The sequence below is a fragment of the Dermacentor andersoni genome, unplaced genomic scaffold, assembly GCF_023375885.2.
Source record: "Dermacentor andersoni unplaced genomic scaffold, qqDerAnde1_hic_scaffold ctg00000040.1, whole genome shotgun sequence".
NCBI classification, from domain to species: Eukaryota; Metazoa; Arthropoda; class Arachnida; order Ixodida; family Ixodidae; genus Dermacentor; species Dermacentor andersoni.
This window is the reverse complement of record NW_027314753.1, coordinates 5,566,822-5,711,000: the sequence shown is the minus strand read 5'-3', so window position 1 is coordinate 5,711,000 and position 144,179 is coordinate 5,566,822.

Genomic DNA, 144,179 nt, shown 5'->3' with positions numbered 1-144,179 from the left:
TTTAAAGCGCAACCGTGGTAGAGAAACGGAAGGCGATATAAGCGTGCGTGGCCATGATACGCACACGACAAACTGCCTTAAAATATTTAGACTTGAGGGAAAGTTTCGTTAGCAAACGATAGCACGCCAATCAGCACTCGAATATAATTATAACCCTAATAATAATTGTAAATATTCATCTCATCTATGGGATCTAATGCGCGCGCTGTTGCTTTGTCTCTGCGTGTAGTAGTTGCGAGAGCCAGTTTAAGGGCGGAGAAGTGGGAAGGAAAGGATAGTCTCTGAAACAAACTTGCCGCGTCGTGGTTTTAAAGCGCAACCGTGGTAGAGAAACGGAAGGCGATATAAGCGTGCGTGGCCATGATACGCACACGACAAACTGCCCTAAAATATTTAGACTTGAGGGAAAGTTTCTTTAACAAACTATAACACGGCAATCAGCACTCGAATACGATGAGAGAAATTACTGAGACGTGGAAAATTCCCATGAAAAAAATCTGGTTTGCGAGACAAATGCTTGTATGTATTTGAACCTCTTAAAAGATGAGGGGGAAATATGCGCTCACCGAGAGGGCATCTTCAGCACGGGACCACCCCAAGGCACCTTAGAGATGTGGAGAGCTTCGCGGCCGGAACGAAGCATCCCTTCTCCGCCGGCCAAGAGGGGGAAACGCGCTTTCCGATCGCTCAAGGTTGCGCGGACAAAGCATAACTCTAGCGTCTAGGAAAAGCTTAACCAGGTGCGATGGCGGCACGCATAGCGTGGGAAGCTAGCCGCCAGAATAATTATACCAAGGACTGCTGCTGATGGGGGCGAAATACCTTCGTGTAATTATAATAACCCTAATAGGACTACTTTCGAAAAAAAAAGAAGGAAACGGCCCAGAGGGCTATACTACGAGAGCTATGACTGATAGTTCTCTATATATATATATATATATATATATATATATATATATATATATATATATATATTCATCTCATCTATGGGATCGCATGCGCGCGCTGTTGCTTTGTCTCTGCGTGTAGTATAGTTAAGAGAGCCAGTTTAAGGGCGGAGAAGAAGAAAGAAAAGAAAAGCAAAAACTGCAGCGTCGTGGTTTTAAAGCGCACCCGTGGTAGAGAAACGGAATGCGATATAAGCGTGCGTAGCCATGATACGCACACGACAAACTGCCTTAAAATATTTAGACTTGACGGAAAGCTTCGGTAACAAACGATAGCACACCAATCAGCACTCGAATATAATTATAACCCTAATAATAATTGTAAATATTCATCTCATCTATGGGATCTAATGCGCGCGCTGTTGCTTTGTCTCTGCGTGTAGTAGTTGAGAGAGCCAGTTTAAGGGCGGAGAAGTGGGAAGGAAAGGATAGTCTCTGAAACAAACTTGCCGCGTCGTGGTTTTAAAGAGCAACCGTGGTAGAGAAACGGAAGGCGATATAAGCGTGCGTGGCCATGATATGCACACGACAAACTGCCTTAAAATATTTAGACTTGAGGGAAAGCTTCGTTAGCAAACGATAGCACGCCAATCAGCACTCGAATATAATTATAACCCTAATAATAATTGTAAATATTCATCTCATCTATGGGATCTAATGCGCGCGCTGTTGCTTTGTCTCTGCGTGTAGTAGTTGAGAGAGCCAGTTTAAGGGCGGAGAAGTGGGAAGGAAAGGATAGTCTCTGAAACAAACTTGCTGCGTCGTGGTTTTAAAGCGCAACCGTGGTAGAGAAACGGAAGGCGATATAAGCGTGCGTGGCCATGATATGCACACGACAAACTGCCTTAAAATATTTAGACTTGAGGGAAAGTTTCGTTAGCAACGATAGCACGGCAATCAGCACTCGAATATAATTATAACCCTAATAATAATTGTAAATATTCATCTCATCTATGGGATCTAATGCGCGCGCTGTTGCTTTGTCTCTGCGTGTAGTAGTTGAGAGAGCCAGTTTAAGGGCGGAGAAGTGGGAAGGAAAGGATAGTCTCTGAAACAAACTTGCTGCGTCGTGGTTTTAAAGCGCAACCGTGGTAGAGAAACGGAAGGCGATATAAGCGTGCGTGGCCATGATATGCACACGACAAACTGCCTTAAAATATTTAGACTTGAGGGAAAACTTCGTTAGCAACTATAGCACGGCAATCAGCACTCGAATGTAATTATAACCCTAATAATAATTGTAAATATTCATCTCATCTATGGGATCTAATGCGCGCGCTGTTGCTTTGTCTCTGCGTGTAGTAGTTGAGAGAGCCAGTTTAAGGGCGGAGAAGTGGGAAGGAAAGGATAGTCTCTGAAACAAACTTGCCGCGTCGTGGTTTTAAAGCGCAACCGTGGTAGAGAAACGGAAGGCGATATAAGCGTGCGTGGCCATGATATGCGCACGACAAACTGCCTTAAAATATTTAGACTTGAGGGAAAGCTTCGTTAGCAACGATAGCACGGCAATCAGCACTCGAATATAATTATAACCCTAATAATAATTGTAAATATTCATCTCATCTATGGGATCTAATGCGCGCGCTGTTGCTTTGTCTCTGCGTGTAGTAGTTGAGAGAGCCAGTTTAAGGGCGGAGAAGTGGGAAGGAAAGGATAGTCTCTGAAACAAACTTGCTGCGTCGTGGTTTTAAAGCGCAACCGTGGTAGAGAAACGGAAGGCGATATAAGCGTGCGTGGCCATGATACGCACACGACAAACTGCCTTAAAATATTTAGACTTGAGGGAAAGTTTCGTTAGCAAACGATAGCACGCCAATCAGCACTCGAATATAATTATAACCCTAATAATAATTGTAAATATTCATCTCATCTATGGGATCTAATGCGCGCGCTGTTGCTTTGTCTCTGCGTGTAGTAGTTGAGAGAGCCAGTTTAAGGGCGGAGAAGTGGGAAGGAAAGGATAGTCTCTGAAACAAACTTGCCGCGTCGTGGTTTTAAAGCGCAACCGTGGTAGAGAAACGGAAGGCGATATAAGCGTGCGTGGCCATGATACGCACACGACAAACTGCCTTAAAATATTTAGACTTGAGGGAAAGTTTCTTTAACAAACTATAACACGGTAATCAGCACTCGAATACGATGAGAGAAATTACTGAGACGTGGAAAATTCCCATGAAAAAAAATCTGGTTTGCGAGACAAACGCTTGTATGTATTTGAACCTCTTAAAAGATGAGGGGGAAATATGCGCTCACCGAGAGGGCATCTTCAGCACGGGACCACCCCAAGGCACCTTACAGAGATGTGGAGAGCTTCACGGCCGGAACGAAGCATCCCTTCTCCGCCGGCCAAGAGGGGGAAACGCGCTTTCCGATCGCTCAAGGTTGCGCGGACAAAGCATAACTCTAGCGTCTAGGAAAAGCTTAACCAGGTGCGATGGCGGCACGCATAGCGTGGGAAGCTAGCCGCCAGAATAATTATACCAAGGACTGCTGCTGATGGGGGCGAAATACCTTCGTGTAATTATAATAACCCTAGTAGGACTACTTTCGAAAAAAAAAAGAAGGAAACGGCCCAGAGGGCTATACTACGAGAGCTATGACTCATAGTTTTCTATATATATATATATATATATATTCATCTCATCTATGGGATCGCATGCGCGCGCTGTTGCTTTGTCTCTGCGTGTAGTATAGTTAAGAGAGCCATTTTAAGGGCGGAGAAGAAGAAAGAAAAGAAAAGCAAAAACTGCAGCGCCGTGGTTTTAAAGCGCACCCGTGGTAGAGAAACGGAATGCGATATAAGCGTGCCTAGCCATGATACGCACACGACAAACTGCCTTAAAGTATTTAGACTTGACGGAAAGCTTCGGTAACAAACGATAGCACACCAATCAGCACTCGAATATAATTATAACCCTAATAATAATTGTAAATATTCATCTCATCTATGGGATCTAATGCGCGCGCTGTTGCTTTGTCTCTGCGTGTAGTAGTTGAGAGAGCCAGTTTAAGGGCGGAGAAGTGGGAAGGAAAGGATAGTCTCTGAAACAAACTTGCCGCGTCGTGGTTTTAAAGCGCAACCGTGGTAGAGAAACGGAAGGCGATATAAGCGTGCGTGGCCATGATATGCACACGACAAACTGCCTTAAAATATTTAGACTTGAGGGAAAGTTTCGTTAGCAACGATAGCACGGCAATCAGCACTCGAATATAATTATAACCCTAATAATAATTGTAAATATTCATCTCATCTATGGGATCTAATGCGCGCGCTGTTGCTTTGTCTCTGCGTGTAGTAGTTGAGAGAGCCAGTTTAAGGGCGGAGAAGTGGGAAGGAAAGGATAGTCTCTGAAACAAACTTGCTGCGTCGTGGTTTTAAAGCGCAACCGTGGTAGAGAAACGGAAGGCGATATAAGCGTGCGTGGCCATGATATGCACACGACAAACTGCCTTAAAATATTTATACTTGAGGGAAAGCTTCGTTAGCAACTATAGCACGGCAATCAGCACTCGAATGTAATTATAACCCTAATAATAATTGTAAATATTCATCTCATCTATGGGATCTAATGCGCGCGCTGTTGCTTTGTCTCTGCGTGTAGTAGTTGAGAGAGCCAGTTTAAGGGCGGAGAAGTGGGAAGGAAAGGATAGTCTCTGAAACAAACTTGCCGCGTCGTGGTTTTAAAGCGCAACCGTGGTAGAGAAACGGAAGGCGATATAAGCGTGCGTGGCCATGATATGCGCACGACAAACTGCCTTAAAGTATTTAGACTTGACGGAAAGCTTCGGTAACAAACGATAGCACACCAATCAGCACTCGAATATAATTATAACCCTAATAATAATTGTAAATATTCATCTCATCTATGGGATCTAATGCGCGCGCTGTTGCTTTGTCTCTGCGTGTAGTAGTTGAGAGAGCCAGTTTAAGGGCGGAGAAGTGGGAAGGAAAGGATAGTCTCTGAAACAAACTTGCCGCGTCGTGGTTTTAAAGCGCAACCGTGGTAGAGAAACGGAAGGCGATATAAGCGTGCGTGGCCATGATATGCACACGACAAACTGCCTTAAAATATTTAGACTTGAGGGAAAGCTTCGTTAGCAACGATAGCACGGCAATCAGCACTCGAATATAATTATAACCCTAATAATAATTGTAAATATTCATCTCATCTATGGGATCTAATGCGCGCGCTGTTGCTTTGTCTCTGCGTGTAGTAGTTGAGAGAGCCAGTTTAAGGGCGGAGAAGTGGGAAGGAAAGGATAGTCTCTGAAACAAACTTGCTGCGTCGTGGTTTTAAAGCGCAACCGTGGTAGAGAAACGGAAGGCGATATAAGCGTGCGTGGCCATGATACGCACACGAGAAACTGCCTTAAAATATTTAGACTTGAGGGAAAGTTTCGTTAGCAAACGATAGCACGCCAATCAGCACTCGAATATAATTATAACCCTAATAATAATTGTAAATATTCATCTCATCTATGGGATTTAATGCGCGCGCGTTTGCTTTGTCTCTGCGTGTAGTAGTTGAGAGAGCCAGTTTAAGGGCGGAGAAGTGGGAAGGAAAGGAAAGGAAAAAAAAATGATGCGATAGGATGCGAAAGGAAAAAAAAAATGATGCGATAGGTAAAATATATCAGATTATAAGAAATGCTACAGTACTACTACCTCCTTAGAGCCCTTGAAGCACAAGGGCCTGGAGGCATGTACTATTCAAAACAATCATCGCAGCGGCATCCTCTGGAGCGAGGATGCTCTACGAATTTAATGGGCTTATAACGCGTAGAACTACATCCGTTAAGAAGTCGAGGACTGCCTTGGTGTTAAAAAGCGGTTCCTTACCAATAAACATAGCCGGGTGTAGAGGGATGTAATTACGGTATGCAAGCGGAAAATGTTTCATTCTTTCAGGTTCGGCTTTCCGACACTCCGAGAGGACATGCGATGAGAGGCTGACCGTCCTCCATCTACCACAGGTTGGAGGTTCACTTCCAGTAAGTAGAAAATGATGGGTCCCAAATGTGTGTCCTATGCTGAGGCGACAGAATAGGACATCTGTTCGCCAACATTTCGTTGGGGAGGGCCAAAAACCTAACTGGGGCTTTATGACGTGCAGTTTGTTATTTGTTTGCGCGTCCCACGTGCACTGCCAGTGATTTCGCAGTTTATTTCGTAAGAAAGGCCTCAGGTCTGTGACAGGCACATCAGCGGTAGGGTTTACAACTTGCGATGTGATAGACGTGGCCATCTCGTCCGCGAGAACGTTACCTTCGATTCCCCTATGGCCAGGGACCCAGCATATTATGATATTCTGGTTAGATGAGCACGCTTTACATAATACCGAATACAGTTCATTGAATACGGGATTTTCATGTTTGTAGAGTGACATTAAGGCCTTCACGACGCTTAGAGAGTCTGTATACATCGCTGCTTTTGAAAGTTTTGATCTTCTTATGTGCTTCACGGCAGAGAGTAATGCGTAGGCCTCGGCCGTAAAGATGCTTGTTTCCGGATGTAGTGCATCGGATTCCGAGAAGGATGGGCTGACGGCTGCATAGGGTACTCCGGAATTTGACTTTGAAGCGTCTGTGTAGAAATCTGCGCAGGAGTGTTTGTACTGAAGTTCTAGGAAATGCATTCTGATTTCGTCCTCAGGAGCGTGCTTTGTAACTTTTATAAAGGATATGTCACATTGTATCACCTGCCACTCCCAAGGAGGTAAGAGCTTGATTGTCTGCATTAAGCGATGCTCGAGGAGTGGGACATGCATTTCATTGCTAAACTCCTTCACACGCAGCGAGAAAGGCTGTCTTATAGAGGGGCGATTGCTGAAAAGTGTAGCGCACGGCATGTCGGTAACGGTATCAAAACATGGATGTTCAGGATTTGAGCGTACTTTAAGGAAAGATGTAAAGCTGTTGTATGATCTCTGTAGGTGGAGAGACCATTCATTTGATTCGGCATATAAATCGGGCTTGTTCTGAAAGCGCCCGTGGCTAAACGGATGCCTAGATGGTGAACCGGGTCTAGCATCTTTAGCGCGCTTGGGGCGGCAGAGTTATATACCACGGCGCCATTATCTAATCGTGACCGGATGAGGCTCTTATACAGATTCATTAGGCACTTCCTGTCACTACCCCACGTAGCCTGGGATTGAAGTTTCATTAGGTTCATTGTTTTCGGACACTTTTCTTTGAGTTGTTTAATGTGTGAGACGAAAGTGAGTCTATTGTCAAGTACAACACCTAGAAATTTGTGCTCTTTGTTTACAGGTATCTGTTCTCCACACATTTGTAAGCAAGGATCCGGAATAAGGCCTCTCTTCCTTGTAAACAGCACACAAGAACTCTTTTGAGGATTGATTTTAAAACCATTTTTCTCTGCCCACCCTGACACCTTGTTCAAACCATGCTGTACCTGTCTCTCGCATACTGTGAGGTTACAGGATTTGAAGCCTATTTGAATGTCGTCCACATAGACGGAATACAAAATGGCTGGTGGTATGGAAGCACGAAGCGTTGTCATTTTAACAATAAAAAGTGTGCAACTGGGCACGCCTCCCTGGGGTACACCAGTTTCTTGTGTAAAAGGACGTGACAGCACATTGCCGACTTTCATCCGGAAGGTACGATTGGACAAGTAGCTTTTTATTATGTTTAGCATATTACCATGAATGCCCATTTCCGATAAGTCTCGCAAGATCCCGTATCGCCACGTTGTGTCATACGCATTTTCCATATCAAGAAATATCGAGAGGAAGAACTGTTTATGTATGAATGCGTCCCGGATATTTCCTTCAATACGTACACGATGGTCGGTTGTGGAGCGCCCTTCTCGGAAGCCACACTGATAGGGATCAAGCATTTTGTTCTGTTCAAGGAAATGGATCAGTCGCCGATTTATAATTTTTTCAAATACCTTACACATGCAACTTGTGAGGGCTATCGGGCGGTAGCTTGCCACTGAGGAAGGATCTTTGTCTTGTTTTAAAAGAGGGACCACAATGGCTTCTTTCCATGTGGTCGGAAGGTACCCTGCGTCCCAGATAGTGTTGAAAAGTGTAAGTAGTGTAACTTGCGTGTCATTGTGTAAGTTTTTCATCATTTCATACATGATTCTGTCAGATCCCGGTGCAGAGCTCTTGCATGCGCTCAAGCCAGCTCTCAACTCTGCAATACTAAAGGGGCGGTTGAACGGCTCATTCTGGCGACACTTTGTTATGAGTGGCTTGCATTCTTCTATTTGTTTATATTTAAGAAAGGGTTTTCAATAATTGTTGGAACTTGACACGCTCTGAAAGTGCTCCCAAGTGAGTCTGCTTCTTCAAGCAGGGTATCGCCTTGAGTGTTTACCAGGTGGAGTGAATAAGTTTGTCGTCGTTTTATCCTGTTAACCCTTTTCCAGAAATTCTCCTCCTCTGTGTAAGTGTTGATACCCGATAAAAACTTCTGCCAACTCTCTCTTCTGGTCTGTCGGCGCGTTCTCCTTCCTTCGGATTTTGCTTTTTTAAAGTTAATAAGATTCTCCGCCGTGGGAGAGGCGCGTAGCAACCCCCACGCTTTGTTTTGTTTCTTGCGGGTGGTCCTACATTCGTCGTTCCATGCGAAACCACTTACATTAGATATGCATGTAGAAGTGGCATCTATAATGAAGGCTGTAAAATACTAAAGGGCAGCATGAATTTCTTAAGAGGACATGTCATTCCATGAGATCCTGGTGAGAGTTCGGAATTTCTCCCAGTCAGCTGTGTCGATTTTCCACCTGGGAGCCATTCATTTTCTTTATATGTTCTTAGTAGTATAGGGAAGTGGTCGCTCCCGTAAGGATTGTCGTTTACTTCCCTTTCAAGTTCAGACAGTAGTGCCGGGGAGACTAGGCTAAGATCTATTGAAGAAAATGTTCTGTTTCAAGAGAATAGTATGTCGCTTCCTTCTTATTCAGAAGACAAGCACCAGAAGAGAGAAGGAACTGTTCAACAAGACGTCCTCGCGCATCTATATGAGGGTCGCCCCACAGGTAGTTCTGTGCATTGAAGTCGCCAAGAACAACATAAGGTTCTGGCAATTGATCTATAAAGGATTGGAATTCATGTTTAGTTAATTTGTAATGGGGGGTATGTAGAGAGAGCTAATAGTGATGAGTTTGTTCAGGAGAACAGCTCGAACCGCCACTGCTTCAAGAGGCGTTTGTAGCTGTAAATGCTGACACGCAATGCTTTTATGGATGACAATGGCAACACCGCCCGATGATGCGACACCATCATCGCGATCTTTTCGAAACGTTATGTACTGTCGGAGAAAGTTTGTGTGTTTTGATTTCAGGTGTGTATCCTGTAAACACAGCACTTTTGGATTGTGTTGGTGGATGAGTTCTTGTACATCATCAAGGTTTCTCAGAAGACCTCTGATGTTTCATTGTATGATTTGTGTATCCATATTTAATGTAAATCGCTGCTGTGTATACGGAAACAGAAATGAATAATTAGATTACAGAGCTCTTGCGAGACCCCGTAAGCGGGGTTTTGCCTTTCTTGGAGCGTTCGAGGGAGCCTCGCCGCTCCTTAGGCGCTTGGTGCGCTGTGGGGATAGGTGTTGTGTCCATTGCCTCTTGTGAGGCGCCGGACACGCGCTCTTGCGAGCGAGAAGTTTTTCGGGAGAGTCTCACCCTGCGCCCACCAGCCCGGAGGTTGATGGAGCTCCCAGGGGGATTTGGATGCGCTGGCCGTTGCCAGCGCTGGAAGGGGCCTCGGAGGTTGGGGCAGCCTCGGCTGCGCCCACCTTCGGGGTCGATGGCCCCGTCTGCTGGGTTGGCGGAGCAGCGCTAGCTGCAACCGCCGTGGGGGCAGATGGCGTAACTGCCGACTCACTGTTTGTGGGTCGGACAGCCGCCGGAGGCCGTTGTGGCGCTGCCCCCTGACGCGCCACTTCGGCAAAGCTTTTCTTTGGCAGGTATGCTACCCGCCTGCGTGCCTCCTTGAATGAGATATTTTCTTTCACTTTGATCGTCACTATTTCTTTTTCTTTTTTCCAGGATGGGCACGACCGCGAGTACGCGGCGTGCTCCCCATCACAGTTCGCCTTCGCCTATTTACTCTCCTGTTTGCATATATTATTCAATTTTGAATTATTCCATTCGTCACTTGCCATCGCCAACTCCCTGTATGCGTCTGCACTGTTTGCTTGTATTTCATAATTGATTGTATTTCCTTGTATTGCATACCTGCACTTTGCTAATTGCTTGTGTTATTTTGCATTACATTTATGTATATTTTAACAAGAGGTCCCAATGCAATGTTCAGACTGAGGCATCTTTTGTCGTATACCTTTCTCCATATGTAATCCCCTCCTCACGCGACGTTCAATAAACTCAACTCAAACCGGGATTCGACGGCGCATACGCAAGGTTCTAGAGATACTTCCTGGATCAGCAGTTGAGATCAAGCTGTCGGCTATGTGATCGATTGTGGTTCGACAACGACCGCTCGGAAATCAACGGCATACGGTCTGAAAAGTGACGGCACAAGGTGGTGATCGTGCAAGTGCGCTGCTTTGCCTGGCAAGAACATTGGCGAGTTTAGAGTCTGCGGCAAGTGCAAGTAGATGCTGATAAAGATAAAGACGCGACTGAGTTCGGTACAAGCGATTACGTGTACTGCTGGTGACTCCACATTTGCCACAGTTTAATTCCTCACAGCAGATCTTAGTCGCGCCACGCCTTGAGTTCATGTGTATATGACGGTTGAAGCATGACAGTGGAATATTTCGCATCAAAGGGCTAGTGGTCCAAGTCAACATTGACGTCAAAACGACTTCGTTTACTGAGTAAATCCGTGACCCCCGCTTCAATTTCACACAAAATTGAAGCACGGAAGCCGCAATTAACATCATCCTATTAGCAATTAGCACTCGCAGTGTTAAGGACCTCTCGACTTGCTTCACATGGTAGTTGTACGAGACCTGCTGTAGTATAGTGTCGCCCCCTGTCAGATCTCTGTGTCATCGTACATGTATGTTTTGTAGTTGTTTAGCTAGATGGCGCACCCCCCTTCTGTCATGTGACAAGCTTGGACCAATCGGGAGGTGTCATCTAGCGTGTAAAGCCTTTATAAGTAATAAACGGCCGCGGGTCGGTCGGGTCTTCGTTCCGGTTTTCATCGGGAGCAGTTAGCTCCGAGTCTCCTTCACTGCGCCGGCGCTAGCCGCGCGTTCGCCCGTCGGGGCCCCCCGTTTGCCTGCCGCTGCCGACACAACACCTGCCTGAGGCATGTTGTAGTAGGGCACTCAATTATGACCAAATGGGTCTTTTTGGCATGCGCCAAAATGCCAGTACACAAGCATTTTCGCATTTCACTTCAAGTGAAATGCGGCCATTATGGCCTAAGCTACCCGAAAATGTACTCCACCCAGCACAACCCGAGGATACATAATCAATGAGTCTACGAAATTATATAACGTTTTCTATTAAACTTCGATCATACAAAGCTTATACAGGGGAAATGGGAACTTTATATTCTTCTTATTGTGTTCCTATTTTCGCTCACGAAATTCTTTTCAAAAAATATGTCCAATGATTCTCGTGAATGATCGCCATATAGTGGTAAAGCATAGCTCACGACACTATGCAGGTTCTCGCGCTTTATGCGTATAGTGTTCTATAGTGTGCTATAGTAGTCTCAGCCCACGGACAGGAAACCTATTGTACTTCTGTTCCAAATTTAAGTTTCATGTGGCACACATGAGGATTCGAACAAATAATCTCATTTCGATATAGTGACTATTCAGGGGGAAATACGAATCGAATAAGGCATTATTCACTTTGTTATTTGAAATCTCACAATACTTGGACACCCCTTGCAAACTGGTGCAATACTACGAAAATAAAAGAAGCATGACCGCACAGTGCATACCTGGCCAAATACTTGAGGTTGTCTGGAGACAGCTAGCTGTTCTGCTTCCTGAGGAGCTTTTCAGGGATAATGAGCCGCGGGTTCGGCCAAGTAGGGCGAAATAAAAACGCTTCGTAGAACGCCTGCAAAGATTTGTGTATAAAATGATCTCGCTTAGCTACTTGCAGCTCACAACACAGATTCCCCTCTGAGAGGGAGCACGCAGTTTGTATTCCACCTTGAATTGAAACAGAGGTATTGCATCGCTAAACCAGAACAGTTGACTTCCAATACCTCAACACCGGTATATTCGATGCTTCGGTAATTTGATGTCGGCCAAAGGTCCTAGGCAGTGCCCATGAAATATTATGGGCCCCAAACTTTTGCTCTTTATATCCTGAAACTTGCCTTGGCCGGACTAGTCAGCGTATACTGCCCTAGCAAACTTTTGGAACGGTAACCATAGGTCACAATGATTGTTTGCCGTACTTACCAGTTATATTATGTGCCTCTTTTTATATATTGGGTTGCAAATTGCCAGCGCAGTGCTAATGACCATCAAACCAAACCTACTATTTTGTATGTTTCACCTCGAAACATGGAAGTATTGCAAGATGTGACCAGTTTTCTAAGATCAGCTCCGTTGCAACACACATTAAAGCCTTGTCCATTTTTCTTGTGAAAGAAATCGGGTGTGTGTTAGATTTGTACATTGTATAGAATCTTCATGGTTATTTCTATGTTACATGCCATTTTACGACACACAGAAACGGCGTGCACGTCTGATTCGAGGGCATGTTAGAATTGGGAAAATATTGCCAAATGAAACGGCACTATTTCTGCACCTTGTTCAATTTGACCTCATGGGTAATTTGACCAATTTTCTTGGTGTCATGAGGGTCGCATTAATAGAAGCCCATTGTATCGCTTTTCATGCACAGATGCATAGAATGTACCGCACCAGCAGCATTTCAGAAACACAAGCTCAATATTGCTACATATCATATTTAAGAGCAGCTGAAATATCAAGTTGGACCATGCTTTACACCAGCACCGTGTAAGTAACTCTGAAGAGAAACAAAAGGTTACGTGGTTTTTTGCAGCTACCCATGCCAACCTTATCCATAATAATGTATGTGATATAGTAAAGATGTTAATCTAGTTCAACGGCAGTTCACTGGCTGTGTTGCTTGAAAAAAGAAAGCACAGGCTTGCTTCCGGTAAAATGCTTTTTGGTATTGCATTGTGTTGCTTGGTGGCGCTTGTTTTCGATCCTATTTACTGCTGCGAGACAATCTGAAGTATAGAAGAAAAACAACTTGACAACAATCGCGGTGTTAGATTCAATAGTAAGCGTACAGAAGAATTTTTCACTACCACTGTTATCACCTAACAAGGTAACCAAAGCAAAAAGGGAGGTTCTTAAGCTCTCCAAGTCAGTCTTGTTATGTGGACTATGACTAGAAATGTGAATATGGCCCGGTGTTTGCTGGAAATCGCCACTCCTATGGTCTTGGCCAGCAGGAATCATCGTTTTGAATCCACCGGGTTTCAAGTACTGAACATAACTGGAGACCATCATTGCTCAAACAGCCTGGGCTGACGTCGCTGATAAGACAATGTACTCACCTTAGTGCAGCAGCGTCCAACTCTTGAGGCCTGTTTGTGACAGCCATCACGAGAATCCACTCTTCACTCCTTGTGTGGAGCTGCACCAGAGAGCATTACACTCAGCCAAACTCAAGTGGATTACGTGTCTTCATGAGCAAGCTACAATGACTGCGTAGATACAATCGGTGTGCTCCAATTCTTGCCAGTACTGTAGGCAGTTTACGTTGACAACTAAGACCACTGTGAGCCGCAGCAATGTAACACGCCTTGAACTGTCTGGAGGGCGTCTCTGTAACACGACATCCCCTCGTGATAAAAAGGAGAAGCTGAGAAATGCACTTATTGTAATGGCTTTAACGCTGAGCGTGCAAACCTACTAAACAATGTTACTTACATAAACCGCGTCAAAAGTGTCAATCTGTTTCCCTGTGAGCTGACAATCTTCTCATTATGTTTCTGAACCTTCTAGTGGGACACCATCTTGGTTACACAGGAATATAGCCTGTGTCGTTTGTGACTTTGAGGCTGTTTTGGCGAAGCTCTTCGCTTAGCTGTCTACTTAGCCATTTACTGTCAGTATTGGAACACAGTTCATAAGACATGTTACAGTGTACAAGAAACGAGTAAAGAGGGGCAGAGGCAAAACACTGACAAGAAACGGCACAGTACTGGAAGACCTTGCGTTCTAAATCGCCACATAAATGCCGATAGGAGTGTTTGCATGTATAACCATTGACGATGACTGGCCAAAACCAGCAGCCCTAACAGCTTATTGGCCAAGGCGACGAGAAGCGCTGAGAAATAGTTCACTGCGTGTTAACCAATGTGGCTGCTTCTTCTGTTACCTGACTGTAGTAAGCTGGTGTTTGCAGCCCCATACTTGTGGGGCTTTAATTCCAGTGCCACCACTATGTTGAAGTAGCACAGTTTCCAATCTACTCGACGCAACACATGTGCTAACTCATTAAAATTACGGCCTTATTACTGCCCGAGCACAGCACAAGGCGCAAACTTTCAAGAGTTACACTGAAGACGTCGTGGACCTTTGTAAACGAGTCAACGCCGCCATACCCGAAGCTAAGCGAATTCACCATATACTGAAAGGCATCGATGACAGCGTATTTCAGATGCTCCTAGCCAAGAATCCACGCAACATCTCCAAATTGGCGAGCTTATGCCAAAGCTATGAGGACTTAAGGAAAGTAACGCGCTTCGACTCGGCCCGCTCCGGGAAGCGACGGCTCGTTGGCGAGCCTTCACAGCATGTACGACCCATCCTTATTCTTTCAGCGGGCCATGGACTTTGTGCGTGACGAAGCTGTCCGCCAACTTTTTTTAGTCACCTTCAATCAGGAGCCCACCTCCCGTCTTCCAAACACGCTCCGCAACCTCATTCCCGAAGAGGTCGCTCAAGTTGTCCCTTCCGCTCACCATCAGCCGCCTGCGCCCGCGAATCTCAACTCTGCGCTGGCAGTACAGCCTGTCGCCACGCCTCTCACCTATGCGCAGCTAGTCCTACGTGTGGCCGCACCTCTTACGAACGGGCAGGCAGTGCACAGGCCTACGCCGGCGTCTTTCTCAACCCAGTCGCAACCGGTGCCACCGGAAGCCCATGCTGCATCTTGGACCGCACCGAGAGCCAATCCTTGGTGGAGTTCTTGGCGACGCCTCTCGGCCCTTCCAGTTCGACAGCCAGCCTTTCGCCAATACGCCGCTCCTTCCCCCCAATCATTTGCTCGTTCTGACCTCCCAGAATTTCCTTCGCGTCGCTCGCCATCCCCTCGAAGACGCTCGCTATGCCCAATGCGTCAGCAACTTGCACCACCTGAGCAGGAAAACTAAACGTCGCCGTTCAAGAGGCCCATTCGATCTGTGTAAGTCCTCGCCCCGGTCCTGCTAACGTGGTCGAAATTTGTGTAGGTGTTCCTGCAATCGCTCTTATGGATACCGGCGCAGCCGTTTCTGTGATAGCCGCCAAACTGCGCCGGTCACTGCGCAAGGAGACCATGTCGCTTTCTGGACAGTCGCTTCGTACGTGAAGTGCGCAGCGCGTCGCTCCGTACGCAGCCTGCACATGCGCTTGTTCACGGCATTGTTTATATCGTTAATTGTATTGTTCTTCCCGCCTGCTTGCATGACGCCATGCTCGGATGGGACTTCTTATTTCGTCATAAAGTCGTGATCGACTGTGCACGCGCCGAAGTTTCTTTACATCGGCCTGCATCTGCAGCAACGTATACTTCTACAAACCGGTCTGTGCGACTTTTACGTTCCTAGTTGGTGAATGCCTTGGCGTCTCGGAATTCCTCGACTCTTCGTGTTTGATGTCCCTGGAGACTTGATGTCGACTCCAGCCAACCATCTTCGATTTCAGTGCTTGAGGAGACGCCCAGGGATACGCTCTCGAATGCCATCGCCGATACTCTCCCACCTGCCGAACGCGCCGACCTTCTTGATCTCGCATACTAAAAAGATCTTGCGCCAAATCAACACACATAAGAAAGACGACGACACCACGCGCGCGCACTAGGCATCATAGAGTAAAAGTATTATCAGAGTAGTATGCAAGATCACCAACTAGCCCCGCAGTTAACTCTTTTAAAGTATGCTTCTTAATCTCCTGCGCCCCTTTAGAATTTCATTCGGCCTTTCGCAAGCTCAACTTGGCCGCACGTCGCAAGTGCAGCACTACATTGTCACCGGTTCACATCAGCCATTACGTCAAGGACCGTACCGCGTCTCTGCCGCAGAACGTCGTGTCATTACCACTCAAGTCGAAGGTATGTTGCGATGTGACGTTACTCAACCTTCGCACACTCCGTGGGCATCTCCTGTCGGTCCAGTTCGAAAGAAGGATGCGTCTATTCGCCATTGCGTCGACTGCCGTCGGTTAAATAAGGTAACGCGCAAAGACGTCTATCCTTTACATCGCATCGACGACGCTCTCGACAGTCTTCAGGGAGCACAATTGTTCTTGTCCATTGACTTGCGTTCATGGTACTGGCAGGTCCCGATGGCTGCGGCTGATTGCCAAAAAACCGCATTCATTACGCTTGACGGCTTATATTAATTTATCGTGATTCCTTTCGGGCGTTTTAACGCCCCTGCCACGTCTGAACGACTCAAGGACAACACGCTGCATGGCCTCAAGTGATCTATATGTCTGTTACCTCGACGATGTTGTTTTTTCGCCTGATTTTCCGACTCATCTGCTCCGCCTCAGACATGTTTTGATCTGTATAATGAACGATGACCTCCAACTCAACCTGAAAAAGTGCCGCTTCTCCGCGCGAGAATCTCACCATATTAGGCTGCGTTATGTCCAAGCACGGGGTTCTACCCAATCCTGCAAAACTTCAAGCAGCCGCCGAGTTTCCAAAGCCTAAGACCATCAAAGAACTTTGAAGCTTTGTCGCCCTATGCTTATATTTCCAGCGCTTCGTTCGGAATTTCACATGGATCATTACGCCATTGATCCAACTTCTACGCGGTGACGCCGCCCTCTCCTCCTGGTCCCCAGCATGACTCCGCTTTCGCTACGCTGCGTCGTCTTCTCACCTCCCCACCAACCTCCCCACCCCAATAATGCCATGTCGACCCGCCAGCTGCAACTGAGGTACATACAGACGCCAGCGGGGTCGGTATGGGCGCCGTCCTCGCCCAACAAAAGCGCGGCTATCCTGAATACGTAGTCGCCTATGCGAGTCGCACGCTGACGAAGCCTGAGGCCAATTATAGCGTTACCGAAGAAGTGTGTGGCTTTAGTATGGGCACATGGCAAGTTATGACTTAACCTGTACGAGCGCCCATTCGACTGTCACAAGTCACCATGCGCTTTGTTTGCTGGCCGACTTGAAAGATCCCACTGGCTGCCAAGCCTGTTGAGAACTACACATCCAGGAGTACAATATTCGCGTCTGATACTGCAGCGGGCGCACACACTCAGGAGCAGGCGCCCTGTCTCGTTCACCTTTACCTCCAGACTCGGCCTGCTGAAAAACTTCCGCACACTCCGTGTTATCTCTCGAGATGACTCCTTCGCGACCGCACAACGTCGTGACCCATGCATCGCTTCTCTTTTCCAATTTCTATCTGGATCACCGATCATCCCTCTATTTCGAAGCCTCCAAAGCCAAGCAGTTCATTTCGCCATTCGTGACCAGCTGCTCCACTGCCGCAATTACGCTCGTGAAGGCAGTCGGTGGCTTCTGGTGATTCCCCGCAGCTTAAGCTTAGAAATCGGTGCCTCTTTCCACAACGATACGCAGTGTGGCCATGCTGGAGTTTTCAAGAGAGCTAATGGTGATGTGTTTGTTTAGGAGTACAGCTCGAACCAACACTGCTTCAAGGGGCGTTTGTAGCTGTAAAAGTTGACATGCAATGCTCTTATGGATAGCAATGGCAACACCGCCCGATGATGCGACGGCACCATCACGATCTTTGCGAAACGTGACATACAGTCGGAGAAAGTTTGTGTGTTGTGGTTTTAAGTGTGTTTCCTGTAGACACAGCACTTTTGGATTGTGGTTTTGGATAAGCTCTTGCACGTCATCAAGGTTCCTGAGAAGTCCTCTGACGTTCCATTGAACTATTGGTGTATCCATATTGGTAGTAAATAGGTGCTGTGTATACGGAAACATAAGTATAAATTACAGAGATTTCAGAGCTTAGGTTCCAGTGCTCTTTCGAGGCCCTGTAACCGGGGTTTTGTTCTTTTTGAAGCGTTCGAGGGAACCTCGCCGCTCCTTAGGCGCTTGGTGCGCCTTGAACATAGGTGTAGTGTCCATTGCCTCTGCTGAGGCGCCGGACACGTGCTCTTGCGAGCGAGAAGGTTCCCGGGAAAGTCTCGCCTTGGAGGGCAAGACCCCTGCGCCCACCAGCCCGGAGGTTGATGGGGCTCCCCGAGGGATTTGGCTGCGCCGGCTGTTGCCAGCGCTGGAAGGGGCCGGGGAGGTTGGGGCAGTCTCGGCTGCGCCCACCTTCGGGGTTGGTAGTCCCTTCTGCTCGGTTGGTGGAGCAGCGCCAGCTGCGACCACCGTGGGGGCAGATGACGTGACTGCCGACTCACTATTTATGGGTAGGACAGACCTCTAAAGAGAAGAGACGCTACGAACGAATGGGACTAATAACATGTAACACAACATCTTTCAGGAAACCTAGGACTGCGTTGGAGTCAAACAGCGGTTCTGCACCAAGTAGCATTCCAGGATGAAGGGGATGTGCTGCCGGTATGCTAAAGGAAAGTGTTTCAGATTCGGTTTCTCGACACTCCAGGAGGACGTGGAGGACGGTCAGCCTCTCCCGGATGGTGGGAGGCTCATTTCCAGTGAGGAAAAAGTTATTGGTACCGAATGTGTGTCCAATTCTTAGACGACAGAATATCACATCTGTTCGGCGTAATTTTGTTGCAGACGGCCAGAAATCTAATTGTGCCTTTATTACGTGCAGCTTATTTGTTTCCACGTACCACAAGCGTTGCCAGTAGTTTCGCACTTTCCTTGGTAACAAGGACTTCAGATCTGTAACAGCGACTGCAGCTTTAGAAATAACAGCGTGCGATGCAATTGATGTGGCCGTCTGGTCCACTAGAACCGATGCATTACATCGCCAGAGCCAATCCGTCTATGACGGAAGAGGAGCGGTTGCGGCACCTCATGCGGGGCTTGCGTCCGGACGTGCTGAAGGAAATACTTATTGCCAACCCCCCGGACAGCTGCTCCACCTTCCTGCAAATTTTACAGCGCATTGATCAGGCAGCTTTTTTGATGGTCCATGCGTCCAGGCCAAAACCGATCGGCACCCTTTTCTCTGCCGACCCGCAGTCGTGTTACCCATATGCCTAGGCACCTCCCGCCGGAGTGACACCCGCTGAAGCAACAATGCAGTCGCCTCCAACATGTATCGCTACCTGCGCTGCGGCAGAGTCATTGCCCGTGGGAGGCCACTCACTGCGATAGGGAATTGAGGGCGATCGAATACCCTATAGCCTAATTATCTGACTGCCTCAAGGCTACTCAAGATGTTCGTCGTCGTCCAGTGGCTAGGCCAGCGAGGAGTACCCGTGACGACGACGGGCGACCACGCTGCCAGCTGTGTGACCACATAGGCCACATGGCGCCCCAGTGCCGGCAACCGTTCCCAAAAGATGGACGACAATGGAGGGAGCAGCACGACGCTCGGGATGAGCGGCTTGGACCCCCGGGCGTAGGAGAACCGTCTGGCCTACCATTTGACAGTTTGCCGAAAACTCAGCCCCTCGCATCGCCTGTCGAAGTGAAGGGGACTGACAGAGCTACGGCAGCGCTCCAACTTTGAGCAGGGAAACTCCGGCAGGTTTTCCTAATGTCCGCATGATTCCGCACTAGCAAGCGAAGAAAATCCCTTACCGTTGCTCGCCCTGAATCACGTGCACATTGGGTAAAAGCAGAGGGAGGATCCCTGGATGAAAGAAGTGATCCAGCACCTACAGCAGCCGAGTGCGTTCGTTGTCAGGAAAACGAAAAGAGCGGCACGGGGCGTTCGGTTCATCGACGGTGTGCTGTACGTAAGAGCAAAAAGCTTTCATGAAGGTCGCACGACACTCGTTCTCCCAGGGTGTTTGAGGTTGGAGGTATTATGGCCCTGTTACGTCGATATTTCGGCTGGCCCCCTCGACGTCTGGCGCACCTGGGGGAACGTTCGCCGCCGTCATTCTGTCCGAAGATGTTCTGTCGTGTCAGCAAATACGTCCACTTCAGCTCTGACGGCCAGAAACAACCGCTCGCCTTTAGCAAGCCAGCCAGTGTCACCCCCTTTATGGCCTCCAAAAATGAGCCGCTACTTCATCTAGTCAAAGGCCAAGGCACGCAAGGCGGCACCCAGAACGCCAAGAAAGTGGCCCACCGAACGGAGCCTCCACAGAATGTAGTCGACCAAACCGGCAAGAAACGCGACGTTTCTAAAGTTGCGCGGTTAAAACCATGCCACGTCAGACAGTGCTCTGATGATGACGATGCAAACGACGAGTCTGCTGATAAACGTCCAAAGAAAAACAAAATGTGTTATGTTCTTCGCGTTGTGCACAAATGTAGTTCGCGTGGTGACCGGAGGCATGTGCCGTGTCATCGTGTGTGTGAGACGTCGACTCGAGTGCCACAAGCCAAGAACTCGGACGGGACTGAACTTTACTCTAACTGGAGGACAATTCATAGCGAGGCCGAACCTGGAACCATCGCTCCGAACGACACGGGCACCGATACAGTACAAGTGAATAAGCTTTAGTGTTGATTATGTGGTGTAGCGTGCACGAATGAACTTTAATGTTACTTTTCTTGTGCATTTTGTTAAAACGGGCTTGTTTCGTTTTTATATGACGTTCCATTTTCCTTACGGGTACTTAAGTTTTCTGATATCAATCCCTAATGCACGGGTTTAATTTCTCGAGCCCCCTTTAATTTGTAAGTAATGCTTTGTCATGAGTGGGTCTGTTCTGCATAGGGGGGAGGTGTCGCGAAGAGTGTTAACCGCGGGCCCCTTTTCTTTCATTCCGGGAATGGCCTGGGCGCCTCGAAGGGAGGGAAGCCTTTGTGCAGAAATAACATGAAACTTTTTTTTAACGCCAAGCAGTACTAAGTTTGACAGTCTCCCACCACAGGGCCGAAACGCACAAGGCAAGATTTCGTTTTGGCTTTTTCAGGAGTGCTCTTTAAATATTATATTTTGTTTTGTTACTTCCTAAAACGTAGCAATGGGTTGCTTATTGGACAACATTGGACTTGGACAACATAACGAGCATGCGCATGTCTTTGCGTTATGTTAAGATATAGATATTGTGCCTTGTAGCATGGGCATACTAAGGAATTCTAGACATTGCACCTTCACCATCCTGTGGAACATCACGGCAATGCAGATACGCAGCTGAATCAGCAATGTTTTAAACAAATCCTTGTAACATGTGCATTTATGGCAATTAGGCGAAACAATACGGGTGCCTTAAAGCAGTGTATTGTTTGGGGATCGGCGGTTATATCACACAAGAGCAAACGGTTTTGCACCCTCTCAGCAGAGGGCACATTGACTTGAGGGAGCGCCAAATTTAAACCGCAAAGCGGTTACAGCTGGAGTTTTTAAGGGTAATTGCAGAGCGAGTGCCATTCAGTTTCAGTGAGTGTCATTCAAAACGCGCATGTCCTTGTGAGGCAGCAGCGAAGGAGAGTGTATACGGGTCTGCAGGCCTTCAACGTGCGTGCGTGTGTACTTGCATTTGCGTGTGCGTGCGTGTTCGTGTCCACCTACTTGATATGGGTGTATCCGTGTGCGAGCATCCATGTGTGCTTGTGTGTGTGCGTGCAGTTCTGTGTGAATGCGTGCATTTTTTGTGTGCGTGCATATGTGAATGCGGGCGAACATGTGTCCTATCTTTAGGTGTATTTGTGTGCGAGCATGAGCGTGCGTGTTTGTATGAGCGAGCGAGCATTTCCATGCTTATAACTATTCTCGGGAACGAATTGGATCTAGAGTTTAATTAAACCCGTATTTCAATCTACGAGACAAACACCAATGAGACTGCATTTATAGCATTATCTCTACGTGAAAGCGAAAGCAGTGCGAAAAGAACACAATTCCCTTCCTCTGTGAAGAAATATGGCCAGCGAAGCTGTGTATGAGGGACCCTAATGGAGAACGGCCCCTCGGCCTTGGGTCGGCCTGTCATTGCACTATCGTCGCAATTTTGTTTTACACGTGGACACGATAGTGGCGAAAGCAGCCCTTAAGAGCTTCGATGTTAAAAAAAAAAAAAAAAAAACGCATCATCTGTCAATATTGCCGGCCCAGATTTCGTCACGATGGCACCGTCACCATCGGCATGGCCCTGTGAGCAGCGACCAAGCTGTTCACTTTCGTTACCTTCTTTCCCACCGCTGCAGCGAATTGTCTTGATGCCAGCGAGGCACTAAATCTACGCCATCATTGCGTCACGCATCTCTTCAGCGACCAAGCGAGCTTCCAGCGGCACACGTTCACTACTATGAAAGAGCGTGAATAAAAAAAAAAACATCCTGAATAAAAATGGAAAGCGGACTGGTCACAAGGAACATGCTTGCGGGGCCATACTATTGATGATATCGCAAAAGGCTAGGTGCGGTCAGGTTGACTCTACCGGTTCGCAAGGATTGACCGACTGGCTTAAAAATTTCGTCGCTCGGCTAAATAATCTCGAGGACGGGTTCCAAATTACTCATTTCCCTTAGCTACCTAAAGTAATTTATTGAAAATCTATCCAACGTAGCTTCTTTAATTACGCAAACAACTTTTCAACTCGAGTGATAAAATGACCAATATTTGTATTGATTTAATAGTTTGGTGCAGTTGAAAGGAGCCGAAATATGGATAGTGCTGTAAGCTTCTTATGAAGCATATCTAAAAAAAATTATATTATGGGGTTTTACGCGCCAAAACCACTTTCTGATTATGTGGCACACCGGAAATGTTGACCGCCTGGGGTTCTTTAATGTGCACATAAATCTAAGTACACGGGTGTTTTCGCATTTCGCCCCCATCGAACTGGGGCCGCCGGGGCCGGGATTCATGAAGCAAATCTGAAAGCTTGGCCAGGTTATCGTGGTGCGAATAAAGTTCATGAGCTCAAATGCGTGTGTCCTACCGTGAATTTCTGCCTTCACAAACCATTCCGCCCGCCTAGTGCTTCTCAACGCCACGTTTTTCTTCGTAAACGTGCTGCGATACATTATGCTCCCGGTACTAGCGAGTCCCTAGCCCTGATACTTCATTCTTTTGATGCGCACGTTGCACACGTGCCAGCGAAGAAGCTGAAAAACGTGCCTGTGAATGTCAAAGACAAGCTTCCGAAATAAATGTACCTAGGTATTGTGTAGAACTTTCTTTGTGTAGCCTGTAGTTACGTCTACATCGGCGAGACGGGCAATTTTCAAAGACGCATCAAGGAACACTCATGATGTGGAAACACAAAAAGTTTCTTGTAACACTCTTTCCGAGTATTCTGTATCAGAAGGACGCGATATTGACTGGGGAAACGCGCATGTGCTATCCAGTGAAAGTAATCTAACCTCGCGTTTGCATCTGCAGTCCTTAAATGATACCACGCTGAATCGCAATGACGGCAGGCTTCCTCCGGTTTATGCCCGCTGTTTGCGCCATCTATTGATACATACAGCCTTGGTAAAAAAACTTGAACCCGCAGGGAACGGCCGGGGAGCAGCTGCGCTCCGCTATCGCGGCGCTGCCCCTGTCGTTCTTAAGGAAGGGAACTGCGCTAAAAAAGACGCGAACTAGTAATGACATGGACGGGCGCAAACAGCGCCGCTGCTCGCTTGCGTCGAGGATAAAGAGGGCGAGAAAAGCACTTCTCTTACTCTCAAGAGTCGGTGGCGAAGCGGAAGCCACCCGGTCGGCTAGCATGCCGTTTCCAGCGTATGTCGGATAAGCGGGTTGGGGTCTCTGGCGACCGCTGTCAAATGCGATACACTGAAATTTCACAATTCCGAGTATCGTAATCATGTTTTCCGGGACCAAATTAAAGGAACAACGCTATGGGTAGTCCTGCGCGTGCTCGAACACGGGCACTTTGCGAGGACCTGACAGCAGCAGCTTAGCTATATAATAAATACCATGCCACAATGGCATCTCGTATTTGTAATCATGAATGTCACAAGTAGCAAATTAATAAAGCAAGCATAAGCTTCAGGGTGGCACTTGCATCTCTCGACGAATTCACAGGGGGGAGCATGCCTTCAAGGTATTGAGTGTGGCTTGGTCTGTGGTTGCCCCGAACCATTACACCTTGCCCATGTGCTGGACTGTAAACTAGCCAAGCTCTCTGGTTAAAAGACGCTGCGTATAACCTATTTTTTTTTTACTGCCTGTGGAGCCATTTCTCGTAGAGACGAAGGATACCTCAGTAATTTATATCTAAAATACTTCTTCCAGTGAACCCGTGACAGCGACAGCACTGCCGGTGTGATGCCTTCACTATGCGAGAATCCTATGATCTCGTGGCCGTGGTTTACCTTACGCGATTCAAATGCGTGGTACCCAATGCAAACGGGATGAACTTATCCTGGCCTCATGTGTACATGAATGTGGGCCCCAACGACAAAGGCAGTGTGCACGAAGATATCAAAAAAGGCGAGGTAGTGGGCGCATTCCAAAATGCCTAGTGAATGGGTCTAACTAAATCGGATACTGAGGCACAGCAAACGTCTTCTAGTCCCGAAAAGTTTTTATATCTCACCATGAGTTTAAAGAACTTCAACGCCAAACGCACTCGTTTGGTCGTTCCTTAATTAAGTGCGGTCAACCTGTTTGAAATATCGTACCGGTGGTTACAGGCCCTTTCCGAAGTGAGCCTTTCTAGTCAAAATTTCTGCTTCTAATCTTTTCTGAACGAACAAGGATTGAATTGACAGTATTTCAATAAAACCTGGCACAACGCTAGACAGCCCTGGCAAATTAGCCTATTTCTCACCTTTTGTTTTCATTGCTCTCAGAAACACATTTCAAACGTTTATCAAAGAGCATATTGCGAAGGCTTATCTATAAAAGCATATCTTGCCTTTGAATGTATAGGATGGAACTAATAGGTAATTTCGATGAGTAGGACAATTGCTATACTATATAGCGGTGCATGCAAGGCGGGCGGTTTCGACCAGGCCACCGCATTTGCTCGCACGAAGCGCCGTACCAAGGCGGCCGCAAGAGCACCTCGCAGCTGGCAGAACGAACGTCCCACTAGTTTTTCATTAACCCTATTGTCAAAGCGTGCTTAGCAGTGAGAGACATGCTTCCCTCGCCCTCTTTATCCTCGGTGTAAGCGAGCAGCGGCAGCGCCACGACAGCGGAGCGCAGCCGCTCCCCGGCCGTTCACAGCGGGTTTTTTTTTTTTTTTTTTTTTTACCAAGACAGTACATAATCTCGCCCATTTCGTTTACTTTCATTATGAACGAGGTCCCCGTACGGGAGCCGAAACGTCTTGGTCTCATTTGGGTTTTGGCCGACGTCCTATGAGTGCACTAGACATATTAGCAACATTGGAGGCAAGCGCCCACATGCTTGCAACGGCCTATTTCTAACCGTAAGGTTGTCGATTTGCGTGCATCGAGTGTATACACAACACCTCGACATTCGCGTGAACAGCTCAAATGCTTCAGTAAACTGTGCGACAACTTGGGACGACTAATGAGAACCGTAGACGAGTGCGGTCACTGCGATTGTCGCTGCGTTTGCGCAAATGCAATCACTCTGCGTTGGTTTACACCATCCATGGAATAACAAAAGCAGTGGTGACAACCAAATCGGTCGTGCCCGTATCCGTATCATTCAAGCATCTCACATGCCACGACGTTTTGCTGAACGCGAATAGTCGCGAACGTGTCGCAGCATCCATGAACCAAGCCGTAAAGCTGCAAAATTAGCGCTGCATTAGGATAGTCAGCAAAGTACTAAAAGAGAAACGCACCGGAGCTTACACTCCGGGGCGGTACTGTTTCGTTCACTGACAAACAATCCCGAATGATGCCTCTAGATCTAATGCGCTAGAATGTGCTTTAGTGCCTACTCACGAGATATACAGTGGGCAGCATTGACTTCGCTGATTGGTGACGCTTGGGCAGGTTGCGGTTCGGGGACACAATGGAGCTCCGCCACGGGTCTCGGCGACTGCCGTGTAGGTTCTGGGAGCGGAGCGTGCCACAAGTACACCCACAATACGGAGCGTCCGGCGCTCACAGCCTGCAGTCACCAAGACCACGAGGCCGGCTGCCAAGCGCCGCAGTACTAACACAACACGTCCGCTCGTTCCCGGCATCCAGCGGCTGTGGAACTATGGTGGAACGTCGGGCGAGCGCTTTGATTCACCTGAGGCAGAGAGAGTGGCTCACAAGGGGAGAGAGAAGCCACTGCCCGCACCGCTTCTTTGTGCAATGCTGATAACGGCCGCATCTGGCCAAGCTCGAAACCGTCAATCACTCTTTCATGCCCCAACCAACTTCTGCGCACACTGCGCAGGCGTACTTCCCTCTCTAAGAATTTCTTAGAGCAGGAGATAACGCTGAGCAAAGAGGGAAAGAATCTTTCTCGCCTTACATCTTGTCGCCGCGCGCGCAGTTCATGCTCTTTGGAGACCCCATTGTACCAATTGAACAAGGGCAGCATGCTGTAAGACACTGGCTCACAAGCAAACACAGACAGTGAGATAGAGAGAAAAAAAAAAGGAACTTTCGTTGGCCCGTTTACGGCATATGCAATCTTTGTGCTTGTCCCGGTATTCTGCGCTATTTGGTTATGCCAGAAAGCTGCGCCGTGCTCATGATGCAACATCATGTTAAACGGCTGCTAAGACGCGATAGAAAACAAAAATAAATATGCTGATCAAAAGTGCATGTTGGAATCAATGTGAACAGTAGCTTTAGTGAAGCGCCTAATTAAATGCCTAAACTAAATACGATCAGTACAATTCTATTTACTTTTACCCTATGCCACGCTAGGGTATTGCGATGTTTATTCACCGCAGAGCGGACCATTGCATACTTGGCAAGTTGTGCAGGAATGCAAACACTAAATCAGGCGGACGCAGTGTGCGAGGCAACTACGCAGTGATGTCACGAGGGCGCACGCAACATATCATGCTTGACGAGGGAAGAGTGCTGATGACAGGTGAAGGAACACAGATGCATGGCACACATCTAGCTAGATTTAGTATTGTTCCCAATGAAGTCCAAAACGAGTGCGAAAAATCTCGATCCAGTTTGTCACGGATCCTAAGCTAAACCGTCATCGCTAAACAAACAGGATGTAGCGGAAATGAGAAGTTGTGCACTGCGGGTTCTTGTGCACTAGTCTATATCGAAATGAAGGATTGCCAACGTGCCCAAATCGCATTACTATTGTAACGTACGTTTTGTTCGTCCTTACGGCCTTTTGTTCGTCCTGCGCCGCATTTAGGTACAAGGAATACTATGATAACAGTTTTGTCTTGGTTAAATTTTTTATTGGATTGCTATATACCCTGTAACTAGGCTATCGAGCCTCAGTTACTCGATGCACCTATATATTACCGTTTACTGCAAGCACACCGAAGCGCGTGCCAAATGCAGTGCACTTTGAAACGGCGAAAAAGAGCTATTGCGGAAGCCTACAAATAATTCATGCAGAAAGGTCGCGAAGCTGGGAACGAAACGCGTGCCAAGATGTATTGCCAGATGTGTCAGAGGTGCACGACTGAAGCGCCACTAAAGGTGAGTGGGCGACAAACAGTGAAGCTACAAGAGCTATGCAAAAATCATCATCATCATCATCAGCTTGTTTTATGTCCGCTGCAGCACAAAGGCCTCTGCCTGCGATCTCCAATTACCCCTGTCGCCCAACCGATTGCAACTAGCGCCCAAATATTTCCTAATTTCATCGCCCCACCTAGTCTTTTGCCGTCCTCGACGGCGCTTCTCTTCTCTTCGCACCCATCCTGTAACCCTAATGGTCCCCTGGCTATTTTACCTGCGCATTTCACGATCTGCCCAGCTCCATTTTTTTTCTCTTAATGACAATTAGAATACCGGCTATACCCGTTTGCTCTATTATCCAAACTGCTATGTTTCTGTCTCCTAACGGTATGCCATGCATGCTTCGTTCGATCGCTCTTTGCGCGGTCCTCAACTTGTCGAGCTTCTTTGTTAGTCTCGAATTTTCTGCGCCATATGTTAACACCGGTAGGATGGATTGATTGGACACCATGTAAAAAGTAATGTTCGAAATTTTTTTTGTAATACTGTCATACGAGAAAATATATATTCGGTTCCAAACATTTTAGTTGTGCTAACAACTGTAAAAAAAAAATGGAAAAAGAACGTGGCTGCCTTTTCGGAAGCCTATGAAAAGCACCGTATCAATCATCACTGGGTTTGCCTCGTCGCGATTTAATGCTCTTGGAATGATAAGTCATTTTCAGCCGGCGAGCGGCTACGCTTTAGCAAAAACAGTCATAACGCCGGCAGGTCAAGCTTTGTGGTGAAGTTCAGCGCGCATGAATAGCTTTTTAGTTATTTCATTTCTGTTTCGCTGCCGTCATAATTACGTCTCCGTGGAAAATTTAAAAAGTTTCTGGTCAACGAGCCACGGGCTGGCACTCCCGCGAACTATGTTTGCAAATTTACAGAAACTTCCGAACGGCATGAACACGCGTATGCGATACGACCCGCGTGCCTTCCAGAGCCCAATCTATCGTAGCTCATAGGCGCTCCTTTCATCGCCGTTCCCTTTGTTGGGTATAAGAATTGTTTCGATTGGAGTTGACCTGGACGATTGTTGTGTGAAGACAGGTGTGCCTCACAACCAGATTGCGGTTTCGCCACCTAAAAACTCCACAATAACATTTTCTTTCGTACCTAAACCAACTGACTGCCCTGGTAAGGCTGCGTGCAATGCGTCGACCTCGGCCGAGTATTTCACCACATATGGAAAAAATAGGCTAGTAGATAATCGAGTCGCGAACTGCATTTTTTGAATGTTCACAAATCGATTTCTATAGTTGAGTACAGTCAACGTCCCACTTGTGGACTCCCTAGGGGCCACGAAAACGTCCATATCCATGCCTTTTACTGCCTCCAGGGGCTCAAATCGCCAAAGGCACTTTCGATACAACCCTGAAAGCCTGTCAGTACACTTATTAGGCATATCGGCGCTCGTAGTGAGACAGGAGACGCCGTGTGCACGATTGTATAATTAAGAACTACATAATGTGTACCGTACCAACCGCCTCTTCCCGCCCTCGATACCCTGTTTCATGACCTACATGGCACGTATATCACGACATTCAGGTCACGACCTATCACTTATGTTCTACATGTACTATTGCAATATACTATGCCGATTTTGGTACATTCCAATTTAACGAAACGACCATGAGAGCACCAAGACTTAAGCGGCTAAAGAGCTAGATACTGTCAAAGGGACAAACTATTCCCATTCCTTTTTCTATTAATACCCGGCATGGCGGCGTAGTGTCTTTCTCATTGCGCTGCTGATCTCCAGAGCGCAGCATCGAATCTCGGCCGCAGGGTCCGCATTTCGATGGGGGCCAAGTGCAACCCACGAGTCGTGCATCCGTAGCGCATCACAGAACCACAGGTGGCCGAGATCAATCCCTAGTGCCGCACCAACGCGTGTCACGAATTTTCGTATGATGAGTTTGGCATTTAAAACCCCCAAATTTATTTAACACGCACGGAAAATACGAGACGCAGAAAACGCAACACCAAAACGAAACTTCCGGTATATCCAAAAACAATAGGGAGCAACCAACAGAAACTAAAGAATTAAAGTTTTTGAGCATTTCATACATGATTCTATCAGATCCTGGTGCGGAGCTGTTGCATACGCTCATGGAAGCCCTCAATTCAGCAATACAAAAAGGACGGTTGTAAGGCTCATTCTCTCGACGTTTTCTTGTTAATGGCTTACGATGATGGGTAGTGTTTTGTGGCGCAAGGGCCAGGTTTGGCCAAAGACCGCCATGACAAGTGGTAAAGTTGACGATGTATTATGGAAGATGTGATTTAGCTCTAAAGTGGCCTAAAATAGTCGCTGTAAAGTGCGTAAAATCTACTTGCTATAAAATTATGGCGATGACTAATGACGTATACTATGAACAATAAAATCCATCGTAAAAGAATCACACAGAATAGAAAATATATGAGATAATAAAAAATACCTGGAGCACGGTTGCCTCACCTGAGCCCTTGAAACACAAGTGCCTAGAGGCACGTGCTATACAAGAGAACTATCACAGCGCCATCCTCCGAAGTGAGGAGACGCTACGAACATGTGGGGCTAACAACATGCAACACAACATCTTTCAGAAAACTTAGGACTGCATTGGTGTCAAATAGCGGTTCTGGGCCGAGGAACATTGCAGGATGAAGGGGGATCTGCTGCCGGTATGCTAGTGGAAAATGTTTCTCTCAGATTCGGCTGCCCGACACTCCAGGAGGACGTGGAGGACGGTCAGCCTCTCCCCGCATCTACCGCAGGTTGGAGGATCATTTTCAGTGAGTAAAAAATTACGTGTGCCAAATGTGTGTCCTATTCTGAGGCGACAGAATAGGAGATCTGTTCGCCGTGATTTTGTTACGGAGGGCCAAGAACCTAACTGTGGCTTTATCACGTGCAGTTTGTTATTTACTTCTGCGTCCCACTTACGTTGCCAGTGATTTCGCAGTTTCCTTCTTAAAAAAGGCTTCAGGTCTGTGACAGGGACCGAAGCAGCAGGATTACCTGTATGCAATGAAATTGATGTGGCCATCTGGTCTGCTAGAACGTTACCCTCGATGCCCCTATGTCCAGGCACCCAGCATATAATGACATGCTGGTTAGACATATACGCTCTACAGAGAATAGAATAGAGCTCAGTAATTACGGGGTTTCTGTGTTTACAGTGTGACTTCAAGGCTTTCACGACGCTTAGGGAGTCTGTAAATAAAATTGTTTTTTGAATATTTGATCTTCTGATTGATATTGATCTTCACAGCCAATAATAGTGCATGGGCCTCAGCCGTAAATATACTTGTTTCAGGGTGTAGTACACCGGATTCCGAGAAGGATGGACCAATGGCTGCGTAGGAGACCCCGGCATGCGACTTAGAAGCGTCTGTGTAAAACTCTGTGCACGAGTACTTGTACTGGAGCTCCAAGAAATGCATTTGGATATGTGTCTCTGGGGCATGTTTAGTGACCTCTACAAAGGATGTGTCACACTCTATCAGCTGCCACTCCCAGGGCGGTACTAGCTTTGCTGGAGGCATTAGGCGTTGTTCGAGTACTGGGACATCCATTTCCGTGCTAAGTTCTCTTGCACGCAGTGAGAATGGAAGTCTCATAGAGGGTCTGTTATGAAAAAGTGTTTCACACGTCAAGTCGTTAGCGGTTGTGAAACACGGATGTTCCTTATTAGAGCGAACCTTGCGAAAATATGTTAAGCTGATGTTTGTTCTCTGAAGATGGAGTGGCCACTCATCTGACTCTACATATAGGCTTTCAACAGGGCTTGTCCTAAATGCGCCAGTGGCCAGACGGATACCCAGATGGTGAACGGGGTCTAACATCTTAAGCGCACTCGGTGCGGTAGAGTGATATACTACGGCACCATAATCTAACCGTGATCGAACTAGGCTCTTGTAAAGATTCAACAGGCACCTCCTGTCGCTACCCCATGTAGTGTGGGATAGAACTTTAAGTAAGTTCATGGTTTTTAGACATTTTTCTTTAAGATGTTTTATGTGAGGAATGAAAGTGAGCCTGGAGTCAAGAATAACACCAAGGAATTTGTGTTCTTTGTTGACAGGAATTTGTTGTCCGCCCAGTTCTACACAAGGATCTGGGACCAGGCCTCTCTTTCTTGTGAAGAGAACACAAGAACTGTTGTGGGGGTTGACCTTAAATCCGTTTCGGTCTACCCATTTGGACACTTTGTTTAAGCCCTGCTGCACCTGTCTTTCGCATACTGTGAGGTTGCAGGATTTGAAGCCTATTTGTATATCGTCTGCGTATACGGAATAAAAAAATGGCAGGTGGTAGTGAAGCACGTAGTGTGTTCATCTTAACGATAAAGAGAGTGCAGCTGAGCACGCCTCCCTGGGGTACACCAGTTTCCTGGGTAAAGGGACGTGACAGTGGATTGCCGACTTTTACACGGAAGGTACGATTGGACAAGTAGCTTTCAATTATTTTCAACATATTTCCACAGATGCCCATTCCCGACAAATCTCGCAAGATCCCGTAGCGCCATGTTGTATCATATGCCCTCTCCATATCGAGGAATATGGAGAGGAAATACTGTGTGTACAAAGGCATCGCGAATATATCCTTCAATGCGCACAAGATGATCTGTTGTTGACCGCCCTTGTCTGAAGCCACACTGATAGGGATCGAGTATATTATTGAATTTAGGGAAATGTATGAGTCTGTGATTAATCATTTTTTTCAAAGAGCTTACACAGACAATTCGTAAGAGCTATCGGACGATAACTTGCTTTTCCCTGCTTCAGGACAGGAACGACAATCGCCTCTTTCCATGTAGAAGGGAGGTATCCCGCAGCTAAAATAGTGTTGTAAAGTGTGAGTAGTGTAACTTGTGTGTCAGCATGTAAGTTTCTGATCATATCATACATGACTCTGTCATGTCCCGGTGCAGTGCTTTTGCATGTGTTCAAGGCAGCTCTCAACTCGGCAATACTGAAAGGCAGGTTATAGGGTTCATTCTGCCTTGAGTTTCTAATTATTGGCTTACATTCTTCTGTTTGTTTATATTTGAGAAAGGACTGAGAATAATGATTTGAACTTGATACGCTCTCAAAGTGCTCCCCAAGTGAGTCTGCCTGATCTTGCAGTGTATCGCCCTGTGTATTTACCAGAGGAAGCGAATATGTTTGTCGCCCTATAATTCTGTTTACCTTGTTCCATACTTTGGCCTCATCTGTATAAGAGTTTATACTCGATAAAAACTTCTCCCAACTTTCTCTTCTAGCCTGTCGGCGGGTTCTCCTGCCTTGGGACTTTACTTTCTTAAAGTTGACAAGATTTTCTGCAGTGGGCGAAGCGCGTAGCAACCCCCACGCTTTGTTCTGATTTCTACGTGCGATTCTGCATTCATCATTCCACCACGGGACATGCCGTTTGCATGCCGAGCCATTTACTTCACGTATGCATTTACATGCGGCATCTATTATGAAGGCTGTGAAGTACTCCACAGCAGCGTCGATTTCTATAGAAGACATGTCATCCCATAATATACTAGTTAGGTTCGGAATTCCTCCCAGTCTGCTGTGTCAATCTTCCACCTAGAATCCTGTGGTGGATATTCATTTTCTTTAAGTGTTCTTAATAGTATGGGGAAGTGGTCGCTTCCGTAGGGATTATTCGTAACTTCCCATTCGAGTTCGGGCAGTATAGACGGGGAAATTATGCTCAGATCTATTGAAGAAAGGTTCTGTTTGCAAGAGAGTAATATGTAGGTTCTTTCTTATTGAGAAGGCACGCTCCAGAAGAAAAATGGAACTGTTCAACAAGACGACCTCGCACGTCTGTACGAGAGTCGCCCCACAGGGAGCTGTGCGCATTGAAATCGCCAAGAACAACATAAGGTTCTGGGAGTTCGTCTATAAATGACTGAAATTCATGTTTGTTTAATTTGTAGTGTGGGGGTACGTAAAGCGAGCAAATGGTGACGAGTTTATTAAGGAGAACAGCTCGAACCGCCACTGCCTCAAGGGCCGTTCGTAGCTCTAAACGTTGACAGGCTATGCTTTTCTGAATTAAAATTGCAACACCGCCCGAGGATGCGACAGCATCATCGCAATCTTATCGAAAAGTAACATACTGCCGAAGAAAGTTTGTGTATTTTGATTTCAAGTGTGTTTGCAGTAAACACAGCACTTTTGGATTGTGTTTATGGATGAGTTCTTGCACATCATCAAGATTCCTAAGTAGACCTCTGACGTTCCATTGAATGATTTGTGTATCCATATTTTAAATTAAATTGGTGCTGTGTTTACGGAAACGGAAGGGATGTCTTACATTACAGAGCCCTTTCGAGGCCCTGTAGTAGGGGTTTTGCTCTTTCTGAAGCGCTCGAGCGAACCTCGGCGCTCCTTAGGCGCTTGGTGCGCCTTGAGGACAGGTGTAGTGTCCATTGCCTCCTGGGAGACGCCGGACAAGCGCTCTTGCGAGCGAGATGTTTTCTGAGAGAGTCCTGCCCGGAAGGCAAGACCCCTGCGCTCCCCAGCCCGGAGGTCGATGGGGCTCCCTGAGGGACTTGGCTGCGCTGGCCGTTGCCAGCGCTGGAAGGGGCCTCGGAGGTTGGGGCAGCCTCGGCTGCGCCCACCTTCGGGGTCGATGGCCCCGTCTGCTGGGTTGGCGGAGCAGCGCTAGCTGCAACCGCCGTGGGGGCAGATGGCGTAACTGCCGACTCACTGTTTGTGGGTCGGACAGCCGCCGGAGGCCGTTGTGGCGCTGCCCCCTGACGTGCCACTTCGGCAAAGCTTTTCTTTGGTAGGTATGCTACCCGCCTGCGTGCCTCCTTGAATGAGATATTTTCTTTCACTTTGATCGTCACTATTTCTTTCTTTTTTCCAGGATGGGCACGACCGCGAGTACGCGGCGTGCTCCCCGTCACAGTTTACACAGTGGAGAGCGTTATCACAAGCATCAGAGGTGTGTTCTTGAGCACTGCATTTTGCACATGTTTGGCGGCCTCGGCAGCTCTGCGAGCTGTGACCGAAGCGCTGGCATTTGAAACATCGGAGTGGATTTGGCACGTACGGCCTAACACGGACCTTTATGTACCCGGCCTCGATTGACTCGGGCAAGATACTTGATCCAAAAGTAATTATTAGGTGCTTCGTCTGCATCTCTTTACCATCCCGCCTCATCTTAATTCTTCTGACATTGATCACATTTTGTTCGCTGAAGCCCTCCAGGAGTTCCGCTTCAGTCAGCTCAAGCAAATCATCATCTGACACAACACCACGGGTGGTGTTCATTGTACGGTGTGGGGTTACTGTTATGGGGGTCTCGCCATATGACACTAGTTGCGGTAGCTTCTCATATTGTTTTACATCGCGGAGCTCCAAGAGGAGGTCGCCGCTTGACATCCTCGACACCTTGTAACCTGGACCAAAAACATCAGTCAGGGCTTTTGAGACAAGGAATGGTGAAATGTTTCGGACTACTTTGTTTGGCTTTTCAGAATGAATAACGTGAAAGCGGGGAAAATTCTGGGTTTGGCGTCCGAAAAACTTTAAGACATCTTCGGTGCGCCCTCGTTTCTGAGGGCGATCAGCAAGGGAGGGGAAAGAAGTTTCCATGGAAGAAATGTATATATTCGGCAACAGCGCCGACCACCCACCACGGAGCCCAACGAGGGGACCCGGCAGAGCTTGCACGCAAGTCTGCACGACGCCAGTCGTACGCCGTCACTATAACCGAATATGGTGTACCCAAGGTTGGATAGCCACACAGGGTTAACCCTTGCCGCCAGGAGAAAAGAAGTAAACAGAATAGAGAAGGACACAGGAAAGGTCAAAAAGTGAGAGATAAAGACGAAGATTCCAGGAGGGAGAGACAGGAAAAGGCGACTGCCGATGTCCTCCAGGTGGTTCAGCCTGGAGGTGCCGTCTATGTGAAGCCGAGGCCGAAGAGGTGTGTTGCCTCCGCCGGGGGGCCTTAAAGGTCCAAACACCCAGCATCGGCTCAACCCCCAGGATCCCCTTTTCCCCAGACACGGCTAAGCCGCGCACGGCTACACGCGGGAGGGTCGAACCCTCGTGTGCTCGGGTGTCGCAACACACCAAACGCCTGCTGACGCAGACGCCCCTGCGGTGAACTTGTTGCGCGTGTTCTGCTCCTGCAGATTCCCCCCCCCCCTCTCAGGCGGCGCTGTTCGGGCGGTACTGTTAATTAATCGGTCGCCTGTACACGATTTCTTAAAAGATGGGGCTTCCTTGCTATCAAATTGGCGACAACGTTCACAGAGTTGTTATGCAGCTGAAGCATGTCTTGCCTCAGCGAATGATCTCATAAGAACGACAATCCTGTAGAAGCCAAACCGGTAAATGGAGAAAATATGCCCTGCGCATGGTGATTCTCACTAACAAAAAAGAACAGTATGATCGAGTGAACAACATATTCGTGGTTTGTTTCACTGAATTCGCCGCTCAAACGCTCCGGCCAACCACCTCTGATAGGACCGTCCCGCAATAGTCTTGGCTCCAAGAGCAAGACTAACCGCATTTTCATTTCAGAGCTTATAAGTGACGCCACGTGACACTTAAGTTTAAGGGATAGCGGATAAAAGAAAGTGTCATGGTGGTGTCACCATGACCCGCAGGCATGTCATCACCTCTTTAACAGCGCAAAGGACGAGAGGAGCACACATACACTGTGTTGTCTTGCGCTGTGTGCGTGCGTGCACTCGTCTCGTCCTTGTCCTTTGCGTTCTTAAAGACTGTCACACAAACTTGCCCAAGCTCCAACAATGTCATCACGACCAAAGAGAACAAAATTGAGGGTACAAGTCCGGCTGTCTCGGCTCATCATGGCAATGAACTCCAGCTTCATGTGAAATCTCCTTAAGCACACCCGCCATCACCATCACTTAAGCGCAGCCACACCTACATCGGCAAAAACTGCATCCTTTGGAAGGAAGACGCATTAAGCTAGAAACATCCGACTCATTCGAACTAGAAATGTCCAGCACAGTAATGCGCGTAAAGCTTGTCCGCAGCTTAAGTATAACATAACATATAACGGCACTGTGTTAAACTTGTGGTATTTCAACTAGCCGCAACGCAAGCCCTAAATACGGCAACGGCCGTGAATTGTAATTGTAGCTGTCAGTCTTCATAAACCGCTGTTATCACAGAAACGGACACACTCAGATTAGTTTCCTAAAATCCTTTCATTCAGAGGCTACACTCAAACTTTCTGTGACGCAAGGCAAGTGTCGCATTAAGAGCTTGCGACAAAGAGCGTATGTTTTTCAATGGCGATGCTATCGTTAGTTTTAGCAAGAGGAAGCGAAAACGTTTTTCAGCTTTTCTAAGCAAAATTATAGTGTGGCATTGCTTTCAACCAACGTGTAGTTACTCTTTGGACGATCACAATAGAGTAACCATGCTCGCAACGCAATCTGCGGCTTATTAGTGAAAAAAAATGTCAGTGCCACTCACCGCACTCGCAGCCACGTCGACCGCAGCCATGCTCCCACAGCGTTCTGTCACACCCATGCCAGTTGCCTTAGCGCAATCGCCACCGTTTCCTAGGCGACCGAGCTGAGTTAGCCCGAGCAGCACAGGTTCTCCACCCTTCGTTTTGTCTTCCATCGCGGCCTCCCTTTTGGCTGTCGTTATCGTCCAGCGTACACGCTGCATCATGCAAGTCATCGACGCGCTGGCACTATCAGGTCTTCGTTTTGAGACGTTCATCTCAGACGCTATTCAAACTTGCAGTCGTAGATTGAATAGCTGCGGCTTCATTCGCTGCACTTTCCTGTCCCTTAGTACTCAGTAACATTTTAATGTGCTACTTGCATCATAAAAACAGAGGCATCTGCACATATGTATGTACATGAGATGATTAAATGTTCGCAGATGCGGTCTATCTGCATGCACATAGAAGAGGCATACTTTGGGAACCATTACGAAAACTCGCCCAAACTGTCTGCAAATTACCTTACAAACAAAAAAGGACACGACGTAAGTTGTAATTTTCTTGCGTTTCTATGAAAAACAGTTTGTTCTCAGGTTATTAAATATTGTATAATAGCAAACTGTACCCGCTCTTATCTGGTACTACATCCGCGATTGCATTACGTCACAACACTCGATATTGTTAGGTCATTTGGAGATCACATTGTGGCAGCTTGATCATATTGCGCACGATCATATTGTCCTTCATCCTTCATTATTTTGTGTCCAAGTTGCATTATGCGTGTTGGAAATTTTAGGTGCTTCCGCTTGCTGTTTACCCTCCATAATACTGAACTGAATTATGGCAATTTACGTGCCAAAACACGGTTTGATATTGAGGCACGCCAGAGTGGGGGACACCGCAATAATTTTGACCACGACGGGACCTTAAACGTGCCTTGATGCACGGTTGTTTTTGCATTTCGCCCCCTTAAAAACACGTCCGCCTCGGCCTGGTTTTGATCCCACTACCTCATTGAGGAAAATAATATTTTTGGGATTTTACTGGTCACAACCACAACCTGATTATGTGACATGCCGCAGTGGAGAAGGACGTAAAATTTTCAAAATCAATTTTTCAAGTCCGCCGTCTTTTTAGTGGGTCTGGGCGCCCGCCGCGGACGGGGTTCCGAGACCTTGCCTCGAAGCGGCTTCCTCGGCTCGCTGTACGGCCCAGAGTGCTGCTGGCAGGTTCGAGCTGAGCAGTGCGGTCTTCCAGTGCGAGCGGTGGCTGGCGGGGGAAGACATGGCGGAGCCGGCACTTTCAGACTTCTTTTTAAGGCCTGGCACTTCTATACCATGTGATTAAGTGCCACTACCTCGCCACAGGATGTTCATCTGTTTGTAGTGTACATGTCTGGATACATGGAGTGCATGAGTCTGGGGTTTCTATAGGAATCCGTTTGTCATTGACTGTAGTGTACCGCTTCCGTCCAGAAATTACGCGTTAATTTCAAGCACCGAAGACGCAGCACACGAGAGTTATTGCATTGCGCCCCTAATGTAATACAGCCGCCGCTGCTGCTGGGATCGAACCGGCGACATCGGTACTCAGCAGCGCAACGTCATAGTTACTGAGCTGTTGCCTCAAACTTTATATTTTGCTATATACTGCGGGAAACACAGTGCAATGCGCAAAGTAGTGTAACAGATATTCTAGAGCGACGTTTCAGTTGTGCAGAGTTGAAACACGCAGTACAAGATTACCCTTTATTACCCCTAACCTTTAAATTATGTAGATTTTTGGTGTCGTTCAAATCCACGTAGTGTTCGTGGCCAAAAATAAAGGCGAAAAATTCTAGTTTTTCTTGATACACAATGCGCTTTGACTTTGGGGATGATGGAAGCTATAGCAAAGCCCGTATTTCACCCACTCGATTTTACCTGCGCGCACACACCAGCCCTAATATTGTAAACGTATAGTGTAAACGTTCCAATAAAGAAACCGGCTAAACAATGATCGTAGATCTCGTAGTTCGTAGAATGTTTGTAGGCTCGTAGACCGCACTTCAAGGAAATGTACGAGTCGACGATTAATCATTTTTTCGAATAGTTTACACAGGTAACTTGTAAGAGCTATTGCACGATAACTTGCCGCCAAGGAAAGGTCTCAGGACGGCTTCCAGACGGGAGTAAAAATAGCTTCCTTCCATGAGGATGGGAGGTATGCGGCAGCCCACATAGAGCTGAAAATTGCCAGAAGTGTCATGTATGTGCAGGTGTTTAAGTATTAATCGTGTCATATGATTTGGTATGACACGAATATGTTAGTTAGTTAGTTAATTCGGGTTTAATGGCGCAAAAGCGACTAAGGCTATGCTGCGCCAGTCACAGGACAGTATAAGATCCGATGTTAAGGTAGTTACAGCTGTGTTACCTTAAAGTCGATGTAGATAATCGGTTTCACCTAAAAACTGGAACAGGTTAGTGAATGGCACTAGTGGGTCATCGCCCAATATTAAGGCAGGGTGCAGAGGTATATGTAAGTGATGCAAGTTTTTGAAATGTTTCTGCCTCTGTGTTTCAGTGTGTGGGCATGATATAATGATGTGGGTTACTGTGAGCGTTTCGTGACATTTCTCGCATGTTGGTGGACTTTCGTTTCGAAGTGAAAAATTGTGTGTTAGATGCGTGTGTCCAATTCGAAGTCGACATAACATTACCTCATAGAACCGTTCTTGGTGAGTGCATGATTTCCACTCGCGAAGCAGGGGTTTAGTTATATGTAACTTGTTATTTACGCATGAGTTTCATTCTTGTTGCCATTTTGTTGCTAGGGCCTTATGAACCGCTCTGATGCTGTCTTTGTATGGAAGTGCTATGTGTGTTATGCTTTTGTGCGCTGCCATGGATGCGCTTCTATCGGCAGCTTCATTCCCTGCTATCCCTATATGGCTTGGGACCCAGCAGAATCGTATGGTTCCTTCGTATTTCTTGTTAAATACTATGTTTAATATATCGCCAAGCAGGGGTTCAGACGCGGAGTTTAAGTTAAGGGCTCTTAGGGCACTTAACGAGTCGGTATAAATAATAGCATTCTTCTGCTTGTCGGAAGTGATTTTCTTAACTGCCATCCAAATCGCATAAACTTCGGCGGTAAAGACTGAAGAAAAATTATTTATGCGAATGCTATTTTCCCAATTTTTTGTGACGATCCCGACACCTACGTATTCTTGCGTTTTAGAGCCGTCAGTGTAAAATTCTGTGTAATTTTTATATTTTTCTTGGATAGCTCGGAACTCTTGTATTATGTGCTCTTGTGGAATGTCTTTTTTCTTTATATGTGTTAGCGTCCAGTCACACAGCTGTGTAAAATTGCACCATGGGGGCAATCTTGGTGGCCTTTCGGCAACCTGCAGGGCTTCAGGAGGGATATCATAAGTCTGACAGTATTGTTCGTGTCTTAAGATGAGTGGCCGAATCATGTTTGGTTTATTTGTGTAGTGTATTCGTGATTGGCACTGTGTTACGATGTTGTAGCATATATGTTGTGGCGATGACCGAATTCTTAGTGCATAGCAAAGTGTAAGTTGTGCTCTGCGGTGCTGTAATGAAGGCTCATTAGCGTCAACGTATAAACTTTGTACAGGCGATGTCCTGTAGGCACCGCTCGCCAGTCGTAGGCCAAGATTGTGAACTGGATCAAGTCGCTTAATGTAGGACTGCCTAGCTGCACCATAAACTACACTACCGTAGTCGAGGATACTACGTACAAGGGATCGGTATATACGTAGCAGACATGTACGGTCAGATCCCCAGTGCTTATGTGATAAAACCTTGAGGATATTTAGTGCTTTATTTGCTTTAATTTTGGTTGCGTTAATGTGGGCCAGGAAGTTCAGTTTAGTGTCAAACGTTACGCCTAGAAATTTATGGTGTTCTTTGACCGGTAGCGTTATACCATGCAATGTGAGACCTGGAGTACAGTGTAACCCTCGCTTCTGGGAAAAGAGAACTGTAACAGTTTTGTGTGTTGAGAACCGGAAACCATTTTTGTTAGCCCATTGTGTAAGATTATTTATCGTTATTTGTAGTTGTCGTTCATAGGTGGGTAGGCTTGAGGCGCGGCAAGCCATTTGCAAATAGTCGACATATATTGAGTGCATAACAGATGATGGGATGATCTTATTCACAGAGTTTATTTTGACTATGAAGAGCGTTGTGCTCAAAATGCAACCTTGTGGAACGCCATTTTCTTGTGTGAATGTGCGCGAGAGTATTGTGCCGAGACGTACTTGAAATGTTCGGTTTGACATGAAATCGCATAGACAATTCAGCATTCTTCCGCGAATTCCCATGTCAGCCAGGTCTCTCAAAATTCCGTATCGCCATGTGGTATCATATGCCTTTTCGAAATCAATGATGATGATATGTGGTGTTTAATGGCGCAAGGGCCAAGTATGACCAAAGAGCGCCATGCCAAAAGGTAATTTTAACAATGTATTGTGAATGCAGTGGATAGTGGATTTATTATGGTAAATGTGACATGGCTGTAAAAAGGCCTAAAAACTGTCGCTGTAAATGGCGTAAAATAAATAGGTACTAAAATGATGACACTGATTAGGGCATGGACGATGGCAATTGGGTTTCGTTAAAAAACATGATGGAACAAGGCAACACATAACAATGATAGTAGAACCTCAAGAGAGCCCTTTTATTAGAAGGGCTGTTAGTCGTCTGCTAAACATTTCCTGTCCAAATGATTTTGAGAGTATCCGTTTCCAATAAAAACTGTAAGACTAATTTCATGTTAAAAAGCGGTTCATCACTAAGAAAAAATGCAGGGTGAAGAGGTGTATTTTCACGATATGCAGAAGGAAAATACTTTTTCCTCTCTGTTTCTATTGCAGGGCATTGAATAAGAACATGGAGTACTGTGAGACTCTTGCCGCACTTATCTCTTGACTGGAGGCGATCCCCCGACTTGTGGTAAGAGTGAGTACCGTATGTGGGGCCTATCCTTAGTCGGCAAAGAATTACTTCCTTGTAACGTGCTGTTTTCCCACTGATCCAGTTCCCCAGTTTTGGTTTTATTATGTGAAGCTTATTCATTACTTGTGTATCCCACTTGCCTTGCCAATGATTCCTTAATTTACGGCGTAGAAAAGGCTTTAGGTCTGTCGCAGGGATGGGAATATTTCCATCTCTGTCGCTAAAAGTTACGGATGTAGCGCTTTCGTCAGCTGCTTCGTTCCCTTTTATACCTTTGTGACCGGGTACCCAGCATATGACAGTCACTTGATTGCACATATATAGGGCGCACAATAAGTTATACAGCTCATTCAAAACGGAATTCTTATGTTTTTGTAAACTAATTAGTGCTCTCACGACACTTAACGAGTCTGTGAAGAGAACAGCCTTAGCGATGTTTGTGAGCCTGATGTGTTTAATAGCCGTGAGTATAGCGTATGCTTCCGCTGTAAAGATGCTTGTGTGCGGGTTTAGTGTCCCAGATATTGAAAATGATGGTCCAAGAGCTGCCTGCGTAAGCAACACCATCAGCAGACTTCGAAGCATCCGTGTAGAATTCAGCACAGGAATACTTCTCTTTTAGTTCAAGAAAATGTGATTTTATGTGAGCCTCAGGCGCTCGTTTCGATATTTCTAGAAAAGATATGTCACATTGGATAGTTTGCCAGTCCCAAGGCGGTGGGAACCGAATAGGAGCCATTAGGATATTTTCTACAAAATGGACGCCTGTTTCTTCTGACAGTGCTTCCACTCGGAGGGACAGAGGAGGCCTGATGGCTGGGCGGTTACGGGATAGCCTGGCAGTGGACAAGTCGCTTATTGCAAAATGACATGGATGCTGAATATCTGATTTAACTTTCAAGGCGTAAGAAAAAGATAAATATGCTCTTTGTAGATGAAGAGACCATTCGTTGGATTTAACGTACAGGCTCTCTACAGGACTAGTCCTGAAGGCACCTGTAGTAAGACGGATACCCAAGTGGTGAATCGAATCTAACATCTTCAAGGCACTAGGCGTAGCAGAACTATACACTATAGCACCATAGTCAAGGCGTGACCTTATCAGACTTTTATACAGGCTCAAAAGGCATCTTCTGTCACTTCCGCAGGATGTACGGGACAAGAGCTTCAGAAGATTCATTGTCTTCATGCACTTCGCCTTAAGATATTTCAAGTGGGGGATAAATGTTAATTTAGTGTCTAATATGAGGCCCAAAAATTTATGTTCATGGCTCACTGGGAGCTGTTGTCGATTAAGATAAATAGCGGGTTCAGGTAATATACCTCTTTTGTTCGAAAAGAGAACACACGTGCTTTTTTGCGGGTTTAATTTAAACCCATTCTCGTCAGCCCACATTGACAATTTGTTTAGCCCAAGCTGCACATGTCGCTCACAGATGGAAAGACTACATGATTTAAAACCTATTTGTACGTCATCTACATACACAGAATAAAACATTGTACGTGGTATGATAGTATAAAGTGAGTTCATTTTTATAACGAATAGAGTGCAGCTAAGCACGCCACCTTGTGGTACGCCTGTTTCCTGTGTAAATAGACGAGATAGCACATTACCAACTCTGACGCGGAACGTGCGGTTATACAGGTAACTTTGGATGACATTCAGCAAATTACCTCGGACTCGCATTTCGGCCAGATCACGGAGAATTCCGAACCGCCACGTGGTGTCGTAAGCCTTCTCCATGTCAATAAATACTGACAAAAAGAACTGCTTGTGTACAAAAGCATCGCGAATGTTCGTCTCGATGCGGACAAGGTGATCAGTTGTGGATCTACCTTCCCTGAAACCACACTGTAGGGGATCTAATAGTTTGTTACTTTCAAGAAAATGAAGGAGACGCCGGTTAACCATTTTTCCAAAGAGTTTACATAGGCAACTTGTCAACGCTATAGGCCTATAGCTGTTGACTGAAGTTGGGTCCTTGCCGTCTTTTAGTATTGGAACAATTATTGCTTCCTTCCAGGCGGATGGAATGTACCCGGCAGAGAACACAGAGTTGAAGAGTGTCAGTAGTGTTTTGTGGGTCTCAGGGTGTAGATAAAAGTTAGTTTTGTGTTTCACAGTATTGCTACTGTGTTCTTTGACGTCACGACCATGTGAAATGTGATGATGATGATGTATGGGGTTTTATGGCGCAAGGGCCAGGTGTGGCCAAAGAGCGCCATGTCTGTGGTAGTGGGTGTGCAGTGTAACTATGATTGCTATGAAATTGGTGTGACGTGGTTGTAAAGGGGCCTTAAAATATACGCTCTAAAGTGCGTAAAATATGTGTAATAAAATTATGGCGATGACGTATGACTTGTACTATGAACATATAATCATCATCATCATCATCAGCCTAGTTACGCCCACTGCAGGGCAAAGGCCTCTCCCATACTTCTCCAACTACCCCGGTCATGTACTAATTGTGGCCATGTTGTCCCTGCAAACGTCTTAATGTCATCTGCCCACCTAACTTTCTGCCGCCCCCTGCTACGCTTCCCTTCCCTTGGAATCCAGTCCGTAGCTCTTAGTGACCATCGGTTATCTTCCCTCCTCATTACATGTCCGGCCCATGCCCATTTCTTTTTCTTGATTTCAACTAAGATGTCGTTTACCCGCGTTTGTTGCCTCACCCAATCTGCTCTTTTCTTATCCCTTAGCGTTACACCCATCATTCTTCTTTCCATAGCTCGTTGCGTCGTCCTCAATTTCAGCAGAACCCTTTTCGTAAGCCTCCAGGTTTCTGCCCCATATGTGAGTACTGGTAGCACACAGCTGTTGTACACTTTCCTTTTGAGGGATAGTGGCAACCTACTGTTCATGATTTGAGAATGCCTGCCAAACGCACCCCAACCCATTCTTATTCTTCTGGTTATTTCAGTCTCATGATCCGGATCCGTGGTCACTACCTGCCCTAAGTAGATGTATTCCCTTACCACTTCCAGTGTTTCGCTACCTATCGTAAACTGCTGTTCTCTTCCGAGACTGTTAAACAGTACTTTAGTTTTCTGCAGATTAATTTTCAGACCCACCCTTCTGCTTTGCCTCTCCAGGTCAGTGAGCATGCATTGCAATTGGTCTCCTGAGTTACTAAGCAAGGCAATATCATCAGCGAATCGCAAGTTGCTAAGGTATTCTCCATCAACTTTTATCCCCAATTCTTCCCACTCCAGGCCTCTGAATACCTCCTGTAAACATGCTGTGAATAGCATTGGAGATATCGTATCTCCCTGTCTGACGCCTTTCTTTATAGGGATTTTGTTGCTTTCTTTGTGGAGGACTACGGTGGCTGTGGAGCCGCTATAGATATCTTCCAGTATTTTTACATATGGCTCATCTACACCCTGATTCCGTAATGCCTCCATGACTGCTGAGGTTTCGACTGAATCAAACGCTTTCTCGTAATCAATGAAAGCTATATATAAGGGTTGGTTATATTCTGCACATTTCTCTATCACTTGATTGATAGTGTGAATATGGTCTATTGTTGAGTAGCCTTTACGGAATCCTGCCTGGTCCTTTGGTTGACAGAAGTCTAAGGTGTTCCTGATTCTATTTGCGATTACCATAGTAAATACTTTGTAGGTAACGGACAGTAAGCTGATCGGTCTATAATTTTTCAAGTCTTTGGCGTCCCCTTTCTTATGGATTAGGATTATGTTTGCGTTCTTCCAAGATTCCGGTACGCTCGAGGTTATGAGGCATTGCGTATACAGGGTGGCCAGTTTCTCTAGAACAATCTGACCACCATCCTTCAACAAATCTGCTGTTACCTGATCCTCCCCAGCTGCCTTCCCCCTTTGCATAGCTTCCAATGCTTTCTTTACTTCTTCTGGCGTTACCTGTGAGATTTCGAATTCCTCTAGGCTATTCTCTCTTCCACTATCGTCGTGGGTGCCACTGGTACTGTATAAATCTCTATAGAACTCCTCAGCCACTTGAACTATCTCATCCATATTAGTAACGATATTGCCGGCTTTGTCTCTTAACGCACACATCTGATTCTTGCCTATTCCTAGTTTCTTCTTCACTGTTTTTAGGCTTCCTCCGTTCCTGAGAGCCTGTTCAATTCTATCCATATTATAGTTCCTGATGTCCGCTGTCTTACGCTTGTTGATTAACTTAGAAAGTTCTGCCAGTTCTATTCTAGCTGTAGGATTAGAGGCTTTCATACATTGGCGTTTCTTGATCAGATCTTTCGTCTCCTGCGATAGCTTACTGGTTTCCTGTCTAACGGCGTTACCACCGACTTCTATTGCGCACTCCTTAATGATGCCCATGAGGTTGTCGTTCATTGCTTCAACACTAAGGTCCTCTTCCTGAGTTAAAGCCGAATACCTGTTCTGTAGTTTGATCCGGAATTCCTCTAGTTTCCCTCTTACCGCTAACTCATTGATTGGCTTCTTGTGTACCAGTTTCTTTCGTTCCCTCCTCAAGTCTAGGCTAATTCGAGTTCTTACCATCCTGTGGTCACTGCAGCGTACCTTGCCGAGCACGTCTACATCTTGAATGATGCCAGGGTTCGCGCAGAGTATGAAGTCGATTTCATTTCTAGTCTCACCATTCGGGCTCCTCCACGTCCACTTTCGGCTAACCCGCTTGCGGAAAAAGGTATTCATTATCCGCATATTTTTCTGTTCTGCAAACTCTACTAATAATTCTCCTCTGCTATTCCTAGAGCCTATGCCATATTCCCCCACTGACTTGTCTCCAGCCTGCTTCTTGCCTACCCTGGCATTGAAGTCGCCCATCAGTATAGTGTATTTTGTTTTGACTTTACTCATCGCCGATTCTACGTCTTCATAAAAGCTTTCGACTTCCTGGTCATCATGACTAGATGTAGGAGCGTAGACCTGTAAAACCTTCATTTTGTACCTCTTATTAAGTTTCACAACAAGACATGCCACCCTCTCGTTAAGGCTATAGAATTCCTGTATGTTACCAGCTATTTCCTTATTAATCAGGAATCCGACTCCTAGTTCTCGTCTCTCCGCTAAGCCCCGGTAACACAGTACATGCCCGCTTTTTAGCACTGTATATGCTTCTTTTGTCCTCCTAACCTCACTGAGCCCTATTATATCCCATTTACTACCCTCTAATTCCTCCAATAACACTGCTAGACTCGCCTCACTAGATAGCGTTCTAACGTTAAACGTTGCCAGGTTCAGATTCCAATGGCGGCCTGTCCGGAGCCAGGTATTCTTAGCACCCTCTGCAGCGTCACAGATCTGACCGCCGCCGTGGTCAGTTGCTTCGCGGCTGCTGGGGACTGAGGGCCGGGGTTCGATTGTTGTATTCATATAGGAGGTTGTGGCCAAGTACTGCACCAGGGTGGCCAATCCTGCTCTGGTGAGAGAGTGCGTTACCGGTTCTGGTCACCGGGATCAGGCCGCACTCCAGGCCTGTTTGTGCAATTTTCTCAACACACGTTTTTTTTTTTGTATTTTCCGGTGGAGAATAGCGCGGCACCGGGATTTGAATCACGGTCCTCTTGCACTGGAGACGGATACTCTACCGTCCCCGTAGGAGTTAAATTAAAAATTAATTTATGGGGTTGTACGTGACAAAACCACTTTCTGATTATGCACGCCGTAGTGGAGGACTCCGAAAATTTCGACCACCTGGGGTTCTTTAACGTGCACCTAATTCTAAGTACACGGGTGTTTTCGCATTTCGCCCCCATCGAAATGCGGCCGCCGTGGTCGGGGTCCGATCCCGCGACCTCGTGCTCAGCAGTCTAACACCATAACCACTGAGCAACCACGGCGGGTCCCGCAGGAGTTGTACGCCTCATTTAACCTACAGTGGTGCCCTATTTGGTCGGTCAAGGTGGACCAATCTGAGCTCGGTTATACCGCATGGATGGCACTCGGCTACAGAACCTGGTATTTATGACCTGCACATGTGAGTGTGAGGCCATACATATTTGAAGATATATATCGTTCTTTTTTTTTTAGGAGGGTTCCCGTACAGTGATAAAATAAAGGACAAGGCATTAAAAGAAAGAAAAAAAAAAGAAATGGGGCGAAAAAAAAAAGGAACATAACAGGTGATTTGAACTCGTGACCCTTCGATGTTGCCCGGAAAGATAGCTCAGTCGGTTGGTTCGTCAGGCCCCAGGCTACTTTCAAGCGCCCCAGCTCCTGCTCCGAGCCTCACACTTACGTGGAGAGAGACTCATGTTGTCCGCGATAGTCGGTTTTTGCTATTCCGAGTAGTTGGAAGGCATACTTTCTAGGAAAAATGGCCGCTCGAGGAGAAGAGCGAACTCGAGCGGCTTTAGAGGCTAGGAAAACTGCCTTAAAATATTTAGACTTGAGGGAAAGCTTCGTTAGCAACGATAGCACGGCAATCAGCACTCGAATATAATTATAACCCTAATAATAATTGTAAATATTCATCTCATCTATGGGATCTAATGCGCGCGCTGTTGCTTTGTCTCTGCGTGTAGTAGTTGAGAGAGCCAGTTTAAGGGCGGAGAAGTGGGAAGGAAAGGATAGTCTCTGAAACAAACTTGCTGCGTCGTGGTTTTAAAGCGCAACCGTGGTAGAGAAACGGAAGGCGATATAAGCGTGCGTGGCCATGATACGCACACGACAAACTGCCTTAAAATATTTAGACTTGAGGGAAAGTTTCGTTAGCAAACGATAGCACGCCAATCAGCACTCGAATATAATTATAACCCTAATAATAATTGTAAATATTCATCTCATCTATGGGATCTAATGCGCGCGCTGTTGCTTTGTCTCTGCGTGTAGTAGTTGAGAGAGCCAGTTTAAGGGCGGAGAAGTGGGAAGGAAAGGATAGTCTCTGAAACAAACTTGCTGCGTCGTGGTTTTAAAGCGCAACCGTGGTAGAGAAACGGAAGGCGATATAAGCGTGCGTGGCCATGATACGCACACGACAAACTGCCTTAAAATATTTAGACTTGAGGGAAAGTTTCGTTAGCAAACGATAGCACGCCAATCAGCACTCGAATATAATTATAACCCTAATAATAATTGTAAATATTCATCTCATCTATGGGATCTAATGCGCGCGCTGTTGCTTTGTCTCTGCGTGTAGTAGTTGAGAGAGCCAGTTTAAGGGCGGAGAAGTGGGAAGGAAAGGATAGTCTCTGAAACAAACTTGCCGCGTCGTGGTTTTAAAGCGCAACCGTGGTAGAGAAACGGAAGGCGATATAAGCGTGCGTGGCCATGATACGCACACGACAAACTGCCCTAAAATATTTAGACTTGAGGGAAAGTTTCTTTAACAAACTATAACACGGCAATCAGCACTCGAATACGATGAGAGAAATTACTGAGACGTGGAAAATTCCCATGAAAAAAATCTGGTTTGCGAGACAAATGCTTGTATGTATTTGAACCTCTTAAAAGATGAGGGGGAAATATGCGCTCACCGAGAGGGCATCTTCAGCACGGGACCACCCCAAGGCACCTTACAGAGATGTGGAGAGCTTCGCGGCCGGAACGAAGCATCCCTTCTCCGCCGGCCAAGAGGGGGAAACGCGCTTTCCGATCGCTCAAGGTTGCGCGGACAAAGCATAACTGTAGCGTCTAGGAAAAGCTTAACCAGGTGCGATGGCGACACGCATAGCGTGGGAAGCTAGCCGCCAGAATAATTATACCAAGGACTGCTGCTGATGGGGGCGAAATACCTTCGTGTAATTATAATAACCCTAATAGGACTACTTTCGAAAAAACAAGAAGGAAACGGCCCAGAGGGCTATACTACGAGAGCTATGACTGATAGTTTTCTATATATATATATATATATATATATATATATATATATATTCATCTCATCTATGGGATCGCATGCGCGCGCTGTTGCTTTGTCTCTGCGTGTAGTATAGTTAAGAGAGCCAGTTTAAGGGCGGAGAAGAAGAAAGAAAAGAAAAGCAAAAACTGCAGCGCCGTGGTTTTAAAGCGCACCCGTGGTAGAGAAACGGAATGCGATATAAGCGTGCGTAGCCATGATACGCACACGACAAACTGCCTTAAAATATTTAGACTTGACGGAAAGCTTCGGTAACAAACGATAGCACACCAATCAGCACTCGAATATAATTATAACCCTAATAATAATTGTAAATATTCATCTCATCTATGGGATCTAATGCGCGCGCTGTTGCTTTGTCTCTGCGTGTAGTAGTTGAGAGAGCCAGTTTAAGGGCGGAGAAGTGGGAAGGAAAGGATAGTCTCTGAAACAAACTTGCCGCGTCTTTGTTTTAAAGCGCAACCGTGGTAGAGAAACGGAAGGCGATATAAGCGTGCGTGGCCATGATATGCACACGACAAACTGCCTTAAAATATTTAGACTTGAGGGAAAGCTTCGTTAGCAACGATAGCACGGCAATCAGCACTCGAATATAATTATAACCCTAATAATAATTGTAAATATTCATCTCATCTATGCGATCTAATGCGCGCGCTGTTGCTTTGTCTCTGCGTGTAGTAGTTGAGAGAGCCAGTTTAAGGGCGGAGAAGTGAAAAGGAAAGGATAGTCTCTGAAACAAACTTGCTGCGTCGTGGTTTTAAAGCGCAACCGTGGTAGAGAAACGGAAGGCGATATAAGCGTGCGTGGCCATGATACGCACACGACAAACTGCCTTAAAATATTTAGACTTGAGGGAAAGTTTCGTTAGCAAACGATAGCACGCCAATCAGCACTCGAATATAATTATAACCCTAATAATAATTGTAAATATTCATCTCATCTATGGGATCTAATGCGCGCGCTGTTGCTTTGTCTCTGCGTGTAGTAGTTGAGAGAGCCAGTTTAAGGGCGGAGAAGTGGGAAGGAAAGGCTAGTCTCTGAAACAAACTTGCCGCGTCGTGGTTTTAAAGCGCAACCGTGGTAGAGAAACGGAAGGCGATATAAGCGTGCGTGGCCATGATACGCACACGACAAACTGCCCTAAAATATTTAGACTTGAGGGAAAGTTTCTTTAACAAACTATAACACGGCAATCAGCACTCGAATACGATGAGAGAAATTACTGAGACGTGGAAAATTCCCATGAAAAAAATCTGGTTTGCGAGACAAATGCTTGTATGTATTTGAACCTCTTAAAAGATGAGGGGGAAATATGCGCTCACCGAGAGGGCATCTTCAGCACGGGACCACCCCAAGGCACCTTACAGAGATGTGGAGAGCTTCGCGGCCGGAACGAAGCATCCCTTCTCCGCCGGCCAAGAGGGGGAAACGCGCTTTCCGATCGCTCAAGGTTGCGCGGACAAAGCATAACTCTAGCGTCTAGGAAAAGCTTAACCAGGTGCGATGGCGGCACGCATAGCGTGGGAAGCTAGCCGCCAGAATAATTATACCAAGGACTGCTGCTGATGGGGGCGAAATACCTTCGTGTAATTATAATAACCCTAATAGGACTACTTTCGAAAAAAAAGAAGGAAACGGCCCAGAGGGCTATACTACGAGAGCTATGACTGATAGTTTTCTATATATATATATATATATATATATATATATATTCATCTCATCTATGGGATCGCATGCGCGCGCTGTTGCTTTGTCTCTGCGTGTAGTATAGTTAAGAGAGCCAGTTTAAGGGCGGAGAAGAAGAAAGAAAAGAAAAGCAAAAACTGCAGCGCCGTGGTTTTAAAGCGCACCCGTGGTAGAGAAACGGAATGCGATATAAGCGTGCGTAGCCATGATACGCACACGACAAACTGCCTTAAAATATTTAGACTTGACGGAAAGCTTCGGTAACAAACGATAGCACACCAATCAGCACTCGAATATAATTATAACCCTAATAATAATTGTAAATATTAAGGATTGAATTGACAGTCTATTTCAATAAAACCTGGCACAACGCTAGACAGCCCTGGCAAATTAGCCTATTTCTCACCTTTTGTTTTCATTGCTCTCAGAAACACATTTCAAACGTTTATCAAAGAGCATATTGCGAAGGCTTATCTATAAAAGCATATCTTGCCTTTGAATGTATAGGATGGAACTAATAGGTAATTTCGATGAGTAGGACAATTTCTATACTATATAGCGGTGCATGCAAGGCGGGCGGTTTCGACCAGGCCACCGCATTTGCTCGCACGAAGCGCCGTACCAAGGCGGCCGCAAGAGCACCTCGTAGCTGGCAGAACGAACGTCCCACTAGTTTTTCATTAACCCTATTGTCAAAGCGTGCTTAGCAGTGAGAGACATGCTTCCCTCGCCCTCTTTATCCTCGGTGTAAGCGAGCAGCGGCAGCGCCACGACAGCGGAGCGCAGCCGCTCCCCGGCCGTTCACAGCGGGTTTTTTTTTTTTTTTTTTTTTACCAAGACTGTACATAATCTCGCCCATTTCGTTTACTTTCATTATGAACGAGGTCCCCGTACGGGAGCCGAAACGTCTTGGTCTCATTTGGGTTTTGGCCGACGTCCTATGAGTGCACTAGACATATTAGCAACATTGGAGGCAAGCGCCCACATGCTTGCAACGGCCTATTTCTAACCGTAAGGTTGTCGATTTGCGTGCATCGAGTGTATACACAACACCTCGACATTCGCGTGAACAGCTCAAATGCTTCAGTAAACTGTGCGACAACTTGGGACGACTAATGAGAACCGTAGACGAGTGCGGTCACTGCGATTGTCGCTGCGTTTGCGTAAATGCAATCACTCTGCGTTGGTTTACACCATCCATGGAATAACAAAAGCAGTGGTGACAACCAAATCGGTCGTGCCCGTATCCGTATCATTCAAGCATCTCACATGCCACGACGTTTTGCTGAACGCGAATAGTCGCGAACGTGTCGCAGCATCCATGAACCAAGCCGTAAAGCTGCAAAATTAGCGCTGCATTAGGATAGTCAGCAAAGTACTAAAAGAGAAACGCACCGGAGCTTACACTCCGGGGCGGTACTGTTTCGTTCACTGACAAACAATCCCGAATGATGCCTCTAGATCTAATGCGCTAGAATGTGCTTTAGTGCCTACTCACGAGATATACAGTGGGCAGCATTGACTTCGCTGATTGGTGACGCTTGGGCAGGTTGCGGTTCGGGGACACAATGGAGCTCCGCCACGGGTCTCGGCGACTGCCGTGTAGGTTCTGGGAGCGGAGCGTGCCACAAGTACACCCACAATACGGAGCGTCCGGCGCTCACAGCCTGCAGTCACCAAGACCACGAGGCCGGCTGCCAAGCGCCGCAGTACTAACACAACACGTCCGCTCGTTCCCGGCATCCAGCGGCTGTGGAACTATGGTGGAACGTCGGGCGAGCGCTTTGATTCACCTGAGGCAGAGAGAGTGGCTCACAAGGGGAGAGAGAAGCCACTGCCCGCACCGCTTCTTTGTGCAATGCTGATAACGGCCGCATCTGGCCAAGCTCGAAACCGTCAATCACTCTTTCATGCCCCAACCAACTTCTGCGCACACTGCGCAGGCGTACTTCCCTCTCTCAGAATTTCTTAGAGCAGGAGATAACGCTGAGCAAAGAGGGAAAGAATCTTTCTCGCCTTACATCTTGTCGCCGCGCGCGCAGTTCATGCTGTTTGGAGACCCCATTGTACCAATTGAACAAGGGCAGCATGCTGTAAGACACTGGCTCACAAGCAAACACAGACAGTGAGATAGAGAGAAAAAAAAAAAGGAACTTTCGTTGGCCCGTTTACGGCATATGCAATCTTTGTGCTTGTCCCGGTATTCTGCGCTATTTGGTTATGCCAGAAAGCTGCGCCGTGCTCATGATGCAACATCATGTTAAACGGCTGCTAAGACGCGATAGAAAACAAAAATAAATATGCTGATCAAAAGTGCATGTTGGAATCAATGTGAACAGTAGCTTTAGTGAAGCGCCTAATTAAATGCCTAAACTAAATACGATCAGTACAATTCTATTTACTTTTACCCTATGCCACGCTAGGGTATTGCGATGTTTATTCACCGCAGAGCGGACCATTGCATACTTGGCAAGTTGTGCAGGAATGCAAACACTAAATCAGGCGGACGCAGTGTGCGAGGCAACTACGCAGTGATGTCACGAGGGCGCACGCAACATATCATGCTTGACGAGGGAAGAGTGCTGATGACAGGTGAAGGAACACAGATGCATGGCACACATCTAGCTAGATTTAGTATTGTTCCCAATGAAGTCCAAAACGAGTGCGAAAAATCTCGATCCAGTTTGTCACGGATCCTAAGCTAAACCGTCATCGCTAAACAAACAGGATGTAGCGGAAATGAGAAGTTGTGCACTGCGGGTTCTTGTGCACTAGTCTATATCGAAATGAAGGATTGCCAACGTGCCCAAATCGCATTACTATTGTAACGTACGTTTTGTTCGTCCTTACGGCCTTTTGTTCGTCCTGCGCCGCATTTAGGTACAAGGAATACTATGATAACAGTTTTGTCTTGGTTAAATTTTTTATTGGATTGCTATATACCCTGTAACTAGGCTATCGAGCCTCAGTTACTCGATGCACCTATATATTACCGTTTACTGCAAGCACACCGAAGCGCGTGCCAAATGCAGTGCACTTTGAAACGGCGAAAAAGAGCTATTGCGGAAGCCTACAAATAATTCATGCAGAAAGGTCGCGAAGCTGGGAACGAAACGCGTGCCAAGATGTATTGCCAGATGTGTCAGAGGTGCACGACTGAAGCGCCACTAAAGGTGAGTGGGCGACAAACAGTGAAGCTACAAGAGCTATGCAAAAATCATCATCATCATCATCAGCTTGTTTTATGTCCGCTGCAGCACAAAGGCCTCTGCCTGCGATCTCCAATTACCCCTGTCGCCCAACCGATTGCAACTAGCGCCCAAATATTTCCTAATTTCATCGCCCCACCTAGTCTTTTGCCGTCCTCGACGGCGCTTCTCTTCTCTTCGCACCCATCCTGTAACCCTAATGGTCCCCTGGCTATTTTACCTGCGCATTTCACGATCTGCCCAGCTCCATTTTTTTTCTCTTAATGACAATTAGAATACCGGCTATACCCGTTTGCTCTATTATCCAAACTGCTATGTTTCTGTCTCCTAACGGTATGCCATGCATGCTTCGTTCGATCGCTCTTTGCGCGGTCCTCAACTTGTCGAGCTTCTTTGTTAGTCTCGAATTTTCTGCGCCATATGTTAACACCGGTAGGATGGATTGATTGGACACCATGTAAAAAGTAATGTTCGAAATTTTTTTTGTAATACTGTCATACGAGAAAATATATATTCGGTTCCAAACATTTTAGTTGTGCTAACAACTGTAAAAAAAAAATGGAAAAAGAACGTGGCTGCCTTTTCGGAAGCCTATGAAAAGCACCGTATCAATCATCACTGGGTTTGCCTCGTCGCGATTTAATGCTCTTGGAATGATAAGTCATTTTCAGCCGGCGAGCGGCTACGCTTTAGCAAAAACAGTCATAACGCCGGCAGGTCAAGCTTTGTGGTGAAGTTCAGCGCGCATGAATAGCTTTTTAGTTATTTCATTTCTGTTTCGCTGCCGTCATAATTACGCCTCCGTGGAAAATTTAAAAAGCTTCTGGTCAACGAGCCACGGGCTGGCACTCCCGCGAACTATGTTTGCAAATTTACAGAAACTTCCGAACGGCGTGAACACGCGTATGCGATACGACCCGCGTGCCTTCCAGAGCCCAATCTATCGTAGCTCATAGGCGCTCCTTTCATCGCCGTTCCCTTTGTTGGGTATAAGAATTGTTTCGATTGGAGTTGACCTGGACGATTGTTGTGTGAAGACAGGTGTGCCTCACAACCAGATTGCGGTTTCGCCACCTAAAAACTCCACAATAACATTTTCTTTCGTACCTAAACCAACTGACTGCCCTGGTAAGGCTGCGTGCAATGCGTCGACCTCGGCCGAGTATTTCACCACATATGGAAAAAATAGGCTAGTAGATAATCGAGTCGCGAACTGCATTTTTTGAATGTTCACAAATCGATTTCTATAGTTGAGTACAGTCAACGTCCCACTTGTGGACTCCCTAGGGGCCACGAAAACGTCCATATCCATGCCTTTTACTGCCTCCAGGGGCTCAAATCGCCAAAGGCACTTTCGATACAACCCTGAAAGCCTGTCAGTACACTTATTAGGCATATCGGCGCTCGTAGTGAGACAGGAGACGCCGTGTGCACGATTGTATAATTAAGAACTACATAATGTGTACCGTACCAACCGCCTCTTCCCGCCCTCGATACCCTGTTTCATGACCTACATGGCACGTATATCACGACATTCAGGTCACGACCTATCACTTATGTTCTACATGCACTATTGCAATATACTATGCCGATTTTGGTACATTCCAATTTAACGAAACGACCATGAGAGCACCAAGACTTAAGCGGCTAAAGAGCTAGATACTGTCAAAGGGACAAACTATTCCCATTCCTTTTTCTATTAATACCCGGCATGGCGGCGTAGTGGCTTTCTCATTGCGCTGCTGATCTCCAGAGCGCAGCATCGAATCTCGGCCGCAGGGTCCGCATTTCGATGGGGGCCAAGTGCAACCCACGAGTCGTGCATCCGTAGCGCATCACAGAACCACAGGTGGCCGAGATCAATCCCTAGTGCCGCACCAACGCGTGTCACGAATTTTCGTATGATGAGTTTGGCATTTAAAACCCCCAAATTTATTTAACACGCACGGAAAATACGAGACGCAGAAAACGCAACACCAAAACGAAACTTCCGGTATATCCAAAAACAATAGGGAGCAACAAACAGAAACTAAAGAATTAAAGTTTTTGAGCATTTCATACATGATTCTATCAGATCCTGGTGCGGAGCTGTTGCATACGCTCATGGAAGCCCTCAATTCAGCAATACAAAAAGGACGGTTGTAAGGCTCATTCTCTCGACGTTTTCTTGTTAATGGCTTACGATGATGGGTAGTGTTTTGTGGCGCAAGGGCCAGGTTTGGCCAAAGAGCGCCATGACAAGTGGTAAAGTTGACGATGTATTATGGAAGATGTGATTTAGCTCTAAAGTGGCCTAAAATAGTCGCTGTAAAGTGCGTAAAATCTACTTGCTATAAAATTATGGCGACGACTAATGACGTATACTATGAACAATAACATCCATCGTAAAAGAATCACACAGAATAGAAAATATATGAGATAATAAAAAATACCTGGAGCACGGTTGCCTCACCTGAGCCCTTGAAACACAAGTGCCTAGAGGCACGTGCTATACAAGAGAACTATCACAGCGCCATCCTCCGAAGTGAGGAGACGCTACGAACATGTGGGGCTAACAACATGCAACACAACATCTTTCAGAAAACTTAGGACTGCATTGGTGTCAAATAGCGGTTCTGGGCCGAGGAACATTGCAGGATGAAGGGGGATCTGCTGCCGGTATGCTAGTGGAAAATGTTTCTCTCAGATTCGGCTGCCCGACACTCCAGGAGGACGTGGAGGATGGTCAGCCTCTCCCCGCATCTACCGCAGGTTGGAGGATCATTTTCAGCGAGTAAAAAATTACGTGTGCCAAATGTGTGTCCTATTCTGAGGCGACAGAATAGGACATCTGTTCGCCGTGATTTTGTTACGGAGGGCCAAGAACCTAACTGTGGCTTTATCACGTGCAGTTTGTTATTTACTTCTGCGTCCCACTTACGTTGCCAGTGATTTCGCAGTTTCCTTCTTAAAAAAGGCTTCAGGTCTGTGACAGGGACCGAAGCAGCAGGATTACCTGTATGCAATGAAATTGATGTGGCCATCTGGTCTGCTAGAACGTTACCCTCGATGCCCCTATGTCCAGGCACCCAGCATATAATGACATGCTGGTTAGACATATACGCTCTACAGAGAATAGAATAGAGCTCAGTAATTACGGGGTTTCTGTGTTTACAGTGTGACTTCAAGGCTTTCACGACGCTTAGGGAGTCTGTAAATAAAATTGTTTTTTGAATATTTGATCTTCTGATTGATATTGATCTTCACAGCCGATAATAGTGCATGGGCCTCAGCCGTAAATATACTTGTTTCAGGGTGTAGTACACCGGATTCCGAGAAGGATGGACCAATGGCTGCGTAGGAGACCCCGGCATGCGACTTAGAAGCGTCTGTGTAAAACTCTGTGCTCGAGTACTTGTACTGGAGCTCCAAGAAATGCATTTGGATATGTGTCTCTGGGGCATGTTTAGTGACCTCTACAAAGGATGTGTCACACTCTATCAGCTGCCACTCCCAGGGCGGTACTAGCTTTGCTGGAGGCATTAGGCGTTGTTCGAGTACTGGGACATCCATTTCCGTGCTAAGTTCTCTTGCACGCAGTGAGAATGGAAGTCTCATAGAGGGTCTGTTATGAAAAAGTGTTTGACACGTCAAGTCGTTAGCGGTTGTGAAACACGGATGTTCCTTATTAGAGCGAACCTTGCGAAAATATGTTAAGCTGATGTTTGTTCTCTGAAGATGGAGTGGCCACTCATCTGACTCTACATATAGGCTTTCAACAGGGCTTGTCCTAAATGCGCCAGTGGCCAGACGGATACCCAGATGGTGAACGGGGTCTAACATCTTAAGCGCACTCGGTGCGGTAGAGTGATATACTACGGCACCATAATCTAACCGTGATCGAACTAGGCTCTTGTAAAGATTCAACAGGCACCTCCTGTCGCTACCCCATGTAGTGTGGGATAGAACTTTAAGTAAGTTCATGGTTTTTAGACATTTTTCTTTAAGATGTTTTATGTTAGGAATGAAAGTGAGCCTGGAGTCAAGAATAACACCAAGGAATTTGTGTTCTTTGTTGACAGGAATTTGTTGTCCGCCCAGTTCTACACAAGGATCTGGGACCAGGCCTCTCTTTCTTGTGAAGAGAACACAAGAACTGTTGTGGGGGTTGACCTTAAATCCGTTTCGGTCTACCCATTTGGACACTTTGTTTAAGCCCTGCTGCACCTGTCTTTCGCATACTGTGAGGTTGCAGGATTTGAAGCCTATTTGTATATCGTATACGGAATAAAAAAATGGCAGGTGGTAGTGAAGCACGTAGTGTGTTCATCTTAACGATAAAGAGAGTGCAGCTGAGCACGCCTCCCTGGGGTACACCAGTTTCCTGGGTAAAGGGACGTGACAGTGGATTGCTGACTTTTACACGGAAGGTACGATTGGACAAGTAGCTTTCAATTATTTTCAACATATTTCCACAGATGCCCATTCCCGACAAATCTCGCAAGATCCCGTAGCGCCATGTTGTATTATATGCCCTCTCCATATCGAGGAATATGGAGAGGAAATACTGTGTGTACAAAGGCATCGCGAATATATCTTTCAATGCGCACAAGATGATCTGTTGTTGACCGCCCTTGTCTGAAGCCACACTGATAGGGATCGAGTATATTATTGAATTTAGGGAAATGTATGAGTCTGTGATTAATCATTTTTTTCAAAGAGCTTACACAGACAATTCGTAAGAGCTATCGGACGATAACTTGGTTTTCCCTGCTTCAGGACAGGAACGACAATCGCCTCTTTCCATGTAGAAGGGAGGTATCCCGCAGCTAAAATAGTGTTGTAAAGTGTGAGTAGTGTAACTTGTGTGTCAGCATGTAAGTTTCTGATCATATCATACATGACTCTGTCAGGTCCCGGTGCAGTGCTTTTGCATGTGTTCAAGGCAGCTCTCAACTCGGCAATACTGAAAGGCAGGTTATAGGGTTCATTCTGCCTTGAGTTTCTAATTATTGGCTTACATTCTTCTGTTTGTTTACATTTGAGAAAGGACTGAGAATAATGATTTGAACTTGATACGCTCTCAAAGTGCTCCCCAAGTGAGTCTGCCTGATCTTGCAGTGTATCGCCCTGTGTATTTACCAGAGGAAGCGAATATGTTTGTCGCCCTATAATTCTGTTTACCTTGTTCCATACTTTGGCCTCATCTCTATAAGAGTTTATACTCGATAAAAACTTCTCCCAACTTTCTCTTCTAGCCTGTCGGCGGGTTCTCCTGCCTTGGGACTTTACTTTCTTAAAGTTGACAAGATTTTCTGCAGTGGGCGAAGCGCGTAGCAACCCCCACGCTTTGTTCTGATTTCTACGTGCGATTCTGCATTCATCATTCCACCACGGGACATGCCGTTTGCATGCCGAGCCATTTACTTCACGTATGCATTTACATGCGGCATCTATTATGAAGGCTGTGAAGTACTCCACAGCAGCGTCGATTTCTATAGAAGACATGTCATCCCATAATATACTAGTTAGGTTCGGAATTCCTCCCAGTCTGCTGTGTCAATCTTCCACCTAGAATCCTGTGGTGGATATTCATTTTCTTTAAGTGTTCTTAATAGTATGGGGAAGTGGTCGCTTCCGTAGGGATTATTCGTAACTTCCCATTCGAGTTCGGGCAGTATAGACGGGGAAATTATGTTCAGATCTATTGAAGAAAGGTTCTGTTTGCAAGAGAGTAATATGTAGGTTCTTTCTTATTGAGAAGGCACGCTCCAGAAGAAAAAAGGAACTGTTCAACAAGACGACCTCGCGCGTCTGTACGAGAGTCGCCCCACAGGGAGCTGTGCGCATTGAAATCGCCAAGAACAACATAAGGTTCTGGGAGTTCGTCTATAAATGACTGAAATTCATGTTTGTTTAATTTGTAGTGTGGGGGTACGTAAAGCGAGCAAATGGTGACGAGTTTATTAAGGAGAACAGCTCGAACCGCCACTGCCTCAAGGGCCGTTCGTAGCTCTAAACGTTGACAGGCTATGCTTTTCTGAATTAAAATTGCAACACCGCCCGAGGATGCGACAGCATCATCGCGATCTTTGCGAAAAGTAACATACTGCCGAAGAAAGTTTGTGTATTTTGATTTCAAGTGTGTTTCCAGTAAACACAGCACTTTTGGATTGTGTTTATGGATGAGTTCTTGCACATCATCAAGATTCCTAAGTAGACCTCTGACGTTCCATTGAATGATTTGTGTATCCATATTTTAAATTAAATTGGTGCTGTGTTTACGGAAACGGAAGGGATGTCTTACATTACAGAGCCCTTTCGAGGCCCTGTAGTAGGGGTTTTGCACTTTCTGAAGCGCTCGAGCGAACCTCGGCGCTCCTTAGGCGCTTGGTGCGCCTTGAGGACAGGTGTAGTGTCCATTGCCTCCTGGGAGACGCCGGACAAGCGCTCTTGCGAGCGAGATGTTTTCTGAGAGAGTCCTGCCCCGGAAGGCAAGACCCCTGCGCTCCGCAGCCCGGAGGTCGATGGGGCTCCCTGAGGGACGTGGCTGCGCTGGCCGTTGCCAGCGCTGGAAGGGGCCTCGGAGGTTGGGGCAGCCTCGGCTGCGCCCACCTTCGGGGTCGATGGCCCCGTCTGCTGGGTTGGCGGAGCAGCGCTAGCTGCAACCGCCGTGGGGGCAGATGGCGTAACTGCCGACTCACTGTTTGTGGGTCGGACAGCCGCCGGAGGCCGTTGTGGCGCTGCCCCCTGACGCGCCACTTCGGCAAAGCTTTTCTTTGGCAGGTATGCTACCCGCCTGCGTGCCTCCTTGAATGAGATATTTTCTTTCACTTTGATCGTCACTATTTCTTTTTCTTTTTTTCCAGGATGGGCACGACCGCGAGTACGCGGCGTGCTCTCCGTCACAGTTTACACAGTGGAGAGCGTTATCACAAGCATCAGAGGTGTGTTCTTGAGCACTGCATTTTGCACATGTTTGGCGGCCTCGGCAGCTCTGCGAGCTGTGACCGAAGCGCTGGCATTTGAAACATCGGAGTGGATTTGGCACGTACGGCCTAACACGGACCTTTATGTACCCGGCCTCGATTGACTCGGGCAAGATACTTGATCCAAAAGTAATTATTAGGTGCTTCGTCTGCATCTCTGTGGGGCTGACATGTGGGGCTGACAACATGCAAGACAACATCTTTCAGAAAACTTAGAACTGCGTTGGTGTGAAATAAAGGTTCTGGGCCGAGTAGCATTACAGGATGTAGGGGGAGGTGCTGCCGGTATGCCAGAGAAAAATGTTTCGGCTGCCCGACACTCCAAGAGGACGTGGAGGACGGTCAGCCTCTCCCCGCATCTACCGCAGGTTGGAGGATCATTTTGAGTCAGTAAAAAGTTATGCGTGCCAAATGTGTGTCCTATTCTGAGGCGACAGAATAGGACATCTGTTCGCCGTGATTTTGTTACGGAGGGCCAAGAACCTAACTGTGGCTTTATCACGTGCAGTTTGTTATTTACTTCTGCGTCCCACTTACGTTGCCAGTGATTTCGAGTTTCCTTCTTAAAAAAGGCTTCAGGTCTGTGACAGGGACCGAAGCAGCAGGATTACCTGTATGCAATGAAATTGATGTGGCCATCTGGTCTGCTAGAACGTTACCCTCGATGCCCCTATGTCCAGGCACCCAGCATATAATGACATGCTGGAAAATGTGTTAGCGTGTCGAATTGAGAGTAACGGAACCCTGTGCACACGGTCAAAGCCAGGGCAGACCACCGACTTTATAACAAAATATTCTAATGCACTCCCAAACATAAACAACATCCTAAGAAAATACCGCCCAATATTATCAAGTAACGAGCGTCTGCGAAAAGCGTTCCCGGATGCACCTAGGGTTACCTATCGCCGAAGCAGGAACTTTAAAGACATACCAGTGCACGCAAAAGTCAGCAAACAGCATTCCCCCGTAATAAAAGAAGTTGTCGCCTTAGGTGCAAAACCTGCAGGCACCTTCAAAGTGACATTAAAATTAAAAGCACCGCAAATAGTTACACACATGAAGTCAAATCTAGCTTCACTTGTACAAGTTCAGATGTGATTTGTATGCTTGAATGTTCCTTCTGTAAGAAACAATATATCGGTGAAACAGGACAATGAATGAACGTCAGATTAAACGGACATCGCGTGTCCACAGCTAAAAAGCTTCCTAAGGCCGTTGCCGAGCATTTCAACCAACCAGGTCATAACATTGATAAACTTAAACTCTACATCTTACAGTCAAATTTCCGTTCTGAACGAGAAAGAAAATACAGAGAATAATACCTTACCCATAAGTTCAAGACATTGCAACCAATAGGCATAAACGTTCCAAAGGGAGCTTTAGAATCTATTCGCTATGCTAAACTTCAAGCTATAGGCAACAACACTTAGTCTGATTTCTTGGCGTATCCCCCCCCCTTCTTTTTTTCTCCCCTTTCCTTTCCTTTTTTTTTCAGCCGGCGTGTTAGGCGCCCTTGACACGCCGGCTAACGCGCGTGCGTTGACAGACCGGGGTGGGGGGGGGGGGGGGAGGTGCCCTGGCTTTGACCTTGTGCACAGGGTTCCTTTACTCTCAATTCCACACGCTAACACATTTTCCCTCGTTTCCGCATCCTCCCGCCTCACACCCTCTCCCCTTTAGAAGAACCCCACCTATATATACTGTGGCGAGGAAAGCGTACGTCGCCTTGAAGAAGACAAGTCCACTTGTCGAAATGTTGGCTCCTGCATTGAGTTTGTTCACGTTTTGCTCATCCGCTTTAATTTCCATCTCCCGCATTCCCCTTCTTTTCCCTGGATTTCTACCGACGGATTATGAAAGAACAAGGTGAGCGCCCTCTGCTTTCCTTGTCACACGTAGCACTAATTGGAGACAGTCACTACAAGTACATGCACGAACAGTTCCCACCAGGCCAACACTCACCACACATTAGCTTTAAGAGCGGCGCCTCAACACACCATCCGAGACCTCATTGCGGCAGCTCCACAGCACATCACACATTTCTTCATTCACTGCGGGACTAATGACCTTAACCACGACACTGGGGACAACACAGTTGAGGCCATGAAAACGCTCAGAAACGACTTGCACACCAACAGACCAAACGCAGAAATCACCTTGACAACAGTACTTCCCAGGATCGCAAACAAACACAGGCCACTTATTCAACAATCAGCGACACTCCTATCTCACGCACTAGGGACACGTAAGCTCAATGATTTTCTTCTTGACATAGCAAACCAACCCGAAAACGTCGATGTCATCCACCACGCTGAAATACACCAGGATTCCGACATTCTGCTCACCCGGGACGGATTTCACCCCAATTTTTTGGCGTCAAAGTAATGGCTAACAACATCAAGTACAGGCTCAGGAACTCTTTTAAATCGACGCAACCTACAACACCAATAAATCCTGCGTCCCAGTTAGCTTCAACACAGGAACACACGCCTGATATTTTCAACACCAGCTCGCACGCACGTTCCACTGAAGCTAGACCCCAGGAAGCATCTACACAAACTGTGGACGCGGAACCAACACCACCTTTACAACATCCGCGCATACGGACCCACAACCACCCGCGAAGCCTTCACGCAAACAGCTACATACACTAACAAACAAACCGATACGCAGACAGACATTGGTGCAGGCCTCGACAAGAAAATTAAGCGTAAAAAGACACCACATGAAGATTTTTTGCCCCGGAGGTCAGCCCGAACCAAACAGAAATGACTACCACGCACTAGGGATAGCACACGCAACAACAAATCCAGCCCTTTCCTCCAATCCCGCAAACTCGTCGCCAAACAAACAAATTACAGATTTCACCTAAAAGCTTACACTAGCTGCATTAAACAGAGGAAAATCCCCAAAAGGTCTCAGAATTAAGGTTATATGCGCCCTCGATTCTCTACCCTCCAGGCTATCATTAAAGTGGAATGCTGTTCTAGAAAATGCATCGCTCTCCCTTATTGACATTCTCGAAGAACACTGCAAGGAACAACTTATGATAATCTCTGATCAACTCGATTGCATAAAGTTAACTGAACCGGAAAGAAGAGAACTTAAACAATTCGTCCAAACTAAGGAGAAAAAATTACTAGATAAATACCAGCGCAATGATATTAAAGCTGCAGATCCACCGAAAGAAACTAATGTAACCCCTGCAGCACGTAGCTCCACGGACAGTCCTACAGGCGAGCATCCAGAGCACTGCAGCAATGTAGTAGACATATCCCAGAGTCTAAGCTCCGAAGTAGTTTATCTCCTGAAACGTGGTCTAACGTTTTGTCCGACGAACAATGCAGTAAACGAATACGAACTCCACAAAGATATAAGAGAGTTTTGACGACGCATGCGCATCAAGGAGTTCTTTTTCGGTAGACCAAATGTAGGACAAGAAGATAGAGACTCTCTTAGACCACCTAGCACGTGGTCACCGGAAACCGAACAGTGCCCAGACCTCGATTTATACTTAAAACTGATATATTAAGAAATTCTAGGGTCAACGTGGCATTGCCGGAAACGCAAAAATATGACCCCCGCTCAACACCAAATCCTTAAAGAACTTGCGAAAAGGAATGATATTGTAATAAAACCAGCAGACAAAGGCGGCAGTATCGTAATCTGGCCTATAGAAAAGTACAAGAATGAGGCCTCTAAACAACTGAGCAACCACACCCATTACAGAAAACTCGACTCTAACCCAACTTCAGATTACAGCAATTCTGTGATAAGCACAATAGCGGAGCTGCTGTCCAGGGAACTAATCATGCAATCTGAATATCGCTTCATGATGCCCCAAAACAAAACAACAGGCCGCTTTTACCTTCTTCCTAAACTACGTAAAGTTCCGGTCGAAGAAATATTTACAGCGGAAATCCCAGGTCGGCCTATTGTGTCTAATAACAACACACCTGCTGTGTATTAATTAAGTAATTGAGTAGTAATTGAGTACTGAGTTTAACTGAGTAATTTTTTAAATAACCACCTGTCAAACATACCCACCACCCTCCCATCTTTCTTTCAAGACACGCCGCCCTTCCTTCGAATTATCGACGGCATCAACGCCAACCAAATCCTTTCCGACCGCGCTATTCTAGTCACTTTGGATGTTTCTGCCCTTTACAACAACATTCCGATGAGTGAAGGAATTGAAGCCGTTTCTAGATCCCTCGCAATCAATCCCCAAGCGCACGCTCCTGAAGTTTACTTATCCCTCCTTAGGTTAGTTCTCACCCTCAACTATTTCGAATTCTATTCTATAAACTACCTGCAAATTTTCGGCACTAGCATGGGTACGCCATTCACTCCCACGTATGCGAACATTTTCATGGGACAGCTTGAAGCAGACCTGCTGAAATCCAACCCTTTAAAGCCCCACGCCTATCTTCGTTACATTGACGACATATTTATAATATGGGAACACGGCACAAGCGCCTTAACCGAATTAATTAGCCATTTCAATCGCTTTCACCCGAGTATTAAATTTACTGCTCACCACTCTCCTAGTCAGATCAACTTCCTGGACACGACAGTCTACATAGAAAACGGAAAACTGAGAACGACCATTTACCGGAAGCCTACAGATAGCCAGCAATATTTAGACTACAACAGTCATCACCCGCGACATTGCAAGCAAGGAATTTTTGTCGGACAAGTGAAAGGTATAAGAAGAATCTCCAGCGAAGACCACGATTATATCCACCACCTAAATGACCTTAAATCAACGCTAGCAGAAAGGAACTATCCCCAAGTTACTCTCGATAGAGCTTATGATGCCGCGTCAAGATTGGAGAGACAGTCGGAATTGGCGAAGAGACAGCGCACATTAGAATGTGACAGACCGCCGGCCTTTATAACAAAATATTCTAATGCACTCCCAAACATAAACAACATCCTAAGAAAACACCACTGAATATTGTCAAGTAACGAGCGTCTGCGGAAAGCGTTCCCGGATGTTACCTATCGCCGAAACAGGAACTTTAAAGACATACTATAGTGCACGCAAAAGACAGCCGACAGCATTCCCCCGTAATAAAGGCATGTTGTCGCCCTAGGTGCAAAACCTGCAGGCACCTTCAAAGTGACATTAAAATTAAATGCACCGCAAATAGTTACACACATGAAGTCAAATCTAGCTTCACTTGTACAAGTTCGGATGTGAGTTATATGCTTGAATGTTCCTTCTGTAAAAAGCAATATATCGGTGAAACAGGACAATCAATGAACGTCAGATTAAACGGACATCGCGCGGACACAGCTAAAAAGCTTCCCAAAGCCGTCGCCGAGCATTTCATCAACCAGGTCATAACTTTGATGAACTTAAACTCTACATCTTACAGTCAAATTACCGTTCTGAACGAGAAAGAAAATACGGAGAATCATACCTTATCCATAAGTACAAGACATTGCAACCAATAGGCATGAACGTTTCGAAGGGTGCTTTAGAATCTATTCGCTTTGCTAAACTTCAAGCTATAAGCAACAACACTTAGTTTGATTTCTTGGCGTATCCCCCCCGCTTCTTTTTTTCTCCCCTTTCCTTTCTTTTTTTTCTTTTTTTCAGCGGGCGTGTCAGACGCCCTTGACACGCCGGCTAACGCGTGAGCGTTGACAGACCTTGGTGGGGGAGGTGCCCTGGCTTTGACCTTGTGCACAGGGTTCCTTTATTCTAAATTCGACACGCTAACACATTTTCCCTCGTTTCTGCATCCTCCCGCCTTGAAGAAGACAAGTCCACTTGTCGAAACGTTGGCTCCTGCATTGAGTTTGTTCACGTTTTGCTCATCCTATTGCATTTATAGCATTATATCTTTCTAAAAGCGAAATGAATGCAAAAAAAATTTAAACGCAGTTGCTTTCCACTCTGTGAAGTATGACCAGCGAAGTTTTGTATGTGGACCCCTTAAAGGTGTGGAGACATCAAAATTTTCGTTCATGCGTTTGTTGATTCAAACGTTGCGTCATGCTTCAGGGAGCAAGTTACACACAGCGGGACTCATACAAATCCGATAAATAATTTAATAATAGCATTTCTATAGCGAGCGATTTCGGTTTCGGTTTCTGGGCTCCGGGGGATGCTATGACGTCACAGAGGAGGAAACGCAACTTGACTTGGTAACGTGGGCCACATAAAATAGTGACCTTAAACGATGCTGCGTCGCCTGCTCGCGCGTACGTGTGCTCTGCCAGCAGAGATAAACAACTGGCGATACGAAGTGCATGTGCGATTATTATTATTGCGAAGACCGACAGCAACGGTAAGAATATATTGCGGCTTGTGAGAGTCGGTGATTCATTCCGAAGTGCCGTAAGCTTTAGCTTTGAAGTGAATCGGAAAAGGCCTAGCGACGATATCGGCGGCGCCGAACGATCACAGGCGGTGAGGCTGCCGTCGGTGCCACAGTGACGACTCCTCGGTCGCTGATTGGCCGCTTCGCCATACGGCTGCCGCACAAATGGGTCCAGGGCCCGTCCTCTCTACGGCAAGGAAATCTCGCCGTTCGCGAGCAAAACCGCAGTCGCACGGGGGCCCGCGAACGGCAAACGGCGTGCCGTGAATCTCCGTGCCGGTAACGTGGACGGGCCCTCACATTGAGAAAGGCCAAGCGAACGAGAGACCACTCCGAGCTGCCGAACTATGCGACTATGTGAGGAGAGAAGCGGACAACACGAACGCCGCATATCCTGGTCCTTTTCGGAGTTGGCCGGCTAGTGTTACACGCAGTTTGCCGTTCGCGCGCCGCCGTGCGGCATTCGTGTTGTCCACTTCTCTCCTTTTGTGTCTGTGTCTGCACGCCTTACGCCTTCTTTGCATTAAGAAAGGATTTCTATATGCCTGTAGCTCGGTCATAGTGGAGGCTATGCTTGGTCGCTCTGCTCAGCAGGCTCCGTTATCGGCACTTGATCGCTACTCATCATACGTCACGTTTTTGTGCTAGTGTGCTATGACGTCAATATTTTCGTTCCTCCTCTGTGACGTCATAACTGCCGCGCTAGCGATGGGTCTCGACCACGAGAAGGAGTTTTTAATGACTTTTTGGAGCTGAATTAAAATTAGGTTGAAATGTTTGCAGCGTCCAATACCTCGTTCTGGGTGTCCTTGCATACGGAAGCAGCCTACAACATGATTTTTATAGCCTCAAAATTTGGTGTCCCGGCCCCTTTAACGGCGAACTGCACCTCCGCCCCGGGTGGGCCTGGCATTGCACTGCCTTCAGGATCGGCCCACGTATGACGAGTTCTTGACGCCTGCGTCACCTCTACCGCGGGTCGGTCCGGCATTGCGCTATGTTCGGGATTTTGTTCTACACGTGGACACGATAGTGGGGAAAGTAGCCCTTAAGAGGAAGGTTTAGCTCTGGAGTTCCTATCTATTCATTTTTCTTGGCAACCATTGCACCAAATTTGGCGAGGTTTGCTTCATTTAAAGAAAACTTAGATTCTAGTGACTGTTGGCTTCGAATTTTTCATTTAGGTCATCATTTGTTTACTGAAATTTGGCAGAAATTGCAAATTTTCAGAAAAGGGTCATGCAGGAAAATTCTGAGAACGCAAATTTTATTGCTTTTTTACTGAACCAAATAAACACGGAAAATTCTAAAATACATTCAATTATGACGTCATATGGAAGTAGGATGCCAGTGCAATGCTCTGAAATAAAATTTGTAATTGCACCTAGTTTCACCGCTGAATAAAAAAAGATTTACCCCCAACGAACTTTTGCTTCTTTGCAGAAATTTCAAAGAGCGCTCACGTGATCAAAACATTTTGTGCAACGAAAATACTTCGGTGAAACCTTATGCACACAATATCCGTCTAGCACAATTTTTTTTTAAAGAAAGTCAATGATGATCACTTTTGGGTCTGTCACGTTTCGCATGAAATGAGCGAAAACGAAAGCATCAAATTTACAACTATGTCTTTCGGCAACGAGAAATGATATCACAATGCTGTGCATTGCATATAACAGTACATCTTAAGCGGACAAATTTGATATATTACACATGAATCTAAAAAAAATTGTAATATGGAAATGCAGATTTTGAAGAATGGAAGCTATTTATAGAACCGCGATATCTGTTCTTGATGAAGAGCTAATAATTTGTAAACTTCCTGCTTCTATTTTTTTCGCACTTTCAAATTTTTGTAAATCTTTTACCAAAATTCAGGCCCTAAATAGAAGTTTCGCTTCCAACAGTCGCTTCCAACAGTTACCGTTATGTCACGAATCAAATAAATCTTATTAAAATTGCTCCAGGGGTTATCTCAAAAAAGCGTTTCTGTGTTTTACATCTATTTGAATAAGCGGCGTCGGAGTTGGGCCCGAGGTAAAGCTTCCTCTTCACAGCTTCGCTGTTAAAAAAAAGAAGAAAAAACGCCTCAATCTTCAATATTGCCACCCCAGATTTCGTCACGATAGCACCGTCACCGTCGGCACGACTCCGTGAGCAGCAACCAAGCTGTTCACTTTCGTTATCGTCCTTCCCTCGGCGGCAGCGCATCGTCTTGATTTCATCGTATTTTTCATTTTCATCTTTATTTTTTTAGCAAAACCATTACAAGGTTTGCGCAAGGTAAGGCAAAATGAGGGCGTAATCCTCCTAAGGCCTTTACCTCGCTGGAGCAGCAGAAGTAGCAGTTTACTAATAAAACAAGGTACAACTAATAAGACAGAAAACTTGAAAACTATTTACAGCAAAATTTTAGACACATTGAAAAGTATCAACCGTTTGCCAAATAGCCAGTAACTAATACAGCACTGTAAAAAATAAGAACATTCTGCTATTAACAAATGTTATACATTCAGAATATAACATTACTATTGACATTAAACAAAGAAACTCCATTAACATGCGTTAAACACACTATGATCCGAAAATATTATGTATTGTATTGCATCTTTCAATTTGTGAATTGTTCTACAATTTATAGCTTCGTCAACAATGTTAGGGTGTGTATTACATAAACATATGCCAATAACGCACTAAATCTTCACCATCATTGCGACTTCCATCGCTTCTGCGACCAAGCAAGCTTTCGGCGGCACACGTTCACTGTTATATTGACACTAAAATTTTAAACTGCTTCCCTACGGTAAAACAGCGTGCATAAAATCGAAAGCGGACTGGCCGCAAGGAACATGCTCACGGGGCCATACTATTGATAACAGCATCACAAAAGGCTAGGTGCGGTAAGGTTGACTTTACAGGTTTGCAAGCATTGACTGACGGGCTAGTTGCTTCACTATCACAGAAATCACAACGCTTAAAGTTGTTAGCGCAGCGTGTGAGTGGTTCCTCCTTTCTGTCCCGTCTGTCTGTCCCGTCTGTTCTGTCTGCGACTTTACAGATGTTCTTTCTCTGCGTCAGTCACGCCTCCCAAGAGCGTTCGGACGGCTTTGACGAAGTGTTTGTTCGAGTGGCTCTGAGAAGCATGTTTATTCGAAATTATTTTGCTAGGCTGTATAATGTCGAGGACGGGCTCCGAACTGCTCATTTTCTTTAGCCACGTAAGATCGATTACTGAAAATTTAATTACTGTAGCTTTGTTAATTACGCACACAACTTGTCAATTTACTCCGCATCCAGAGGTTACCAATCTGAACTCTCGAATGATAAAAGGATGTCGCCACTACTTGTATTGGTGTAATAGTTTTGTTTGGTGCTCCCTATAAAGCAAGTATGAAAGCTTGGACAGGTAATCTTGGCTCAAATAAACTCCATGAGCTCAAGCACATGTGCCCAACCGTGCACTTCTGCCTTTATAACCGATTCTCCTATATTATACAAGCAGCACTTCAGCGCTAAGGTACATCACACAAGGTGTGCGGGAAAATTTTGCACCTTCCCAATTAAATACCTGAGCGCTGGTGGCATCAGGCTCGGTTTCCTGGCATCGTTAATAATAAAAGCAGCGGCCTGGGGAAAAGGATTGAATACATTTTCAGTACTTTATAGCATCTGGATGAGCGCGGACATGTTCGTCAGAACGAAAAGTGCTCAAGTATTAGGATGAGGGTTTCGCTGCATGTATTTTGGCTGTCTAATGTTAAAATCTAAAGAAAAGGTACTGTGATCTTGTGACAAATAATTATGGCATGAAATACCAGCTCCGACACAGTACCCGTGGTGGAACTGGCCTCTGGACTACTGGGCTACATTGAACCACGTAATGCTGGTTTGATAAATGCCAGTAATTGGAAAGTGTTTAGCTTTTGAATTTTAGGTATGCCTGTGCCGTTGTGCAGTTTTGTGGGCCCTTTTTACCACGAGGACTATGTTTCAGCTAATATTCAAAGCAACTCTATGCTATTTTTACTTATTTTACTATACCGACAGCATGTCAATTAGCGTGCAATTGATACTTCAGTAAGGGCGTTGCGTATTTGTGTTGTTTCTAGCAGGAGCGAGTAGTGTAAGAGATGACACTGGAGAGAAAGCGGTGAGCGAAGCCCGCCAAGAGTACTCAATGCCGTTTTGAAGAAAGCCTGCTACTTCAGTTGCTCAGGTCGCCAGAAAGGCTTGACTGGTAGCATACCGTTGGACGTATTTGGTAGCCGCATCGATAGACAGAAATTTTGCGGAAATAAACAGCGTAAAGGGGCCCAATGAGTTGAATGGCCTGTTCGAGCTCTGGCATAGTTTGAAAAATGAATGTCGCAAAGTATGACGCACTTCTTTTTGTCAGATGTAGAACTTTCATAATTGGCCTTGTTTATAGGCGTCCCAGTGGGTCTTTGGTTGAACTTTTCCGTCGATTTGAAACATTGCTTGATTCTCTATCGTCACCGAAAATACCTGTGGTAATTTTGGGTGACTTTAACATTCATTTGTTGCAACCTATTAACACATCAGTTAATGAATGTGTCGACCTGTTATCAACGTATGGCTTTTCAAAAAACAATATTGCTTTGCCTAATCGCGCCTCTGCCTCTAGTGAAACCTTAATTGATTTGTGTCTGACTAACCGTGATTAAAGGGACGTGAAAGCGCGAGTGCTTATAAGTTCTGTCAATGATAATTTACCTTTGTTCTGCTTCGTTCCTAAACGCACCTTTCCACAGGTTACCACAGAACACTCGACAAAAACTACGCGATGATAACTAAGCGCGAAATAGATAATTTCCTTCAAAATATCGCATCTGTGAACTGGGATGAAATTTTAGATGAAAAAGAAATCTGATTCAAACCTTTTATGCAAAAGTTTTCTCGAGAAAATTATTGAAATTTACAAATACAGTGGAACACCGTTCATACGTTGTTCATCGGACCGAGAAAAAGAACCTGACAGCCGGGAAAACGCAACAGTGAGGAAAGCTTCGAAAATGAATGAAAAAGTGCAGCTTCAGCTATTGACAATTGATTTCCACAGAGTGCGCTTAGAACTTAAGAAAGTCTAGAATAGTGGCTTGCCGTTTCTTTCACTTGCTAGAAATCACCACACGTTTCTCAATAGCCTGGAAGGCCGCATTGCTGTCGGCGTCGCTGTGAGGTGCGACGTACCTGCGGAGGAGGTCCAGAGCAGCGACAGCTTTTCCAAAGCTAGGATTTGGCAACTCCCCGGCATCATGCGGCTCGTGCTCCTCGTCGTCACCGCGCCACGGCAATGGCAACGGACGAATGAATATCCGCGGGAAATTTTGCCCTCTTTGGCGTAATCATGCTAACGTGCTAACGATTGTTAGTATTGCTGCGAAGCGCGCGCGTCCGAGCAGCCAGGTTGCGCGCAGCGCGGCGTGGTTTCGCGAGAAATATAAACAAGAGAGGAGAGCTGGCCCGATAGGCGGAGCAACGCCATGAGCAACGCCAACTTCCGGCTTCCCTTTAGCTATAGCTTCACGACGAGTGACGTCAGGGCCTCTCCTGAGTTCTCTTCCTCCGGGAGTCGACCCGTTCAACAAACCATGTGGTGATCGTAATCACAGCGATGATAGTGAGAGCATTTTTCACGAATGGCCACCTAGTGGCGGCCTCTCGAACTGGCGCGCTTCTTCTTGCAGCCAGTTCCATAGCCAAGCCCGGTCAAAACTTGTCAAAAGCCAAAATGGCGGTTGGAGCGCGTTGTCTACTTTAGCCCAGGTGGGTTCGGGTTGAGACGCATCATGCGGGAACGTTTTCACAGCTACTACGCAACAGCGGGGTTCCTTATACATTGGATCCTATGGAAGCTATGCCGTGACCGGATGAAAAGAACGCAGCAGTGAGGAACGTAACAGCGGGGTTCTACTGTATTCGTTTCCTTTGGTAACTGTTAGAAAGTTTAAGCAAGCGAGAAAACCCTGGGTTACCTACGACTTTGTCAGGAGAATCAAAGCACGAGTAGGCTCTTTCCCAACTTCCTGAAATTTAAGGACACATAAATTTTCAAGCAATATAAGAAATCAGGAACAGGTTAAATGCCGACATAAAGAAGTCACGTGTTGATTACTAGGCTAACAAATTGACGGACATTCTTTATGATCCTAAAAGAACTTGACGAACTCTAAGGGACTTATTGCGGTACACAAAAACAGCATTCCCCAGGAACTTACGTATGGCGCTAAAGCCCTAAGTGGTAAGTCCATCGCTGAAGTATGTAATCGGCAGTTCTTGTGCTTTGGCTCCTTTGACTCGGAAGTTAGCGACAACATTAGGACTATATTAACACCAGTTTGCAGGATACTATGTATCTTCGTCATGTTACACCTACAGAAATCGCACACATTATTAGCAATATAAAGAACAGCTCCTCTTGTGGTTATGACGGTATTAAAGTAGCACCAATTAAAGCAGTCGTGGATTTATTATGCAGTGTTCATTGTGACATAACAAACATTGTGTTTTCTACAAGCACATTTCCGGATAACACGAAAATCGCTAGGATCGCCGTATTGCATAAAGGTGGCGTCACTGATTGCATCACTAATTACCGGCCGATATCCATACTTCCAGCTTTTTCTAAAATTATAGAAAAAGCCTTAAATTCTACAATAACTGGACACATGCATAAGCATAACCTTATATCCCCGAATTAGTATTGCTTTCAAAGGGGTAAATCCACTGAATCTGCGTTACTTGAAATACGTGATAAAACTGTTACCTATAGAGAAAACCAATAGCACACAATAGGCCTATTTTGAGACTTTAATAAAGCATTTCATTCAATTAAACATGACATGATTTTTTCTAAATTACCCTTTTATAGAATCAGACGCATTTAACTAGACTTACTGCGTAGCTATCACACCACTCTCAATTTGTGGAAATCAACAGCATAAGATCAGATTTAGCAGACATTAGGTACGGCGTCCCGCAGGGTTCTATTTTAGGTCCTACAATTTTCCTGCTTGATATCAAATTCATATTGTTACGGTGAAAAGAAGGAAGAAATCGAATTGGACTAGAGGAAGACGAAGTTGGCAGTTGCCTGAACGCCACATACCTCAGTTGTAAATATACATTATTTTACACTCGTGGGCCTGCTTTCTTCCTGCAACAATATTGTGGCAATGCGAGAAACACCCGATATTGTATTATATGCCGACGATGCAAACGTCTTTTTCTCCTCGGATAGCATCTCTATTGTAATTCCTCTTATTCCCAATTGGCTAAATTCCCTTTCAGTGTGGTTATCGGCTAATCAGCTGAGCCTAAATGTTAAAAAAGAACAAAGTATATTGTTGTTACTCCAATTACCAAGCTAGTTAAGTTCGCATGTACTTTAATATTTCAATCACAACAACTTGAAAGGGTTTCCAGTACAAGTTCTCGGGCGTGCTCTTCCATGGAAATCTACGGTGGAAGCATCACGTAAGTTATATTAAACGTAACACAGCACAATTAATCGGTATGCTGAGTAAGCATCGCACACTGTTACCGTTAAAACTTAAGCGTCAGTTGTACTTTTCTGCTATTCTTTCTAGATTTCACTATTGTCTACTTATCTGGGGCGTCACTTCGAAATCTAACGTGGGATATCCGTTCCGAATGCAGAAAAACTGTGTTCGTATTATTCATAACCTATCGATGCACGAACATACATCTGAGTACTTTCACCAGGACAGTATCTTGAGTGTCAGCAGTCTATATAAACAAAAGTTGCCGGAAAAGGCATTTTAGGAATTCATAACTAAACGCAAGAACTTTTATTCTATATACACTAATACCACAACTAAGTGCACCTGAAGCTAGGAACCTTATTAAGGTAAAAACCAGAACAAGCTACGGCAACCAACTTTTACAGTGGCAGATTCCTAATTTACTTAATAATGAGCATGCTTTATTTGATATCATGCAAGATTCCTCCACCATTTAAACATTCAGAAAAAAATTGAAGCTGTATTTTCTAGACAATGGACACCTGCTTTTCTAATTGACTATCCTGCTTTTCAACTGCTATGCAATTTCATGCGTTGCAAGACTTTTTGCTTCCATTTGCCTTTGGCCTTTCTGTATCTTTCTCTAGCTACTTTATTTCTTCATTTGCAAATATTTATACTTATTTTACTGCATTTATTTATTGTACGTACAATTGTGTCATTTGTATATATACATGCATGTATAAGTATGTATATATGTGTGTTATTGTGTATATGCATACATATTTTTTGCCCTGTTGTCTGCCGTGCTCGTCGCGCCAGAAGCCTAGTCAGGCGTGCATAGCCTCGCCTTTTGCTCCAGCGCCATGACAACCTTGTATTCTCTAAACCGTACTAAACTTCAAACTTCAAACAATCAAGCATATGCCAACCTAAATGAATCAGCGTGGTCATACTTGTGCGACACGCCATGGTGGCCTGCCACCAGGACATCATGAAGTCACTGCGATGACCATTTACATTGGGTGCTTTAGAATAAAAACGAGGAGCGATCTCTCCTCTAAGCATGTGGTGCGAGACACCCCCACATGCGTTTTTTCCAGTTTGACACGCATAACGCTAACAAATTAATAGCAGAAAAGACAGATAAGTACAACTAATATAAGAAAAATAATGAAGAGGTAGCGGGAGTGAATTCACTCGCAGAGGAATAACTGCTAACAATCACAAGTGTTCGTACACAAAGAACAGTCGTTTTCAGTATCCACAGTTCGTCTTTTGGGGACTTGTGCATACAATAGTGCTTAGACCAAGTTTCCAGGATGTTTTCTCCCGAGAGTGGTCTACCGTCGAAGTGGCTAACAGTAACTCACGGAGCACACCACTGAGTCTAGAAGTGGCACAGAAAGTTCACTACTGTATTGTCGCCCAATTGCACACCGTGCTGTCGGCCATTCCTAAGAAATTCTAAATGCCCCACCCAGCCATATGTCACGCAGTAACATCGTTTTACAACGGGGAGTCTAGGTGAAAGAAAGGGAGATTACGGAGGTGAACAGGCGCTATTTTCCGCAGCTTTAAAGGAATGAACGTGTGAAGGAAATAATTTATAAAGAAAATGGTGTACCGAACATCCGGAGAAGCACGCCTTAGCACATTGCGAAAGGGGCAGGGGACATCGAGAGAAAGAAAGAGAAGAGCCGGAATAGCAGGGGAAGTCCCAATTAAGGACCTAGAGTATACAAAGGAGCATTGGTAAAACCAGCTGAATTCCAGTGTAGATTCGTTATGTGGCGAGCAAACGATTGCAATCACCACCCAACATCCTTCCTTTGCAGTGCTATAGGGGCCCGCACTTCATGGTAATAAATGTTTACAGAGTACCGTTCTTGGCAATTACTTTGTCGTCGGCGATACCTCGTTGCGTATTTAGTAGCGGCAGGCGCTGTGAATTACATATCCGTTGTCGAAAGAGCAACTTACAATTTATAAAACAAGTCATACTTTTGACTCTTGAATTGTGGGAATACTAACAATATGGGTTCACCAAAACGCTATTCTAAACATGCAGTTTGGAATAGCGTTTTTCGGCTTACATATGTAGGAGAGATACGTTACATATGTTAAACGCAAGCAACTGTAGCAATGTTAAAGTGGGCGTCCCTTCAGAACTGAGTTTACTGTATGGGAACGCCGGCATAGTAAGATGTTAGAAGACAGAGTGCTATCTTTGGTCTCGTGACAAACATATCCAAGCCATCAAAATGGATAAGCAACCATCCTGTCGTTTCAAGGCCAACGCGTCTCGTTATATCTATGGAGGCTCGAGACTCTACGCCTGACGCTCCGCGCTCCGCTCCAGGTCTCAGTATTAGCCGCTTGGATGGCAGACTGGGATCGGAGGAAAATGTGTACGGGACGTTTCTTAAGTACAAATAGATGCTCAAGGGCAGAAAGACCAACTGCGCCTCTCGAAAACCACTGCACACTGTGTACGAACGCTTGCAACTGTTAGCAGTCATTGCTCTTGGATCTGTTTTTACTTATCTTTACCTCTTTTTCCTCTAGTCGGTATCAGCATGCAAAGAAGAAACTAAAATGAATCGTTTTGAAGTGGATAGACTTTTAAATATGCAAGGTATTCTTGCTGAATTTCCCTTTTCTGCCGTCAAGTGAAACCTCAGTAATAGGCAATAAAACGCTCTTTTCTTTTAAGACCTCCTGCTAATATCCAAATTCCTCTATTTTGGAATCTGTTAGAGGAAATAGTCGGTTGTCACTTATGAAATATTGTGTTTGGAGAGTAAACGCAAGCGGAGCAAAATTGTATGGTCCATTTACACGTATTCACTCAATGAAAACGTAGCATGTCTTTACTGTCACGTATAAGTTGTAGTGAAGAAGAAAGACAATTCAAAAATTGTAAGTCGTGGACAGAGCTTCATATTTCGAGCAATTGTGCCCTGAAAAAGAAGTAACGGTGAAAGCACGACGATAGCGGCGCGCACTTTCACGCGTCGCCGGAATCTCTCTGCAGGTTAAGGCGTTGCTTAATCAGACATGAATAATCGCAAATTATAGAGCAATCGCTGAGGATCACGTTTGATCAGGCATCTACGCAGGTATGTGCTTCGCGAGTGCATTCTGAGTAGATATAACTTTTTCGCTATGAAATATGCGACATCATTCTGGAAATTTCATGTCCATGCAGGCGCGTCTTGCGCCGAAAGACAATATTGTAACAGAAGTTAGACGCTCAAGAAATGTAACCGGAAAAGATTAATAGAAATGTAGTACAAGCGCCTTAATATATTACCTCAAACGTGGTCGAAGGGGCCCCAAGACTGCAATGGGGCACCGACGTAACAAAAATTGAAGAGCAGAACACTGTTTACATTACTGTTCAAAAATATCGGCAACATAATACGCTCCTGTAATATGTCAAGGCGGAAGCCTGCTGCGCGCGTGGTGATGTATTAAGTGATTCGATCGGAAAGGTCCGAATACTTGCAAGACATAGCGAGCCGCAGTGTGAAGTGAACGTGTTGCGCTGTACGCCGCCCTCCTCAATGGCACGTGCGAGCACTTAATGCACGAGCTAAAGATTCTTCTTCGTTCCTTCTTTCGTCTTTACAGCGAAGCTGTATATGGCTAGGGTTCCGCACATTTTTGTTCTCCGTTAAGAAAAATAATCCTTTATCAATGGCTCATATCCCCGTAAACATTCATGCTCAGGTAAGCAAGCAGAAAACGCAAATGGCCCATGGCCTCGTAAGGCACAGGCTACAAGCACTCACCAAAGTGACGCGAACAGTGCTTAAAATCTTTTTAATCACGCATACAACATACAAAACAGCTTGTCGAAAAATGTCATCAATGGCTCATATCCCCGTGAGCAATGGCCCATACCCTGTAAGCAAGCAAAAATACAATGACTCATATCCCGTAAGGTACTCACTTTGCGTGGATGATCTCCAGTGACACTACCCCTGTTGTCGTTGTCGGTGATTTCAATGTGGATGTGTGGGTACCGAAAAGGAAGTGGTTTACGTGTTCCGTGTTTCAGACAAATTCCTTGCGATACCAAACCGATCGGGCCCAACCGACCACCTATAGCGGCGTACGTTCATCGATTTGGCGTTATCAAAAAATATATTTGCAGTTTCCAGTGCAATACTCAATTTGCATGAATTATCTGCGATGACGCTACCCCTGTTGTCGTTGTCGGTGATTTCAATGTGGATGTGTGGGTACCGAAAAGGAAGTGGTTTACGTGTTCCGTGTTGCAGACAAATCCCTTCCGATACCACACCGACCGGGCCCAACCGACCACAAGCGGCGTACGTTCATCGATTTGACATTATCAAAGAGTGTGAGTGCAGTTGCGAGTAAAATAATGTCCTCCAATCAAGGAATAAATGAGTGTGCGCAGTTTTCGTCACGATTACCACTCATGAAGACAATAAATGAGTTCGTACCTTTGTTCAAAATTCTGTGTCACTTCCGTGTCGTCTGCTACACAGCTTGGCTGGTCAACTACCTTCATAGAGTGGAATGGCTCATGATTTCTTTTCTACCTTCGGTCTTTTTTTTTCTTTCTTTCTTTCATGTATACTTTCTTCAGTTTTTCTTTGTTCCCTCTTTTATTCTTTTTATCCGTTTATTTTTCCTTCGTTCTTTCTTTGTTTTGTTTCTTCATTCATATTCAGCCATTCGTTCTTTGCTTCCTTACGGAGGTATAAGTGATTCCTGATTATGTCTTTTTTTTTCGGGAATGAGCCATTGCTGCCTGTATTTCTTGTACCATTCGTCTACTTCTTTTGTATCACCTTTCTACTTTGTATCACTGGACAAGACGCCCCCTTTATTTCGGGTATGAGCCATTGCAAAGAGCCACTTAAGGCTTTCGCCTTAATGAACGAATATTTCGTGTGCCAATCGAGTCGTGTGGTTTGGGGCGGCTTCCACCACGGGCACTAGGTCGGAGCTCACATTTCACTTCATTGTATACGTATATCAGAATTAATTGTACAATAAAATCACGGTATTTTCCTCTTTATGTGTTAGCGATGCACAGCCGAAATATATTTGGCAAAGCACTCAACCCAATGCTTCAGTACCTTTTGTTCAAACGCACACGTGCGCGCTACTCTATTTGATACAATGTACTAAAAAAAGATATCCGTTTCTTTCCGTTAGGCAGCTGTTTTTATTTTTAATGACACCGGAAAATCACGCCTGATGCCACCAACGCTAAGATATCTAATCGGGAGCGCGCACGATTTTGTCGCACACCTTGTGTGTGGTACCGTTGCGCTGGGGTTCTTCTTGTATAACGTAGGAGAGTCCGCCGTAAAGGCACAAGTGTGCTGTCGGGCGTATGTGATCAAGTTGATGAACTTGAATTGCGCCAAAGAACCCGCCCAAGTATTCGTACCTGCTTTTTCAGAATCGTACTGCACCATGAATATACCGGCAGTCATTCTTTAACAGCGCCAAACTTTAATAGCGCTATGTAAATCTTGCTGACATTATTGTTGTGATTCGAGTGCTCAAATTGGTGGTAACCTCTAGATAAGGAGTAAGCTGAGCCCTTCTTTACGCAATAAACAAAGCCACGATAGAGGAAGAGGGTATGAGCCATTGCTGACAAAGAAGTGCTCATATCGGCTCCGTCGTTAATGCCCGATTTCGCAGTGCTAATTAGTTTCGATCCCGAAGATTTTAGTACCACTGTGATCGTGAAGGTATCCGCTATCCTCCGACACCCGACTTTCCATCAAAGGTGCGTTTTTCATCGATTTATCGGACTTTACCTGGTTCACCGCCAATAGACATTGCTAGGCCTAAGCGAAGCCAAGGCTTGCTAGGCCTAGACAGCCGTGCTACTGCCACGGCAACATGGAGGTTTTCCCCACCGCTTTGCCTCACGATTCCCAGGTTTCCCAAATGTGCGTTTAAGTAGAGAGAGAAGAAATTATGCCCGAGGAATTTCATCGCACGCCCGGATGGCTGCACAACGGTTGGCACACGAGCCGAACACGCCTGCATGCAACGCAGGGTGAGTCGAATTCTTGTACCGATACTCCGAGCTCTCAGTAGAAGACTAAATTCAACAAGAACGTCAGGAGCGCAGTTATTCGGGCGGCTCGCATGCCCGCAACGCCTGGGGAAGAAATTAAGATCGTCGTGCGGCCCCGCGGAGGGCTCGAGATTTCCAAGGCGGGAGCTGCATGCGTGGCTACTGCCATCATGGCGGCAGCGGGAATTGAGAAGGCAGATCGAGCTGAGGATATGGCGTGTCCCAATATCCATCAGAACATTATGGTGCTCAGCACTCCGTGTGAGGAGCGAGCGAACAAGTATGCTCGAATACAAGCTATCGACGTCCAAGGCAAAATATACGAAGTGAGCGCTTACGGAACGACCGCCCACGACACAGTCAAGGGCGTGATCAGGGGCATAGCGCTCGAGGACAGCGAAGCCAAATAATGCAGCAGATCGTTACAAAGTACAACCCCCTCGCCGTGGGAGCGAAGCGTATCGGGAACACGACGACAATAATCGTTGTGTTCAACGGTATCAACGTTCCCAAGTATGTGCGTTATGGATCCACGCTCTATCCGTGCAGTCTCTACAGGAAGCAAATAGAAGTGTGCAAAGTATGCGGCAAGGCCGGCCACAGGCGCGACGTGTGCCCCACACCAAACGTACGTGTTTGTCTTTCATGCGGTGTTCCTAATCCCAGAGAGGGCCACAAGTGTGTCCCCAAGTGCAAGCTCTGTGGCGAAGAACACCCCACTGGAGACCGCCTCTGCAGAGCCAAATACAAGGTTCCGTACGTCGTGCGGCGACGGCGATGGGAACGCCGTAACGCCGAAGAACAGCGAAAGCAAGCATTCTAACCAAGCGCCTTTCCACGCCTAGGACGCTCCCGCTCGCGCAGCGCTTCCCGTGGCGGATCCCGCAGCGCGTCGCGCCATGCCTCACGCCAAGCATCACGTTACGCTTCCCGTCATGCCTCGCGCAGCGCATCCCGCGGCCGTGACTCGTCGGACAGGAACAGCTGTGGCGCAAAGCGATCGCGCTCCCGTGACAAAGTCAGCTGGGCCGACGTAGCCAAGGGTGAAGTTAAAGGCAGCAGCGCCAGCTCCAACAGCGCCACTAGTGGCCGAAGCACTCCGAGCAGCTGGCAGGCGTGGACTAGCAGCCCCTACTACAAGGTACTCGAACAACTCCGCGCAACCAATGCGACCCTGGTGGAAACCGCGCGCCGGCTTGCCGAAGAGCTAGCCGAGGTCAAGAACGAACTTCAAGCACAGCAAGCCCATCCAAGGACAGAGCCAGCTCAGTCACCCGAGACACCTACACCCGCCACCGACACGCCATCACACCAAGGCATACAATCAATGGACACAACCCAAGTCGAGCCCCAGGAGGAGAATACCACTGATCCAACCCCAAAGAAACGAGCACGCACCGAACCAAAACCCACCGCTGTCCCCGAGCAGAACTCAGACACGCTATCGCACCAAGTCACAGAATCAAAGGACAAAACCCAAGACGCGCCCCAGGAGGAGAAGATCACTGACCCAACCACCAAGAAACGAAGACGCACTTTATCACGAGATAACAAGGACCTGACCCAATTGGAAGCTCAGCTCGAAGCCAAAATTGAAGCGCTCGCCAACACCTACGCCAGCACGGCTGCCGTGACCGACCAACGACTGGCACGGCTGGAGGAACTGATCACCACGTCCTTTCGCACCATACAAGAGCGTTTCGAATTCATTGAACACACCCTCAAGCCCATAGTCCGCAGCCCCATCTTTTCAGCGGAATTCGCCAAACACCCATACCTCCATGAACAGACGCAAGCCCCACCCTCGCCACAACTATGTCCCAAAACCGATCCACAATAGCATCGCTACCGGGCCTTACGGTCTGGCAGTGGAACTGCCACAGTTACAACAACAAGAAAGCAGTGCTGCAACAACAAATTACCACAGTAAACAAGAAACCCGACATTATCCTGCTGCAAGAAACGGCGACGGTGACCCCCACCCTCCCTGGGTATCGCGCTCACGTTAGCCAGACGGAGGGACGGGGCGTCTGCACGTTCGTCCGCAAAGGGCTCACGTTCATCGAGCACCAACTCAAACACGGCCGCAGCAGGGTGGAATACGCCTTCACTGAAATCATCCCAAGCAAACAACGGAAAGGCAGCCTGTTCATCGCCAACATCTACAGTAACCCCAAGCACCAAACACAGAAATTCAAGACCCTACTACACACAGCCAGCACCCAAGCCAGAGACAACACGTTGCTGATCGGAGGGGACTTCAACGCCGCCCATCGAGCGTGGGGTTATGTAAAGGACACGGCCAAGGGACGGAACTTATTACAGAATACCCTGGACCACAAATGTGTCCTAATCACGGACCCCGCTCATCCTACCCGCATCGGCAACTCCGTAGCACGAGATACCACACCAGACCTTACGTTCATAAAAAATGACCACACGGGCAAAGTAACATGGCACAACACGGGCTTCGACCTGGGCAGTGACCACTACATCCTCGAAATTACGATACCCAACCAATTACGGAGGAATACCATTATACATAAGTGGACGGACTGGGACGAATTCCGTAAGGGGCGCCTCACCACAGCACAAGACATCACAGAGATCAAAACCTGGACGGCGGAACTCCGCGATGCAGTGCGCTCAGCAACAAAAACCATAGAAACAGACGAGGACGTGATCATCATGGACAGCCGCCTGGCCCATCTGATAGAGGCCAAACGTTCGATACAGGCGCGTTGGAAGCAGCACCGGCTGAATCACAAATTGAATGAATATGAATGAATATTTGATGTTTAATGGCGCAAGGGCCAGATGTGGCCAAAGAGCGCCATGCTAATGATTAATGATTTCGCAGTGCTTGATGGGTTTTATGGTCTTAATGCGCCGTGGCTGTAAAGGGGCCTAAAAGAGTTGATGCAAATTCATAAAATATACAAGTAATAAAATTATGGGAATGACTATTGGCGTGTACTATGAACATAAAAATGTATTGAGAAAGAATGATGCAATATATAAAATATGTGATTGTCTAGATGTATAATATTGTCTAGAGCACTACTGCCTCACCAGGGCCCTTGAAACGCAAGGGCCTAGAGGCATGTGCTATACAGAGAATCTATCCTAGCGATATCCTCTGGAAAGAGGGTGCGCTAAGAAATGAATGGGCTTGTAACATGTAGTACGACATCTGTTAAAAAAGCGAGGACTGCTTTGGTATTAAAAAGCGGTTCTTCACCAAGAAACATAGCCGGATGCAGGGGAATACAATGGCGGTATGCAAACGGGAAATGTTTCCTCCTGTCTCTTTCGGCTTCCCGGCACTCCAGGAAGACATGGAGGACGGTCAGCCGGTCGCCACATCTACCACAGGTTGGAGGCTCGTTACCGGTCAAGAGAAAATTGTGAGTGCCAAATGTGTGTCCTATTCTCAGTCTGTTCTTCGTGTTTTCGTTGTTGGCTGCCAGAAACCTAACTTAGGCTTAATTACGTGAAGCTTATTGCTCGTTTCTGCGTCCCACAAGCGTTGCCAGTAGCTTCGCAGTTTGTTTCTGAGGAAAGGCTTCATGTCCGTAGCAGGGACTGCACCAGAACGAGTACCCTGCGATGCCATTGATTTGGCCATCTCGTCAGCAAGCACATTTCCCTCGATTCCTCTATGGCCAGGTACCCAGCATATTACTACGTGTCTGTGTGATAGATAAATATTGCATAAGAGCGAGTAAAGTTCTATGAAAACAGGATTTGTATGCTTTTGTAAAGAGTTCAGCGCTTTTACAAGGCTTAACGAGTCTGTAAATACTATTGCTCTGTCGAGTTTTAATTTATTTATATGTTTTACTGCAGACAGTACGGCATATGTTTCTGCAGTGAAGATACTCGTTAAGGGGTTCAGCACGTCAGATTCAGAGAGAGAGTGACCAACAGCAGCGTAGGATACGCCAGCATGGGATTTGGACGCGTCTGTGTAATATTCGTAGCAGGAGTACTTCGATTGAAGCTCTCGGAAATGCATAGCAATTTCAAGCTCAGGAGCGTGCTTCGAGACCTTTACAAATGATGTGTCACATTCTATCATCTGCCAGTCCCAGGGCGGTAATAGATTAGCAGGAGCCATTAAGCGATGTTCGAGAACTGGAACATCCATTTCTTCACTAAGTTCTCTTACACGAAGCGACAAAGGAAGTCTCATGGAGGGTTTGTTACGGAAGAGTGTTTCACACGTTAAGTCGTTTACTGTGGTGAACCACGGATGTTCCTTATTAGAGCGCACTTTAAGAAAGTAGGTGAAGCTGATGTATGTTCTCTGAATATGTAGTGACCACTCGTCTGACTCTGCATATAGACTTTCAACGGGGCTTGTTCTAAATGCGCCAGTGGCGAGGCGGATACCCAGATGATGAACGGGGTCTAACATTTTTAATGCACTTGGTGCAGCAGAGTGATATACTAAGGCACCATAATCTAGCCGTGATCTAACTAGGCTCCTGTACAGATTCAACAGGCACCTCCTGTCGCTACCCCATGTAGTGTGGGATAGAACTAAGTACGTTCATGGTTTTTAGACATTTTGCTTTAAGACATCTTATGTGTGAAATGAAGGTAAGCCTGGAGTCAAGGATAACACCTAGAAATTTGTGTTCTTTGTTAACAGGAATTTGTTGTCCAACCAGTTCTATACAGGGATCAGGTACCACGCCTCTCTTTCTTGTGAAGAGAACGCAAGTACTTTTGTGCGGGTTAATTCTAAATCCATTTTGGTCTGCCCACTTGGACACCTTGTTTAAGCCCTGCTGTACCTGCCTTTCACATACTGTAAGGTTGCAGGATTTGAAGCCTATCTGTATATCGTCTACGTAGACGGAATAAAAAATGGCTGGGGGCAGTGAAGAACGAAGTGTATTCATCTTAACGATAAAGAGAGTGCAGCTAAGCACGCCTCCCTGGGGTACACCAGTTTCCTGCGTAAAAGGACGTGACAGTGCATTACCGACTTTTACACGGAAGGTACGATTTGACAGATAGCTTTCGATTATGTTCAGCATATTTCCACGGATGCCCATTTCGGACAGGTCTCGCAAAATCCCGTAACGCCATGCCGTGTCATAAGCTTTTTCCATGTCAAGGAATATCGATAGGAAATACTGCTTATGTACAAATGCATCGCGGATATTTCCTTCAATGCGCACAAGGTGATCGTTTGTTGACCGCCCTTGTCTGAAGCCACACTGATAGAGATCGAGTATATTGTTGAGTTCGAGGAAATGTACGAGTCTGCGATTAATCATTTTTTCAAAGAGCTTACACAGACAATTGGTAAGAGCTATCGGACGATAACTCGCTGCTAAGAAGGGGTCTTTTCCCTGCTTCAGGACAGGAACCACAATCGCCTCTTTCCATGTAGATGGGAGGTAGCCCGCAGCCCACAGAGTGTTGAAAAGTGTAAGTAGTGTAAATTGCGTGTCAGTATGCAAGTTTCTGATCATGTCATACATGACTCTGTCAGGTCCCGGTGCAGTGGTTTTGCATGTATTCAAGGCAGCTCTCAGCTCGGCAATACTGAAAGGCCGGTTATAGGGTTCATTCTGTGTGGATTTTCTAATTATTCGCTTACATTCTTCTGTTTGTTTATATTTAAGAAAGGATTGAGAATAATGGGTTGAGCTCGGGACGCTCTCAAAGTGCTCCCCAAGTGAGTCTGCCTGATCTTGCAGGGTATCGCCTTGTGTGTTTATCAGAGGGAGTGATTGCGCTTGTCGCCCTATTATCCTAATAACCCTGTTCCAGACTTTGGCCTCATCTGTGTACGAGTTGATGCCCGATAAAAACTTCTGCCAGCTTTCTCTTCTGGCCTGTCGGCGGGTTCGCCTGCCTTCGGATTTTACTTTTTTAAAGTGGATAAGATTTTCTGCAGTGGGAGAAGCGCGTAGCAAACCCCACGCTTTGTTCTGTTTTTTACGTGCGATCCTACAATCGTCGGTCCACCACGGAACACGCCGTTTGCACGACAGGCCATTTACTTGTGATATGCATTTAGATGCGGCATCTATTATAAAGGCTGTAAAATACTCCACAGCTGCATCAATTTCTAACGAGGAGATGTCATGCCATGAGATACCAGTAAGAGTTCGAAATTTGTCCCAGTCAGCAGTCTCAATCTTCCACCGAGGTGCCTGTGGTGGATGTTCGTTTTCTTGAGGTGTTCGTATTAGTATGGGGAAGTGATCGCTTCCATAAGGGTTCTTTGTAACTTCCCATTCGAGTTCGGGCAGAATAGAAGGAGAGACTATGCTGAGATCGATTGAAGAAAAGGTTCTGTTTGCTAGAGAGTAATATGTGGCTTCCTTCTTATTCAGAAGGCACGCACCACAAGAAAAAAGGAACTGTTCAACAAGACGACCTCGCGCATCTATACGAGAGTCGCCCCACAGGGAGCTGTGCGCATTGAAATCGCCAAGGACAACATAAGGTTCTGGCAGTTGATCTATAAATGACTGAAATTCCTGTTTGTTTAATTTGTAGTGTGGGGGTACGTAAAGCGAGCAAATGGTGACGAGTTTATTTAGAAGAACAGCTCGAACCGCCACTGCTTCAAGGGGCGTTTGTAGCTCTAAACGCTGACAGGAAACACTTTTATGAATAAAAATGGCAACACCGCCTGATGACACGACAGCATCATCGCGGTCTTTGCGGAACTTGACATACGGTCGGAGGAATTTTGTGTGTTGTGGTTTTAAGTGAGTTTCCTGTAGACACAGCACTTTTGGATTGTGTTTTTGTATGAGTTCTTGCACGTCATCAAGGTTCTTAAGGAGACCTCTGACGTTCCATTGAATAATTTGTGTATCCATATTGAGTGTAAATAAGTGCTGTGTGTATGGAAACGTAAGGTATGCCTTAGACTACAGAGCCCTTTCGAGGCCCTGTAACCGGGGTTTTACTCTTTTTGAAGCGTTCGAGGGAACCTCGACGCTCCTTAGGCGCTTGGTGCGCCTTGAGGATAGGTGTTGTGTCCATTGCCTCTTGTGAGGCGCCGGACACGTGCTCTTGCGAGCGAGATGTTTCCCGAGAGAGTCCCGCCTTGGAGGGCAAGACCCCTGCGCCCACCAGCCCGGAGGTCGATGGGGCTCCCTGAGGGATCTGGCTGCGCCGGCTGTTGCCAGCGCTGGAAGGGGCCGGGGAGGTTGGGACAGCCTCAGCGGCGGCCACCTTCGGGGTCGATGGTCCCTTCTCGGTTGACGGAGCAGCGCTAGCTGCTACCGCCGCGGGGGCAGAAGGCGTAACTGCCGACTCACTGCTTGTGAGCCGGACAGCCGCCGGAGGCCGTTGTGACGCTGCCCCCTGACGCGCCACATCGGCAAAGGTTTTCTTGGGCAGGTATGATACCCACCTTCGTGCCTCCTTGAAAGTTATGTTTTCTTTGACTTTGATTGTAACGATTTCTTTTTCTTTTTCCAGGCAGGGCACGACCGCGAGTACGCGGCGTGCTCGCCATCACAGTTAACACAATGTGGAGTGTTCTGGCACGTTTCGGAAGAATGTTCTTTGTCACTGCACTTGGCACAAGTCAGCCGGCCTCGACAGTTCTGTGAACTGTGGCCGAAACGTTGGCACTTAAAGCATCTGAGAGGATTGGGAACGTATGGCCGAACACGAAGTTTGATGTAACCGGCTTCGATAGACTCGGGAAGGACACTTGAGCCGAAGGTGAGTATCAGGTGTTTCGTCTTGATCTCTTTTCCATCTCGCCTCATCTTAATTCGTTTAACATTTATTACATTCTGGTCACTGAAGCCCTGCAAGAGTTCAGCCTCAGTGAGCTCCATCAAGTCATCGTCAGAGACAACACCACGGGTGGTGTTCATCGTGCGGTGCGGGGTTATAATTATTTGGGTTTCCCCAAATGACACTAGTGTTGACAATTTTTGATATTGTTTTTGATCGTGGAGCTCCAAGAGGAGATCCCCGCTTGCCATCCTCGACGCCTTATATCCAGGACCAAAGGCTTCAGTCAATGACTTCGAGACAAGGAAGGGTGAGATAGTTCTTACTGGTTTATCTGGTTTTGCAGAATGGATAACATGGAAGCGCGGGAAGGATTCTTTTTGGCGGCCAAAAAATTGGAAGACTTCATCGGTGCGCCCTCTTTTCTGAGGGCGATCAAGTAGTGGAGGGAAGGAAGTAGCCATGTGTGGACGTGTAGTTTTCGGCAGCAACGCCAGCCACCCACCATGGAGTCCAACAAGGGGACGCTGCAGGGCCTGAAAAACAGGGCCTGCAAACGCCAGCTGTACGTTGCCACTATAACCCAATATGGCATAACCAAGGTTGGCTACTCACACAAGGTTAACCCTTGCTGCCAGGAAGGTCTGAAGTAATAAAGAAATGAGAAGGAGACAGGAAAGGTGGAAAGTAAGAAAAAGACGAAGGTTGTAGGGAGAGAGAGACAGGAAAAGGCAACTACCGATTTCCCCCAGGTGGGTCAGTCCGGGGGTGCCGTCTACGTGAAGCAGAGGCCAAAGAGGTGTGTTGCCTCCGCCTGGGGGCCTTAAAGGTCCGGACACCTGGCATCGGCTCAACCCCCAGGATCCCCCTTTCCCCGGACACGGCTAAGCCGCGCACGGCTACACGCGGGAGGGTCCAACCCTCGTGTGCTCGGGTCCGTGGTGTCGCAACACACCAAACGCCTGCTGACGCAGACGCCCCTGCGGGGGAATCGCAAATTGAGGAAGAAGGTGGCTGACTTAAATAGGGCCATTGAACAACATTACAGGCTCCTGTGCCGTCAACAGTGGAACGAGATCTGCAACCGAGCTGACAGGGAATCGCATCGCAGTTCTACATGGAATCTATTTCGGCACCTCCTAGACGAAACAAAGACCAAGTCAAACCAGCGCGACCGCCTGGCCCGCCTCATGCACACCATCACACAACAACAAGGAAAAGACGCTGTTATCAGGAGCCTGGAAGCCAAGTATCTGCCAGACACGCCAACGGAAACCCACCCGCCGTACGGGGGGCTGCCCAACGCGTGGCTCGACCGAGACATTACCACATCAGAGGTACGGGTAGCGCTGTACGAGCTCAACACCCGCTCAGCAGCCGGCCCAGATCTCGTTACAAACAAGATGCTACGCAACCTGGACGACGCTTCGATAGAGGCCCTAACCGATTACTTCAATGAATGCTGGCATTCGGGCAAGCTCCCCCGACAGTGGAAAACGGCAAGAACGATCCTGATTCTGAAACCGGGCAAACCACTGGACATCGGCAACCTGCGTCCCATCTCGCTGACGTCCTGCGTGAGCAAGGTGCTGGAGCACGTGGTCGCCAACCGGTGGCAGGCATACCTAGAGAAGGAAGGCCTCTATCCTGACACGATGATCGGCTTCCGGCGCAGACTCAGCACACAAGATGCCATGTTACAACTCAAACAAGAAATCGCCGACAACAAGACACAAGACAGCAAAGTAATTCTGGGTCTCGATTTACAAAGTGCATTCGACAAAGTCAAACACTCAGCCATATTAGGACAAGTATCAAGACTCAACATGGGGGTAACGAGCTACAATTATATTCAAGAATTCTTGACCAACCGCACGGTACAACTGCACGCCGGAGACCTCAAGCTCCCCGAACACAAGCTCGGCAGTACGGGTACTCCACAGGGTTCGGTCATATCGCCGTTGCTCTTTAACCTCGTCATGATCGGGGTAGCGAGGCCAGTAACGGGGACCGGCGTCCGGCATACGACCTACGCCGATGACATTACCCTGTGGGCGGCTGGCGGCACCGACGCCAGCATCGAGCAACAGCTGCAAGCGGCGGTTACCGCCATCGAGCACCACCTTGATGGCACAGGCCTAATGTGCTCGCCCGCTAAATCCGAGCTGTTCGTCGTCACACCGCTTCGACCGGGACGGAAGCGCGCTCCTCGTCGGGCGTGTGATCACATCAAAATTGTGACTGCATCGGGGCAACGCATCCCCGAAGTTCGCAAGATCAGGGTCCTGGGCCTGCTGTTCAACAAGAGCGGCCGCAACGACGAGACCATCAACAAGCTTACCACCAAGGCAATGGACGCCATCCGGCTCATACATCGAGTCTCTACACGACGGGCGGGCATGCGTGAAGACAGTCTCGTGCGGCTTGTCCAGTCGTTCGTGATCAGTCACATTGCCTACGTTGCGCCCTACCTTAACTGGCACGTCACTGACAGGACCAAGATCAACACGCTGATCAGACGGGCTTACAAGACAGCGCTGGGTTTAATGGAGACCACGAGTACGGCTCGGCTCTTGCAGCTCGGCGTCCATAGCACCCTAGAAGAAATAGCCGAGGCGCAGCTCACCGCGCAATTCGAGCGCCTCTCTACCACCAAGACGGGCCGCAGTATACTGACGTCCCTGGGTTACAACCCCCAAGCTCCCAGCCGGCAACCGTGCGAGATCACAGATGAGGCGCGGGCCCACATTTACGTGGACCCCATCCCGAAGAATATGCACCCAGAATACAACCAAGAACGGCGGCAGGCGCGGGCCAAGGCCCTCACCTAGCAACACGCCCAAGACCCGCACGCCCGGTACGTGGACGCCGCGGAATACAAGCTGGAAGGCTTCGCGGCAGTGGTCGTTGCGGCGGCTACCGGCACCAAGACAACGGCAGCGAGCGTGCGGTGCACGAACGCCACAGTCGCTGAGGAGGTTGCCATCGCTCTGGCGATCACCGAGACCGAGTGTCGCACCGTGCTCAGCGACTCGAGGAATGCCGTGCGCAACTTTGCCAAGGGGCGAATATGCGCGCCGGCGGCCGCCATCATCGGCAAGCTCCAACTTAGAGACCGCGGCAGAACCGTCCGTATCAAGTGGTTCCCGGCGTACGCCGGCGAGTGTGCATCCTCACCGAACCACAACGAGACGGCCCATTCGGCGGCGCGAGCGCTTACCTTCCGCGCCCCTGAGAGTGACCGTTCCGTGTGGTGGTTCGAAACCAAGAACAGATTGACTAGTTATGCCGAAGTAACCAAGTGTTACCACTTAGCTCGACGGACAATGCCGCCTCCCCACCCGGCACTCAGTTGGGAGGAGGGCGTAATCCTAAGAAAAATACAGACCGCGTCACTCCTCGCCCCCGCAATGCTGCACGTGCTTCACCCAGAGCTCTATCCGAGTGGGCTGTGCGGGGTTTGTGCAGCGGGTCCGGCGGAGCAATGGCACATCATGTGGGACTGTGCCAGGTTCCCGACGGCAGCTACCTCCAGGACTTACCCTCCAAAACTTCAAAGTGCACTGCAGTCTGCAGACAAGGACTCACAACTATGGGCCGTCCAGCAGGCCCGAGGTGCGGTCGAAAAGCACAAGCCTCATGACCCACTACAAACGGGCCCAACTTGGCTAGTGCAGAGTACGGTATTACCCCGGGTCGACGCTTGGCCAGCGTCACGACTCGTTAAATCGTCGTTTCCCGGCACTTTATTGAAGTTATTCCTATCCTATCCTAAGCCACGATAAGTAAACTTTCAATAACTGATCTTAGGCGGCTAACGGAAATGAGTACTTTGGAGCCATTCTTCGAGATTATCTATAGCTGAGCCAATAAACATTAAACATGCTTCCGTTTTGCACAAATGTCTTGCAGATAAAATCTTTGAAAGCATAACTGATGGTGAAAAAGAACGTCTTTAAGGCTGACCTTACCGAGTCCAGCCGCTTGTGATATTGTCATGAATGACATCGCTGCGTGAGCAAGTTTCTTGCGGCTAGAGCGCTTTCGATATATCTTCACGTTGTTTTTTTTCCAAGGCTTCAATTTTTAAAGTTTGAATAGAAAGTTTTAGTTTATCGTTTGCAACTGAACTAAAAGCATTACCTTCGTAAAGAAATAGCGCCGACCTCTCTGCGCATGCTCGGAACGTATTTGGGTTTCTGCTGTTTAAGTGCGCTACGATAATGTACTATCAGCGTAAAATGAAACGTGAACAGCGGAGCGCGCTGCCCATGCATCATCATCATCATCATCATCATCAGCCTGGTTATGCCCACTGCAGGGCAAAGGCCCCTCCCATTCTTCTCCAACTACCCCGGTCATGTACTAATTGTGGCCACGTTGTCCCTGAAAACTTCTTAATCTCATCCGCCCACCTAACTTTCTGCCACCCTCTGCTGCGCATTCCTTCCCTTGGAATCCATTCCGTAACTCTTAATGACCATCGGTTATCGTCCCTCCTCATTACGTGTCCTGCCCATGCCCATTTTTTTTCTTGATTTCAGCTTGGATATCATTAACTCGCGTTTGTTCTCTCACCCAATCTGCTCTTTTCTTATCCCTTAACGTTACACCTATCATTCTTCTTTCCGTAGCTCGTTGCGTCGTTCTCAATTTAAGTAGAGCCCTTTTCGTAAGCCTCCAGGTTTCTGCCCCGTACGTGAGTACTGGTAAGACACAGCTGTTATAAACTTTTCTCTTGAGGGATAATGGCAACCTGCTGTTCATGATCTGAGAATGCTTGCCAAACGCACCCCAGCCCACTCTTATTCTTCTGATTATTTCAGTCTCATGATCCGGATCCGCAGTCACTACCTGTCCTAAGTAGATGTATTCCCTTACCACTTCCAGTGCTTCACTACCTATTGTAAACTGTTGTTCCCTTCCGAGACTGTTAAACATTACTTTAGTTTTCTGCAGATAAATTTTTAGACCTACCCTTCGCCTTTGCCTCTCCAGGTCAGTGAGCATGCATTGCAGTTGGTCCCCTGAGTTACTAAGCATGGCAATATCATCAGCGAATCGCAAGTTACTAAGGTATTCTCCATTAACTCTTATCCCCAATTCTTCCCAATCCAGGTCTCTGAATACCTCCTGTAAACACGCTGTGAATAGCATCGGAGAGATCGTATCTCCCTGCCTGACACCTTTCTTTATTGGGATTTTGTTGCTTTCTTTATGGAGGACTACGGTGGCTGTGGAGCCGCTATAGATATCTTTCAGTATTTTTACGTACGGCTCGTCTACACCCCGATTCCGCAATGCCTCCACGACTGCTGAGGTTTCGACAGAATCAAACGGTTTCTCGTAATCAATGAAAGCTATATATAAAGGTTGGTTATATTTCGCACATTTTTCTATCACCTGATTGATAGTGTGAATATGGTCTATTGTTGAGTAGCCTTTACGGAATCCTGCCAGGTCCTTTGGTTGACGGAAGTCGAAGGTGTTCCTGATTCTATTTGCAATTACCTTAGTAAATACTTTGTAGGCAACGGACAGTAAACTGATCGGTCTATAATTTTTCAAGTCTTTGGCGTCCCCTTTCTTATGGATTAGGATTACGTTAGCGTTCTTCCAAGAATCCGGTACGCTCTAAGTCATGAGGCATTACTTATACAGGGTAGCCAGCTTCTCTAGAACAATCTGCCCACCATCCTTCAACAAATCTGCGGTTACCTGATCCTCCCCAGCTGCCTTCCCCCTTTGCATAGCTTCCAATGCTTTCTTTACTTCTTCCGGTGTTACCTGTGGGATTTCTAATTCCTCTAGACTATTCTCTCTTCCATTATCGTCGTGGGTGCCACTGGTACTGTATAAATCGATATAGAACTCCTCAGCTACTTGAACTATAAGTGAAGGTATAGTGCGTGCCCTCCAGTCATCACCATTGACAGGAACACATTTGCCGATTTGGCCGCCCCGCGCGATCCCCCAATAGTGAAGTATTTTCGTCTGTGATCTGGTTCTTACGTTCCAAAGGTGGAAAACAAAAATAAAAGACAACGGAAGCTAAAGTTTGCAGCGAGTATTGTCGCACCGTTCGCGAACAGCGGTGCGCGTGCAGCAGTTTGCACCGTCATCATTATAGATTCGCTCATGTGGTGTGCCGCGTGTGCGCCACATCATTCTTTCAATTGGCAAACTTGCGCAGCGCGGTATCGCTAGCAGCCGCGATGGTCGCCGGCGTGCTGAACGCGTTTGGCCGTCCGACTCCCGAACGAGCACCCAAATCGGTTGTCTGTCATTGGCGATTAACGGACGGCGCACACTAAACCTTCACTTTATCCTTGGGCCACGCGCTCTGCTGGTCGCGTTTCATTTGACGCTGATAGCACCTTATTTGGCGAGTTTAACGTCCGTAATGTTTACGGATGCTAAGAAATAGCGTTGTCGAACATGGCGGCAGCCACGGCTCCCGCTTCAGCGTCAATTGTCGTGATGGCTACGCTCTCACTCGCGTTTATCGTCAGTAACTATTGTAATGAGCTTTCGCTTTATCTAGACTCACCTGAGAGGTTAGTTATGAGCGGATGGCGCGCCCATTTTCTAAGATCGCCCGGCGATTCTGGCGCCCGTACGCCTAACGAGACGTGTCCACATAGCAACAGTAGGATGGTTGCTCATGGATCGTCTTGGCTTGGGTACGTTTGGCACGAGGCGCCAGACGGCGCCCTGTTTTCTAACGTTTTCTTTACGTTTGTGTTTCCGTAAGGTGAACTCAAAGACTTGATGGGACACGCACCGTAACGTCCGGCAAAGGTGCTCACCTTTAACGTGCGTAAGGCAACAAACGCGATTCTAAAACTGTCTAATGTTAATACAGCAGCGAACGTGTGCCGTCGAAATCTTGCTTGAAGGGATGCACGACGCAATGATGGTGCAGTTTAGAGTGTGATCGCGGTCAACGGAATTGGCTGCCGCCGAGGCAAGGAAGATAAAGGCGGCGATCCGCTAGCAGCTCCTCGCGGCCGGGACCGTGCGGATGGTGATGGTGTCATCGAGATAAAATACAAGACGGCAATGTTTACTGTACAGGCGCTTTCACAGCGAAGTTGTCTGCCTCTACGCCGAAATGGATTGGTCGCGTAAGTGGGCAAAAATGAGGGCCGATCACGGAGATTGTGGAATATCGGACCGTCACGCGCGGAGGTGAAGCACGCTTCAAGTGCTCCGCCCCAAATAATAATATTAATAATAATAATAATAATAATAATAATAAAGATGCAATGTTTCAAGTCGATGGGTATGCTGCAATCGTTTATGAACAGCACAGACTCAAGAGCAGAAGGCATTCTCATACCGAATTTTCGCGATTCTAAGCACCTCCCTCCATTTTCCCGAAAAAATTGGGAAAAAAGCACCCCCCTATTTGTTAGGAAGCGCGCGTAGCCAAGGCGGCCAAGCGCGCTTGCTCACTCTGTTATCGAGCCGGAGCCACGGAGTCCCGAGGTGGCACGGCGTCCGCGGCGCGAGTACGCTGTACAGCCGGACTGTACGGATGTATGACGAAAGCTACAAAAAGCGTCCCCATCAACCATCGCAAAGTATATTTCGGACGCTTCGAAGCGGGTCCAAGTAGACGTTGTGGTCCAATCATTTAAGAACTGCTCGATCACAAACCACTTCAATGCAACGGAAGACGACCTGCTGTGGGATACCAAGAGCGGCGGTTCAAGCGGTGCGACGAACTCGAGTGGCAGTGGTAGTAACTGAGGAGCCGACACAAGCGGTGGGTTCACTGTGTGCACCAATTTTTCTTTTGAATGTTTGCGAAATAAAATGTTCTTTCTCACACCTGTCTCGTCGTGATGTCGCAGCGAAAAGACGGAGGGGGAGTCAATTCTAGATTTTTCGAATCTAACCCCCCCTCAGTTTGGGCATCGCGATCGTGAGAAAAAGCGATCGCTTAGAATCGAGTAAATACGGTATATGCAGAGGAGGAAATGTGTGTAAAATCGTAGAACTTAGACTTGCAAGAGAACAGGAACACTGACTGTGGGGATGCCTTTGCCGTACAAACGTAAAACGGAATTATGATATCCACTGTCTATATATGCTCTGGCACACCCAAGTGTGATAGCGAGAAGTTCATGATTACGACTTTGCATAGGTTAGCCGCGATGACACTACCCCTGTGATCACCATTGGAGACTTCAATGTTGGCACTTCCAAACCAGACAAGAAATGTTTCACTGAATTTGTGCAAGAATTTTCTTTGAACTGCTACACCAATCCAACTTCCTCAGTTAAGCAACAACGTGTCGTGTATAGGTTCAACGTTGGCCAAGATTCTCTCTAAGGTTACAAATCGGACCAATCCATATATATCACAGTAATCAAGAAGCTATCGTCACTACCATTACCAAATCATGAAAATAAATACATGTCCCCTTGTCTAATCCTGTGTGATGTACAACAGCTTAACTGGTCATCCATCTTCAAAGAGTGGAATGGCTCCCAAATACTTTCTTTTCTTTTTGCTTCGGTTTCGCTTTAAGAAACCGATAATGCTATACAGGTAGGGTCATTCGTTCTTGTCTTTGTGGATATAAATAACGGTTCAAGTAGGCTCTATATCCGCGCCGTGGTTGCTTAGTGGCTGTGGTTTTGGGTTGCTAAGCATGTGGTTGCGGGATCAAATCCCGGCCACGGCGGCCGCATTTCGATGGGGGCGGAATGCGAAAACACCCGTGTACTTAGATTTAAGGGCAAGTTAAAGAGCCCCAAGTGGTCCAAATTGATTCGGAGTCCCCCACCACAGCGTGCCTCATAATGAGATTGTAATTTTCCATCTACTCCGAGAGTAGGCGCAAGCAAAGAAATGCTCGCTCGCTCTCAAACACATATAAACATAAAACCTCTTTCTCTCTCTCACGCATACAGACGCACAAATAACACGCACGTCCACCTCCATGCACATTTACACGCGTGCACGCATGTACACACGCAGAAAAATATACGTACGCACGCACATGGAAATTGATCATCATCATCATCAGCACCATCATCAGCCTGTTTTATGTCCACTGCATGGAAAAGGCCTCTCCCCGCGATCTCTAATTACCTCTGTCCTGCGCCTACTGATTCCAACTAGCGCCCGCAAATTTCCTAATTTCATCGCTCCACCTAGTCTTCTGCTGTCCTCGACTTTGTTTCCTATCTCTTAGTACCCATTCTCTAAACCTAGTTGTCCAACGATTATCTAACCAGCGCATTACACAACCTGATGTGAATTAGAATATGATTTATACCCGTTTCTCCTCTGATGCAAACCGCTCTCTTTCTGTCTCTTAACGTTATGCCTAGCAACATTCTTTTCATCGTTCTTTGCGCGGTCCTTAACCAGTTCTCAAGCTTCTTTGTCAGTCTCCATGTCTCTGCCCCATATATCAGCACTGGTAAAATGCACTGATTCTACACCTTACTTTTCAATGATAATGGTAAGCTTCCTCCAGTCAGGAGCAGAAAATGTCTGCAGTGCTTATCCCGTGCGAAGAGTGCCTTACCTGATGATTGGAAATCTGCAAATGTTGTCCCTGTGCACAAGTCTAGACCCCGTAACAGTGTATTCATTTATCGACCCATTTCTTTGACATGTATTGTTTGCAAAGTGTTTGAACATATCCTTTTTACTAGCATTATAAACCACTTAAACAGATACTCACTGCTAAGTCGTCGGCAACACGGATTTCGTACGGGTTTTTCCTGCGTTACTCAGCTAACAGTACTAACACATGATATAGCAAATGCATTAGATAACGGCTGCTCTATCGATTCGGTTTTTCTCGATTTTGAGAAAGCTTTTGATGTTGTTCCTCACTATTTATTGGTAGAGAAGTTATTATGGTATCATTTAAATACATCAGTTATTGCTTGGACTAAGGAATATTTAAGCTCAAGGCACCAGAAAGTAGTTTTAAACAGCCAACACTCGCATGACATTGAGGTAACATCAGGAGTACCACAAGGATCCGTCCTGGGCCCTCTCCTATTTTAAATCTACATGAATGACATATGTGTTGATATTTCATCTCCAGTACGTTTATTCGCAGACGATTGTGTGTTATATAGAGTTATCCATAATGAAAATGATTGTCTTGCCTTGCAAGAGGATCTGAACAAGGTTACGGATTGGAGCAAAAGCTGGGGCATGCGTATAAATTTGCAGAAAACTGTTCACCTGCTTTTTACAAGAAAACATACTCCTGATCAATTTAAATACAAAATAGGCACTCAACGGCTGTCTCCTGTATCCGAGTTCAAATATCTTGGTGTTTTTTTACCTCCAATCTGTCATGGCACCGTCATATTGAATACGTTTCAGCCAAGGCGTGTAAGGTACTAGGTTTCTTGCGATGAAATGCAAAACATTTTCCTTCGGAAACTAAGCAACTCCTGTATATTATGAATGTTAGATCTGTCCTCGATTATGCTTGTACTGTATGGGACCCTTGGCTAAAGGTTGATATACAAAAGTTAGAAAGAGTGCAAAATTTAGTGGCTCCTTTTGTGTTCCGTAATTACTCTAGGCATTTCAGCTTATCACGTGCCAAAGAGAATCTTGGCTGGGAACTATTAGAGGAACGAAGAAAATCACTCAGGTTAAAGTTCTTTCATAACATATTTCATTCTAGAACTGGTATTGAACACGATAAGTACATATTTAAGCCCGATTATGTATCGTTGCGTCTAGATCATGTGAATAAGGTAAGAGAAATAAAATGCAAAACCGAAATTCTAAGAATGTCCTCTTTCCCCAGGACGATTTCGAACTGGAACAGGTTACCGCAGGACTCTAACAATTCTGTCTAATGATGCATTTTTTTCTTCCTTATTATAACATGTTCTTTTGATGAATGAAGTTGTGCTGTCAGGATCAATGCTGCCTAACAATGTATCTTTCGTTTTCTTCATTAATATAACTTATTCTGCTAATGACTGAAGTTGCGTTTCTCAGGATGTATATGTTGTGCCGTAAATTATGTTGCATTTGTTATGAAATGACTTGTACTGTTTGTTGTATATACTATTTGAACCGTCCCGCTATTGCCGTCCCGCTCTTAACGGCAGAAGACATTCAAGCGATACACAGATTGCCTGCTCGACAGGGTAGGACGCCGGGAATAATCGCACGTTTCGCCAGACAAACAACAAGAGACTCATGGCTGAAAGCTAAGAACAAAGCCAAAAATGGTGAACCGCGCATCATCATCCAGGAAAACATGACTCGATTTAACAGAGACTTGCTTCGAACTGCGAAAGAAAGGGCAAAAGATAGCGGTTATCGTTTTGTCTGGCATACGAATGGGAAGATCCTCGTCCGCAAAGATGAAGGAATGAATGTAATTCTTATCAAAGGAGCAAACGACCTGGACGATCTTAAATAAGTACTACGTAAGAACAGTACGTAAAGAAAGAAAAAATGATAGAGTGTCCGTATCACCTTCCAAATGACCTGAACCGCATTGCTTCGTCTTTTTCATCTGCATCCATTAAAGCGGCACATATCAATGCACGATCAGTAAAAAATAAAGCAGAATTGCTAGAAGAATTCTTCAGTGAATTTCAATTTAAGTTCTCTGTGATAATGTTGAGTGAGACATGGAGCACTAGCGCAGATAATGTCTATAGAATGGCAAATTATAGAACATACTACCTTAACAGACCTGTTGGTCGTGGCGGGGGAGTAGCACTACTGCTGCATGTGAATGAAAATTGTGAAATTTTGAGCCCATTCAGTACAATTACACCGGATTATGAGATAATGTCATTGTGTTTGGGTAAATTTCTTTACTCTTTCTGTTACCGCCCACCAAGCGGAAATGTAGCTTCTTTTTTTAAATTCTACGACAATTTTTTGTGTTATGTAGCAGACGGTGGTTACACGCTTATTGTTGGAGGTGATTTCAACATCGATTTGAGCAGTGATAATCATTGTACTAGAGAATTTCAGATGTTATTGGCTTCGAATGGTTTTATGAATGTGCTCGAAACACCTACTAGAATAACAGTTGAAAGTCAGTCTACTTTAGATTTGTTCATTACTAATTTCTCCCATCCTAAATTCGAGACTGGTGCTTTATCATGCCCTATCAGTGACCATCTACCAGTGTTCTTGTGCATGGAGACGGTAACCCAAACACTAAAACAGCCAAAAGGTATTACATACCAACGTATAACCAATGTTGCTCTTGATAATTTTCGGGATGCTGTTAAGCAAGTTGATTTTACGCATATTGCTCGCCTTAATAATGCCAATGAAGCCTATGATAAGTTTATTTATCTCTTTAAAGAGCTATACCACACCTACTTTCCCTCTAAAACATGTAAACAATCTCGAAAAATTCGCAAACCGTGGATTACCCCTGAGTTGCGGAATGAAATTAAGTATAAAAATAAGCTATACAGAAGGTTTATAATGACACGTGCGGCAGAAGATCTGCATTTATTTAAACAGTTTCGAAATAGGTTAACAAAGACACTGCGATCAGCTCGAACGGAGTATTACTCCACATATCTAGACGTGAAGGGCCGCCATGATGTGACTGGGACCCGTCTAAACTCACTGCTACATCGTAATCAGTCACAAAACCATGTGCATAATTTAAATATTGGTGGTAAAGAGCTAACGGGAACTGAACTCGCAAACGCCTTCAATAATTATTTTACAAATACAAAAACTAATGGGTCGTTGTCGGAAATATATGAGTACATAAACTTTATTAATGATAATACAATGTTTTTAGATCCTGTGACAACGGATGAAATACTAAGTGTTATACTCAGCCCAAAAAATAGTAGATGTCGAGATATCGACGACACTCAGATAAAGCCTGTAAAATATGTTGCAGATATCATAGCGCCAACCATCACACATATTTTTAACCTTTGTTTAGCTACATCGATATTTCCAGAACAAATGCAAATTGCAAAAGTAACTGATTTATTTAAAAAGGGAGATAGAAATGATTTCGGCAATTATAGACCTGTGTCCGTACTACCTGTCTTCTCCAAAGCACTAGAAAAAATTTTGCACTCTAGATTTACTAAATTTATAGATAAACGCAATTATAGATATGCAATGAAATTGATGTGGCCATCTGGTCTGCTAGAACGTTACCCTCGATGCCCCTATGTCCAGGCACCCAGCATATAATGACATGCTGGTTAGACATATACGCTCTACAGAGAATAGAATAGAGCTCAGTAATTACGGGGTTTCTGTGTTTACAGTGTGACTTCAAGGCTTTCACGACGCTTAGGGAGTCTGTAAATAAAATTGTTTTTTGAATATTTGATCTTCTGATATGTTTCACAGCCGATAATAGTGCATGGGCCTCAGCCGTAAATATACTTGTTTCAGGGTGTAGTACACCGGATTCCGAGAAGGATGGACCAATGGCTGCGTAGGAGACCCCGGCATGCGACTTAGAAGCGTCTGTGTAAAACTCTGTGCACGAGTACTTGTGATGATGATGATGTGTTGTGTTTAGTGGCGCAAGGGCCAGGTTTGGCCAAAGAGCGCCATGACAAGTGTTAATGTTGATGTACTATGGAAGATGTGACTTGGCTGTAAAGTGGCCTAAAAATAGTCGCTGTAAAGTGCGTAAAATCTATGTGCTATAAAATTATGGCGATGATTAATGACGAGTACTATGAACATTAAAATCCATCGTAGAAGGATGATGCAAATTATAAAATATATAAGATGGTAAAATTACTTGGAGCACTGCTGCCTCGCCAGAGCCCTTGAACCACAAGGGCCTAGAGGCATGTGCTATTCAAAGTAAATATCATAGCGCCGTCCTCTGAAGAGAGGAGACGCTACGAACATGTGGGGCTAAAAACATGAAACACAACATCTTTCAGATAACTTAGAACTGCGACGGTGTCAAATAGCGGTTCTGGGCCGAGTAACATTACTGGATGAAGGGGGATCTGCTGCTGGTATGCTATGGGAAAATGTTTCTTTCTTTCATATTCGGCTTTCCGACACTCCAGAAGGACGTGGAGGACGGTGAGCCTCTCCCCGCATCTACCGCAGGTTGGAGGCTCGTTTCCGGTGAGTAAATAGTTATGTGTGCCAAATGTGTGTCCTATTCTTAGACGACAGAATAGGACATCTGTCCGGCGTGATTTTGTTACGGAAGGCCAGAATCGTAACTGTGGCTTTATCACGTGGAGCTTATTATTTGTTTCCGCGTCCCATAGGCGTTGCCACTGGTTCCGTAGTTTCCTCCGTAAGAAGGGCTTCAGGTCTGTGACAGGAACTGCAGCGGTGTGATTAGCAGAATGTGATGCAACTGACGTGGCCATCTGGTCCGCCAGAACGTTACCTTCGATGCCCCTATGACCTGGCACCCAGCATATGATGACATGCTGATTACCTATATACGCTTTACACAGAGCAGAATAGAGTTCGTTAATTACCGGATTTTTGTGGTTAGAGAATGCCATCAGGGCCTTCACAACACTAAGGGAATCCGTATATATGACTGCTTTCTGGAGTTTTGATTTTCTGATATGCTTCACAGCCGACAATAGTGCGTAGGCCTCAGCCGTAAAGATACTAGTTTCCGCATGTAGTACATCGGTTTCCGAGAAGGATGGCCCGACGGCTGCGTAGGACACCCCGTCGTGTGACTTCGATGCGTCTGTGTAGAACTCCGTGCAGGAGTGTTTGTGCTGGAGTTCCCGGAAATGCATTTGGATTTCAATGTCTGAAGCGTGTTTCGTAACTTGCATGAAAGATATATCGCATTGTATGAGCTGCCACTCCCAAGGAGGTAGCAGCTTGGCTGGATGCATTAGGCGAAGTTCGAGGAGTGGAACACGCATTTCATGACTAAGCTCCCTCACACGCAGTGAGAAAGGCTGTCTTACGGAGGGACGATTACGAAACAGTGTAGCATATGTCATATCATTAATGGTGTTAAAACAGGGATGTTCAGGATTAGAGTGGACTTTCAAAAAATATGTTTGGCTGATGTATGTTCTCTGGATATGAAGTGACCAATCATTCGATTCTGCATATAAACTTTGTATGGGACTCGTTCTGAAAGCACCAGTGGCCAGCCGGATTCCTAGATGGTGGACTGGGTCCAGCATCTTTAGTGCGCTCGGGGCGGCAGAGTGATAAATCACGGCACCATCGTCTATTCGTGATCGAATGAGGCTTTTATAGAGTTTCAATAAACACTTCCTGTCACTGCCCCACGTAGTGTGGGATAGAAGTTTCATTATGTTCATTGTTTTTAGACATTTTTCTTTAAGATGTTTAATGTGGGAGACGAAAGTGAGTCTGTAGTCAAGTATGATACCTAGGAATTTGTGCTCTTTGCTGATAGGTATTCGTTGTCCACACAGTTCTAAGGAAGGATCCGGAACCAGGCCTCTCTTTCTTGTAAAAACAACACAAGAGCTTTTGTTAGGGTTGATCTTAAATCCATTCTTGTCTGCCCACATTGAGACTTTGTTCAGGCCATGCTGTACCTGTCTCTCGCACACTGCGAGGTTACAGGATTTGAAAGCTATCTGAATGTCGTCCACGTAGACAGAATAAAAGATTGCCGGTGGTAATGAAGCGCGAAGCGTGTTCATCTTCACGATGAAGAGTGTGCAGCTGAGCACGCCTCCTTGGGGTACACCCGTTTCTTGCGTAAAAGGACGCGAAAGTACATTACCGACTTTTACCCGGAATGTACGACTGGACAAATAGCTTTCTATCAGGTTTAGCATATTACCATGGGTGCCCATTTCCGACAAGTCTCTTAAGATTCCGTAACGCCCCGTCGTATCATACGCCTTCTCCATATCTAGGAATATGGATAACAAAAACTGTTTGTGTACAAATGCGTCCCGAATATTTGCTTCTACACGTACAAGATGGTCAGTTGTGGAGCGCCCTTCTCGGAAGCCGCACTGATAAGGATCAAGCATTTTGCTCTGTTCAAGGAAATGAATGAGTCGCCGGTTTATCATTTTTTCAAACACTTTACAAATGCAACTTGTGAGGGCTATCGGGCGGTAACTTGCCACTGAGGAAGGGTCTTTGCCTTGTTTCAAAACAGGGACCACAATGGCTTCCTTCCACGCGGTTGGAAGGTACCCTGCATTCCAGATGGTGTTGAAAAGTGTGAGTAGTGTAAGTTGTGTGTCATTGTGTAAGTTTTTGAGCATTTCATACATGACTATCAGATCCTGGTGCGGAGCTCTTGCATGCGCTCAGGGCAGCTCTTAATTCGGCAATACTAAATGGACGGTTGTAAGGCTCATTCTCTCGACATTTTCTTGTTAGTGGCTTATGTTCTTCTATTTGCTTATATTTCAGGAAGGATTTCGAATAATGATTTGAACTTGATACGCTCTCAAAGTGCTCCCCAAGTGAGTCTGCCTGATCTTGCAGTGTATCGCCCTGTGTATTTACCAGAGGGAGTGAATATGTTTGTCTCCCTCTAATTCTATTTACGCGGTTCCAGACTTTCGCCTCATCTGTAAACGAGTTGATGTTCGATAAAAACTTTTGCCAGCTCTCTCTTCTGGCCTGTCGGCGGGTTCTCCTGCCTTGAGACTTAACTTTCTTAATGTTAACAAGATTCTCTGCAGTGGGCGAAGCGCGTAGCAACCCCCACGCTTTGTTTTGATTCCTACGTGCGACTCTACATTCATCGTTCCACCACGGGACATGCCGTTTGCATGCCAAGCCACTTACTTCACGTATGCATTTATATGCGGCATCTATAATAAAAGCTGTAAGGTAATCCACAGCAGTATCAATTTGTAACGAGGACATGTCATCCCATGATATGCTAGTTATGGTTCGAAATTTCTCCCAGTCGGCTGTGTCAACCTGCCACCTAGGAGCCTGTGGTAGATATTCGTTTTCTTTAAGTGTTCTTAATAGTATGGGGAAGTGGTCGCTTCCGTAAGGATTGTTCGCAACTTCCCACTCCAGTTCAGGCAGTATAGACGAGGAAACTATGCTGAGATCAATTGAAGAAAAGGTATTATTTGCAAGACAGTAATAAGTGGGTTTCTTCTTATTCAAAAGGCACGCACCAGAAGAAAAAAGGAACTGTTCAACAAGACGACCTCGCGCATCTATACGACAGTCACCCCACAGGGAGCTGTGCGCATTGAGATCGCCAAGAACAACATAAGGTTCTGGCAATTCGTCTATAAATGACTGGAATTCATGTCTGTTTAACTTGTAGTGTGGGGGTACGTAAAGCGAGCTAATGGTGATGAGTTTGTTTAGGAGGACAGCTCGAACTGCCACTGCTTCAAGAGGCGTTTGGAGCTGTAAATGTTGACACGCAATGCTTTTGTGGATAACTATAGCTACACCTCCCGATGATGCGATAGCATCATCGCGATCTTTGCGAAAAGTTATATACTGTCGGAGAAAGTTTGTGTGTTTTGATTTTAGGTGTGTTTCCTGTAAACACAGCACTTTTGGATTGTGTTTGTGTATGAGTTCTTGTACGTCATCCAGGTTTCTAAGAAGACCTCTGACGTTCCATTGAATAATTTGTGTATCCATATTTAGAGTAAAGCTTGTCCGCAGCTTGAGTATAACATAACATATAACAGCACTGTGTTAAACTTGTGGTATTTCAACTAGCCGCAACGCAAGCCCTAAATACGGCAACGGCCGTGAATTGTAATTGTAGGTGTCAGTCTTCATAAACCGCTGTTATCACAGAAACGGACACACTCAGATTAGTTTCCTAAAATCCTTTCATTCAGAGGCTACACTCAAACTTTCTGTGACGCAAGGCAAGTGTCGCATTAAGAGCTTGCGACAAAGAGCGTATGTTTTTCAATGGCGATGCTATCGTTAGTTTTAGCAAGAGGAAGCGAAAACGTTTTTCAGCTTTTCTAAGCAAAATTATAGTGTGGCATTGCTTTCAACCAACGTGTAGTTACTCTTTGGACGATCACAATAGAGTAACCATGCTCGCAACGCAATCTGCGGCTTATTAGTGAAAAAAAATGTCAGTGCCACTCACCGCACTCGCAGCCACGTCGACCGCAGCCATGCTCCCACAGCGTTCTGTCACACCCATGCCAGTTGCCTTAGCGCAATCGCCACCGTTTCCTAGGCGACCGAGCTGAGTTAGCCCGAGCAGCACAGGTTCTCCACCCTTCGTTTTGTCTTCCATCGCGGCCTCCCTTTTTGGCTGTCGTTATCGTCCAGCGTACACGCTGCATCATGCAAGTCATCGACGCGCTGGCACTATCAGGTCTTCGTTTTGAGACGTTCATCTCAGACGCTATTCAAACTTGCAGTCGTAGATTGAATAGCTGCGGCTTCATTCGCTGCACTTTCCTGTCCCTTAGTACTCAGTAACATTTTAATGTGCTACTTGCATCATAAAAACAGAGGCATCTGCACATATGTATGTACATGAGATGATTAAATGTTCGCAGATGCGGTCTATCTGCATGCACATAGAAGAGGCATACTTTGGGAACCATTACGAAAACTCGCCCAAACTGTCTGCAAATTACCTTACAAACAAAAAAGGACACGACGTAAGTTGTAATTTTCTTGCGTTTCTATGAAAAACAGTTTGTTCTCAGGTTATTAAATATTGTATAATAGCAAACTGTACCCGCTCTTATCTGGTACTACATCCGCGATTGCATTACGTCACAACACTCGATATTGTTAGGTCATTTGGAGATCACATTGTGGCAGCTTGATCATATTGCGCACGATCATATTGTCCTTCATCCTTCATTATTTTGTGTCCAAGTTGCATTATGCGTGTTGGAAATTTTAGGTGCTTCCGCTTGCTGTTTACCCTCCATAATACTGAACTGAATTATGGCAATTTACGTGCCAAAACACGGTTTGATATTGAGGCACGCCAGAGTGGGGGACACCGCAATAATTTTGACCACGACGGGACCTTAAACGTGCCTTGATGCACGGTTGTTTTTGCATTTCGCCCCCTTAAAAACACGTCCGCCTCGGCCTGGTTTTGATCCCACTACCTCATTGAGGAAAATAATATTTTTGGGATTTTACTGGTCACAACCACAACCTGATTATGTGACATGCCGTAGTGGAGAAGGACGTAAAATTTTCAAAATCAATTTTTCAAGTCCGCCGTCTTTTTAGTGGGTCTGGGCGCCCGCCGCGGACGGGGTTCCGAGACCTTGCCTCGAAGCGGCTTCCTCGGCTCGCTGTACGGCCCAGAGTGCTGCTGGCAGGTTCGAGCTGAGCAGTGCGGTCTTCCAGTGCGAGCGGTGGCTGGCGGGGGAAGACATGGCGGAGCCGGCACTTTCAGACTTCTTTTTAAGGCCTGGCACTTCTATACCATGTGATTAAGTGCCACTACCTCGCCACAGGATGTTCATCTGTTTGTAGTGTACATGTCTGGATACATGGAGTGCATGAGTCTGGGGTTTCTATAGGAATCCGTTTGTCATTGACTGTAGTGTACCGCTTCCGTCCAGAAATTAGGCGTTAATTTCAAGCACCGAAGACGCAGCACACGAGAGTTATTGCATTGCGCCCCTAATGTAATACAGCCGCCGCTGCTGCTGGGATCGAACCGGCGACATCGGTACTCAGCAGCGCAACGTCATAGTTACTGAGCTGTTGCCTCAAACTTTATATTTTGCTATATACTGCGGGAAACACAGTGCAATGCGCAAAGTAGTGTAACAGATATTCTAGAGCGACGTTTCAGTTGTGCAGAGTTGAAACACGCAGTACAAGATTACCCTTTATTACCCCTAACCTTTAAATTATGTAGATTTTTGGTGTCGTTCAAATCCACGTAGTGTTCGTGGCCAAAAATAAAGGCGAAAAATTCTAGTTTTTCTTGATACACAATGCGCTTTGACTTTGGGGATGATGGAAGCTATAGCAAAGCCCGTATTTCACCCACTCGATTTTACCTGCGCGCACACACCAGCCCTAATATTGTAAACGTATAGTGTAAACGTTCCAATAAAGAAACCGGCTAAACAATGATCGTAGATCTCGTAGTTCGTAGAATGTTTGTAGGCTCGTAGACCGCACTTCAAGGAAATGTACGAGTCGACGATTAATCATTTTTTCGAATAGTTTACACAGGTAACTTGTAAGAGCTATTGCACGATAACTTGCCGCCAAGGAAAGGTCTCAGGACGGCTTCCAGACGGGAGTAAAAATAGCTTCCTTCCATGAGGATGGGAGGTATGCGGCAGCCCACATAGAGTTGAAAATTGCCAGAAGTGTCATGTATGTGCAGGTGTTTAAGTATTAATCGTGTCATATGATTTGGTATGACACGAATATGTTAGTTAGTTAGTTAATTCGGGTTTAATGGCGCAAAAGCGACTAAGGCTATGCTGCGCCAGTCACAGGACAGTATAAGATCCGATGTTAAGGTAGTTACAGCTGTGTTACCTTAAAGTCGATGTAGATAATCGGTTTCACCTAAAAACTGGAACAGGTTAGTGAATGGCACTAGTGGGTCATCGCCCAATATTAAGGCAGGGTGCAGAGGTATATGTAAGTGATACAAGTTTTTGAAATGTTTCTGCCTCTGTGTTTCAGTGTGTGGGCATGATATAATGATGTGGGTTACTGTGAGCGTTTCGTGACATTTCTCGCATGTTGGTGGACTTTCGTTTCGAAGTGAAAAATTGTGTGTTAGATGCGTGTGTCCAATTCGAAGTCGACATAACATTACCTCATAGAACCGTTCTTGGTGAGTGCATGATTTCCACTCGCGAAGCAGGGGTTTAGTTATATGTAACTTGTTATTTACGCACGAGTTTCATTCTTGTTGCCATTTTGTTGCTAGGGCCTTATGAACCGCTCTGATGCTGTCTTTGTATGGAAGTGCTATGTGTGTTATGCTTTTGTGCGCTGCCATGGATGCGCTTCTATCGGCAGCTTCATTCCCTGCTATCCCTATATGGCTTGGGACCCAGCAGAATCGTATGGTTCCTTCGTATTTCTTGTTAAATACTATGTTTAATATATCGCCAAGCAGGGGTTCAGACGCGGAGTTTAAGTTAAGGGCTCTTAGGGCACTTAACGAGTCGGTATAAATAATAGCATTCTTCTGCTTGTCGGAAGTGATTTTCTTAACTGCCATCCAAATCGCATAAACTTCGGCGGTAAAGACTGAAGAAAAATTATTTATGCGAATGCTATTTTCCCAATTTTTTGTTACGATCCCGACACCTACGTATTCTTGTGTTTTAGAGCCGTCAGTGTAAAATTCTGTGTAATTTTTATATTTTTCTTGGATAGCTCGGAACTCTTGTATTATGTGCTCTTGTGGAATGTCTTTTTTCTTTATATGTGTTAGCGTCCAGTCACACAGCTGTGTAAAATTGCACCATGGGGGCAATCTTGGTGGCCTTTCGGCAACCTGCAGGGCTTCAGGAGGGATATCATAAGTCTGACAGTATTGTTCGTGTCTTAAGATGAGTGGCCGAATCATGTTTGGTTTATTTGTGTAGTCTATTCGTGATTGGCACTGTGTTACGATGTTGTAGCATATATGTTGTGGCGATGACCGAATTCTTAGTGCATAGCAAAGTGTAAGTTGTGCTCTGCGGTGCTGTAATGAAGGCTCATTAGCGTCAACGTATAAACTTTGTACAGGCGATGTCCTGTAGGCACCGCTCGCCAGTCGTAGGCCAAAATTGTGAACTGGATCAAGTCGCTTAATGTAGGACTGCCTAGCTGCACCATAAACTACACTACCGTAGTCGAGGATACTACGTACAAGGGATCGGTATATACGTAGCAGACATGTACGGTCAGATCCCCAGTGCTTATGTGATAAAACCTTGAGGATATTTAGTGCTTTATTTGCTTTAATTTTGGTTGCGTTAATGTGGGCCAGGAAGTTCAGTTTAGTGTCAAACGTTACGCCTAGAAATTTATGGTGTTCTTTGACCGGTAGCGTTATACCATGCAATGTGAGACCTGGAGTACAGTGTAACCCTCGCTTCTGGGAAAAGAGAACTGTAACAGTTTTGTGTGTTGAGAACCGGAAACCATTTTTGTTAGCCCATTGTGTAAGATTATTTATCGTTATTTGTAGTTGTCGTTCATAGGTGGGTAGGCTTGAGGCGCGGCAAGCCATTTGCAAATAGTCGACATATATTGAGTGCATAACAGATGATGGGATGATCTTATTCACAGAGTTCATTTTGACTATGAAGAGCGTTGTGCTCAGAATGCAACCTTGTGGAACGCCATTTTCTTGTGTGAATGTGCGCGAGAGTATTGTGCCGAGACGTACTTGAAATGTTCGGTTTGACATGAAATCGCATAGACAATTCAGCATTCTTCCGCGAATTCCCATGTCAGCCAGGTCTCTCAAAATTCCGTATCGCCATGTGGTATCATATGCCTTTTCAAAATCAATGATGATGATATGTGGTGTTTAATGGCGCAAGGGCCAAGTATGACCAAAGAGCGCCATGCCAAAAGGTAATTTTAACAATGTATTGTGAATGCAGTGGATAGTGGATTTATTATGGTAAATGTGACATGGCTGTAAAAAGGCCTAAAAAATGTCGCTGTAAATGGCGTAAAATAAATAGGTACTAAAATGATGACACTGATTAGGGCATGGACGATGGCAATTGGGTTTCGTTAAAAAACATGATGGAACAAGGCAACACATAACAATGATAGTAGAACCTCAAGAGAGCCCTTTTATTAGAAGGGCTGTTAGTCGTCTGCTAAACATTTCCTGTCCAAATGATTTTGAGAGTATCCGTTTCCAATAAAAACTGTAAGACTAATTTCATGTTAAAAAGCGGTTCATCACTAAGAAAAAATGCAGGGTGAAGAGGTGTATTTTCACGATATGCAGAAGGAAAATACTTTTTCCTCTCTGTTTCTATTGCAGGGCATTGAATAAGAACATGGAGTACTGTGAGACTCTTGCCGCACTTATCTCTTGACTGGAGGCGATCCCCCGACTTGTGGTAAGAGTGAGTACCGTATGTGTGGCCTATCCTTAGTCGGCAAAGAATTACTTCCTTGTAACGTGCTGTTTTCCCACTGATCCAGTTCCCCAGTTTTGGTTTTATTATGTGAAGCTTATTCATTACTTGTGTATCCCACTTGCCTTGCCAATGATTCCTTAATTTACGGCGTAGGAAAGGCTTTAGGTCTGTCGCAGGGATGGGAATATTTCCATCTCTGTCGCTAAAAGTTACGCATGTAGCGCTTTCGTCAGCTGCTTCGTTCCCTTTTATACCTTTGTGACCGGGTACCCAGCATATGACATTCACTTGATTCCACATATATAGGGCGCACAATACGTTATACAGCTCATTCAAAACGGAATTCTTATGTTTTTGTAAACTAATTAGTGCTCTCACGACACTTAACGAGTCTGTGAAGAGAACAGCCTTAGCGATGTTTGTGAGCCTGATGTGTTTAATAGCCGTGAGTATAGCGTATGCTTCCGCTGTAAAGATGCTTGTGTGCGGGTTTAGTGTCCCAGATATTGAAAATGATGGTCCAAGAGCTGCCTGCGTAAGCAACACCATCAGCAGACTTCGAAGCATCCGTGTAGAATTCAGCACAGGAATACTTCTCTTTTAGTTCAAGAAAATGTGATTTTATGTGAGCCTCAGGCGCTCGTTTCGATATTTCTAGAAAAGATATGTCACATTGGATAGTTTGCCAGTCCCAAGGCGGTGGGAACCGAATAGGAGCCATTAGGATATTTTCTACAAAATGGACGCCTGTTTCTTCTGACAGTGCTTCCACTCGGAGGGACAGAGGAGGCCTGATGGCTGGGCGGTTACGGGATAGCCTGGCAGTGGACAAGTCGCTTATTGCAAAATGACATGGATGCTGAATATCTGATTTAACTTTCAAGGCGTAAGAAAAAGATAAATATGCTCTTTGTAGATGAAGAGACCATTCGTTGGATTCAACGTACAGGCTCTCTACAGGACTAGTCCTGAAGGCACCTGTAGTAAGACGGATACCCAAGTGGTGAATCGAATCTAACATCTTCAAGGCACTAGGCGTAGCAGAACTATACACTATAGCACCATAGTCAAGGCGTGACCTTATCAGACTTTTATACAGGCTCAAAAGGCATCTTCTGTCACTTCCGCAGGATGTACGGGACAAGAGCTTCAGAAGATTCATTGTCTTCATGCACTTCGCCTTAAGATATTTCAAGTGGGGGATAAATGTTAATTTAGTGTCTAATATGAGGCCCAAAAATTTATGTTCATGGCTCACTGGGAGCTGTTGTCGATTAAGATAAATAGCGGGTTCAGGTAATATACCTCTTTTGTTCGAAAAGAGAACACACGTGCTTTTTTGCGGGTTTAATTTAAACCCATTCTCGTCAGCCCACATTGACAATTTGTTTAGCCCAAGCTGCACATGTCGCTCACAGATGGAAAGACTACATGATTTAAAACCTATTTGTACGTCATCTACATACACAGAATAAAACATTGTACGTGGTATGATAGTATAAAGTGAGTTCATTTTTATAACGAATAGAGTACAGCTAAGCACGCCACCTTGTGGTACGCCTGTTTCCTGTGTAAATAGACGAGATAGCACATTACCAACTCTGACGCGGAACGTGCGGTTAGACAGGTAACTTTGGATGACATTCAGCAAATTACCTCGGACTCGCATTTCGGCCAGATCACGGAGAATTCCGAACCGCCACGTGGTGTCGTAAGCCTTCTCCATGTCAATAAATACTGACAAAAAGAACTGCTTGTGTACAAAAGCATCGCGAATGTTCGTCTCGATGCGGACAAGGTGATCAGTTGTGGATCTACCTTCCCTGAAACCACACTGTAGGGGATCTAATAGTTTGTTACTTTCAAGAAAATGAAGGAGATGCCAGTTAACCATTTTTCCAAAGAGTTTACATAGGCAACTTGTCAACGCTATAGGCCTATAGCTGTTGACTGAAGTTGGGTCCTTGCCGTCTTTTAGTATTGGAACAATTATTGCTTCCTTCCAGGCGGATGGAATGTACCCGGCAGAGAACACAGAGTTGAAGAGTGTCAGTAGTGTTTTGTGGGTCTCGGGTGTAGATAAAAGTTAGTTTTGTGTTTCACAGTATTGCTACTGTGTTCTTTGACGTCACGACCATGTGAAATGTGATGATGATGATGTATGGGGTTTTATGGCGCAAGGGCCAGGTGTGGCCAAAGAGCGCCATGTCTGTGGTAGTGGGTGTGCAGTGTAACTATGATTGCTATGAAATTGGTGTGACGTGGTTGTAAAGGGGCCTTAAAATATACGCTCTAAAGTGCGTGAAATATGTAATAAAATTATGGCGATGACGTATGACTTGTACTATGAACATATCATCATCATCATCATCATCAGCCTAGTTACGCCCACTGCAGGGCAAAGGCCTCTCCCATACTTCTCCAACTACCCCGGTCTAATTACGGCCATGTTGTGGCCATGTTGTTGTTGTTGTTGGCCAATTGTGGCCATGTTGTCCCTGCAAACGTCTTAATGTCATCTGCCCACCTAACTTTCTGCCGCCCCCTGCTACGCTTCCCTTCCCTTGGAATCCAGTCCGTAGCTCTTAGTGACCATCGGTTATCTTCCCTCCTCATTACATGTCCGGCCCATGCCCATTTCTTTTTCTTGATTTCAACTAAGATGTCGTTTACCCGCGTTTGTTGCCTCACCCAATCTGCTCTTTTCTTATCCCTTAGCGTTACACCCATCATTCTTCTTTCCATAGCTCGTTGCGTCGTCCTCAATTTCAGCAGAACCCTTTTCGTAAGCCTCCAGGTTTCTGCCCCATATGTGAGTACTGGTAGCACACAGCTGTTGTACACTTTCCTTTTGAGGGATAGTGGCAACCTACTGTTCATGATTTGAGAATGCCTGCCAAACGCACCCCAACCCATTCTTATTCTTCTGGTTATTTCAGTCTCATGATCCGGATCCGTGGTCACTACCTGCCCTAAGTAGATGTATTCCCTTACCACTTCCAGTGTTTCGCTACCTATCGTAAACTGCTGTTCTCTTCCGAGACTGTTAAACAGTACTTTAGTTTTCTGCAGATTAATTTTCAGACCCACCCTTCTGCTTTGCCTCTCCAGGTCAGTGAGCATGCATTGCAATTGGTCTCCTGAGTTACTAAGCAAGGCAATATCATCAGCGAATCGCAAGTTGCTAAGGTATTCTCCATCAACTTTTATCCCCAATTCTTCCCACTCCAGGCCTCTGAATACCTCCTGTAAACATGCTGTGAATAGCATTGGAGATATCGTATCTCCCTGTCTGACGCCTTTCTTTATAGGGATTTTGTTGCTTTCTTTGTGGAGGACTACGGTGGCTGTGGAGCCGCTATAGATATCTTCCAGTATTTTTACATATGGCTCATCTACACCCTGATTCCGTAATGCCTCCATGACTGCTGAGGTTTCGACTGAATCAAACGCTTTCTCGTAATCAATGAAAGCTATATATAAGGGTTGGTTATATTCTGCACATTTCTCTATCACTTGATTGATAGTGTGAATATGGTCTATTGTTGAGTAGCCTTTACGGAATCCTGCCTGGTCCTTTGGTTGACAGAAGTCTAAGGTGTTCCTGATTCTATTTGCGATTACCATAGTAAATACTTTGTAGGTAACGGACAGTAAGCTGATCGGTCTATAATTTTTCAAGTCTTTGGCGTCCCCTTTCTTATGGATTAGGATTATGTTTGCGTTCTTCCAAGATTCCGGTACGCTCGAGGTTATGAGGCATTGCGTATACAGGGTGGCCAGTTTCTCTAGAACAATCTGACCACCATCCTTCAACAAATCTGCTGTTACCTGATCCTCCCCAGCTGCCTTCCCCCTTTGCATAGCTCCTAAGGCTTTCTTTACTTCTTCTGGCGTTACCTGTGAGATTTCGAATTCCTCTAGGCTATTCTCTCTTCCACTATCGTCGTGGGTGCCACTGGTACTGTATAAATCTCTATAGAACTCCTCAGCCACTTGAACTATCTCATCCATATTAGTAACGATATTGCCGGCTTTGTCTCTTAACGCACACATCTGATTCTTGCCTATTCCTAGTTTCTTCTTCACTGTTTTTAGGCTTCCTCCGTTCCTGAGAGCCTGTTCAATTCTATCTATATTATAGTTCCTGATGTCCGCTGTCTTACGCTCGTTGATTAACTTAGAAAGTTCTGCCAGTTCTATTCTAGCTGTAGGATTAGAGGCTTTCATACATTGGCGTTTCTTGATCAGATCTTTCGTCTCCTGCGATAGCTTACTGGTTTCCTGTCTAACGGCGTTACCACCGACTTCTATTGCGCACTCCTTAATGATGCCCATGAGGTTGTCGTTCATTGCTTCAACACTAAGGTACTCTTCCTGAGTTAAAGCCGAATACCTGTTCTGTAGTTTGATCCGGAATTCCTCTAGTTTCCCTCTTACCGCTAACTCATTGATTGGCTTCTTGTGTACCAGTTTCTTTCGTTCCCTCCTCAAGTCTAGGCTAATTCGAGTTCTTACCATCCTGTGGTCACTGCAGCGTACCTTGCCGAGCACGTCTACATCTTGAATGATGCCAGGGTTCGCGCAGAGTATGAAGTCGATTTCATTTCTAGTCTCACCATTCGGGCTCCTCCACGTCCACTTTCGGCTAACCCGCTTGCGGAAAAAGGTATTCATTATCCGCATATTATTCTGTTCTGCAAACTCTACTAATAATTCTCCTCTGCTATTCCTAGAGCCTATGCCATATTCCCCCACTGACTTGTCTCCAGCCTGCTTCTTGCCTACCCTGGCATTGAAGTCGCCCATCAGTATAGTGTATTTTGTTTTGACTTTACTCATCGCCGATTCTACGTCTTCATAAAAGCTTTCGACTTCCTGGTCATCATGACTAGATGTAGGAGCGTAGACCTGTAAAACCTTCATTTTGTACCTCTTATTAAGTTTCACAAGAAGACATGCCACCCTCTCGTTAAGGCTATAGAATTCCTGTATGTTACCAGCTATTTCCTTATTAATCAGGAATCCGACTCCTAGTTCTCGTCTCTCCGCTAAGCCCCGGTAACACAGTACATGCCCGCTTTTTAGCACTGTATATGCTTCTTTTGTCCTCCTAACCTCACTGAGCCCTATTATATCCCATTTACTACCCTCTAATTCCTCCAATAACACTGCTAGACTCGCCTCACTAGATAGCGTTCTAACGTTAAACGTTGCTAGGTTCAGATTCCAATGGCGGCCTGTCCGGAGCCAGGTATTTTTAGCACCCTCTGCAGCGTCACAGATCTGACCGCCGCCGTGGTCAGTTGCTTCGCGGCTGCTGGGGACTGAGGGCCGGGGTTCGATTGTTGTATTCATATAGGAGGTTGTGGCCAAGTACTGCACCAGGGTGGCCAATCCTGCTCTGGTGAGAGAGTGCGTTACCCGTTCTGGTCACCGGGATCAGGCCGCACTCCAGGCCTGTTTGTGCAATTTTCTCAACACACGTTTTTTTTTTTGTATTTTCCGGTGGAGAATAGCGCGGCACCGGGATTTGAATCACGGTCCTCTTGCACTGGAGACGGATACTCTACCGTCCCCGTAGGAGTTAAATTAAAAATTAATTTATGGGGTTGTACGTGACAAAACCACTTTCTGATTATGCACGCCGTAGTGGAGGACTCCGAAAATTTCGACCACCTGGGGTTCTTTAACGTGCACCTAATTCTAAGTACACGGGTGTTTTCGCATTTCGCCCCCATCGAAATGCGGCCGCCGTGGTCGGGGTCCGATCCCGCGACCTCGTGCTCAGCAGTCTAACACCATAACCACTGAGCAACCACGGCGGGTCCCGCAGGAGTTGTACGCCTCATTTAACCTACAGTGGTGCCCTATTTGGTCGGTCAAGGTGGACCAATCTGAGCTCGGTTATACCGCATGGATGGCACTCGGCTACAGAACCTGGTATTTATGACCTGCACATGTGAGTGTGAGGCCATACATATTTGAAGATATATATCGTTCTTTTTTTTTCTTTTTTTTTTAGGAGGGTTCCCGTACAGTGATAAAATAAAGGACAAGGCATTAAAAGAAAGAAAAAAAAAAAAGAAATGGGGCGAAAAAAAAAAGGAACATAACAGGTGATTTGAAATCGTGACCCTTCGATGTTGCCCGGAAAGATAGCTCAGTCGGTTGGTTCGTCAGGCCCCAGGCTACTTTCAAGCGCCCCAGCTCCTGCTCCGAGCCTCACACTTACGTGGAGAGAGACTCATGTTGTCCGCGATAGTCGGTTTTTGCTATTCCGAGTAGTTGGAAGGCATACTTTCTAGGAAAAATGGCCGCTCGAGGAGAAGAGCGAACTCGAGCGGCTTTAGAGGCTAGGAAAACTGCCTTAAAATATTTAGACTTGAGGGAAAGCTTCGTTAGCAACGATAGCACGGCAATCAGCACTCGAATATAATTATAACCCTAATAATAATTGTAAATATTCATCTCATCTATGGGATCTAATGCGCGCGCTGTTGCTTTGTCTCTGCGTGTAGTAGTTGAGAGAGCCAGTTTAAGGGCGGAGAAGTGGGAAGGAAAGGATAGTCTCTGAAACAAACTTGCTGCGTCGTGGTTTTAAAGCGCAACCGTGGTAGAGAAACGGAAGGCGATATAAGCGTGCGTGGCCATGATACGCACACGACAAACTGCCGTAAAATATTTAGACTTGAGGGAAAGTTTCGTTAGCAAACGATAGCACGCCAATCAGCACTCGAATATAATTATAACCCTAATAATAATTGTAAATATTCATCTCATCTATGGGATCTAATGCGCGCGCTGTTGCTTTGTCTTTGCGTGTAGTAGTTGAGAGAGCCAGTTTAAGGGCGGAGAAGTGGGAAGGAAAGGATAGTCTCTGAAACAAACTTGCCGGGTCGGGGTTTTAAAGCGCAACCGTGGTAGAGAAACGGAAGGCGATATAAGCGTGCGTGGCCATGATACGCACACGACAAACTGCCTTAAAATATTTAGACTTGAGGGAAAGTTTCTTTAACAAACTATAACACGGCAATCAGCACTCGAATACGATGAGAGAAATTACTGAGACGTGGAAAATTCCCATGAAAAAAATCTGGTTTGCGAGACAAATGCTTGTATGTATTTGAACCTCTTAAAAGATGAGGGGGAAATATGCGCTCACCGAGAGGGCATCTTCAGCACGGGACCACCCCAAGGCACCTTACAGAGATGTGGAGAGCTTCGCGGCCGGAACGAAGCATCCCTTCTCCGCCGGCCAAGAGGGGGAAACGCACTTTCCGATCGCTCAAGGTTGCGCGGACAAAGCATAACTCTAGCGTCTAGGAAAAGCTTAACCAGGTGCGATGGCGGCACGCATAGCGTGGGAAGCTAGCCGCCAGAATAATTATACCAAGGACTGCTGCTGATGGGGGCGAAATACCTTCGTGTAATTATAATAACCCTAATAGGACTACTTTCGAAAAAAAACGAAGGAAACGGCCCAGAGGGCTATACTACGAGAGCTATGACTGATAGTTTTCTATATATATATATATATATATATATATATATATTCATCTCATCTATGGGATCGCATGCGCGCGCTGTTGCTTTGTCTCTGCGTGTAGTATAGTTAAGAGAGCCAGTTTAAGGGCGGAGAAGAAGAAAGAAAAGAAAAGCAAAAACTGCAGCGCCGTGGTTTTAAAGCGCACCCGTGGTAGAGAAACGGAATGCGATATAAGCGTGCGTAGCCATGATACGCACACGACAAACTGCCTTAAAATATTTTGACTTGACGGAAAGCTTGGGTAACAAACGATAGCACACCAATCAGCACTCGAATATAATTATAACCCTAATAATAATTGTAAATATTCATCTCATCTATGGGATCTAATGCGCGCGCTGTTGCTTTGTCTCTGCGTGTAGTAGTTGAGAGAGCCAGTTTAAGGGCGGAGAAGTGGGAAGGAAAGGATAGTCTCTGAAACAAACTTGCTGCGTCGTGGTTTTAAAGCGCAACCGTGGTAGAGAAACGGAAGGCGATATAAGCGTGCGTGGCCATGATACGCACACGACAAGCTGCCTTAAAATATTTAGACTTGAGGGAAAGTTTCGTTAGCAAACGATAGCACGCCAATCAGCACTCGAATATAATTATAACCCTAATAATAATTGTAAATATTCATCTCATCTATGGGATCTAATGCGCGCGCTGTTGCTTTGTCTCTGCGTGTAGTAGTTGAGAGAGCCAGTTTAAGGGCGGAGAAGTGGGAAGGAAAGGATAGTCTCTGAAACAAACTTGCTGCGTCGTGGTTTTAAAGCGCAACCGTGGTAGAGAAACGGAAGGCGATATAAGCGTGCGTGGCCATGATACGCACACGACAAACTGCCTTAAAATATTTAGACTTGAGGGAAAGTTTCGTTAGCAAACGATAGCACGCCAATCAGCACTCGAATATAATTATAACCCTAATAATAATTGTAAATATTCATCTCATCTATGGGATCTAATGCGCGCGCTGTTGCTTTGTCTCTGCGTGTAGTAGTTGAGAGAGCCAGTTTAAGGGCGGAGAAGTGGGAAGGAAAGGATAGTCTCTGAAACAAACTTGCCGCGTCGTGGTTTTAAAGCGCAACCGTGGTAGAGAAACGGAAGGCGATATAAGCGTGCGTGGCCATGATACGCACACGACAAACTGCCTTAAAATATTTAGACTTGAGGGAAAGTTTCTTTAACAAACTATAACACGGCAATCAGCACTCGAATACGATGAGAGAAATTACTGAGACGTGGAAAATTCCCATGAAAAAAATCTGGTTTGCGAGACAAATGCTTGTATGTATTTGAACCTCTTAAAAGATGAGGGGGAAATATGCGCTCACCGAGAGGGCATCTTCAGCACGGGACCACCCCAAGGCACCTTACAGAGATGTGGAGAGCTTCGCGGCCGGAACGAAGCATCCCTTCTCCGCCGGCCAAGAGGGGGAAAGGCGCTTTCCGATCGCTCAAGGTTGCGCGGACAAAGCATAACTCTAGCGTCTAGGAAAAGCTTAACCAGGTGCGATGGCGGCACGCATAGCGTGGGAAGCTAGCCGCCAGAATAATTATACCAAGGACTGCTGCTGATGGGGGCGAAATACCTTCGTGTAATTATAATAACCCTAATAGGACTACTTTCGAAAAAAAAAGAAGGAAACGGCCCAGAGGGCTATACTACGAGAGCTATGACTGATAGTTTTCTATATATATATATATATATATATATATATATATATATATATATATATATATATATATATATATATATATATATATATATATATATATATATATATATATATTCATCTTATCTATGGGATCGCATGCGCGCGCTGTTGCTTTGTCTCTGCGTGTAGTATAGTTAAGAGAGCCAGTTTAAGGGCGGAGAAGAAGAAAGAAAAGAAAAGCAAAAACTGCAGCGCCGTGGTTTTAAAGCGCACCCGTGGCAGAGAAACGGAATGCGATATAAGCGTGTGTAGCCATGATACGCACACGACAAACTGCCTTAAAATATTTAGACTTGACGGAAAGCTTCGGTAACAAACGATAGCACACCAATCAGCACTCGAATATAATTATAACCCTAATAATAATTGTAAATTACCGAGGTTGCATCATACAAGAGAAATATTCTTAGAACACAAAATAGTTCCAGTAACAAAAATTTACGACTATCGCCTCAGCCGAACACTTAAACAAGAACATTTAAACAAAACATCTTTTATTCAAGCTCTTTCAGGCCTGAGAAGGCGTGAACAAAGCTACAACACAAGAAATAAGGATATGTGGGAAATTAAAACATTTCGAACAACATATGGGCTACAAACGTTAGAACACCGGCTTCCACAACTTCTTAATGACCTATTGAGACAGGATATAACACTTCAATATGCCACATTTCAGACACTCTTGGCTTACTTTCTTTCCTAAACCTTTTCTTGTTATTTCTTTATGCAACTAAAGCCAAATCGTTTTACAGAAGTATGGTGTTACTCGGTGTTATTTCTGTTTTTTCTGTTAAAGTGCCTTTGCCATGTCATTGCATTGTGTAAACCATTAAAAGCCTTCTTTCTTTTTTATTTAGGTTATGTACCAGATGCAGCCTTTATGTAATAGGTTTATATATTGCTCTGTAGTGTAATGTGACCGCCGTGGGCAGTGCTTCTTTTTGTGTATTTTCTTTTTTCTGACTTTGTATGCTACTGCCAAATAAGGGGGGCCGTTGCTCTGTCAAGCTGTTGAAAGACAGCTTTTACTTCGGTCCCCCTGCATCATCATGTATGACGTGATGGTCGAAATAAAAAACTTACTTACTAAATATTCATCTCATCTATGGGATCTAATGCGCGCGCTGTTGCTTTGTCTCTGCGTGTAGTAGTTGAGAGAGCCAGTTTAAGGGCGGAGAAGTGGGAAGGAAAGGATAGTCTCTGAAACAAACTTGCCGCGTCGTGGTTTTAAAGCGCAACCGTGGTAGAGAAACGGAAGGCGATATAAGCGTGCGTGGCCATGATACGCACACGACAAACTGCCTTAAAATATTTAGACTTGAGGGAAAGTTTCGTTAGCAAACGATAGCACGGCAATCAGCACTCGAATATAATTATAACCCTAATAATAATTGTAAATATTCATCTCATCTATGGGATCTAATGCGCGCGCTGTTGCTTTGTCTCTGCGTGTAGTAGTTGAGAGAGCCAGTTTAAGGGCGGAGAAGTGGGAAGGAAAGGATAGTCTCTGAAACAAACTTGCTGCGTCGTGGTTTTAAAGCGCAACCGTGGTAGAAAAACGGAAGGCGATATAAGCGTGCGTGGCCATGATACGCACACGACAAACTGCCTTAAAATATTTAGACTTGAGGGAAAGTTTCGTTAGCAAACGATAGCACGCCAATCAGCACTCGAATATAATTATAACCCTAATAATAATTGTAAATATTCATCTCATCTATGGGATCTAATGCGCGCGCTGTTGCTTTGTCTCTGCGTGTAGTAGTTGAGAGAGCCAGTTTAAGGGCGGAGAAGTGGGAAGGAAAGGATAGTCTCTGAAACAAACTTGCCGCGTCGTGGTTTTAAAGCGCAACCGTGGTAGAGAAACGGAAGGCGATATAAGCGTGCGTGGCCATGATACGCACACGACAAACTGCCCTAAAATATTTAGACTTGAGGGAAAGTTTCTTTAACAGACTATAACACGGCAATCAGCACTCGAATACGATGAGAGAAATTACTGAGACGTGGAAAATTCCCATGAAAAAAATCTGGTTTGCGAGACAAATGCTTGTATGTATTTGAACCTCTTAAAAGATGAGGGGGAAATATGCGCTCACCGAGAGGGCATCTTCAGCACGGGACCACCCCAAGGCACCTTACAGAGATGTGGAGAGCTTCGCGGCCGGAACGAAGCATCCCTTCTCCGCCGGCCAAGAGGGGGAAACGCGCTTTCCGATCGCTCAAGGTTGCGCGGACAAAGCATAACTCTAGCGTCTAGGAGAAGCTTAACCAGGTGCGATGGCGGCACGCATAGCGTGGGAAGCTAGCCGCCAGAATAATTATACCAAGGACTGCTGCTGATGGGGGCGAAATACCTTCGTGTAATTATAATAACCCTAATAGGACTACTTTCGAAAAAAAAAGAAGGAAACGGCCCAGAGGGCTATACTACGAGAGCTATGACTGATAGTTTTCTATATATATATATATATATATATATTCATCTCATCTATGGGATCGCATGCGCGCGCTGTTGCTTTGTCTCTGCGTGTAGTATAGTTAAGAGAGCCAGTTTAAGGGCGGAGAAGAAGAAAGAAAAGAAAAGCAAAAACTGCAGCGCCGTGGTTTTAAAGCGCACCCGTGGTAGAGAAACGGAATGCGATATAAGCGTGCGTAGCCATGATACGCACACGACAAACTGCCTTAAAATATTTAGACTTGACGGAAAGCTTCGGTAACAAACGATAGCACACCAATCAGCACTCGAATATAATTATAACCCTAATAATAATTGTAAATATTCATCTCATCTATGGGATCTAATGCGCGCGCTGTTGCTTTGTCTCTGCGTGTAGTAGTTGAGAGAGCCAGTTTAAGGGCGGAGAAGTGGGAAGGAAAGGATAGTCTCTGAAACAAACTTGCCGCGTCGTGGTTTTAAAGCGCAACCGTGGTAGAGAAACGGAAGGCGATATAAGCGTGCGTGGCCATGATATGCACACGACAAACTGCCTTAAAATATTTAGACTTGAGGGAAAGCTTCGTTAGCAACGATAGCACGGCAATCAGCACTCGAATATAATTATAACCCTAATAATATTTGTAAATATTCATCTCATCTAAGGGATCTAATGCGCGCGCTGTTGCTTTGTCTCTGCGTGTAGTAGTTGAGAGAGCCAGTTTAAGGGCGGAGAAGTGGGAAGGAAAGGATTGTCTCTGAAACAAACTTGCTGCGTCGTGGTTTTAAAGCGCAACCGTGGTAGAGAAACGGAAGGCGATATAAGCGTGCGTGGCCATGATACGCACACGACAAACTGCCTTAAAATATTTAGACTTGAGGGAAAGTTTCGTTAGCAAACGATAGCACGCCAATCAGCACTCGAATATAATTATAACCCTAATAATAATTGTAAATATTCATCTCATCTATGGGATCTAATGCGCGCGCTGTTGCTTTGTCTCTGCGTGTAGTAGTTGAGAGAGCCAGTTTAAGGGCGGAGAAGTGGGAAGGAAAGGATAGTCTCTGAAACAAACTTGCCGCGTCGTGGTTTTAAAGCGCATCCGTGGTAGAGAAACGGAAGGCGATATAAGCGTGCGTGGCCATGATACGCACACGACAAACTGCCTTAAAATATTTAGACTTGAGGGAAAGTTTCTTTAACAAACTATGACACGGCAATCAGCACTCGAATACGATGAGAGAAATTACTGAGACGTGGAAAATTCCCATGAAAAAAAATCTGGTTTGCGAGACAAATGCTTGTATGTATTTGAACCTCTTAAAAGATGAGGGGGAAATATGCGCTCACCGAGAGGGCATCTTCAGCACGGGACCACCCCAAGGCACCTTACAGAGATGTGGAGAGCTTCGCGGCCGGAACGAAGCATCCCTTCTCCGCCGGCCAAGAGGGGGAAACGCGCTTTCCGATCGCTCAAGGTTGCGCGGACAAAGCATAACTCTAGCGTCTAGGAAAAGCTTAACCAGGTGCGATGGCGGCACGCATAGCGTGGGAAGCTAGCCGCCAGAATAATTATACCAAGGACTGCTGCTGATGGGGGCGAAATACCTTCGTGTAATTATAATAACCCTAATAGGACTACTTTCGAAAAAAAAAGAAGGAAACGGCCCAGAGGGCTATACTACGAGAGCTATGACTGATAGTTTTCTATATATATATATATATATATATATATATTCATCTCATCTATGCGATCGCATGCGCGCGCTGTTGCTTTGTCTCTGCGTGTAGTATAGTTAAGAGAGCCAGTTTAAGGGCGGAGAAGAAGAAAGAAAAGAAAAGCAAAGACTGCAGCGCCGTGGTTTTAAAGCGCACCCGTGGTAGAGAAACGGAATGCGATATAAGCGTGCGTAGCCATGATACGCACACGACAAACTGCCTTAAAATATTTAGACTTGACGGAAAGCTTCGGTAACAAACGATAGCACACCAATCAGCACTCGAATATAATTATAACCCTAATAATAATTGTCAATATTCATCTCATCTATGGGATCTAATGCGCGCGCTGTTGCTTTGTCTCTGCGTGTAGTAGTTGAGAGAGCCAGTTTAAGGGCGGAGAAGTGGGAAGGAAAGGATAGTCTCTGAAACAAACTTGCCGCGTCGTGGTTTTAAAGCGCAACCGTGGTAGAGAAACGGAAGGCGATATAAGCGTGCGTGGCCATGATATGCACACGACAAACTGCCTTAAAATATTTAGACTTGAGGGAAAGCTTCGTTAGCAACGATAGCACGGCAATCAGCACTCGAATATAATTATAACCCTAATAATAATTGTAAATATTCATCTCATCTATGCGATCTAATGCGCGCGCTGTTGCTTTGTCTCTGCGTGTAGTAGTTGAGAGAGCCAGTTTAAGGGCGGAGAAGTGGGAAGGAAAGGATAGTCTCTGAAACAAACTTGCTGCGTCGTGGTTTTAAAGCGCAACCGTGGTAGAGAAACGGAAGGCGATATAAGCGTGCGTGGCCATGATACGCACACGACAAACTGCCTTAAAATATTTAGACTTGAGGGAAAGTTTCGTTAGCAAACGATAGCACGCCAATCAGCACTCGAATATAATTATAACCCTAATAATAATTGTAAATATTCATCTCATCTATGGGATCTAATGCGCGCGCTGTTGCTTTGTCTCTGCGTGTAGTAGTTGAGAGAGCCAGTTTAAGGGCGGAGAAGTGGGAAGGAAAGGATAGTCTCTGAAACAAACTTGCCGCGTCGTGGTTTTAAAGCGCAACCGTGGTAGAGAAACGGAAGGCGATATAAGCGTGCGTGGCCATGATACGCACACGACAAACTGCCTTAAAATATTTAGACTTGAGGGAAAGTTTCTTTAACAAACTATAACACGGCAATCAGCACTCGAATACGATGAGAGAAATTACTGAGACGTGGAAAATTCCCATGAAAAAAAATCTGGTTTGCGAGACAAATGCTTGTATGTATTTGAACCTCTTAAAAGATGAGGGGGAAATATGCGCTCACCGAGAGGGCATCTTCAGCACGGGACCACCCCAAGGCACCTTAGAGAGATGTGGAGAGCTTCGCGGCCGGAACGAAGCATCCCTTCTCCGCCGGCCAAGAGGGGGAAACGCGCTTTCCGATCGCTCAAGGTTGCGCGGACAAAGCATAACTCTAGCGTCTAGGAAAAGCTTAACCAGGTGCGATGGCGGCACGCATAGCGTGGGAAGCTAGCCGCCAGAATAATTATACCAAGGACTGCTGCTGATGGGGGCGAAATACCTTCGTGTAATTATAATAACCCTAATAGGACTACTTTCGAAAAAAAAAGAAGGAAACGGCCCAGAGGGCTATACTACGAGAGCTATGACTGATAGTTTTCTATATATATATATATATATTCATCTCATCTATGGGATCTAATGCGCGCGCTGTTGCTTTGTCTCTGCGTGTAGTAGTTGAGAGAGCCAGTTTAAGGGCGGAGAAGTGGGAAGGAAAGGATAGTCTCTGAAACAAACTTGCCGCGTCGTGGTTTTAAAGCGCAACCGTGGTAGAGAAACGGAAGGCGATATAAGCGTGCGTGGCCATGATATGCACACGACAAACTGCCTTAAAATATTTAGACTTGAGGGAAAGCTTCGTTAGCAAACGATAGCACGCCAATCAGCACTCGAATATAATTATAACCCTAATAATAATTGTAAATATTCATCTCATCTATGGGATCTAATGCGCGCGCTGTTGCTTTGTCTCTGCGTGTAGTGGTTGAGAGAGCCAGTTTAAGGGCGGAGAAGTGGGAAGGAAAGGATAGTCTCTGAAACAAACTTGCTGCGTCGTGGTTTTAAAGCGCAACCGTGGTAGAGAAACGGAAGGCGATATAAGCGTGCGTGGCCATGATATGCACACGACAAACTGCCTTAAAATATTTAGACTTGAGGGAAAGTTTCGTTAGCAACGATAGCACGGCAATCAGCACTCGAATATAATTATAACCCTAATAATAATTGTAAATATTCATCTCATCTATGGGATCTAATGCGCGCGCTGTTGCTTTGTCTCTGCGTGTAGTAGTTGAGAGAGCCAGTTTAAGGGCGGAGAAGTGGGAAGGAAAGGATAGTCTCTGAAACAAACTTGCTGCGTCGTGGTTTTAAAGCGCAACCGTGGTAGAGAAACGGAAGGCGATATAAGCGTGCGTGGCCATGATATGCACACGACAAACTGCCTTAAAATATTTAGACTTGAGGGAAAGCTTCGTTAGCAACGATAGCACGGCAATCAGCACTCGAATATAATTATAACCCTAATAATAATTGTAAATATTCATCTCATCTATGGGATCTAATGCGCGCGCTGTTGCTTTGTCTCTGCGTGTAGTAGTTGAGAGAGCCAGTTTAAGGGCGGAGAAGTGGGAAGGAAAGGATAGTCTCTGAAACAAACTTGCCGTGTCGTGGTTTTAAAGCGCAACCGTGGTAGAGAAACGGAAGGCGATATAAGCGTGCGTGGCCATGATATGCACACGACAAACTGCCTTAAAATATTTAGACTTGAGGGAAAGCTTCGTTAGCAACGATAGCACGGCAATCAGCACTCGAATATAATTATAACCCTAATAATAATTGTAAATATTCATCTCATCTATGGGATCTAATGCGCGCGCTGTTGCTTTGTCTCTGCGTGTAGTAGTTGAGAGAGCCAGTTTAAGGGCGGAGAAGTGGGAAGGAAAGGATAGTCTCTGAAACAAACTTGCTGCGTCGTGGTTTTAAAGCGCAACCGTGGTGGAGAAACGGAAGGCGATATAAGCGTGCGTGGCCATGATACGCACACGACAAACTGCCTTAAAATATTTAGACTTGAGGGAAAGTTTCGTTAGCAAACGATAGCACGCCAATCAGCACTCGAATATAACCCTAATAATAATTGTAAATATTCATCTCATCTATGGGATCTAATGCGCGCGCTGTTGCTTTGTCTCTGCGTGTAGTAGTTGAGAGAGCCAGTTTAAGGGCGGAGAAGTGGGAAGGAAAGGATAGTCTCTGAAACAAACTTGCCGCGTCGTGGTTTTAAAGCGCAACCGTGGTAGAGGAACGGAAGGCGATATAAGCGTGCGTGGCCATGATACGCACACGACAAACTGCCTTAAAATATTTAGACTTGAGGGAAAGTTTCTTTAAGAAACTATAACACGGCAATCAGCACTCGAATACGATGAGAGAAATTACTGAGACGTGGAAAATTCCCATGAAAAAAAATCTGGTTTGCGAGACAAACGCTTGTATGTATTTGAACCTCTTAAAAGATGAGGGGGAAATATGCGCTCACCGAGAGGGCATCTTCAGCACGGGACCACCCCAAGGCACCTTACAGAGATGTGGAGAGCTTCACGGCCGGAACGAAGCATCCCTTCTCCGCCGGCCAAGAGGGGGAAACGCGCTTTCCGATCGCTCAAGGTTGCGCGGACAAAGCATAACTCTAGCGTCTAGGAAAAGGTTAACCAGGTGCGATGGCGGCACGCATAGCGTGGGAAGCTAGCCGCCAGAATAATTATACCAAGGACTGCTGCTGATGGGGGCGAAATACCTTCGTGTAATTATAATAACCCTAGTAGGACTACTTTCGAAAAAAAAAAGAAGGAAACGGCCCAGAGGGCTATACTACGAGAGCTATGACTCATAGTTTTCTATATATATATATATATATATATATATATATATATATATATATATATATATATATATATATTCATCTCATCTATGGGATCGCATGCGCGCGCTGTTGCTTTGTCTCTGCGTGTAGTATAGTTAAGAGAGCCAGTTTAAGGGCGGAGAAGAAGAAAGAAAAGAAAAGCAAAAACTGCAGCGCCGTGGTTTTAAAGCGCACCCGTGGTAGAGAAACGGAATGCGATATAAGCGTGCGTAGCCATGATACGCACACGACAAACTGCCTTAAAATATTTAGACTTGACGGAAAGCTTCGGTAACAAACGATAGCACACCAATCAGCACTCGAATATAATTATAACCCTAATAATAATTGTCAATATTCATCTCATCTATGGGATCTAATGCGCGCGCTGTTGCTTTGTCTCTGCGTGTAGTAGTTGAGAGAGCCAGTTTAAGGGCGGAGAAGTGGGAAGGAAAGGATAGTCTCTGAAACAAACTTGCCGCGTCGTGGTTTTAAAGCGCAACCGTGGTAGAGAAACGGAAGGCGATATAAGCGTGCGTGGCCATGATATGCACACGACAAACTGCCTTAAAATATTTAGACTTGAGGGAAAGCTTCATTAGCAACGATAGCACGGCAATCAGCACTCGAATATAATTATAACCCTAATAATAATTGTAAATATTCATCTCATCTATGGGATCTAATGCGCGCGCTGTTGCTTTGTCTCTGCGTGTAGTAGTTGAGAGAGCCAGTTTAAGGGCGGAGAAGTGGGAAGGAAAGGATAGTCTCTGAAACAAACTTGCTGCGTCGTGGTTTTAAAGCGCAACCGTGGTAGAGAAACGGAAGGCGATATAAGCGTGCGTGGCCATGATACGCACACGACAAACTGCCTTAAAATATTTAGACTTGAGGGAAAGTTTCGTTAGCAAACGATAGCACGCCAATCAGCACTCGAATATAATTATAACCCTAATAATTATTGTAAATATTCATCTCATCTATGGGATCTAATGCGCGCGCTGTTGCTTTGTCTCTGCGTGTAGTAGTTGAGAGAGCCAGTTTAAGGGCGGAGAAGTGGGAAGGAAAGGAAAGCAAAAAAAAATGATGCGATAGGATGCGAAAGGAAAAAAAAATGATGCGATAGGTAAAATATATCAGATTATAAGAAATGCTACAGTACTACTACCTCCTTAGAGCCCTTGAAGCACAAGGGCCTGGAGGCATGTACTATTCAAAACAATCATCGCAGCGGCATCCTCTGGAGCGAGGATGCTCTACGAATTTAATGGGCTTATAACGCGTAGAACTACATCCGTTAAGAAGTCGAGGACTGCCTTGGTGTTAAAAAGCGGTTCCTTACCAATAAACATAGCCGGGTGTAGAGGGATGTAATTACGGTATGCAAGCGGAAAATGTTTCATTCTTTCAGGTTCGGCTTTCCGACACTCCGAGAGGACATGCGATGAGAGGCCGACCGTCCTCCATCTACCACAGGTTGGAGGTTCACTTCCAGTAAGTAGAAAATGATGGGTCCCAAATGTGTGTCCTATGCTGAGGCGACAGAATAGGACATCTGTTCGCCAACATTTCGTTGGGGAGGGCCAAAAACCTAACTGGGGCTTTATGACGTGCAGTTTGTTATTTGTTTGCGCGTCCCACGTGCACTGCCAGTGATTTCGCAGTTTATTTCGTAAGAAAGGCCTCAGGTCTGTGACAGGCACATCAGCGGTAGGGTTTACAACTTGCGATGTGATAGACGTGGCCATCTCGTCCGCGAGAACGTTACCTTCGATTCCCCTATGGCCAGGGACCCAGCATATTATGATATTCTGGTTAGATGAGCACGCTTTACATAATACCGAATACAGTTCATTGAATACGGGATTTTCATGTTTGTAGAGTGACATTAAGGCCTTCACGACGCTTAGAGAGTCTGTATACATCGCTGCTTTTGAAAGTTTTGATCTTCTTATGTGCTTCACGGCAGAGAGTAATGCGTAGGCCTCGGCCGTAAAGATGCTTGTTTCCGGATGTAGTGCATCGGATTCCGAGAAGGATGGGCTGACGGCTGCATAGGATACCCCGGAATTTGACTTTGAAGCGTCTGTGTAGAAATCTGCGCAGGAGTGTTTGTACTGAAGTTCTAGGAAATGCATTCTGATTTCGTCCTCAGGAGCGTGCTTTGTAACTTTTATAAAGGATATGTCACATTGTATCACCTGCCACTCCCAAGGAGGTAAGAGCTTGATTGTCTGCATTAAGCGATGCTCGAGGAGTGGGACATGCATTTCATTGCTAAACTCCTTCACACGCAGCGAGAAAGGCTGTCTTATAGAGGGGCGATTGCTGAAAAGTGTAGCGCACGGCATGTCGGTAACGGTATCAAAACATGGATGTTCAGGATTTGAGCGTACTTTAAGGAAAGATGTAAAGCTGTTGTATGATCTCTGTAGGTGGAGAGACCATTCATTTGATTCGGCATATAAACTTTCAATCGGGCTTGTTCTGAAAGCGCCCGTGGCTAAACGGATGCCTAGATGGTGAACCGGGTCTAGCATCTTTAGCGCGCTTGGGGCGGCAGAGTTATATACCACGGCGCCATAATCTAATCGTGACCGGATGAGGCTCTTATACAGATTCATTAGGCACTTCCTGTCACTACCCCACGTAGCCTGGGATTGAAGTTTCATTAGGTTCATTGTTTTCGGACACTTTTCTTTGAGTTGTTTAATGTGTGAGACGAAAGTGAGTCTATTGTCAAGTACAACACCTAGAAATTTGTGCTCTTTGTTTACAGGTATCTGTTCTCCACACATTTGTAAGCAAGGATCCGGAATAAGGCCTCTCTTCCTTGTAAACAGCACACAAGAACTCTTTTGAGGATTGATTTTAAAACCATTTTTCTCTGCCCACCCTGACACCTTGTTCAAACCATGCTGTACCTGTCTCTCGCATACTGTGAGGTTACAGGATTTGAAGCCTATTTGAATGTCGTCCACATAGACGGAATACAAAATGGCTGGTGGTATGGAAGCACGAAGCGTTGTCATTTTAACAATAAAAAGTGTGCAACTGGGCACGCCTCCCTGGGGTACACCAGTTTCTTGTGTAAAAGGACGTGACAGCACATTGCCGACTTTCATCCGGAAGGTACGATTGGACAAGTAGCTTTTTATTATGTTTAGCATATTACCATGAATGCCCATTTCCGATAAGTCTCGCAAGATCCCGTATCGCCACGTTGTGTCATACGCATTTTTCATATCAAGAAATATCGAGAGGAAGAACTGTTTATGTATGAATGCGTCCCGGATATTTCCTTCAATACGTACACGATGGTCGGTTGTGGAGCGCCCTTCTCGGAAGCCACACTGATAGGGATCAAGCATTTTGTTCTGTTCAAGGAAATGGATCAGTCGCCGATTTATAATTTTTTCAAATACCTTACACATGCAACTTGTGAGGGCTATCGGGCGGTAGCTTGCCACTGAGGAAGGATCTTTGTCTTGTTTTAAAAGAGGGACCACAATGGCTTCTTTCCATGTGGTCGGAAGGTACCCTGCGTCCCAGATAGTGTTGAAAAGTGTAAGTAGTGTAACTTGCGTGTCATTGTGTAAGTTTTTCAGCATTTCATACATGATTCTGTCAGATCCCGGTGCAGAGCTCTTGCATGCGCTCAAGCCAGCTCTCAACTCTGCAATACTAAAGGGGCGGTTGAACGGCTCATTCTGGCGACACTTTGTTATGAGTGGCTTGCATTCTTCTATTTGTTTATATTTGAGAAAGGGTTTTCAATAATTGTTGGAACTTGACACGCTCTGAAAGTGCTCCCAAGTGAGTCTGCTTCTTCAAGCAGGGTATCGCCTTGAGTGTTTACCAGGTGGAGTGAATAAGTTTGTCGTCGTTTTATCCTGTTAACCCTTTTCCAGAAATTCTCCTCCTCTGTGTAAGTGTTGATACCCGATAAAAACTTCTGCCAACTCTCTCTTCTGGTCTGTCGGCGCGTTCTCCTTCCTTCGGATTTTGCTTTTTTAAAGTTAATAAGATTCTCCGCAGTGGGAGAGGCGCGTAGCAACCCCCACGCTTTGTTTTGTTTCTTGCGGGTGGTCCTACATTCGTCGTTCCATGCGAAACCACTTACATTAGATATGCATGTAGAAGTGGCATCTATAATGAAGGCTGTAAAATACTAAAGGGCAGCATGAATTTCTTAAGAGGACATGTCATTCCATGAGATCCTGGTGAGAGTTCGGAATTTCTCCCAGTCAGCTGTGTCGATTTTCCACCTGGGAGCCATTCATTTTCTTTATATGTTCTTAGTAGTATAGGGAAGTGGTCGCTCCCGTAAGGATTGTCGTTTACTTCCCTTTCAAGTTCAGACAGTAGTGCCGGGGAGACTAGGCTAAGATCTATTGAAGAAAATGTTCTGTTTCAAGAGAATAGTATGTCGCTTCCTTCTTATTCAGAAGACAAGCACCAGAAGAGAGAAGGAACTGTTCAACAAGACGTCCTCGCGCATCTATATGAGGGTCGCCCCACAGGTAGTTCTGTGCATTGAAGTCGCCAAGAACAACATAAGGTTCTGGCAATTGATCTATAAAGGATTGGAATTCATGTTTAGTTAATTTGTAATGGGGGGTATGTAGAGAGAGCTAATAGTGATGAGTTTGTTCAGGAGAACAGCTCGAACCGCCACTGCTTCAAGAGGCGTTTGTAGCTGTAAATGCTGACACGCAATGCTTTTATGGATGACAATGGCAACACCGCCCGATGATGCGACACCATCATCGCGATCTTTTCGAAACGTTATGTACTGTCGGAGAAAGTTTGTGTGTTTTGATTTCAGGTGTGTTTCCTGTAAACACAGCACTTTTGGATTGTGTTGGTGGATGAGTTCTCTTACATCATCAAGGTTTCTCAGAAGACCTCTGATGTTTCATTGTATGATTTGTGTATCCATATTTAATGTAAATCGCTGCTGTGTATACGGAAACAGAAATGAATAATTAGATTACAGAGCTCTTGCGAGACCCCGTAAGCGGGGTTCTGCCTTTCTTGGAGCGTTCGAGGGAGCCTCGCCGCTCCTTAGGCGCTTGGTGCGCTGTGGGGATAGGTGTTGTGTCCATTGCCTCTTGTGAGGCGCCGGACACGCGCTCTTGCGAGCGAGAAGTTTTTCGGGAGAGTCTCACCCTGCGCCCACCAGCCCGGAGGTTGATGGAGCTCCCCGAGGGATTTGGCTGCGCTGGCCGTTGCCAGCGCTGGAAGGGGCCTCGGAGGTTGGGGCAGCCTCGGCTGCGCCCACCTTCGGGGTCTGCTGGGTTGGCGGAGCAGCGCTAGCTGCAACCGCCGTGGGGGCAGATGGCGTAACTGCCGACTCACTGTTTGTGGGTCGGACAGCCGCCGGAGGCCGTTGTGGCGCTGCCCCCTGACGCGCCACTTCGGCAAAGCTTTTCTTTGGCAGGTATGCTACCCGCCTGCGTGCCTCCTTGAATGAGATATTTTCTTTCACTTTGATCGTCACTATTTCTTTTTCTTTTTTCCAGGATGGGCACGACCGCGAGTACGCGGCGTGCTCCCCATCACAGTTCGCCTTCGCCTATTTACTCTCCTGTTTGCATATATTATTCAATTTTGAATTATTCCATTCGTCACTTGCCATCGCCAACTCCCTGTATGCGTCTGCACTGTTTGCTTGTATTTCATAATTGATTGTATTTCCTTGTATTGCATACCTGCACTTTGCTAATTGCTTCTGTTATTTTGCATTACATTTATGTATATTTTAACAAGAGGTCCCAATGCAATGTTCAGACTGAGGCATCTTTTGTCGTATACCTTTCTCCATATGTAATCCCCTCCTCACGCGACGTTCAATAAACTCAACTCAAACCGGGATTCGACGGCGCATACGCAAGGTTCTAGAGATACTTCCTGGATCAGCAGTTGAGATCAAGCTGTCGGCTATGTGATCGATTGTGGTTCGACAACGACCGCTCGGAAATCAACGGCATACGGTCTGAAAAGTGACGGCACAAGGTGGTGATCGTGCAAGTGCGCTGCTTTGCCTGGCAAGAACATTGGCGAGTTTCGAGTCTGCGGCAAGTGCAAGTAGATGCTGATAAAGATAAAGACGCGACTGAGTTCGGTACAAGCGATTACGTGTACTGCTGGTGACTCCACATTTGCCACAGTTTAATTCCTTACAGCAGATCTTAGTCGCGCCACGCCTTGAGTTCATGTGTATATGACGGTTGAAGCATGACAGTGGAATATTTCGCATCAAAGGGCTAGTGGTCCAAGTCACCATTGACGTCAAAACGACTTCGTTTACTGAGTAAATCCATGACCCCCGCTTCAATTTCACATAAAATTGAAGCACGGAAGCCGCAATTAACATCATCCTATTAGCAATTAGCACTCGCAGTGTTAAGGACCTCTCGACTTGCTTCACATGGTAGTTGTACGAGACCTGCTGTAGTATAGTGTCGCCCCCTGTCAGATCTCTGTGTCATCGTACATTTATGTTTTGTAGTTGTTTAGCTAGATGGCGCACCCCCCTTCTGTCATGTGACAAGCTTGGACCAATCGGGAGGTGTCATCTAGCGTGTAAAGCCTTTATAAGTAATAAACGGCCGCGGGTCGGTCGGGTCTTCGTTCCGGTTTTCATCGGGAGCAGTTAGCTCCGAGTCTCCTTCACTGCGCCGGCGCTAGCCGCGCGTTCGCCCGTCGGGGCCCCCCGTTTGCCTGCCGCTGCCGACACAACACCTGCCTGAGGCATGTTGTAGTAGGGCACTCAATTATGACCAAATGGGTCTTTTTGGCATGCGCCAAAATGCCAGTACACAAGCATTTTCGCATTTCACTTCAAGTGAAATGCGGCCATTATGGCCTAAGCTACCCGAAAATGTACTCCACCCAGCACAACCCGAGGATACATAATCAATGAGTCTACGAAATTATATAACGTTTTCTATTAAACTTCGATCATACAAAGCTGATACAGGGCAAATGGGAACTTTATATTCTTCTCATTGTGTTCCTATTTTCGCTCACGAAATTCTTTTCAAAAAATATGTCCAATGATTCTCGTGAATGATCGCCATATAGTGGTAAAGCATAGCTCACGACACTATGCAGGTTCTCGCGCTTTATGCGTATAGTGTTCTATAGTGTGCTATAGTAGTCTCAGCCCACGGACAGGAAACCTATTGTACTTCTGTTCCAAATTTAAGTTTCATGTGGCACACATGAGGATTCGAACAAATAATCTCATTTCGATATAGTGACTATTCAGGGGGAAATACGAATCGAATAAGGCATTATTCACTTTGTTATTTGAAATCTCACAATACTTGGACACCCCTTGCAAACTGGTGCAATACTACGAAAATAAAAGAAGCATGACCGCACAGTGCATACCTGGCCAAATACTTGAGGTTGTCTGGAGACAGCTAGCTGTTCTGCTTCCTGAGGAGCTTTTCAGGGATAATGAGCCGCGGGTTCGGCCAAGTAGGGCGAAATAAAAACGCTTCGTAGAACGCCTGCAAAGATTTGTGTATAAAATGATCTCGCTTAGCTACTTGCAGCTCACAACACAGATTCCCCTCTGAGAGGGAGCACGCAGTTTGTATTCCACCTTGAATTGAAACAGAGGTATTGCATCGCTAAACCAGAACAGTTGACTTCCAATACCTCAACACCGGTATATTCGATGCTTCAGTAATTTGATGTCGGCCAAAGGTCCTAGGCAGTGCCCATGAAATATTATGGGCCCCAAACTTTTGCTCTTTATATCCTGAAACTTGCCTTGGCCGGACTAGTCAGCGTATACTGCCCTAGCAAACTTTTGGAACGGTAACCATAGGTCACAATGATTGTTTGCCGTACTTACCAGTTATATTATGTGCCTCTTTTTATATATTGGGTTGCAAATTGCCAGCGCAGTGCTAATGACCATCAAACCAAACCTACTATTTTGTATGTTTCACCTCGAAACATGGAAGTATTGCAAGATGTGACCAGTTTTCTAAGATCAGCTCCGTTGCAACACACAGTAAAGCCTTGTCCATTTGTACATTGTATAGAATCTTCATGGTTATTTCTATGTTACATGCCATTTTACGACACACAGAAACGGCGTGCACGTCTGATTCGAGGGCATGTTAGAATTGGGAAAATATTGCCAAATGAAACGGCACTATTTCTGCACCTTGTTCAATTTGACCACATGGGTAATTTGACCAATTTTCTTGGTGTCATGAGGGTCGCATTAATAGAAGCCCATTGTATCGCTTTTCATGCACAGATGCATAGAATGTACCGCACCAGCAGCATTTCAGAAACACAAGCTCAATATTGCTACATATCATATTTAAGAGCAGCTGAAATATCAAATTGGACCATGCTTTACACCAGCACCGTGTAAGTAACTCTGAAGAGAAACAAAAGGTTACGTGGTTTTTTGCAGCTACCCATGCCAACCTTATCCATAATAATGTATGTGATATAGTAAAGATGTTAATCTAGTTCAACGGCAGTTCACTGGCTGTGTTGCTTGAAAAAAGAAAGCACAGGCTTGCTTCCGGTAAAATGCTTTTTGGTATTGCATTGTGTTGCTTGGTGGCGCTTGTTTTCGATCCTATTTACTGCTGCGAGACAATCTGAAGTATAGAAGAAAAACAACTTGACAACAATCGCGGTGTTAGATTCAATAGTAAGCGTACAGAAGAATTTTTCACTACCACTGTTATCACCTAACAAGGTAACCAAAGCAAAAAGGGAGGTTCTTAAGCTCTCCAAGTCAGTCTTGTTATGTGGACTATGACTAGAAATGTGAATATGGCCCGGTGTTTGCTGGAAATCGCCACTCCTATGGTCTTGGCCAGCAGGAATCATCGTTTTGAATCCACCGGGTTTCAAGTACTGAACATAACTGGAGACCATCATTGCTCAAACAGCCTGGGCTGACGTCGCTGATAAGACAATGTACTCACCTTAGTGCAGCAGCGTCCAACTCTTGAGGCCTGTTTGTGACAGCCATCACGAGAATCCACTCTTCACTCCTTGTGTGGAGCTGCACCAGAGAGCATTACACTCAGCCAAACTCAAGTGGATTACGTGTCTTCATGAGCAAGCTACAATGACTGCGTAGATACAATCGGTGTGCTCCAATTCTTGCCAGTACTGTAGGCAGTTTACGTTGACAACTAAGACCACTGTGAGCCGCAGCAATGTAACACGCCTTGAACTGTCTGGAGGGCGTCTCTGTAACACGACATCCCCTCGTGATAAAAAGGAGAAGCTGAGAAATGCATTTATTGTAATGGCTTTAACGCTGAGCGTGCAAACCTACTAAACAATGTTACTTACATAAACCGCGTCAAAAGTGTCAATCTGTTTCCCTGTGAGCTGACAATCTTCTCATTATGTTTCTGAACCTTCTAGTGGGACACCATCTTGGTTACACAGGAATATAGCCTGTGTCGTTTGTGACTTTGAGGCTGTTTTGGCGAAGCTCTTCGCTTAGCTGTCTACTTAGCCATTTACTGTCAGTATTGGAACACAGTTCATAAGACATGTTACAGTGTACAAGAAACGAGTAAAGAGGGGCAGAGGCAAAACACTGACAAGAAACGGCACAGTACTGGAAGACCTTGCTTTCTAAATCGCCACATAAATGCCAATAGGAGTGTTTGCATGTATAACCATTGACCATGACTGGCCAAAACCAGCAGCCCTAACAGCTTATTGGCCAAGGCGACGAGAAGCGCTGACAAATAGTTCACTGCGTGTTAACCAATGTGGCTGCTTCTTCTGTTACCTGACTGTAGTAAGCTGGTGTTTGCAGCCCCATACTTGTGGGGCTTTAATTCCAGTGCCACCACTATGTTGAAGTAGCACAGTTTCCAATCTACTCGACGCAACACATGTGCTAACTCATTAAAATTACGGCCTTATTACTGCCCGAGCACAGCACAAGGCGCAAACTTTCAAGAGCTACACTGAAGACGTCGTGGACCTTTGTAAACGAGTCAACGCCGCCATACCCGAAGCTAAGCGAATTCACCATATACTGAAAGGCATCGATGACAGCGTATTTCAGATGCTCCTAGCCAAGAATCCACGCAACATCTCCAAATTGGCGAGCTTATGCCAAAGCTATGAGGACTTAAGGAAAGTAACGCGCTTCGACTCGGCCCGCTCCGGGAAGCGACGGCTCGTTGGCGAGCCTTCACAGCATGTACGACCCATCCTTATTCTTTCAGCGGGCCATGGACTTTGTGCGTGACGAAGCTGTCCGCCAACTTTCTTTAGTCACCTTCAATCAGGAGCCCACCTCCCGTCTTCCAAACACGCTCCGCAGCCTCATTCCCGAAGAGGTCGCTCAAGTTGTCCCTTCCGCTCACCATCAGCCGCCTGCGCCCGCGAATCTCAACTCTGCGCTGGCAGTACAGCCTGTCGCCACGCCTCTCACCTATGCGCAGCTAGTCCTACGTGTGGCCGCACCTCTTACGAACGGGCAGGCAGTGCACAGGCCTACGCCGGCGTCTTTCTCAACCCAGTCGCAACCGGTGCCACCGGAAGCCCATGCTGCATCTTGGACCGCACCGAGAGCCAATCCTTGGTGGAGTTCTTGGCGACGCCTCTCGGCCCTTCCAGTTCGACAGCCAGCCTTTCGCCAATACGCCGCTCCTTCCCCCCAATCATTTGCTCGTTCTGACCTCCCAGAATTTCCTTCGCGTCGCTCGCCATCCCCTCGAAGACGCTCGCTATGCCCAATGCGTCAGCAACTTGCACCACCTGACCAGGAAAACTAAACGTCGCCGTTGAAGAGGCCCATTCGAACTGTGTAAGTCCTCGCCCCGGTCCTGCTAACGTGGTCGAAATTTGTGTAGGTGTTCCTGCAATCGCTCTTATGGATACCGGCGCAGCCGTTTCTGTGATAGCCGCCAAACTGCGCCGGTCACTGCGCAAGGAGACCATGTCGCTTTCTGGACAGTCGCTTCGTACGTGAAGTGCGCAGCGCGTCGCTCCGTACGCAGCCTGCACATGCGCTTGTTCACGGCATTGTTTATATCGTTAATTGTATTGTTCTTCCCGCCTGCTTGCATGACGCCATGCTCGGATGGGACTTCTTATTTCGTCATAAAGTCGTGATCGACTGTGCACGCGCCGAAGTTTCTTTACATCGGCCTGCATCTGCAGCAACGTATACTTCTACAAACCCGTCTGTGCGACTTTTACGTTCCTAGTTGGTGAATGCCTTGGCGTCTCGGAATTCCTCGACTCTTCGTGTTTGATGTCCCTGGAGACTTGATGTCGACTCCAGCCGACCATCTTCGATTTCAGTGCTTGAGGAGACGCCCAGGGATACGCTCTCGAATGCCATCGCCGATACTCTCCCACCTGCCGAACGCGCCGACCTTCTTGATCTCGCATACTAAAAAGATCTTGCGCCAAATCAACACACATAAGAAAGACGACGACACCACGCGCGCGCACTAGGCATCATAGAGTAAAAGTATTATCAGAGTAGTATGCAAGATCACCAACTAGCCCCGCAGTTAACTCTTTTAAAGTATGCTTCTTAATCTCCTGCGCCACTTTAGAATTTCATTCGGCCTTTCGCAAGCTCAACTTGGCCGCACGTCGCAAGTGCAGCACTACATTGTCACCGGTTCACATCAGCCATTACGTCAAGGACCGTACCGCGTCTCTGCCGCAGAACGTCGTGTCATTACCACTCAAGTCGAAGGTATGCTGCGATGTGACGTTACTCAACCTTCGCACACTCCGTGGGCATCTCCTGTCGGTCCAGTTCGAAAGAAGGATGCGTCTATTCGCCATTGCGTCGACTGCCGTCGGTTAAATAAGGTAACGCGCAAAGACGTCTATCCTTTACATCCCATCGACGACGCTCTCGACAGTCTTCAGGGAGCACAATTGTTCTTGTCCATTGACTTGCGTTCATGGTACTGGCAGGTCCCGATGGCTGCGGCTGATTGCCAAAAAACCGCATTCATTACGCTTGACGGCTTATATTAATTTATCGTGATTCCTTTCGGGCGTTTTAACGCCCCTGCCACGTCTGAACGACTCAAGGACAACACGCTGCATGGCCTCAAGTGATCTATATGTCTGTTACCTCGACGATGTCGTTTTTTCGCCTGATTTTCCGACTCATCTGCTCCGCCTCAGACATGTTTTGATCTGTATAATGAACGATGACCTCCAACTCAACCTGAAAAAGTGCCGCTTCTCCGCGCGAGAATCTCACCATATTAGGCTGCGTTATGTCCAAGCACGGGGTTCTACCCAATCCTGCAAAACTTCAAGCAGCCGCCGAGTTTCCAAAGCCTAAGACCATCAAAGAACTTTGAAGCTTTGTCGCCCTATGCTTATATTTCCAGCGCTTCGTTCGGAATTTCACATAGATCATTACGCCATTGATCCAACTTCTACGCGGTGACGCCGCCCTCTCCTCCTGGTCCCCAGCATGACTCCGCTTTCGCTACGCTGCGTCGTCTTCTCACCTCCCCACCAACCTCCCCACCCCAATAATGCCATGTCGACCCGCCAGCTGCAACTGAGGTACATACAGACGCCAGCGGGGTCGGTATGGGCGCCGTCCTCGCCCAACAAAAGCGCGGCTATCCTGAATACGTAGTCGCCTATGCGAGTCGCACGCTGACGAAGCCTGAGGCCAATTATAGCGTTACCGAAGAAGTGTGTGGCTTTAGTATGGGCACATGGCAAGTTATGACTTAACCTGTACGCGCGCCCATTCGACTGTCACAAGTCACCATGCGCTTTGTTTGCTGGCCGACTTGAAAGATCCCACTGGCTGCCAAGCCTGTTGAAAACTACACATCCAGGAGTACAATATTCGCGTCTGATACTGCAGCGGGCGCAGACACTCAGGAGCAGGCGCCCTGTCTCGTTCACCTTTACCTCCAGACTCGGCCTGCTGAAAAACTTCCGCACACTCCGTGTTATCTCTCGAGATGACTCCTTCGCGACCGCACAACGTCGTGACCCATGCATCGCTTCTCTTTTCCAATTTCTATCTGGATCACCGATCATCCCTCTATTTCGAAGCCTCCAAAGCCAAGCAGTTCATTTCGCCATTCGTGACCAGCTGCTCCACTGCCGCAATTACGCTCGTGAAGGCAGTCGGTGGCTTCTGGTGATTCCCCGCAGCTTAAGCTTAGAAATCGGTGCCTCTTTCCACAACGATGCGCAGTGTGGCCATGCTGGAGTTTTCAAGAGAGCTAATGGTGATGAGTTTGTTTAGGAGTACAGCTCGAACCAACACTGCTTCAAGGGGCGTTTGTAGCTGTAAAAGTTGACATGCAATGCTCTTATGGATAGCAATGGCAACACCGCCCGATGATGCGACGGCACCATCACGATCTTTGCGAAACGTGACATACAGTCGGAGAAAGTTTGTGTGTTGTGGTTTTAAGTGTGTTTCCTGTAGACACAGCACTTTTGGATTGTGGTTTTGGATAAGCTCTTGCACGTCATCAAGGTTCCTGAGAAGTCCTCTGACGTTCCATTGAACTATTGGTGTATCCATATTGGTAGTAAATAGGTGCTGTGTATACGGAAACATAAGTATAAATTACAGAGATTTCAGAGCTTAGGTTCCAGTGCTCTTTCGAGGCCCTGTAACCGGGGTTTTGTTCTTTTTGAAGCGTTCGAGGGAACCTCGCCGCTCCTTAGGCGCTTGGTGCGCCTTGAAAATAGGTGTAGTGTCCATTGCCTCTGGTGAGGCGCCGGACACGTGCTCTTGCGAGCGAGAAGGTTCCCGGGAAAGTCTCGCCTTGGAGGGCAAGACCCCTGCGCCCACCAGCCCGGAGGTTGATGGGGCTCCCCGAGGGATTTGGCTGCGCCGGCTGTTGCCAGCGCTGGAAGGGGCCGGGGAGGTTGGGGCAGTCACGGCTGCGCCCACCTTCGGGGTTGGTAGTCCCTTCTGCTCGGTTGGTGGAGCAGCGCCAGCTGCGACCACCGTGGGGGCAGATGACGTGACTGCCGACTCACTATTTATGGGTAGGACAGACCTCTAAAGAGAAGAGACGCTACGAACGAATGGGACTAATAACATGTAACACAACATCTTTCAGGAAACCTAGGACTGCGTTGGAGTCAAACAGCGGTTCTGCACCAAGTAGCATTCCAGGATGAAGGGGATGTGCTGCCGGTATGCTAAAGGAAAGTGTTTCAGATTCGGTTTCTCGACGCTCCAGGAGGACGTGGAGGACGGTCAGCCTCTCCCGGATGGTGGGAGGCTCATTTCCAGTGAGGAAAAAGTTATTGGTACCGAATG